Genomic DNA, 144179 nt, shown 5'->3' on the forward strand with positions numbered 1-144179 from the left:
TTTAAAAATAAAGGTCTGTGTAGGTAGCAAAACTGTTGCATATATGAATATGTGTATGAGTATGAAGACCCAATTTGGAGGTGACAGGAGAAGCACCATGCAGCCACCGACTGATTCCTCAGACCATGCTCAGTAGGCTGCAAATGGGACCTTAGACCTTATACTCTTTAACGCAAGCTGGACTCATCAAGTTAGGATGAACTCTTCAGGAGGTAAGACTAACCTCCTCCCTTGTCTTCAAATGCTTTTGTTCTCAGTCTTCTCTCTTCCAGCCCTTTGGCTTCAGCAGTATTTGCTTCAATTCACTACTTTGATCGACCCAGCAGGCCACAGGCAAAGGTGATGTTTTAAGTATAGAGGATGTGAGCGGCACACTGGGAGGCTGTTACGAGTCTAAGAACTGATCTGTACAACCTTTTTCATTTTCAAGGGCTACTGGCACCTGTGAGATCACTTGCATTGTCCAAATATTCACCAATGTTATGGCTGCACATTCTAGACCAGAAGAGAGACATCATTGTCCCTCTTATTTTTGCTGAGAATTGCTCTGACCTAAACCAGTTCCACTCTGTAAAAATGTTTTTCCTGATAAATAAAACTGTCAGATTTTATATTCCTATAGCATCAAACTGGCCCAGTCACTTCTGTGGGCTGATCCAGTACTTGAGTTTTAAGACCACTGATTACTGGGACCAGTCCTGTTTAATGTATTTATTGATGATCTGGAGGAGGAGACCAAATGTTCCCTCAGTATATTTGTGGCTGACACCAAGTGGGATGGGAGTGTTTTTCTGCTGGAGTACAGGAGAGCTCTGCAGAGGGACCTGGATTTATGAGCCGAGACCAATGGTATGAAGTTCAACAAGGCCAAGTGCCAGGTCCTGCACAGGAACCACATCACCCCATGCTAGAGTCTGGGGGAAGAGTGGCTGGAAAGCTGCCCATCAGAAAAGAACCCAGGGTGCTGCTTGACAGCAGCTGAGCATGAGCCAGCATGCGCCCAGGTGGCCAAGAAGGCCAATGGCATCCTGGTTTATATAAAAAATAGTGTGACCAGCAGGACCAGGGAAACTATTATGCCTCTCTACTTGGCACTGACGAGGCCACACCTCGAGTGCTGTATCCAGTTCTGGACTCCTCACTGCAAGAAAGACCTTGAGGTGCTGGAGTGTGTCCAGAGAAGGGCAGTGGAGCTGGTGAAAGGTCTGGAGCACAAGTCCTGTGAGGAATGGCTGAGGGAGCTGGGGTGTCTAGTCTGGAGAAGAGGAGGCTCAGGGAAGACCTTGTCACTCTCTACACCTCCCTGAAAGGAGGCTGCAGCCAGGTGGGGATTGACTTCTTCTCCCATGCAACCAGCAAGGGGATGAGAGGACACAGCTTCAAGGTGCACCAGGGGAGGTTCAGGTTGGACATCAGGAGGATGAAAGGGTTGTCAAGGATTGGGACTGACTGTCCTGTGAGGCAGTGGAGTCATCATTCCTGGAGGTGCTCAGGAAACAACTGGACATGGCACTTAGTCCTATGGTCTAGTTGACAAGGTGATGATCAAAGACTGGACTCAATATCAGAGGCCTTTTCCAACCTAAATGGTTCTGTAATACCAACCTTATTCTTGTAACTTGCTCATGGGCCTCAATCTGAACATGTGACCGACGTAATCCTACTCTCCTGTACAAAGTCGGTCTAGAACATTAACTTCTAGACACTGCAGCTCTAGCAGTGTGCATGCAATGTGGATGCAGATTAGTGATTTACAAGTGCCCAAACTCATAAAATGTATTTTGATGACAGAGTAATTTACCATATTTTTTTTTCACAAAATAATTTAAAAAATATATGAGTTACTAGCAGGTTCAAGACAAAATTCAGAAGTCGTAACTATGGGAAAGAAAATAATCTTTGGTATTCAACAAGCAAGTTCTTAGAGAATTCCCAAAATAAAGGGGAAAAAAAATGACTAAAGAGTAGACACTACATGGATGGATAAAGCACTAAACAGTGGCATGTTGATAAGAATGGTTGAAACAGGAGCAAAAAGTAAAAGAAAGGTCCCATCGTTAAACAAAGTGCAAGATAATATTGATATGGAGAGCCCCAACTGACACTCAAGTTACAGGAAGAGCTTAGCAAAATTCCTGTGCTGCAAAAATTGAAGAATTCTAAAATGTAGGCTGGGTGGAGCAAGATTGGGTATGTATTGAACAGGACAGGACAGGGCAGACTGGAGCTAGAAGGAGCATAAGGCTATATCCTGGATTCAGAGCACTCTTAGCCCAGACTTCTGTCTTCAACAGTGGTCACGAGTGGAAACCTAGGAGAAGCAAGAACAGGATGAGCAAGTATAATATTTACTACTCTAATACTTGTGAATGGATTTCTTCCATTTTGTATTTTGTTTATGTAGCAACACCAATGAAAATCTCTGCCAAGCTCCTCTCCCATCTTTCATTGAGCCCATCTAAACTCCTTGTACCTGCAATATTCATTGGTCTCACGGATTTGTTACATGGAAAAGCACTTACTCTTGATGTTGTACCAGCAGTATCCCCTGGCATGTCTTCAGGTTACATTTATCAAGAAAGAGGTGACTTCATTTTCCACAGTGATGCAGAAATTCCTGAGTGAATGCTGTAAGAGATGCAGAAATTCCTGAGTGAATGCTGTAAGAGATGCAGATTGATTGTGATGAGACTACATGGCGTAAGTCGCAAATGTGCACCTTCATCTACGTAAATAACAGCACACAGCAGTAGCAACATTAACAATCCCAATAACTTAATGCTTTTAGGACTAACACATTGTTTTTTACTCACTTTTCTTTGACATTTGAAAAACTCAGCAAGCTATAAGGCCTGAAGCAAATTACCTTGTAATTGCACTGGGGCATCTCGGTCTGGTCTGTGGTTATCACAACCAAAACCGGCTGTCAAAAAACTCAATTTCCCCTGCTCAGTGAAATGCACTTCTCCATTTCTGAGGGCAGTGATCTCAGCCAAGGGAAAGCTAATTGCTACTAGCTGCCACCTGAGATAAGACACGTTCTTCTACAAGTAACCCAGTATGCATCAAATGGGCAAAGAAAGAGCGACAACACAGTTAGCATAAAGTCATCAAAATCTTATGAATCCTCTGTATCAACAAAATACACAATTGATTCAATGCCCTACCTTAGGCAACAGTCTTAGACAAGTGAAACAGACTGCGTGGCCATAACACAGCAAAAATGACTGCTTGTCTTTTTACCCAAACTTCATAAATGTAGTTAGATGGCGAGCGAACACAAACGGTTCTGATAGTACTGGCACAGTCTGAAGAACAAGAAATCTTCAGTAAGCTCCTTTCAAATGGTCGCAGTGGGCAGTGTGACCATATGAAGGTACTAATTTATTCCAGCTATGACAATATTGCCTAAAGAAGAACTCTTTTGCAGCCATTAGTCTGTCTTCCAGTGAACTTCTTCCTAATACCAGGGGTTTGGCATCATTTAATGAAAGTGAAATCACATTTAGCAATTGTATTTCTAAAAATTCTCTATTAAATTGTATTTAATCAAGAAATTAAAATATATTTTCACATTTTATATTAACCAGTAGTAACAGAATATGATGACCATTTACGGATGAGGAAAAGGAGCAGATATATAAATAAATAAATAATGGAGAAACCCCAGCCAAACTAAGTCTAGACTGATATGAAAACACATCTCAACAGCGATTCAATCACATGTAGTCATGTAGTCAGACTCTGCTACTCAGCAGGATCTGTGAGTATCAGAGCATGATATCCACAGGCACAATGAGATTCAGATATCAGGAAAGCATGAGCTGCAAATGGCAATTTCTCAATGACTCCTTAAAAAAAGTGTAATTCTTATCTCAGTCTGTTCAAATTAGTCCTGCAATGAGAACATGTCCTTGAATAAAACAGACCAAGGGATTTTTTTTCAATTTCTTTTTTTAAGTCTGGCCTGGCAACCAGGACCATAAAATGATTATCACACTGCCCAAAGGTGGTGGATCAATGAAAACTATCAGTATTTGGATGATAGAGGATAATGTTAATTACCCATAAAAGAGATTCAAAAGTCAGTCATGGTGGTATGAGAATGAGATTACATCACGAAAAGAAATTTCTATTCACAAGCGAAGCTGGCCAATAAGTCATTTTTCAGTTGGGGGTTAGGAATGGGGAGCCAGAACAGATATTGCTGCAGTCCAGGAAACTTTTTCCATTTAGGACGACATCATAGTGACCCATACCAAACTGTTCCCAGAAGTCCCCATGCTGTGGGCTTCAGATCACGGTTGATTTTCCAGGAATTTGATTAGAGCAAATCTTGCAGCATTCTGTATTACTTCATGCATTACCATCAGGTTAATCCTATGTGTTTCCAGCTTGCTCTGTTGGCTTAATAAGCTCTCAACCTTTTCCTTCAAGGAATCTCAAACACAAATGCAAGAGCTCTCCAGGGTACCACCTTGAAGCAGTTACAAACTACTTGTTCATCTGTTTGTGTAGCAGCCTGAGCCGCTCTTAAACCCCATTGAGATGATTAAGCACATCAGGACAACCAGTCTGAGTGCAGCACAGACTCTGCACTCAAGGCCAGAGCATGCGGAATTGGGCACGTGCTGAGGCCCCCCGGTGATCCTGTGGCACAGAAGAGTAACCAAGCCTCAGCTCTATTTGGCATACAAAAAAAATTCCTCAACAAACAAACAAACAAAGACCCCCCAAAAATACCCTAAAAACTGTAATCAAAACTAGGAGAAACCTCTGAGTATGTTGGCTTCTATTTTTTTCCTCACAGCTTTCTCAGGAATTAAGAAGGGTTGTGAAACTTCTTAAGATTTGCAGAGCTGTTTGAGAACCTCAAACAAAATGTACTACACTAGCAAAGAGGACAATTTATGCTTTTTGACCTGTACCACTGGAGCAAGCTGGAATAAGACTGCTCCCAAGCATGAAACTGTTCAGACATTAATACAGGTTGAATATTCCAAAAATGTCACTCACAGGCTCTGAGTCCTGCTCCACTCATATCACTGCCAGTGCAGAATAACTCAGATGACCTGACAAGAATGGAAGTGTAAGTCAGGAAAAATTTTCTCCTTGAAGAAGTCAAAGCACCAGATGTGTCTTCAAACATCCATAACCCTGACAATTTTACTGACTATAATTGGATGAAAAGAGAGCAATATTGGCTTCGTGTTCACTAATAAAATCCTCTTTTCCCACTGCTCCTGACAAGTTGCAGACCCACCAGGATCTGTACAGGACACATCATCTGCAGCAGCTTGGGGTTTGGTGTCTTGCTTTTCTTGTCTTTATTAACCCCGTGCCACTCATTAAACCTAAGATGCAAACAAATAAATTATTCCTATCACACCAATTATATATTTCATAATGAAGCCAGAGAGTGCAAAGCTGTCAGAAAGCCCTTTCTTTATAAAGACTCTGCAGCAGTTTTATTTCAGAGTTTCTTTCTCTTCAATATAATTTCTTTATGGGAGTTCTCCATTCTGTGTTAGTAGTGACACCTGGCTAGCTGATTGCTAAAGCAGAAGTTATTTTAATTTATATTGCTGCAGAGTTTCTAGTCCCTTCCTGCTGAGAATATCTGTGTCTATCCATATTTTTGCTTTTTGGACCTAGTCTTGCAAAATTGATGCAGCTCAATAAACCTGTTTTCTGTGATGGCTTCACTAACTTCTGTATTTTTACATGAGGAATGTAATCTTTTTCATGTGCTCAAGTCTTATAAAAAGAATTACCTGAGTTACTGGTGCTACAGTGTGCTGTATTCTTACTTTGCTGCTCAGACAAGAAGGGATGAGGAGGGCTTCCAGACATCAATGCTGAACACTTTCATGCTTTGGGTTTTTTGTCTTTAGCACACTGTGGATACAGGAAGGTGATCAGAATTACTGCCTGGTATTTGGGAAAGCTGTAGGATGGTGTGACTAACACCATGTCAGGAGCTAGGTCAGTAAGTGCAGGAGTGATAAGTAGATAGAAGGAGAGTTTGGTTTACTCCACACGTAGGGCATCTTCCTATATGAAGAGAGAGAAGAAAATATTCTGCATCCTCCAAATGATGCTAAACACTGCCTGTTTCACCCCCAGAGCAAGCAGGAAGACCAATAAGAACAATTTGCTGTGCAAGACATAATCACATCTCTAAGTATCAGTGCCTTCCAGCATCTCTTTGGGAAGTGGTTCTTTGTATAACCCCTTACCGTGGAGGACAGACCACACATAAAGAGCACCTCACAGCTATTAAAGACACCTGATGTGTGCCTTTTTCAAAATGCTGTTCTCCTCCTAAAAGGGATATGAACTGAAGGCTGACTTAAGCTTGAGGTCCTTTCAAAATCGAGTTTTAAACTACAAACATTTCTAATAATTCAATTTCTACAGCTTCAACTGGATTTTCATAATACAGTCATTCTTATTTGTTGGCTTCTAAATTGATTAGAGGAGTGTTTGGTGCTCTCAGTATTTGGAAGCCAATTTCACTTCTTCAGACAACTAAGTGTTTTACTTTAGTAAGAGATACTTTGATTATCTAGCTAGACAATGACTAATTTTCTCCATATTTTCTGTCTTTTCTGACATCTCCATTAAATTTTATGGAATCGTTCACTTAATGACATATTGCTTCCATTTTGTCTTTCCTCTTTCTACATCTGCCTCTCACTTTAGGACAAACTGTCCTGTCACAGCAGAATCAAAAGACCTGCATCTAACAAAACAAAAAACCCAGAGTTTGTATCTCAATGATTCAATAAGCTTTACAGGGCTCAAGATAAAGGACAGAGGAATTTAAATCTCTGTTTTCAAGCAAAACATTCAATTACTTTGTTCCTTTGCTTTGCTACTGATCCTAAATAATACTAAATCCTCACAATTACAGTTTTCTGAAAAGCAAGGTGGAGGTTTTATTATTTCCTCCAGAAACAGTGTGACTTTGCAAGATTGTGACTGGACTGGACATAACACAACTTAGGAAAAAAAACCCTTGGATGATTGCTTAGAATCTTATAATTTTGGTTGTTTCCTCAACATCATATACTTTGGCAGTTGAGCTGGACGGACTGACATAGTATTGCTTATTTCTGAAATCTTTAATTTTTGTTTAAAACTGCATGCTAAAATGTACCATTTTTTTTTTTCTCCAGCCCAATTGTAAACAGAATCATAGAACCCTAGAATGGTTAGGTTTGGAAGGGACCTTAAAGATCATTTTGTTCCAAACACCCTGCCATGGATTTATTCAGATCCCCATGGTTACACAAATCCCCATCCAACCTGGCCTTGAAATCTTGAAGGATGAGGAGTCCACAACAAATAAATAAAATTCATTTATTTATTTATGTTTAAAATAAAATTAATGGTTGAAATGAGTAATGTTATCAAGCTATTATATATACATTAATTGATAATAATTTAATGATCTTATTTTTAATGTACATTTTATACCTCTGTTGGAGATCCTCAGCATCCATATCCTTTTTCCATTGTTATCACAGAATCATAGAATTTTTTGGGTTGGAAGGGACCCAAGGATCATCTTGTCCCTACCCCATGCCATGAGCAGGGACACTTCCCACCAGCCCAGGCTGTTCCGAGCCCCATCCACCCTGGCCTTGAACACTTCCAGGGATGGAGTATCCACAGCCCCCCTGAGAAACCTGTTCCAGTGCTTCACCACCCTCTGAGCAAAGTACCATCCCTCTCACCATCTTTGTGGGCCTCCTTTGGGCTCCCTCCAGAGTTATATGCCATGGCCAATGCTAAGCATTAGGGAAGAGTGTCTTCTATACAGAAACCCATGTTAGCAATCCTGAATTAACTTGCAGAGCTTGCAGGAGATGGCATGTTATTTATGAATTACCACACCCAAAATATAACCCAAATCTACTGTGTCCCATGACATTCCAATCTTTGTTCCTGAATGTCTTTGATGTAAAACTCAATTTGGAAGTATTTTACTTGATGGTTTTACTGACCTTTTAGGCCATCACTGCTTCAGGCATTTGCTGAAAAGGAGAACATGACTGTTGCCAACTGATCCAACCTCCTCTCTTCATCCAGCCAGATAGAAAACCACACAAAGCAGTGGATTCAAGTGAAATCCAAACCTGCAAATGAAAAACAAAGGTCAGTGAAGCTCTTCCCCACTCTGATCACCACGAGGTTGAACTAACTGAGGCACAAGAGCAAAGGTGACAGTGACACCCAGCACTGGCAGTGGGGGTGGGGATGAAGCGGAGTCTGCTTGTTTTGGAGCTGCTGAAGATTAACATGGACATGTAACCACTGATTTAGCTTCCTTCAACTGCTGCTTGTCTCAAGTTCATTTAGGGTACTAAAACTACCCCTTGTGAGGTTAGTTTTATTTCCACCTGCTGGGAAGGCTGTATAAATCTTGGAGTGAAGCCTCTCTCACGCTCTGAGATCACAAGGGTATGACATTCATTTAAAGTCCTTGTAGACATGCAACTGATAGTTTTGACTTATGTTCGTGGCATACAATGTTAATGTTAAAATGAAAAATGTTGGTTCAAACTGAAAAGTGAAGGCATACTTTTTAGTTTGTTGTAACAAAACAGGCTGGCATTCACAAAAGAAAATAGTTCACTTCTGGATAGGACAAAGGGAAATGCTCTCATTAGTTTTTGAATGGACTCTTTCTCTTTAATTATTCTTTTAATGAAGCTTGAATCTTCCAGCTATAGCCAAATGCATGCATAGTTACAACTCAACAAATCAATTTTGTCAAGTTCCTATTTATAAAAAAAAAAGTCTGAAAAAGTGTCTAGTTTTTCTAGCTACCTCTTAATCTACCAAACTAATATCTCATCCTTTCGTCTGACACAGCAGCAGGTAAGAGCTGGGATATTAAAGACCCCATGCTGCTCAACACTGCTTGGTCCCAGAAAATTGCTGTCACCTCGACAGCAGCTTTTGTCCAGCCCTCTCCAAGCTGCTCAGGGGGAGCTTAATTAAGGTTTACAGTAACTCTGTAAGGTAAGTGAATACTACTGTAATTTGCAAAGAAGTCAGCCAAGCCAAAAAAAAAAAAAAAAAAATCAAACAAAACCAAAAATGCTGCCCAACATTAAAGAAATACAACGACACATATGAAATCCAGGAGCAGAATTGCAAGAATCGGAGTCATGAGCTCCAAGTACTAGCATCAGAATAAGATGACAGTTTATATGAAAATCTTCATGCTCATTAGGTTAATCACCTACAGAAATCCTTTTCTAGCAGCTTCTTTCTCTGACTATTCCATTTTTCTCTTTGCCTGGCACATTGTGTAAGAGGCCTCTGGCCATAATTGTCAGTCTGAGCTACCACTAGAAAATTGTTGAGAGTATTTTTAATTGCAAACATTACCAACTTCACATGTACATTCAGGTGATAAAAGCATTTGATTTCTACTTACCAGAAAGCTGACAAGCAGACAGACAAATGATGCTGTTTCCGCACGGGGGCTTTGCTGCTCTCTGCATCTGTCTATTGCAGCACCAAAGTCATTCTCCCTCTTGAGCACTCAGGGATATTGGCAGCCACCAGGCTCTACTTATTGACAATTTCATCCTTTATACTAGATGTTCTTTAGGGGAACATCTTTCATATTTGAAAAATGTCTAAGAGATAGTGGAAGCTACAGCAAATACAAAAGAAATAGTCCTCTAAGAAGTACAGTCAATATACGAATAGCATTTAGTGGGATGCAGGTTCAAACCAACAATTGAGCTGATAAGAGCTGTGGGCTTGGCTATCTGGAGTATCATGTTCTCAAGACAGTATGTTGATGCTCTCTGTGACTGTGTACAAAATATACAAACACACAAAAGCACTGTCTAAGGGTTCATTAATGTTTTGATTACCTAACTTTTCCACAGCCAGCAAGGTTTGAAGTGACTGTGGGTTTGCAGGAGAAACAAGGCCCACGCATAGTAAATGGTATTTCCCTGGTATTCTCTTGATGAGAAAGACAAGCCTGAATCTATGCCTGACTATGAAAACCCTGAACTTTATTGGAGTAAGCTGGGCTCAGAATCCAGATCCCATGTCATGTTGCTAAGGCACAAAATGTTTTATATCTGCCTTCAGATATCATATCTGTCATTCATTGCACAGGATTCTTGGAGGGCTTTACTGACATTAACAAACAAAACCTACACAATCTAAGTGTGGTGCCATCACTGGCACTTCAACGGAGCTGTGAGAAAACAGTTCTGGGCTTTGGCTGGCTGTGAATATCATTAATTGGTTCCCTAGTTGCTTTATTCTCTTAACTAGAGACACATGTGAGGAGTTCGGAGAACTGAAAATCAACAGTGATGGATCCAAGAGCCAGTAGAAGAATTCATTTTATATGGCCATTAGGAAAGCAAGCTGTGAAATCAGCTTTTCAAGATGGTTGTTTGTCTTAAATTTTGGCAAATTATTGACAGTGACAAAAAGTAGGCTTACAATAAAACTCAAGGCATCCTCCAGTCCAATCTCTTGATATGATGCAGGAGTGAGAATTACAGCAGCAAGATCTGAACATACAGATGTTCACCTGGGTTTACCACCCTTACAGGTATATTCTAGTCACTCACATCATTCAGATGCCACTCACATGCCACCCATATGTTTATGTTTTCATTCCTCTCAGGAAGGTCTCCTGTAATTACTCAAGAACAAACTAAATGCACAGCTGAGGAGATTCACTTAGGAGACCAACCCAGGATATAAAAACACATAAAGAATAAACGACCCCAGTACAAATGAATGTCAAAAACCTAAAAATAGTTATTGCAAAAGTAATTAGGTGAAACAAACAAGGCTCAAAAGAAAGCAGCCCTAAATGAGCTGGAGCTGGAATTGCTGAAACGTGTCAAGACTTGTGTGAATAAAGACAGCAATAACAGGACAAAGCCTTTGTGCTTAGTTAATAAATCAAAGGGAAACACAATTCCCAGACACATGCATAAACCACTGTATCTGTGGAAGAAATATGCCATATATGAAATGTGCCACTGAATATATTAAGCAGTAGAAAGACAATTCTGTAGACAAAGGGATGTCAAATATCCAGTCATCTCCTGATCATAGATATTGACTTTGGCTAAGTATACATCACAAAGTGGAAAGGAGTAAATAAAGTAAGACATCTCTTGGAAACCAAAATTATTACACTATCATCCAGAGATTATAAAGGAATAGGACATGTTGAGTTATTGTGTTGGTTTGCGATGTCAGTATTTGACCTATAGTCATAGACACAGCTGAGTAAGGATAATGTCTCACGTAAGGGTGAGAGAGGTGATTGAGGGTGGTGAGACAGTGGAATAGGTTGCCCAGGATGCTGTGGATGCCCCACCCTGGCAGCATCATAGATCATAGAATCATCAAGGTTGGAAGAGACCTTTAAGATCATCCAGTCCAACCATCAACCCAGCTCTACCCCTGTAACCCCCAAATCTCTAAAACCACATCATCCGGTGCCAGATCCAGGGGCCTCTTAGGCACCTCTAGGGATGGTGACACCACCACCTCCCTGAGCAACCCTTTTCAATGCGTGACCACCCTAATTGTGAAATTTTTTTCTCCTGGTATCTGATCTGAGTCTCCCCTGTCTCAGTTTAAGGCCATTTCCTCTGGTTCTCTCACTGCAGGCACAATAGAAGAGACCGGCCCCCACCTCACTACACCCTCATTCCAGGGAGTTGTAGAGAGTGATGAGGTCCCCCCCCGAGCCTCCTCTCCTCATGACTAAGTAAACCCAGCTCCCCCAGCTCTTCCTCACATGACATGTTTTTGAGACCTTTCACAAGCCTTGTTGTCCTTCACTGGGCATGCTCATCCTTTTTAAAGTGAAGGACCCAGAACTGGACAGAGAACTTGAGGTGTGGCCTCAACAATGGTGAGCACAGGGGGATAATCGCTGCCCTGGTCCTGCTGGCCGTGCTTTAATAAAGACAGTTCAGATAATTCCACCACTGAACACGATCTCCTCTTCTGAGTCCAAGATCTCATACAACTTTTCAAGAAAAAATAAAGAAATAAAACAGAAGAGTTTTTATAGATACCTCCAAGTTGTATTTATCATGTTAAATAGGCTAATTAAAAAAAAAAAAAAAGGCAGGGACACAACAATGTAACAAAAACTGTATAAAAAGAAATGCCTCAAATATATATATATATATTTTAATGTCTACAGAATTATTGACTCTGCTTTTCCTCAAAGTTTAGCCTTCATAAGGAGTCTTTATCTCCACTTCCTTTCTTTCTATCCTCATTTCTGACACATTTTCTTCTATTCCCAGTTTCCAGCATAAGAACCAGAAATGTGATTATCACTTAATCAGTCTAAAGGGGCAAAAGGGTAAAATAGCAGCATTTCTAAGAAAATACATAGCCCACTGATAGTATATTCCAATTAATTTGCTTAGTTACCTTCGACCACCTCAATACACACGTCTAGTGGTATTTCCATTCTCTTTCATGCCTGGCCCCATGCTCACCTTCCCTTTGATTTTTTGAATTTCTTACCTTTCCTCACGTACCTTGCAGCCTGACTTTTTGTGTGACTTCTGCAGGAGATTCCACATCAGGCATAATCTCTCTGCAAATGACAAGAGGCACTGGGAAAGATGGCAGCCATAATGATAAACGATTTTTGATACAAAACCTTTCTGAACCTTGTTTCCCAGGCTTCCAAGTTTGGAGAGGTTGAATGTTGTAGTGCTAGGTTTAGTTTAGCAAGCTGCAGCTTTCCCCGAGAGCTCAGCAGAGCTGCTTAGGACAGCGTGACCATTGTCGCCCTCCCGCTGTCCATTTCAGACGGCTCCGCGGTTCTGCTCCAGCAGCTGTCACCCTTACCACCAGTGATGGCAAAGGAGGTGAGAAGGGTCTCACATGAGGGTTTAAGAAGACTTTTAATCACATCTCGTCCCGGCACCCCCCAGAGGCAGAGAGACCTCGTGATCCAGGTGCAGGGGCTTTTTCTCAGGGGCTCAGGGGCGGTACGTGGGTGGAGTTGGGGTACAGGAGCAATAGGGAGAGCCCGAGGGAGTGGCCAGGGATAAGGGCAAGGAACAGGGTGGGAACAATGTGGGATTAGAAAAGGAATGGGTAAACAGTTAGCCACAACTGAAAAAAAATTGGCTCAGATATTTGTTACAGAATCATCTAACCTGACAGTTGCTGTGGAATTCCATCCAAATCCATTCAAATTCCATCCACCTGTAACTGGATTCCATTCCATCAGACGCCAAAGAAATATATTTATGTGAAGAAAAAGATGTAGCTAACAGATACAGGCAATAAAATTTAACTGAAATTTTTATAAGTCAAAAAGAGTTTCTAGATAAATAAAAATATTTCTCAGTCCATATTTGATGGAAACTACTGGGTTGTTTCACCTGAACCACATAATCTAACACCTGCAATTTTACCTTGCCAATTTTTTTTTTTATAATTATAATGATATGCAAAACAAAAACATTTTCCCAACATAATGGGCAAATTAACATTTTTTGAATAGGGAAATGTATTGTTTGATTGACTATAAAGAATACATTCCAGACAAGATTTTATGTTTAAAAACAGTGTTAATAGCAAAAATCTAACTATATGCTGGTTCTCCTCAGGAGAGCAGACTTTGGCCTATTCAGGGTCCTGCGGGAGGAATACCATGGAGACTGTCCTAGAGAGAAGAAAGGTCCAGGAGTGCTGGATGGTCTTCAAGGATCAGTTCCTCCAAGCTCAAGAATGGTCCATCCCGATGAGCAGCAAATGGAGCACAGGTGTCTGGAGACCTCCACGGATGAGCAAGCAGCTCCTGACTAAACTGAAACATAAAATGGAAAGGTACAGAAGGTGGAAGCAGAGTCAGATGCCCTGACAGGAACGTCATGGCTCTGTCAGAGCATGCAGGGATGGCTGGGATCAGGAAAGCCAAAGCACAACTCGAATTTAATCTGATGAGGGACATGAAGGACAACAATAAGAGCTTCTAAAGGGATATCAGCTATGTCTGTGAGCATAAGAAAGCTAACATATCTTCCCTGTGCGGGGATGGATTAGTGTCAAGAGAAATAGAAATACACAACATTTTCAATGATAAAATGGAAAGGGACAACTTGAATGTTATCAAAATTAAGGTTTCAGTAACATCATCTAAATATTTCTAAAACAAAATATTTTATAATTTGCTTTTAATCTGAACCTTAGAGTAGAAACATTTACTATCACTGGGAGAGAAGATGGAATTTCAAAATTGAATAATTTCCCAGGAAAGAAATTTCCAGGGTTTGAATATTAATTTTTTACTTTGACTACGGTCTGAACTTCTGATTTACCAAAATCTGAATATCGATCTAATATCGATATCCAACTGAGACGGACAAAGACTCTCTAACAGTTTAGAGTTAGAAAGTGAATGTTTTATTTGGCTCCAGGCACTGTGTGGGATAGCTCCCTAAGATGCAGGGCCCTGATCCAAGCAAACACAAGGCTTTTTATTTACAAAAATTATGAATATCCAAAATACAAATGCATATTCATAACATTAACACCTCCCATTCTCTGCTTCGTATGGAAATGAGCTTAAATGTCATTAAGCATGCGTAGTGTGTGTCCTGCATGGAGTCGGTGGTCTTGAATTGGGTCAGTGGTCCTAAAAAGATGAAGTAACTCATCTTCCTCATTTTGACATTTTCACCTCTCTGAACTTTAACAATCCTAATTACTTTAGTGATTTAGTGATTACAAGTTTCCTCTTGTGTGACTTTTGAACAGGTTCCCACCAAGGGAGGAAATTGGTAATTGTCCTTGTTCCCTACACCAGCTTATCAATGTTTCTATTCCTTGTTCTAAGCACAGCTAAACAAACATAAAAATGACAGATCATCAGTTATTTGGTAATCAGTTACTAACATCTTAAAACCCATTTCAGGTCCAGCTCTCCTAACTATTTTAATTAACTCTACCTGGGCCCAAATTCCTTCCTATTCTAACTAATTTCAACACAGCTAGCCTATAACTAAAATCTTTATGTTTCTTCTAAATCTATGTTTCACTTCCTATGTGGATCACAGTTTACACTCTAATTATTTCAGCCGAGAATTATTCTAAAACACAGGTTAAAATATGTTGGTAATTTCTCATAAGATTTCAGAAGAAGTTCCATTCCTACCCCTTGATTTGGACTAAAACTTTAAAATTTACAGTTTTGAATTACTACAGAATGGGGTTTTTGTCGCCCCCAAGAAAATTCATCTGGCACTGGGTAAGTTAGACACCTTTGAAAAAGTTAAATTTTATAATCTCCTAATTGTTGAAGTGACTGATTTAGCAGCTTGTCCTTTTGTAAAGGCTTTGTCTTTTTCTTTCCTGCAATGTAGTTATTTTAAAGACTGTGTAAATGCAACCAGAAATCACAACATTTTAGAAAAATTTTCTAAATTACCTTAAAATTAAGACCTCAGTAGTGACGCTAACTCAAAGAGTATCATAAATTAAAGTTCAAGTGTTGATCTTCCTGGTTACAAGTTAAGCAAAGCTTGTACAGTTACAGAAATGGCTTCTGAGCAGTTCCATGTGCAGATGTCTTTACAAGTGCACACATGAAGAATGTCACCTTAAAATAAGGTATCACCCTTCCTCTCTCTCTCTTCCTTGAATTTGGTTTGGTTTGCAGAAGAGGTTTGAAGCTTATTGCTTCAAGTCTGGTGCAGTAAGCACTCACAGCCTTTTTTCAGATGCATGCACGCCCAAATGTGCATTTAGTCTCTGGTACACTAACACCTCCTTGAAGAGCAGGAAATAATTTACTGAGTGAAAGAGGTTCTCCAGAATCAAAAGGAAGATACAAAGATAATATCAGAAATCATGTTCACTTAATAGAGACAAAAATATTAAACAAAAAGCAACCAATTGCAAAATGACCACATAGAAAGCAACAAAATATTTTCATCTGTAGCACTGAGTGTGTTTTACGAGCAAAGCCAGTATTTTATGCCCATTTAGAAGTAGCTAAAGACAAAGGCATGTGGAGATGAAATGGGGAAGGCCATAGCTGACATGACAAATAGGAAAGAAAACTCAGGTGAAATCGCAGGCTAATGCTGTCTCTTTAAAGTGGAAATGTAAAGGTGTCAACTGGGCATCCCAGCCATCAACAGCAGATGGCTCCCAGGCACAGTGTGATGTAAGGGTTGTACCTTGGAAAGAGCAACTTCTCATCTGGGATTAGACAGGGATTAGAAAGTGCAGCCCACATAAATTACAATAATCTCCAGGAGCATATTTTCGAATTTCTCAGAAACTCAGTAACAGCCATCAGTTTGACAGCACTTTGGGGATGCAATGGAGCAGGTCAGGCTGATGTCTGCTGAGGATACAACTGGCCTGTGGAATTTCAGCATAAAATCAGTGAGGCTGATGGAATAAAGAGCTTCTCTCAGTCAAGGGTGAAATAAGAACTTCCTTATCTCTGTGAAGAAAGTTTAGTAAATGTCAGTAACATTTGTGTCTTAGCTTTTTCCATGCAATAAACTGCAAATCAGCCCAAGAATAATAATATTTATATGCACACGTACAGGCACAGTAGCATTTGCACACAAATTTTAAATAGGAGACTAAGATTGTCACTTTAGCCTGTTTCTTAATGGATCTTTATAGGATTAATCATAAAAGTGATAGTGGTTCATTTCTGTTGACAGTGTGCTTTAAAGAGTGTAAGAAACCATCCCCATCTTAAAAGGACAGAAACCCAAGACATATTAGAAGTTCCATACTCAAGGGATGTTTTGCCCTTTTACTTCTCATCTTACTCCACTATTTTTAGATGATCCTGCCCTAGTCCTCATCAAAAGAACTGGAGAACTGTTTTCATAGGGAAAACCTGAAGTTCTAGCTTCTAACCAGAGCTAGATTTATTTCACTTAAAATTGTACTGACGTTATTCAACAAGAGGTTGCTTTCTCACTCAGCATTTGGACAAGCATCTCAACCATACACTTACTTCAAAAATCCCCATTGCTGCAGCTTGGCACTCTGATAAGCCCCCAGTCTATTACTGCAGACATCTATCTCTGAGAGCCATTTTTCTCCTAACTATGACCTCATCTTCCACTGGAAAAAAGAAAAAAAATCCTTTGTAATTTGTCTTTTGTTACCTAAGAATGTGGTTTGCTTTCATTAGAGTTTCTGCGCCCCACCTGCAATTAAATCATCCTCATTTCCAAAGCCACATACCAGGGATGAAATTTCTAACAGCTTTTACAAACTGAAACCAGTCAGTGATTAGCATACCTTTATCTGAACCAACCACCATGTGTGCCAATTTTTCTTTTAAATCATGCAGTGATGAGAAGGATGACTCTTAGAAATAAGCAGGATAAAGAAGCACAGGCTCTCCATGATTCACTGTGGGACTTTAATCTTTTTTTATGAGCTATGCTAGATTACAGGCACTGAGATTTCTAGAAGTATCAGTATGCCATTGATTAATGGCAAATTAATATTAACTTCACCTATCTGCCTAATTAGATAGTCACTGCTCACAGAAATACCTCAAAGTCTCTTTTTCAGTGGTGCTTTTTATTTACAATGCTGTGGGAAGGTAGCAAACCTTTGGCAACAAAACTGTCTCTTGCAGAGGAGTAGAAGTTGACAAAGCAAGGGAGTCATCCAAGGCCACAAAACAAAATCTATTGCCAAGTCAGAGTTGAACCCAGATTTATTAAAGTCTTCTGTGGTTGATCAAGTAATTTATGTTTTCCATTTAAATCTGGTTACCTATACAGCACACACGGTGCACTAAGTACATGAGTTTTCAGTGGAACAACATGTTTTCTATGTATGTGAATTAAGCAGGATTTAAGAGTAGAAACCAGATCCAAGATAATGTTTGGGGTTTTTTTTTGAAAAAGTAATATATTCCATGTTTTCATTTTGCAGGCTTAAAAGCAAATTTGAGTAGTTCTGATGATTACCACACAGGGGATAGTTTGGGTTGCCAAATGAATTTTGACAGAGTTGCTTTTGTGAGGCAGCCAACAGAGAGGAGGCAGAATCTGATTTAATTTCCATTTAAATAAATACCTATTGACCAGAGGTAAAAAAGGAGAACTAGGAAAAAAAAAAAAAAGGTGATTTATGATAAAAAGTATTACAGGAAGCCCTCCCAAAACCTTCAAATGCTGTAGTTCAGGATAAATTCCTTTCCAGGAAACAATTGTTCTTTTGACAAAGCATCAATACCCAACTTTAATAGATTTAATTTACTGTGAAGGTGTCAACACCCAGGTCTGGCCTCATGAAGAGGGACCAGAAAGGCTAAGAACACATTACGAATAAAAATCTCAATGCATGCCTGTAAAGAATCTTGGACTAAGGCACTATAGGATCAGAATAATCCCAAACATAGAAGCTGACAAAGAGAGGGAGAAAAAAAAATATCTATTGGACTGTCAAAGAAGAGAAGAAACAAATACAAGAGGATTCAGCGGATGTGATTGGACATTAAGAAGAATAAACTGAGACTGACACACTCTTATGAAACACTCAGACTTTGCAGTGGAAAGGACATAATGTGAATATAGAGAGATTTTTGAATAAGCAACAAATTGTGGAAACAGAGATGGAAAAGCTACCAAACCTGTAAGTTAAGCCCCATCCTGAATCAGTAACTTTGTTAAATTCTTGATTCTGTTCAGAAGAATTTGCACATTGACTATATCCCAAAATGGATATGCAGCCATTTGCCTCTCAAGACTATAATGGTGCTGACATTCTTGCCACCTTAAATAATTTGTAGTTCTTTAACCATATGCTTGTGACAACTTTTCACATGCAAACTAGACTTAGCCCTCAAACTCCTAAGGCTTTAGACAACTGCGACTTGTCATTTCTCCATACATGTTGGAGTTTCCTTTTTTTTTCCTTTCTGAAGCACTGTAGAAAATAATTTTGTGATTTCTAATTCAAAGTCCACCTTGTTAAAAGTCTGAATTGATCTCTTCAGAGAAAGAGCATGAGTAAACAAGCATACATAAACCAGAAATCACTCCTTAACTCTTCTTGGAGACATGCAAACTGGTTTTGACATATCTGTGAGAACATTTTCTTTTTTCAGAAGTTGTCATCATAGCAAAATATCTTCGGCTTTCATAAAACTCCCAGGGTCTCAATATCTCAGGTGAGTGAAACATAGCTACATCCTGCAGCAAGAACAGTACCATTCCTCTCTTACAGCTCTAGAACAATTAACTACCACCACAAGTTTCATTCCAGAGCTGATGAATGCAGTTCTGAATGGGTCTGTCTCTTCTGGGATGGGAAAGGAGGATGGAGAAGAAACTACATTAAGTGCTCCTTCCTAAGGATTTCTGTTTGCCTGAAAGCCCTTGGATCCCCACTGACTGAAACTTTTGCACAGATTTTCAAAGTCTGGAGGAGAAAAAAGAAGAAAAAGCCTTAATTACTAGCTTTGCAAAATGACAGGGGTCTTTAATTTTAATTGATTTGCATAATTTAGGCTTAATTTTGTATTTCAAAATGCTTTCCAGAATTATATGTTATATATTTCAGTAGGAATTGTGAGGAAGGCTAAGAATAAGAGAGGTTTAAATCTGTGAAGCCGGTGAGGGAGAAGTCTGACTACTGTGCAAACATTCGCCAAGCAGCATGAGTTAATGTACACAGTGATCCTGATAACATTGCAATAATTTTCATATCAAGATGTAATCTGATATTTAATCTTCTACTGAAGTCAGTTTGTTCTACTTAACTATCAACAGCTCAGAGCTGAGGTAAAATTATCTGCAGTGATTTGAATGGGAAATTCTCTCCCTGTAGCAAACAGCCATCGGTTTGGTTTTTGGTTTGCATTAGCTGTTCCTTCCTCATCTTTCTCCAGCTTTGGCATTTTTTTACAAGGTGCCATCTTCCCCTCCTGGACAATTGATTTTAATAAGAACTGGGATGTTTGCGTGCTTCTTCAAGCAAGATCCCAGTGCTCAAAGTACTGGGATACTACACAAGCAAACCTCACATCAGCTTCCCACTGGTCACCCCACAGTTCAGCTGATACATACACAGAGATTTTACAACCACTGTCACAGACTTGAAATTAACAGAATCTTTCTTCCTGTCCTTTGGTTTTTTACTTTCTTTTCTCAGAAGTAAAATGTACCCCCACCACATGTGGATTACTAACTCCGATCTCCAATGTTGTTTGTTTTTTTATCCGATGGTTTTAACATTAACTAGAGAAGCTGCTACATACTGACTTCAGTCAAGTGGCAGTGATTTTAATTAACCTTTATCCCATGTTAGATGATGTTAGGAGGTGGTCAGAGAGAGGAAATTCAGCTCATTCTCACCTTGTTCTTGTGTGTCACACATTTATGACAGTAGCAAACAGGGTGTGGTGAAGAGCAAGTCCTCTAACAAGCAGATACATTCCCTGCTCAAGACAAATTGAACTGGATCTCTTTGCAAAACACTATCAGTGGATGTAATTGTAGAAATACATGTTTATTCTATTTACTAGAGTTTGTAATGTCTGGCATGAAAAAAGCAGGTGGAGCTCCTGTCCCTGTAATTAACTTGTTTAAGCTGGCAGCTTTATGGCTGCTAAACAGAACTCTGCCTGTTAATCAATTCACTAAGAAACAATTGTTTAAAGGTAAACAAGATAGTCTGGGATATGGATGCTGGGTTTAACTGTTCACTCTATCATAAATTTCCTTGGGCATCACTGGTCAAATCACTGAGACCTTTTTGTCTTAGGTCAGTGAAACAAAGATAAATAAGAGTTCCTTACTTCTGGGATGGGTAGTGACAAAAAAATATGAGGTTTCTTGAGGTGCACAGGCATACCTGGTGTGCCTGTCTCTCCAAGAAGTTAAACCAGGTTTCTTTTTAGAAAGAATCACTTCTGAGTATTTCCAGCTTTTCCTCTTCCTCTGACAGCAAAGATACAAGTGACTAAATGCTCTAGCATCCTCCCCTTCATCCTTTGGGCTCTTTCCTGTCAGTTCATGACTGATGTGTGTATGAAGATTCAGAGCTTTTTAAGCATGGCAGGAGGAATAGTCGCTTGTGTTGCTTGTGCAACCCAAAAAACTTTCATGGAAAAAAAAATGAATTGAGCTGTCTACTCAGCTTCTCACTAGACCTACCACCTCTGCAGGAGCAACAGTGCCTCTAGGGCCAAAAAGTTAGAGAATCCCTAAGGGTCACCTGTGTAGCCTTTCACTATTGCAGAAATCCAGCTCTCTGTCAGAGCTGCTATGCCTCTTCAACATCAAGCTTTCCAAAGTCCCACATAGCCAAAATCACATTTTGTCCAAAGAAAAGAAAGAGGATTTGGCTGGGAACATTCAGCTATGCAGCTGTCACATAGCTAGCACATTTGGCTCTTTAGTTAATCTTTTTTATTTCCTGGGTTGAGGACCAATTATGTCCGTTTGGAAAAGACAACAATTTCTTGAGTCTTTTCCGTCTCCAGAGGTCAAAAATTATCTGCTAAATTCAATTTCATTGACTTTCTTGATTTACTTTCAGGAAAGAATACTATGTGGAATTCCCTGATCAGCTACCTGCATTCCCAGGAAATTTCAATGACATATCATACCTCATATCTATGTTTTTATTTTGCCCTTAGAAATCAGTTAATCTTGCTTTCTCTAGGTGCTTCCCAAAGACAAAGATTTGGCTGATAAACCATAAATGTAATGACAAGTATTTAGCACTCCTTTTCCTCAACAAACAAAACAGAACAGAGGAAAACACCTGTCCATGGTGGACAGATTATAAGTTAAAGTTTTTATTCTTCAGTTGAATTTCCTCTTTTGTACTTGAAATATTACCCAAAGTAAACCTCATTTCATTTTCACTGCCACCTGCTATCTCCCCACCATGAACAAATAGTTTCATGTTAAAAATTCTGACTGTGTCTAAAGAAGATAAATGTCATCAGATTATAAGACTGAGGACCTGATTTGATAATGAACTTTCCATGTTCCACATCAAAATACTAAATAAGTAAAAATATTTTTGAACTTATTTCTACTCTAAAAAACAAAAAACTTCTTTGTGCTAGTCCAACTGCCAAAACTAAAATACGACATACACTTTTCATTGAGTTGTAAGAAGTGATGAACAACCAAAGTGTTTGGAGATGGTTGACCTCCTTCCTTTGCCTATTAAAAGCCTTCAGCTGTTGTTGAATCAGTAAAATTCCAGCAGGCCAACCCAGATCTATGTGTACAGCAATATCAAGTATTTCTGGGACACTGCGATTCCCAAAGTTCTCCCAACTGAAACAGCAGCTTAAAACTTTGAGACAGACGACACACCTGATTTAGCAATATGTTTAGTCCTGTTTATCTCTCTTTTAGGCAGATGAATAATCATAATGAATCAGTGTGATTATAACTGCATTTAAAGTTCAATGTGTATTTAACTGAATTAGTTAACTACCCACTGGATCAGGACATGTGCAAAAATGGATCTGGATATTTTTTTATTTTCTTGGTTTAAAAAAGATGGAGAAATCAGCATGAAAGGGCTGGCTGGCTTAGCTCTTGAAACCTTCAAGTAGAACTCACTCTGGAATAAAACAGAGTTCATGCATGAAGTGTCTGGGAAAGATAAGAAACAACAATCCAAGAAATAAAATCCTCAAAATATATTTCTGAAGTACTGCATTTTCTTCTCTCACTGTCATTTTTCAGCATTTTTAAAATTCATATATTTAAGTGAAGAAAGAAAATGTCTTCTTTATCTATGATTTTATCTTCATAAAAAAGGGACTTCTGAAGCTGGATTGCTGCTGCCATTTAATATCTCAAATCATAGTGTAAGTCCACTTACGACATATTTGTTGATTACCTCATCAAAAAGTAACTAAAAAGAAAAGCAATAAACATCTCTCTGGATGCAAGAAATGTAACAAATCCAATAGGAATATCATATATTTCAAGAATAAAATCAACATAAATTCTTCTTTAACTCACTTTCATACTAGTAATCAAGTGATTATTCTAATAAAACAAAGCCCTTATTTGTCCTTAAATTTCTCTGACACAGCAGACAGAAAGCAAAGGACAAATGTTACTAACCACTTGTGAGAAAGACAGTGTGTCACATTTAATACTTTCATGTGTATTTCATGCACATTTCCACATGCATTTCTAAATCACATCAACTGCCTTGTAGAATACCTCCTAGTCTATGTATCTCCAGTTTGGCTATCAGGATGCTATGGAGCAGTGTGTAGAAGGCTGTGATAAATGACACATTCTGCAAACGACAAAATCCTCTCCCTTCATCCACATCAGTCATTCCACCCTAGAAGGCACAAATTTGAGCCTGGTAAATCCATGCTGTCTTCTTCAAATTACTTTCTGGTACTTTATGTGCTCAGAAAGAGCTCCCATCAGGATATGGTCAACAGCTTTTTGGAGGCCAAAGGCCAGCTGATTAGCCTATAACCCAGACTGTACTTGCTACCTTTCTTAAAAGATGGGCAAGATCTCAGCTACACACTTTAGAACATTTCCAAACTCACGCTGGTGTACTACAAAGTTACCTAGGTTTTTCTCTCACTAAAACAAAATACTTTATGTTTTTATATTGAAGTTAGCTTTTTCAATACCTATTTCATTGTATCATTAAGCCTCTTACAGAAACAACCATAACTCGGCTAGGTCTCCCAAGAAACAAGAGCAGTTTCTGGCATACGCTTATGTTTATACTTAGCTTAAGAGCTAAGTATAAACAAGAAGCAATTTAATATGAGCCAGTACTGTGCAGAAAGCCTGACACCTCTCTGAAACACAGAGCTCTGAAAGTGTGATTTGGGAAACAGTGCAGCTCACATGCTTTTACACATGGGACATACTATAGGTGTGGCATTCGTTAGCACATGCCACACCGTTCATACACATTGCAGATATGAAATTACAGTAGGAAACATGATAGGAAAATCTTGTTTGAACATCTAAAATATTGTCATCCAGGTCTGTGGAAACTCCATCATCTATGGGATTTTAATAGAAAGCTGTCAGACAAATGCCTCTTGGGAATGGTAAGTACATACACGTAAGGTACAACAAATACTGAATGAAAGTTCATAATTAAAAGACCTCTTGAGTTCCCCTTCAGTGAAATCTTTCTTATCATCAGAATTCAGTCATGAGATTCAGCAGAAAAGGGAATGAAATTAAAGTCATGACATCAGATTTCCAAGAAATTATCCACTTCCAGTTCACTTAGCTCAGTAATCCCCAATTTAGTGTTGATAGATGATGTGTTTCAGGTAAGTTGTAAAACCGAGATCTTAAACTCAGGAAGTTAGGAGTTTCCCCAGAGAAGTGTTTTTATTTCCCAAAAGCTTGAATCAACTACTTCCCCTACTGAGTCTCAGTTTCTGTCACTCACAGTTTACTTGTCATATGCAGCTACAGTTGGAAACTCAGTTCTCCCTCCTTTTCAGTCACAAACTGTTGGCTCTCTTAAAGAGCTCCTGCCTTTCTAAGAATCACAAAGTAATTGCTCAATTCACTTGATTTTAGATGGGCTGAAGAGATTCTTATGTACTGCTGGAAGAGGTCTTTGGGTTGAAAGGAGCTTTGAGAAGATCAGGTGATGTTATTCCACAAGCTGAGGGGACAAAGGGTGACAGTGTTGGCAGACAAAGGAAGAAGTGGCTCCAAAATCTGATCTACTTTATCTTCATCCTGCACCAAGAATGTCCTCAAGGCATACATCCAGGCATACCAACATTACAGCAGAAGGTGTTAACTTATAGTTTTCTGCATGTTACAAAACTTCAGTTAGGTCTTAGAACAAGCTGTTTTATTTATATACTGAACTTCAGCATAGACCACTCATTGTGCATCAGAGACATCAGAGGTGAGGTTTTGCAACAGTGAAGTGCATTTCTGAATCTCTTTGGGTTTTAATGCTCATTGACTTGGACAGGTAATCAATTGCTGCATCTCCAAAGGCCCATAGATATTGACTTCAGTCTCCAAAAGACTTTATAAAGAGTCATTGGGGGGGGGATACTTTCACTTCAAATTGAATTGTGGACCATTAAATCTCTCTAGTAAAATACTGCAACAAACACTAGATGTCAATGCTCCTTCTGCATTTTTAAATAGAACACAAATGCTCCTGGCTGAATATGAGGTTCCTAGAAGGATCCCAGCTTGTTCTTTTTCTCTGTTGGATTCTTTAAATCGTTATGGATTTTATTTCCCTTACAGACAAAATGCATTACTTCTACAGTTCTCACTCTGCTTCTCCCAAAAGACAACAACAATACCTCCTTAGCATCAGGCATGAATCAGCTGTGCGAAGTCTGGAGAGAAGAGAGGAGGAAAAATGATACAGCAATAAATTAACTTGATGCTTATCTCTTGGTTTCTTGCCTACACATCTGATAAAAGATCAAGGGATGCAAAAGATGGGAAAGATTTTTTTTAAACAGTGTCTTTTTGTCACATATTACCTACTTTGTACAGCAGATTATTTTTTCCATACTCTGCTGAAAAATGAGTGATAATGACAGAATTAGGAGAGTTAATAAACATGAATGACTCAGCTTGCTTGGCAGTAACCAATACATTGGAATTCCTGCCCTTTACACTGAATCACAGTCACGGAATTAATTAGGTCGGAAAAGACCTTTAAGATCGAGTCCAGCTTTTGATTGATTACCACCTTGTCTACTAGAACAGGGCACTACTTGCCACGTCCAGTCTTTTCTTAAACATCTGCAGGGACAGTGACTCCAGCAGGTCCCAAGGCAGCCAGTTCCAATGTTTAACTATCCTTTCTGTGAAGAAATTCTTCCTGATGTCCAACCTGAAACTCTTCTGGTGCAGCCTGAGGCTGTGTCCTCTTGTCCTATCAACTGGTTGTCTGGGGGAAGAGGCTGATCCCCACCTGGCTACAGCCTCATTCTAGGTAGTTGTAGATAATGCAGAGCTTCCTCTTCTCTCTCTTCTCCAGGTTAAAGAACCCCCACTCCCTCACCTGCTCCTCAAAGGACTTGCTTTTGCCAGATCATTTCTATGAACTGGCAGTCTTTGATATGTCTAACAAACCAATAAAAAGGATACCAAGTAGCAGGCATAAACAGATGATTTTTTTAAAAAAAATGTAGAGTTTACAAAGAAGAACATTGTAATGTAGAAATGTAGGCTCTAGTAAACTTTTTTGACTCATTAATAATTCTTAGGATGTTGTACATGAACAAGGTTAGGTATGAAAATATATACAACATTTATTATTTTATTAAATATTTTAGCTAAGCACATCAGCTACGCTCCTCTTGTATACAATCTATTTACTGTGACATACTTGTCATGTCCAAGAATGATCCATCTGATAGACCATCCAACCTGATATTTTTTATTTCAGTAAAACACTAATGTGCCTCAAAATCCTGTGTAGCTCCAGTTTAGGCCTTCAATCGGCGTCTTGCATGTCCTCATCCCTCCATCACCTGACTCTGCCCTTCAGCTTCCACGCTGAGCCAGCCCTGCAGCAAGCCAGTATTTGTGAGAGGTAGGGTATGAGCATCTGCACCATGGGCAGGCAGGGGTGAAGAAGACAGGTGTGTGTATACCACGTATAAATATCTCGCACCAAATCCAGGATCTTCCTCTGCCCTGTGAAAGCCTCAAAATTTGCCTCAGAATATGCAGAGGTACTCCCTGCTCCAAAATTAGCAAAGAATTACTGGTACCACAGGCAGGTGCTAATGAAATGAAAGGGTCAAGGAAAGGTGCATTGGAGATAATGGGTTTCAAAAAGGGCGCTGAGGTATTCAAGCACTGTGAAGTACAAAAAAAGTTATTATCAGGAATAATACTACTTTGTCATAGTGAAGTTATAGTGGCTTCAAACAGAGGAGCTGCTAAGGAGTCCCACTTCAGCAGAGAAACTAAAAATACTGTAGATAGATCAAAAGGCAGATAGAGAGGCAGGCAGACACAGAGAAGAATAGTCAGACCATTAATCCAAATACTTAGAGCTCAATTAGATTATACTTCCACAGAAGTTAATCCGCATATATTTCCAAAGAAATCATTGTACAAAGAATACTCTTACATGATCAGCATGCATCTCTAGAAGTACAGGATGAGGAGCCATCTATCTTCCTGCAATCCCCATCCGAGACTGGACCCCTTAAATTTCTTCACAATTCTGACACCAAAGATTTGCCAAAAATTTTCCCACATGGGTCTCTGCCACCTCAGGTTTGCAAACTCTCCCCAGGAGTGGGAGAACTGAAGCAACCCAAAGCACGGCTGTGAGAAGGAAAGTTCATGTTTCAGTTTCCCTCACTGCACCAGCAAGAAACAAAATGATTTGCTGCCACACAGTGATAGGAAAATCCAGTCTGGATACAAGAAATAGCAGCAAGCAGAGGAATTTTGAAATGTACCTTTACCCAGGCAACATCAAAGTGTTTACTGCCCCATATTTCTGCTTCCTTCCACACCCTCAGAGCTGCTCACTTCTACACATCTGTCTATTCATTAACATCTAATTAAGCTGTACATCTGCTGCAGCTTTACATCAGCATTGCATTCCCCCACATTTAAACTGCCTGAAGCTTTCTGGTTTTTTTTCGTGTTTGTTTCCGGTGCACTAAGAGCTAAAAAAGCTTTTTCATGCTGATTGACAAACAGAAAGAAAATAAACTCTGGGTTTTGAAAAGGATGAAAGAGCAAAATATGCTCCTCATCCAAAACCAATCTCTCCTCACGGATGTGGCCCAGAGAGTCAGGGAGGTTTTTTTTTTATTAAAGGAAGCAATGAAAAAAAGAGTATTGTAGCTGTAGACACCACAGTCAAGGCAGATATTGGATAAAAGTAGTTCTGATTTTTTCTGCCATGAGAAGTAGTTGCACTATATGACTTTACCTCACTTATTGTGCTGCTTGTTTCCAGCCCATTTCTACAATCACAAAAGCAAATAGAATAGATATCTCATATAAAAATAGATACCTCATATACAATGATACTCCAGAAACCCATGTTAGCTGGTAACACCCCTTGCCTCCTTTTTTGGCTGGTTCTGACAGGTCTGAGAAATGGAGGTGATGCAAGCATTTCTGATGCCTGCTGGCACAGATAGTCTTGCCCATTCTCTTTTTTCTGAACATGGACAGATTTCTACTCTGAATTACAAAAGAGACACCTCAGGGAATGTTCCTGGGTATTTTCCAGTCACCCCTAAATACTCTTGTGCTGGGATGCTGGAGTTCTTGTTTTCTATCAACATTTTCAATGCACCTAATTTCAGAAACATGTTAAAATGTTAAACCCGAGACCAGGAGAAAAATACATCAGCCAAAGAGGTTTATGACAGAGCAGCATGCAGTGCTAAGCCATTACTTTTATCAGAAATAACTGCATTTTCTCATCCATACAAACAATATCCCACTGTGGCATTTCAGCACAGAAATATCCACCAAGAAGACAGAATTCCTTCAGCAAGCTGCCTGGCTCACTGCTGACAAGAAAAGCCTTCCATGAGGTCCACAGTTCTCAGACAATATTGCATACACTGATAAAACTGTTTAGATTGTGGCTGTCATCACTCAGGTTCTTTGGCTTGTTGATGCTCCAGAAAGACTTGATGTAAGTGCCTTGCCAACAGATCTCCAACTTAAGTGCTTAGAGACATGATCACATTTATAATTTTCTGAGATCCAATTCAAATTCCCTGTAGTAACATGGACAGTAGTGCATTTTGTACACATATGTCAAAGGGATTTGAAGACTTCAATACCAATAGCATTTGTAAACTACAAATGAAAGTCCCATGGACCTGTTTTAAGAATGGAGATCTTTCTCCTCTCCTCCCTTTATACAGTGGGCCAAAAATCTCATGTAAATGACTTCTTGGGAGTTTTATCTTATTTTGAACATTTAGATATCTTTTATAAAGACACTGAGGCTTGATTTAGAAGTTGTCAGTGACAGAGAACCCATCATAACTGGAGGAAAGTTGTTCCACTGATTAATTTCTCTCTTCTAATTTACCTAAGTCTAGCTTCAAGATCCTGAATCTCATGGATTCATCTTTCTGACAGAAATACCACCTACAATAAGCCATCTCTTCCCACGATCACCTCTTAATTTTCTCTTTGATGCACTAAACAGATACAATTTTCTCAGTTTTTCCCTAGAATAATTTATTTTTCTATTATTCTTTTCTCAATCCTTTTCAATCCTTCATAACTTTTTTTGAAGGATGACTATTAGAACTCAAAACAAGAGCGTATCATTAGTGCCAGAGGTTCGTGACTCATAACAGCAGTTATAACTCTCACTTAAGCAATTGAAACAGCTAGAAAGAAACATGCTAGGCCTTCTTCATGCTATGACAACTGAAAAAGTAGTACTTCCTTGTTCATATGTGATATTCCCCAGTCAGTTCTTCAGAAGTTGTATTGAGCTTTAGCTACATCAAAATGCCCACTCATGTTCAATGCTCTGATGTTGTTTCACTGGTCTGGGGCTCCTCAGTTATTAATTCCAAGGATGAAGCTCCATTTCCTAAGACTGACAGACTTTCTGGATACCTGGCAATACAGCTGTGTAGGATAAGGACACAAACACATTTGTGTTAAAGTATGTGCTTGTTTACTTCTGTAAATGATCCAGAGCAGCTTTTATTTCCCATGTGCAATTTACCATTGTTATTCATTTACTAATTCTGTGTCATCAGAAATATAAATGTGGTATTTACAAGTGCAGTCCTCCTAGATTAGACTTAGTCAAGAATAAACAATGGCAGCATCTTCCCAGAAACAAATTTTAGAGCTGTGACTCGAACTTTAAATTTACTCTCAGTCCCTACCCTGCTTCTGTGGGCTCTCTTCATTTTGTTTAGTGGTAATTTTTTCATCAGAACACTGTGTCAGTATATTACCCGTCTCAAAAATACCTTGGATGTATTATATCACAGAGAAACATTCACTGAACACATCAGAGATCTCAAAAACTGAACTCTCTGCTTGAAAGGATCTATCTTCTATAAAAACGTGCTGATGGCATTAATTATACTGCCATTTCCTTCTGCTTTCGCCTTTGTATCCCATCATTGCCTTTCCTTGATTTTGCCATGAATAAACACTCCATGGTTTCTTGGTCAAATTTGCTGAACCCTTTAAGTGATTAGGATGAGAATACATATAATTATATGCTGGAACATTCCCATTTTTTCCGAGATTTGTTTAAAAAAATAATCTACGTTTAAGGAAGTCCTTTACCCAATCTTTTCCTTTTTTCAAAGAACTGTACTCAACTTCTGTTTTCTAACACCCTTTATGAACATTAAAATGTGGGGGATTTCATTATTACTCTAATCCCCAATATATTACTACATCATTCTGCTTCTTTTGGGGTACTATGTATTTGTGAGTATAGATGAACACCACAGCTTTCTGTGCATTCTGAGATGATGTTTTTCAGACTGCATCTGTACAGAGATGTAAAACCTATTTTAGCAGAAACAAGGTCATTCTACTCCAAAGTTTACTTGAAGTTTGGAACAAGAGATCAGAGCTCCCCAAAGAGCAGAAAGAAAGCATTCATGGTCGTTCTTGGAGATGCTGAAAGTTTATTTTACTTTCTTGTGCACATATTCCCAGTTTTCCTAATGGTATATATATATTTTTATTTTTCTCAGACAAAGGAGGAAGTGGAAGGACATTTGAAAGCAATTAAAATTTTACTTAATATGGCAAAGTGTGTTTTTTAATTGGTGAATCATACCTCATGGAAAAGCAAAAGATGTTTACAAAATGTATAACTTGGACCAGTCAAAAAATATATTGTTTGCAAAGAGCATGTTTTCAGGAAAAATTGTCTTCAACTGAAAAAATGTTTTCTTATCAAAGAGAATAAACAACCAATTTATTTTACTCAATCTCCTTGAACATGGAATTAAAAAATAAAAGAAATAAAAAGAGACTTTTAGACTTTAAATCCCTTTTTTTCAGTTTTGAAACCGGGAAAAAAAGAAAAATACAAAAGTAAAAATGTAGAGAGTTTATTCAGGAATAACAGTAATTGTGGAAAATAGTAAGAGTATAGAGCTAAACTTTTCTTTGAAAACTTTTCATGAACCAAATTTCTGTTTTTGATTGACTCCAGTTGTGTCATCCAGAACAGGAGCAGGAACAATCACCATATGATATAATAGGACACAGTTTGAATGGTAAATCACTGGGATGAAACACTCAAATTAATATTAGCTACATGAGTGAAATGGGTTGAAACAAACTATTCATCAAACAATTTCAAATAATAAACTAATTAATGCAAATTGTGGTGTGTTCATGGAGAAATAACAAATGCAAAAAGGGCAAATTTCACTGTCAAATGAATTGTTCTCAGGGAATAATTCATCTATCTGCAGAAGACAGAAGAGGGTTGAATGCTAATGGGTAGGAACAAGGAGAACACAGCACAGAAATAGAGCTAATTCACACACGGCAGTAACTCTACAGATTGCTTGGGAAAAATGGAACTATGTACTGCTGAGCCTCTTGAAAAATAGGATGTATCTTAGGTTTAAACCCATGTGTTCAATTTCACAAGATTAATATTTCAGACTGCAGGCTCTCCAATAAAGTATCTTATGAATCTGCAACGTGTAATAGAATAGCTCTGCTCTCAACTTTAAGGGAAATAAGTTACTGATAATACACGGTTATGGAACTATTTGTTTCATTCTGTGAAATTTTGTAGAACCTCAATAAAATAAAATGTTTTATTAGAATAATTGCATAAAACAAATCCTGCAGAGCCATGACACATTCATTTCAAATACTATCTGTGCGCTTCAGACTTACTCATTTGACAGTGTTCTCACACCTGCTTGATGGACACTACAGGCCTGAACAACCAGCTCCTGTTTCAGTAATGCCAAGCTGTCAGGAGCATTCTGAGTAAATTGGGCATTAAGCCTCTCCTCAGGTTTTCCTGTTTCATTCTGGCAGAGAAGTAACACAATTAAAAATGTATACACACAAAGACCTGAATGCACAGTTCATTTCTTTCTGGATCATATTGATTAATTTTGGAGAGGGGTTAGAGAGAGGGACCTGTGATGTCAGTTGTCATTGATTTCCAAGATAAATTAAGAACTGAGCAGCAAAATCCTTCTCAGCCAAAAGATAACAACACTGACATACAGTGCAAGCAGTAAGAAAATGATTAGCTTTTCTGAAGTATCAGAACTGGTTTGAGACAACATTAATTTCAAGTAGATGAATGTAGATACTTTGTCCTTTCAAGACAATTTTTTCCTTTCAGCTTCCAGTCTTTGCTAGTTACAGCCTCAAAGAATCCTTATAGGAAGCTTCACTGTTTACTAGAAGCTTAAGTCGCTGTACTAAAAATATCTGATTTTGTTCTGCATTCTTGATCAAATCTATTCTAACAAGGTAATAGTTATGTGCACACTCTTCAGCTGTCAAATATATGCTAAATGGTGAAACATTTATTAAATGCGAGTGCTAATGCCAGGAGAACCAGTTACTGCTACATTTCTGAAAAAAAGAACAGAAAAAAGCTGTTCAACACCTGCATACACTGTTTTGTACGAAACTGCTCTAATTAGCACATTTTGAGATATGATTAGAGCACTAGAGGAAGCTTTCCAAATGCCATTAATTATGGATGTGATCTTAAATTATTCACTTTGAATATTTTTTCTTGCTATGTCCTTTTATCTTCCACTAACTTTTTGTTGCATACTAGAACAGTCCCAATTAAACCTCAAATGGAAGTTTGCTCCGTTAAAGAAAAGGTAAACTGAAAATTAATCAACTGCTTTTTTTTTCTAAGGTGCTTTTTCTAAAAAGGGAGGACGTGGGTAACAGTCATTTTTTTTTCCTATTAAATGTTCATCATTCTCTATCTCAGCCCCTACCAATACTGGAAGAGTGATACTTATACAATCATTAAGCAGGAAAATTTCCATCTTGCACTAAAGTAATATTATGGAATGCAACAAAATATTTGTGTAATCATTCATCCTTACTCCTTTTAAAGACTACTGTATCAAGTGAGCCAGCCCAGACTCTGGTGTATCACAGGTAGTATCACATGTAGAGTCTAATGGCTGGTGACCAACTGCTATATGTGATTTTGCTTCCAATAAATGGTTCCAAACCACCTGCATTAGGAAGAGTTTGAAGAACCTTTTCCAGGCTCTCATACAACCAGACCTGTCAGGAATAAGTCTTTGCAAAGAAAGGAGAATAGAATTAGGAAGGAGAGAAAGAGAGGTAGGGAAGGACAGAGTCATAACATAAGAAAAACAGTGAGCAAAGCTGGGCAGAATATAACATTTTTTTAGAGATAAAGAAAGATAATTCGTATATATCTGTTTAAAAATAATATCACATTTACATATAATACATAGAGACATAGTAAAAGGCTCCCACGTATGTCCTCTTGACTAGGCAGAATAGTCAAACAATCCTAGTGCATGCAATGACTAAACATTGCCCTGGATTTTACCTTTTTTTCTAGGTTAAAGTTCCTCCCATAAATCTTCCTCTGGGACCCTTTAGAAGCTACTAGCACATACTTGTTTTGTTAAAGACACTGATAAAAATCCAGTGAAAAGGAATGACAATTCTCTTAAAAGCTCTTTAACACATGTGGCCATGAAAGAGAGAGAAGATATACTCCAAACTGGAGTGCTATCACTTCACACAACAGCCACATCCTTCTTATAGTTTAACAGATCTGAAGTCGGTTTCTGGATAAGAAACCCCAAGGGAAAACACATCTAGGAGCAATCATTCAGAAGTCTGCTCTCCTGGTGATTCAGTGATGTTTGGCTGGTGTCATGTGCAAGCTGTCAATCTTCAGGATAAGTGGGAATTACCCTTGCATCTGGCATCATTAAAGCTCTTCAGAGAGGCTGTTTCTGACATCCTCAATCAATACCTCATGTGGCTACCATGCCGCTGTACAGCAATGTCTCTGTGCAGCAAACAAGATGCTTTCTGCCACCTGGAACCTGCTCAAAGTCACCACTAATCAGTCTATCAGCAAAAGGAAAATCTCATGGAAAAACGCAGGTGTTAAATGAATACTGTCCATATCACGTAACGGCTCCTCTCTAGCTGCCCCAAAATGAAACATGAGCAGATGGAGTAAGGTACCAATAGATGGGAGAGACTGAATGCCCTCACATTTGACAGATGCTCCTGACGGTCTAGAGTGGGCCATCTCAGAAAGCAATCATTCATGTCCATTTAATTTCATATAGAGGGAGGATTTTTTTCAATTAACCACCAAAGAGATTTGCTGTAACCACAGATCATGCATGCTCCAGGGGTATTAGCAGTCATGTAAGAGTTTCCTGACCACTTTAGGACAGCTTATCTGTCCCATGCTCATCTCTCTTTTTCCCCACCTCTGACCTTCCAGGAAAAGTCAGTGTGTCCAAAATTAAAGATAAATAATGAAGAGCAGGGGCAAAAATACAATAAAATACCTCTCCTTTCTTTACTGGCATGAGAAATCCTAGCAATCCATCATAAATAGAATAAACACCAAAGAAAGCAAAAATAGACGGCTTAGGAAATCTTCAGCCAGGATGTTTCAAGCCAGACTGCTGGTGATCAAAGACAATAGTATTTTGAATTGGTCTAGAAATCAGATTTATAAAGCTTGGTATGGCTTCAGATTGTTTTCCCAGCAGAACATTTCCTGGTCACCTCTCCAAGTACAGCTTTGGGGCATCCAGAGAGATTATGGGATTGTGCTTTGCTTCACTGGTGCAAGGTCAACAAGAGCAAAGAAAAAACATGCTGTAAGCAACACTATAGTTTTCCTCCCCATTACTCATTTTTCATCTTTTAATGCTCCATACACATTCCCAGGACACCCTCAGTGCCACGCAAAAACTCCCAGTTCATCATCAGACTGTTGCTAATTAAGGGTAACTCAAGGGAATGTTGTAACAGATGTGGGCATTCATAGCCAGGTTACTACTGAAAGCCCAGACTGGCAAGCCCTAGGCTGAAGAATAAAAACTTGTAAATTTGAGAGGACAGTTGTTTGTTGCATTTGCAGCCCTTTCACACCCAGCCAGCCTTGAAGTTATCACCTCCAGTACACTAAATTGCTGCTGCAGTTCCAGGAAAAAGGAAAAACTGCATTTTATCTTGATTTGATTTATTGTGTCTCACTGAAATTTACTTCCTACAAGTCCTTTAAGGCAGTAAAGAATTCCCTAGGGAAATGCCATCATCATCATTGTTTCACAACTGTTTTTCCAATTATGTAATAGGTGACATTTTCTTCCTCCCCATCCCATGTGGAAGCAGCTCTCAGGCACAGCAGACAGGAATGCTGTTTTACTAGAAACATTTTTTTCACGTGCTCACTTTCATCTCAGTTAAAAATTACCCTTCATATTTTCTACAAACATTAAAGAACTCCTGGTGAGTTTTTGTCTACTCAGATTTATTCTTGTTTGTGTACTTCAGAACATGTTACGGTCATCATTTGCTACTGCGTGCAATTACAGGAAAGAAAATTGTGTACCTGATATGGAAGAAAGCTACAGCAGCTATAAAATACATTGGCCTTTCTGTCCCTTATTATAAGGACAAGGGAGTTTTCAACCTTTTATAAGAATGCTTTGCCAGCCACACTAATTGCCAGTAAATAAATTGAGCCTTATCTCGTCAATTATAAATGTGGTAACTATCTCTACCTTTGCTACTATAGCAATCCACATGGTACATACCATACTTAAGAATTTCTTCCCTCCCAACAGTTAAAGTCATCCCAAACACTTGTTTTCATGCTCAGGAAGTGACAAAGGCTGCCAGACACATGCAGAAGACTTTTGCTAGACCAAATGTAATAGTCTATGTTTGAGCTGGACTAAGATGGAGAGGTTACTACCCTTGCAAGAAAAATCAAACTGTGATTTGATAATCATCCAAACTGTGAAGATTCAGTTTATATTTCATCTTTGACTGACCCAGCCTTCAAAATGATCCAGTGTCCCCTTGTCCTAGCTTGCATAGTAGAATTGGTGTTGGCTGCCAGGAGTAGGAAGTTAAGAAAAAAGTTAAGACACATTGATGACATGAAAATGGTGATAATTTTAAAATGGCAAAATCCAACCTTTACTCCAAAGGAAGCTAAATCTCAGCACAAAGCATCTAGCATGTTTATACTTCAAAAAGCTAAAAATAAGTGTTTGTTTTCCCTTCTCTCCTGATATGGCTATTGCTGAGGAGGATGATCCTCTGTCCAGTGATTCCATGGGCATCAGTTGGATTCCTACTGCAGGTAAAGGTTAAAAAGTTGTGTCTCTTTAATGCTAGGACTCATTTGGTCCTGATCGCATAAAGGGATATCAAAAGTTTCAACAGCAACTCTTGCTTAATTTTAGCTCTCAACAACCAGAATGGTGTAAAAGCATCTATATAGAGTCGTGAATCAAATCTAACATCTTCAGAGATCGGTGATTCATTTAATGGCTGACCAGGACTACAAAAGCCTAGATATTTTAAGAAAAAGACCATTTGTTTCCCATGTAGTTTTGATGACAGTGGTAAGTCTGCAGCTTTAATGAGAGGTGACAAAAGCCATCAGTTTTATTTCAGTATTGACTGAGACGTGGATTCCTGCCAGTATTCCCAGAGGATTCTGAAGGACAAGGAGGTGTGCAATTAAAACTAGCTACATCCTGAAATGCAGTGAAAAAGCAGGACCTTGATGTTAAGAACAGTTCCTCTCTTGAGTTTTCCCTCCTGTAAATTTTTTTTACATAGTTTACATTGTCTTATAGACACCATGCTGCTCTAATTCAGTGACAATTCCAACTACATTTCATTGGAATGTGAAATTTGAGGCATATTATGAAAACTCAGATAATATCACAGTTCATTTTAGCAGAGCTACCAAATTCATCATTTAACAGAACCTCTGAGCTATGCTTTGTTCTGCATGCAATATGGTCTGTATTTCACTGATGGGAAATTGAAGAAAAGGATGAAATACATGGCTTTAGAAAAATTCTAGCATATTTTCTTGGCCATGTCTGGGTCATATAACAGAGTTAAGAGTGATTAACTGACTTTTACCACATGACACAAAATACCAGTGGCAGGGCTAGAAGCTAGAGCTCCACTGCCTTTCCTCTACCTGCCTGTACATCCCATTGTTCAGAAGACAAGACTTCTGCGGTTTACACACACTGGAGGTTTTTTTGTTCAGTTTGTGTGCAAAGCATATGCCCCTGGCAACAATGTGATAAGAACTCCATTTTCACTTCCCGTGCCTTTGAAGCAATACAAAGCATGCCAGAGTTTCTTAAATACGTGGGTTTGGTAATGGGGAGTCAGGGACAACCGTATTTTTCTACCCTGCTTTAGACAATTTATAGCTGTCAGAATGTTACAACATGGACACTGTATTAACTCAGCATACACTTTCAAATCCTCATCAAGTATTTGCATGCAATCTTCAGCAGAAAAATTCTCTTTTCCTGTTAAGATTTTGGTGTCCAGCAGTGATAGCCAATTTGACACATCGCAAAGCCATCTTGAGTGACAGGATTCCAGAAGAACCTCCTGAGAGCCAAGGGGTTTGGAGGTTAAGTGTGTCATTCAAAGAAATCTATATCAGTGAGTGTCATGAACACCCTCGCTGTCATTCATTTTCAATTTCACTGAAGTTTCTTCATGACATCGGGTGAAAAGACTTTAGGAATTGTTTCTTTCTGACCCAATCAAAATGAGGGAAGTGAAGTACCTTTATTCTGATGACAGCCTTCTGTAAAACTCTGTATCTACATTGTCTACATTTCTTTAAAAATACTAAACTATCTCCTTACATGACATGTTCCTTTATTTGCCCATATATTCAAAAGCGAGCTGTACTAAATGTCAGTCTTAAGATCTTCACACCTTTGAAAATACATCTGTTAAAATAAGCAGTCTTCAAAGATTGCTGGCAGGTATCAGAAGAGATAGATAGCCCCGGACTAGTTTAAATCTGGATAAGTACATTGATTTCAAGAAGGTATGTTCATACACACCTGCTAAAGCTCCAATTTATAGAAAGCATTCATCTGTGTGCATCACAGATAAATCTTCATTAACATTAGAACTAAATGCTAACTTCATACAGAAACTGTTATCTTAAATTCATGTTGGACAAAATAGATACATGTAGGGATTTTTACAGGTGTGGTACTTGATCTGAGGTATGGCATGATATAAAAATATTGCCAGGAAAAAATGATCAGCTGACCAATGCAAACTTTTGCAATAAGTCTAAAGACATCAGTACTCCCCTATATGTCAAAGGTCTTTGTATAGGCACAGAAGTCCATGGTACAGACTCCAATGTCCTCTCACCACAAATTTTTCTATCCCTATTCTAGAGCAGTTCAGCATTGCTGATGACAATAAGAGAATGACCTAAAAGGAATATATGAAAAAATGTAGAACACGGAATGTTCTTGCAATGCACACTCAGAAAAAAAGAGTCAGAATGGAGAATATGACCCAAATGTCAAAGACAATGAATTTAGAGGAAATCTCTTGGAATAATCATCCAAGAAGAAAAAATAAGAACAATTTTTATGCTGGTGAGTTATATGCCCGAAAAGTTATAAAACTATTGGGTTTTTTTGTATGATGCAAAGCCCTCAACTGCTACTGGTACATTTAGAAATGTATGTGCCTGGCACAGGGGCAGACACATTACACCAGTATCACAGTGTCTGGCTTCACAGACCACCTTTCCTTAATATTGCATATGCCTGCAAATATTTTATTTTCAGTTATTCTGTGATGTATTATACAGCAAGACAGGTCTGGTAATATAACAATGGCATGCTTTCTGTTAAAAAAAGGCACACATAAGATTAAAAGAATTGGTGGCTCTCCACTAGTGGTCTGATGACAACTGGAAGGTCCTAGAAACTAGTACTATATAGCCTGGAAATCCTGCCCACACATTAGTGATTGACTGCCACTGCTGCCTTCAAGGAGTAGCTCCAAGAAAAGAACACAATTTTACCGTTTGGGGTTTTTTGTTTACTTTTACTGTTCAGTTTCCACAAGGGATTATTTCTAATCTTAATCTTCATTCTTCTATATTCAACCCTCAGAATAGGGCTCTTGATGTAGACAAGTAATTTCTCATGTAGTGCTAAAGGAAAGCATTGAAATATCTGTGTAGACAATCCAAAAGCTGGTACAGGCTCCTCTCTAACCTTCTCTAGTTACCACATATGCCACAGGGGCTGCATTTTACAAAAAGGGGGAAAAAAACCACATAGAAATAAATCATTAGGATAATATTTCTTTTTTTTTTTTTTTTTTTCTTTTCCTACCCAAGGGTGTTTTTAGCTAGTTATTATACCAGTGCTAAGCTGAAATTTCCCATCTAAAAGGAAAGTGTATTCCCGTATTCCTAATCAGGGACCTGTCTTCATTTCAAGCAAGAAATATTTGTAATCATTGCCTGCTAGTAAGTATATTAACCTGCATTTCTGTTTGCATTATCATTTCTTTCATCATTTCAGCCCTGTCAGATACTGTATTACTAACAAAATCATTACTGATTCACTACCATTTATGAATTCAGGGTTATTGAACAGATACAAGCAAGAATATCTGTTTATTTTAATTAGTTTGTAGTCAGATAAAGGAATCAAAATGTGATGAATCAAAGGATAACCCATCACAAAAATGACTCAGTGAATCATCTATAACAATAGGCGGTGACAATAAAGGAATAAATCAAAAACCATAAAAAATGCACACCAGAAGGCAGCCAAGTGACCTGCTTAACAGCTCCCAGAAAATCCAGAGCTGGAATGGGAACACATATTTCTGGTATCCCTCACCCAGTGCTGTACTCCCTGCCTGAACATCCAGCCCTACACATTTAGCCACTGACATCAGCGACGGTCATATTTCAGGCAGTCTGTCTGTGGTGACACTAATTCAGCTTCTAAGGCTTGGGGTTTTTTTCCAGCTTTTCAGAACTCTGAAAGATGTGCTTTTCAAAACTAACTCCAAGGCAAGAAGCTAACAGGAAGAAGTGATTTCACTTCTAGGACCAAAAAGAGCTTTTTTTCCTGCAACTGACTTCAGTGCTTTAGATGCACTGTTTTATCTTGCAACCTGACCTAAAAGCCAGAGGCTCACCATGACAGAGACCCACAAGCATTTCTGAAATTTGTTCTCTTTGTACTAATGCTAGGATAAAAAGTTTAGTCATCATCCCCACCTATTTTGCCTTAAGATCCTCTCCTTAGACTTCATGTTAATTTACCCTTTAGATTGCTTTAGAGGTTGCCAATCCATCTTTTCTACAAAGCCATAGCAAAATTAAAAAAAAAAAAAAAAACAGAAACTATTCCCTGGAATAGGCCACTTGGAAAACTATTTAGCATGACTAGAGTATGTATCCCAGCACAAAAGCTGGGTGCTGGTCAGTAGCCAGCTGAACATGAAGCAGCAGTGTGCCCAGGTGGCCAAGAAGACCAATGGCATCCTGGCTTGTATCCACAGTAGTGTAGCCAGCAGGACCAGGGAAATGATTTTCCCCTGTACTCATGAGGAAGCATCTTGAGTGTTGCGTCCAGTTTGAGCCTCCTCACTGCAAGAAAGACCTCGAGGTGCTGGAGTGTGTCCAGAGAAGGGCAACGGAGCTGGGGAAGGGTCCGGAGCACAAGTGCTGTGAGGAATGGCTGAGGGAGAGGGGGTGTTTATTCTGGAGAAAAGGAGGCTCAGGGGTGACCTTATTGCTCTCTACAACTGCCTGAAAGGAGGGTGGGTGTAGCCAGGTGGGTCTCAGCCTCTTCCATTCCCAGCCCTGCCTCAGCCTGATTCCAGGGAGGTCTTCGATGTGTGGAGCTTGGGCTACCCCCAGGCTGCTGTGGTGAGATATCCTGGCTCCCAGTCCTAGGAAGCAGTGCTCTCACTGGATGCTCCTCTGAGACAACATGATCCAAACTGGGTTTCTTTCGGTGAATCCAAGCTTTTCCATCTCCATATGAGCATAGTCTATGAACACATATGTTCTTAGGCAATGCCGTGTTATTTTTTTATTTCATCTGTATAAAGCACTGAATAATAAACTTTGGAAAGTGCCAAGAAAAACTTTTCTTTGTGTAATTATTCAGCTATTTTCCCCACTTCATTTTTAGCACATGTGCAGTTTTCTTCCTCAAAGCTGAAAAAATAACAGTTTTAAAACCTGTGTCTGATCTGAAAGGATGTGGTTGGGAGGAAGAGAAGTGGGTTTATTACAAAGATGTTTGTGTTCAGATAGCCTAACAGGAACTCAATATATTGCCATTGATTTTCAAGTGGTATAAATACGGTCTGCCCTCAGACTCTGCATCTCGAGGAATAATTGTTTACTAGTTAGCCACAAGGCAAAAGAAGTTTAAATAGTCACATTTTAGTGGCAGCTCTAAGATTACAATTGACTTCTTTTAGTCTTTTTTTTAAACCCTCTTTCAAAATACACCATTAGAAATCTTTTGACTCCTTGAAAATTAATATCTAGCTTGCTGCTTAAATTTACTGTATCCCAAGCCAAAAATTGTTCACAATTGCATTTGCCTTGAGCAGAGCACTGAGTAGGTTATGAAGCCCCATTAATAGCACTACCAAAGAAAGACAAGAAAAAAGGAATTTCCCTGATTTACCCACAGCAAAATTATGCCACAGATGCCAGTGAAGTAGTAAGAGTTTTTTTAGTTCACACAATATACCTTTTTGAGGTCTAATAATTAATCATTTATTGCAAAATCTTATGTTGCAAGTCCACTGGCCCAGTGGACTCTTGGACTTGATCCAAGGCCCTTTAAAGTAATGCTTTTTTTTTCTTTTGATGTGACTGCGTCCTTTGATACAACTGTGTTTTGTGTCCAGCCCTAGTCTGCCTCATTGCTGACACTTACTCTCAAACACTAAATTAATGTTCTTTATACAAGCCCAACATCCTAGATAATGGGGAAAATAAGCAGTTGCCTTCAGCTCTTGCATATCCTTGTGCTTCCAAGTACTACTGATCAGTGCCAAAGCTTTGTTCTCTGCTCTAACACTCTTTCCTACGGGCCCAGACTCTTTTGCAGAATAACCCTTCAACCCCATATATATGTGTGCATTAAAGCTTTCCACACATTCAAGCAGGAGACAACTCCATGCTGCTTGTTTAACAGAAGAAACCAGCACTGAAGATGCCGAACCTAATTTATGCATTGCTGAAAGCCTTCCTTTTATGCTTTCAGCCAAGAATATTTGTGTTTTGTCCTGGGTAACAAATACGAGCATTTATTTTGGAACCACTATTAAATTTAGCATCATCTATCCTCCATCTTCCTACTGTCTTAATTTAAACACTACTCTCATTATCTATTTTTGAACTATCTACCCAGGTCCTCTTCCCATAAAACTTGTGTGTAACTTTGGAAGGAGTGAGTTTGAAAAGCTGTCAATATATTTTGTCATTCAAAATTCCAGCAGGAAGGTTCAGAGCACGATCAAGGCACAAAAGCCAGGTGAGCTGCAATCAGTCTTTATTTCTGTCCTTCTCTTCCTACCTAAAATAAAGTCATATTCTACTGGAAACAGAGCTGACTTTCCAGGCATATGTCAGGCTCAAGGGAAGCAATTAGATGTAAAGCAGGCCACCTGGTATGACAGTAATTAGACTCTAGATCTGTTGTTATTAGGACCCAAAGTTGCACTGTGAATTATCTCAGAACTTTAATTAAACCTGTAGTAACAACTTACTTTTATTTCTTAATTATTCTTCTTTTGGAGCCCAGCTGAACAGAGGGCTGAGTGGCTCACTGAACTAGTGAAGAGTAACGCAGCTATTTTCCTCTGTATTACCAGTAGAGATCAGAACCACCTTAGCTCTTATGAATGGTTATTAGCACAAGTCGCCCTCTGGCTTTTTGGCATCTACAGAGAATTAATTAAAAGGCTCAAACTGGTGTGAAGTTACCGTTTCCTCCTGTCAGTTTAGACCCCATATAGGTGAGAAAATGAATCATAAGCTGTACCTACGTTAGTATTAGCGTTAGGGTTCAGGGCATTTGGTGACTCTTTGGTGACTCATCTCGGTGTACCCATTCACCATGCTTACTGGATGCAAACAAGTGAGATTCTTCCAGAAGAAATTGAACCAGAATGTCAGATTCTGACCTATACCAGGTGTGTTCCACATCTAATATGGACAGAAACAGTGAATCAAAACAGCTCCAAACACTTGGCACAGCAAGAATGTACAAGATTAATTGTAGTTGGACCTGCATGCCCTAAACTTCACATTATATAAATGATAGATCTTCAGCAGCAGATCTTTCAATCCACTAAACTGGCCCTGTTGCATCAAATTTCTCAACATAGTAATGAGAGGCAATGGGTCACTGGGATTTTACAGCACATGAAGTACAGGCAGGGAATGTTAACAAGATATCTTCATTTTCGTTTATCTGTGCATGGAACTTTGAAGAGAATTGTATAAACAAGTACCTAAACAAAGTCCCAGTACACATACTCCTTTGTAATGCAAAGTTAGAACCAACATATAAAACACGAAGTTAGGGCACAGGTGGGATATTACTATTATAATAGCATTTGTTGTGCCTAGGTGCTTCATTCAGACCTCTGAGCTTGGATACTACCTATCAGGAGTCTCCTGTATGATCTAAAAAGTCTTTGTACACACTGGCTAGTAGTATTATTACTAGCACTAAGTATTAATGCCCAGGCTTTTATCCCAGAGTATCAAAATAGACAACCAAAACAGGATTCAGTGATCCCTACTGACGGATGAATGCCGCTGAAGCCAAAAGCAGCTCTGTCAGTGTATTCACTGGGACATTTCACTCATACTACCCAACAACATCTGGCATAACATCCCAAGAAAGGCAGATGTTCTTGCAGAATACACTGACCTCATATTCGTCTACAGAGCTATATGAGAAAATGCAAGGGAATGGGCACTTGTGGAGGCAGAAGTTTTTTCTTCATTTGCAGGCAACCTCAGCTGTTACACAACATAATTCCAGATTTTCTGTGGCTTTATATCAAAGGCTATAATTTAGTAGTTATGAGCTTGGAACCAGAAGATTAAAAAATAATGGAAAACTTCTGTGGTGGGAAAGGGTTTTTTTTTTTTTTAATTTTTACTCCATACAGGAGACATTAGTTGGGATGCTCTTTATTTCAATCATTACTGTGTGAAACCTATTAATAAAACTCATCTGGTCCATTGCTGTTGCCAAATCACAATTGTTTCCTGAAGTACATAACCACATACTCTACTTCAGTATCATAGGATTTTATCCCCATAATACTTCTATTTAAAATAGCGATAACATCCTTAGTTCAGGTTTTCAAACAATGTTAATTAATCTAATTTTTTCTCTTCATCAGTTATGTTCTTAATTACTCCTACTTTAGCTCCCTTTGGATAAGAGAAGTTGCATGATCAGATTCTCAACAAATAGGATGACAATACTAGTGTGTGCATTTTATCTTTAGTCTTGAAAGTTATACAATATTATTACAAAAAAGGTTTTTTTGCATTTCAAACAGCACAAATAAATTTTTAGTACATACAATCCCTCTATTTACAGGAAATGATTAAATACACTGATGTCAACTGAGGATTCTGTAAAACCTACAGCAAAACAAAATTCTAACTCTTCAACTGGCAAAAGAACAGCTAATAAAATTCTTTAAGATTTTGGAGAGATAAATCAGTTTTCAGAAAAGCCACGTATAGTAGACTGATAATTTGTACAGTAGCCTAAAAGTTCCTTTTAACCCCACAGATAAAGGTCCTCATTACATTTTTAATGACCATTGACATCACATTAGAATAATATATTTATTAGCAGTTATTAAAAAAACCAAAAACACATTGGCAACTTCTGTGAAGTTCAAAAAACATTGAATGCACTCAAGCTTTCCTGATAAACTTGTTCATACATACCTTTTACCCAGCTGTATCTTCATTTGCCTACTTGGTCATTTATTTTGATGCATTCTTCCAGACAACTAGAATCTGCCTTTTACATTTATACTTCAAAAGATAAAAATAGTATTTTCTGACCTTGTCATAAATCTCAATAAAATCCTTGCAATTTTTGCAAGATGCCTGGACAAACACGACTGTTTCTGAGAGACCAGTCCTGGAAGCAAGAGACAAGATTCTGCTCAAGTGAAAATCTGAAGTAGCATGGTGCATTGACAAAAAAAATTTGTTCCAAGGTACTTCAAATTTCAGCTCTTGAACTAGCCAAAAAGAACATCCTGCATGACTATCCTGATGGAAATGGGGATAAAAAAAGCCACTTCCAAGGCAGCCAAGTCTCAGCTTCTCATAGATATTACTCAGGTCCCAGAAGCACTTTCAGAAACTGGTTGGCAGGTAATGCAGCACATAGAATTGACTTATACTACATTCTCCATGGGACATGAAAGTGAGCAGGAGGTTACAGCTATTCCCTGCACCAGCTAATATTTTTGCATGGTAGCTTCGTGAGCATCCTGCAGCATGAGTGCTATGGAATAGCAGTATATTATTAAAGCAAAAAATCCCTAATTGAATAAGTAAAGCACCTCACACATCTTGCCAAAACGTCCATTATCAGAGTCCACCTACACTGTTCTGTACCCCCCACAGAACAGCTCACAAGCTCACAAGGCCTGTGAAACAGTGGCTTCTAGCCAGCTTCTTTCTGCGAAGAAATGCTATGAGGAGCACAGTTCTCCACGATAGAAATATATCACTTTAAGAGTTTGGCAGTCTTCTCTGAAGCAGGTCTAATGAAATAAATGAAGAGGTGAAAAAATTCAGACTTTCACAGCAAAATGTTTTATATATATCTATATGTATGTACACATTCCCCAGCATCAGATGCCAGCTTACTGTGAGGAAGAAACAAGACACTGAGGGACTAACATTAGCCAACTACATCTCTTTGTTCTTGGGGGGTCTAGCCCAAGTGGAAATTAGAGTATCTGAGGTTATAAAATTCCTACAGTAGATCTGAAATAATTGGTTTTTAGCTTAAGAGGGCTAAAAAGAGGGGATGACAATGCCTAAATACTGTATATTTCAACAATTGACTAGTTCATAAATTTGTGTTATTTCTTACTTGATGCATCAACTCAAGAGTAACTAGAAGCAAAATTGTAAAAAATTATCTGTTTTTTAATTTTCATTTTCCTATTGCATTTTTAAATTCAGATTAATATTGCATCTACAATTTTGACTGCATTTTAGAATTATAAAAATTTAAAAGTAGTGGAGGTGAAGTGACTCCTTAGTCTCAAAAAACTGCAGTCTTCAAGTTGTCGTCTAAACTTCAGATAATTAAAGTAGAACTTCAGCTTTTTTATTTCTTTGATGGGAATACGTGCAAATTTTGAAATGAAACAATGTCACAACTACAGGGGTGGTGGAATGTTGAGGCTGCTAAGCTATGGCATAGAATAGCTCTTTCTTGGTAACTGCAAACTCAGTCATCTGGTACACTGATTAGAAGTCATGAATTTCCACCTCCCTGCCATTCCCCCTGTCACGACAAGGCAATTCCTCACTAGCCACAGAAGAGGATGGCTAAATTATTGTCAAATTTCTGCAAGCTCATTTATGCATCTGGGTCGTATCCCAGTCACACTATGCAAAGCACACTATCTTTCTTCATTTTCACAATGATACTGTAGATTTACACAGAGACAAGAAAGAGCTGGATTGGGCTGAGCATTTTCTGCAGAGGAATACCTGCCAGGGTCTCAGCACTGCCCTTACTGTGCATAGCAACAGTGCTCAGCATTGATACAGCAGGGAGGCCAATATCTCAGCTCTTCACCAGTGCATTCCAGCTGGAAGTCCAGACCAATGAATGATGTATTAGACATGTGAAATGGATCCCAGTGCATCACAGAAAGGAGAGGGGTTTTTGATGGGGTTTTTTTGGTAAATTGTATTACTTAGATGTTTTACGTGGGATTGTTTGCTCAATGGCTTAATACATCTGCTCTGCTACTGTCTGAAAATACCCCAAGCTGTCAGGAAGGCAGCTTCCTAATAGCCCTCAGAGCATCAATTTCAGAGCATATTATAAACACTACTAATCCCCTCAAAATCCCTCCAAGGCACACAAGTCAATATTATTATTATTATTATTATTATCACTTTCTCTTTTTTACAGTCATTGAAATTGCAGTAGAGAAATATGATCAGCCTTCATCAGCATTACAATGTGGAGGGTAGGTCCTCATGTGGCATAAAACTTGTTAATGCTGCTGAAATCAAAACAGGAATAAAACCATTATCTTATGTGAGAGCCTGTACTTACGAAATGAGAGATCCTTAATTGTCATAGTGGGTAATTTTAATAGGAGATGGGGAACTTAACAGAGTAAATGAATTGCAAAGACAGATCTTACCTACCTACCAGCTATTAAATAATGTTTCAAAATAAATAATGTTTAAATACTTTTCAAAACATATTGCTGTGATTGCCCCAGAGATGTTACACAGAGTTGTGACAGGCTGGGGACCTATGCTGTGCTGTACACTCTTCCTTGCAATGGAAAGGTGCATGAATGAGGTTCTAAACACACCAAAGGGTTTCAGGAAAACAATTTCATGACTATGAATATAAAGGAAATTAAACATCATGGAAAGTCAATGGAAATCACCTATTGGGTCCTATTTTCTGGTCACTGGCAAACTATATGTAAATCTTGTTTACTTCTTCCTCATAGATATTTGTGCCCATCTAGTTGACAAAAGCGGGTACTGGTTCTCTCCTTGCAGTAAGAAGCAGCACTGCAAGGGCCAGGGCAGAACCAAGTCTATCAGGTTTGCATTTTCCTTCCCTTGCTACAAGGAACAATGTGGGTGAAGTAGAAGTAAACTGAGTGAGAATCAATGGGCACAGAGCACGAAAACAGTGTTGGCTCCATTTTTCTAGGCTTTTACATGAGAATACAGGGGCGGTGAATTGGGAGCCACTCCTGTCTCTGAAAGTATTTGAACAATGGAACTTGACTTCTCTTTTCCCTATATATCCAGATAATAAGGAATTCAGATTTTTCCCAAAATCCAAGCCACGATTTAGGAGCATTAGTTCATTTTAGGGAGATGTTCAGTCTTTGTGAATGCCCACAATAATCCTGCTTGAACATGTAGTAATCTCTTAATGTATTAGCATCTGTAAATAACAGATGTTATTGTGTAAACAACAAGTGACACGAGAGAGACCCTACATAAATAAATTTCTAAGCCTGTCACTGTATATAACTCAGCTGCTTTACCTTATGCAACATTAAGTGGCAGAGTTTTAAAGCCGTCAGAGTTAGTTAGTGGTGATGATATAAGGGTGTAAAAGGAGAAAAATTACTCCCTGCTCTTTGCTGGCCTGCTGTACTAACTGGCTGCTTTCGGATGAGAAGCAAGACCTGCGCCTGTAAAATCTTGTAGTCCTTGCAGGTTTGCAAAGACAGCCCATGGAACCTGGGAGCACAAATGTCCCAGGACTGAAGCCAAGCCACACTCGTTTTTCAGTAAGCCACTGGCCAGTGTTCCCATAAGAACAATTTTTAAGTGCTAATCTCCAAGGCAGGGTTTAAAATCATATGATCTAGAAGCCAAAGCTTCTCTAACCCAACACTGACTCCTTGGTCTGTCCAGTGCCTTGGCTGAGAATTTTATAAAAATAGGAAAGCTTTATTTACTCAAGTATTGCTTTCAAAACAAGAAGAGCTCAACTGTCTTGGAACAGACTTCATTAGCGAATTGGCAGAGTCAGCACAACCATGGGAATAAATTTATAGGCAGGATGAAGCTGTCTCTTTGAAACATAAATTGACTGCAAACAGAAAATCACAGTTCTCACACACTACATTGTCCAATGATTCTCTAAAGAACACCCATTCCCAAACACACCCTGCCAAGTGTCAAATACATTATTAACTAGAAGTAAAAACTAAAATAATTTCTCCCTAGATTCTCCTTGGGGAACTGAACCTTTATACTGTCCTTAATACAAAGTGCTTTACAGGCACAGTGCAATCCAGTACTAATGCACTACCTATCAGAATCGATATTTAAACAGCTTTCCTAGTGTAGAATTTTGAAGCAATAAAAACACTTTCAGCTTCTATGGCAACTTTACCCAAGGTTTTCTGAGCAATTTAAAAGCAATAATTAATTAAAGCTCCATGAGTTAAAGACATAATGGCAGCACTTTCCACAGGGTAAATCAGACAGACTCCCAGAGGTGTCATACAGGGCTGTGCACAGGGCAACAGAGCTGGAGACTGGATCCCTGGGGCATCCCCATGTCTATGCCCTGCATTAAGCATTGGATACTTCACTCCCTCACCCTACACATGCTCTTAATGCTCAGCAAATTCTCATTACAACAAAGACACCGTGAAGTGGCTTTAGTGCTTACTGACAGTAAATGCACATTATTATCTCTGGGTGGGTTTTTTTTGTTTTAATATGTTGGGGGGTTTTGCCTTTTACTGAGATGATCTTCCTTATTACTAAACAACCAAAGAAGTAGAGAGTTACCAGGGGCTGCCTACATTAGTCTCAAATGTCTTTTCAGTGTATTAAAGTGTTTTCAATTACCTCCTAATATACCTCCAGGGAGCCTAAGAGAATGGAAGGATTAGTAGAGTAATGAGTTTAAATTATTTAAGGGTTTGGGGTATTTTTCCCCCGTCTTATTATGTGACTTTGTTGGATTTAATCCTAGACCAGAGATATTTGACAGTACGAGCCAGGTTATGTCTAATGACTAATGTTGATCCCAAATCAAAGGGTTGTGAGAAAAGAATATTAAAATGCAAATTGCCTTTCCATCTCCAAGATGATACAGTAAAAAGCATAGGGAGATCTGCTTTATTTTGCACTGATTGAAACAATATTTCTGGTTTAGAAATTTCTGAAACTGGTAAGACTCATGAATGGTAGATTAATTTATTAGGCAGGAATATCCATGAATAAAAGAGGGCAAGTGATCAATTATTACTTTAATGCATCATGGCATAATAAAATTCCAAAACTCAGCCAGCTGAATCAAATATCGGGGCAGGGGGGTGGGGGGGGAGGGGGGCTGAACTGAGGTAGCTGATATTTGTGTAGTTCTCTGTGGTAGCCACTGCTATAGGTATTACCACCCGACTATCTGAGCATCCCAACGATATTAGATGTATTTTAGCCTCAATGTCATGATGAAGTAGAGAAATTTCATTTTTATTACATTCAAGAATTGGAGATACAAAAATCACACTCTAAAATGCACACTGAAAGTTCAAGACCAGGAATTCAACCAATGTCCCCTGAGCCCTACTTATGTCCCTGATGGGCCAACAATCCACACGAAGCAATAATGCCAAGAAAACAAAAATGAAAGCAGAAAAATGAAAACCAGACCATGGTTCTAGAGGGAAGAAAACACATGCTTTACAGAAGATATTTATCATGTCACAGTCTTCCAATTTCAGTCTTAATTTTTTCTAATCTGGTATGTTGCACTGCTGGTCCTGCCTGTGCTGTAGGTCGCTTTCAAGTCTTTCCTTCTTCCTGCAGTATTCTATTCCACCTGGCTATTGTTGAAGGCAAATCTAATTTAGCTGCCAAGTTAATTTTTCTGAACTTGAAAAATTAGGCTACATAACACTTCCATCATGGTGACTGTCAATATCTTCACCATAATTAATGCAATTTCCTTCACACTGGAGCTTGAACTTGGCTTCTATCCTATATGGTCCTGTGAATTAAACATGGGTTTTTTGGTGGCAGTCCCAATACCACAGCTTTAGTTGCTGATTTAAAATGAGGATCTAGACATTTGGCTTAGCTCCTACGTTTTGCAATGGTTACTTAATTAATGTGGATTATAAAGCATAGCATATTCTCAGCAACAGAAAATATGACCAGACCTCACTGTTCTTCAACTCTGTGTATTGTCAGCATCACAGCTGTATCAGAATTTAGAGATGTCCTCAATTCTAATGTGTCACCTATGAAAAACACTGGGGATCATGAGAAATCAGTGAAAAACAAAAATATGTGTGAAAGATATTTCAAATAAAAATCCCAATTGCCTTATATTGTGGAAGAGTACCAAACGTGTATTGAATAGAGCTGTTGGAACAACAGTAAGTTTGAATATTTTTTCCAGTATTTTTTTCTTCTCTCACAGAAGTATATAGTCAAAACAGAAACTTTAGGAAAAAAAAGATTTGGTTCTGTTTTCTCTTCCCTACACCTCCAGATCCAATACTGAATTTCTTGAAAAATAAACTCATGTCAGCTTCTTGAAGAGATCCATGGACTAGCATCAAGCTGAGAAACAAACCTGAGTTTGTAATTCCTTATGCTTAGGCAAACCTTTAACCAAAAGGGAATGTCTTTGACTGGTGTTGACTACATACAGATGCCTGCGTGCATATATATATAATATATATATATGTATATATGCACACAGACATTTATAAGTATGTTTATTTCAATAGTTTTTTTCCTGACATTTTTAAATTTTGTTTCCATTTTTCCTTCTCCCTCCTCCAAAAAACACTGCTGAAAAAGTCCTGGTGTATTTCTGCTAAAAGAGGGGAAGAAATTCTGTGGGTAGGCAAGCACTTTTTTTTGTCTCTGCTCTTGTTGTGAACACCTGATTGAATTTTGGTTTTCTTCATCCATTATAAGATTTTATCTATCTTTGCTAACATATATAATGACTGCTGTTGATCCAGAGACAGGATTTTTTTCTCACTCATACTTTCATAAGACTGAGTAATCATACATGCGTATGTGTAGAGATTCAATTTGAAACTAAAATCTAAAATATGTCAGATACATGAGATGATCAGAACAGTATACACAAAATTATCACAGGAATGAAAACAGAAAAAATGTATCAAAGCCACAGCTTCCATAAAAGTGATCTAAACATGAATAATCTTAAAATGGAGACATTTCCCAGTAGTTTGCCACCAGAAGCAGTTCAGAAATCAGAGCTGGACAAGAGCTATTAATCTCATACTGTACCCCAAAACCACATTTTTCATTGCTTTCACTGCTACTGTGATCTCTCATGACAAACTCAGCCTACAGAAGGTATTAATACCTTCTGATGAATGCTATGAAGAGTGACCAGTGTGTTTTCAAGGACACTTCTTCGATACTTGTACTCCTCTTCATCTTCCTCTTCAGCACCCTTAGTTAGCACACTTAGGGGAGTCTCTATGTGTTGCCCAGCCTAGACAGGACTGTAGATGGATACATCCTGCTAATTCTTGTGCTAAAATCCTGTCTGCGTTCACACACAACCCAAAAGTTCAAACATTGCCTGCAGTAGCAGGATTCTACGTGCAACCTCCAAAGCAGCAGCAGCAGCAGATGTTTTGGCTGGATGTTAAATACTTCCCCACACCCCCAGGACATTTTGCATGCTCAGAGTTGCTACCCAGAGGCACAGGAACCCAGAGGTGTGGAAGAGATGTGCACACATATTGCCCAAGTGCCCTCCTCCTGCTTCTTGTAAAATGTGTTAATGTGAATAGACTGAAAGTTTTAGCCTGAAGTAGATTAAATACATTATGTATAATGGGAAATTATGCAGATTTATACCAGATAATCAGTTGGTGAGCTTTCCATTAAAGACAGCTAATGTCCAAATAGAATAGTTTGAACTCGAACAAATAAGTTCAGATTGTTCCCACTGGGCACATCACTTCAGACTCCTATAACACTACCTTGTGATTGCCTCTGAAAAGTGCTGTTTCCTATTTTATTCGTATTTCAACCTGTTCTTTTTTGCTCTTTCGTGGACCCACCCACCTCCACCCTTCAACTCTTTTACTTTGGACAGAAATACTAAAAATGGATTCTAAACTGTGCTGTGACAAGCAAAATACAGTGCAGAGAGAGCTTGGAACCTATTTCTGATGGGAGGAATTCTCTGGGCCTTACCACTTTGATAATCTAAGTTATTAATGGCAGGTTTTGGCAATGCGGAGCAGGAAGAAGAAGGTAGAAGGATGATGCTACTATTCTTTACGAGAGAAGAAAAGGAAAAGACAGCCATGGCCCCAAACAGTGCCTTCCCCAAAAAACACTTGGAATTTGAGCTCAGGCTGCTATCAGAAAATTTCCTGTTTGTTCCAACACACGCTTTAGGGAGCAGTGGCTCTCTAAAGAATGATGCACAAATTCAGTGGGAACCACTGGTTTATTCAGCTTGGAGAAGAGGAGATGGAGGGGAGACCTCTTTGGGGTCTTTAACATCATCATGAGGAGAAACAGAGAGGTGGTACTGATCTCTTCACTCTTGTGACCAGTGACAGGACTCAACGAAATGGCATGAAGCTGAGTGAGGGTAGGTTTAAGTTGGATATCAGGAAAAACTTTTTCCCACAGAGGGTGGCTGGGCACTGGAACAGGCTGCCCAGGGAAGTGGTCACAGGACTAAAGCTGTCTGACTTCCAGAAGCATTTGCACAATGCTCTCAGGCATATGGTGTGACTCTTGGAGCTGTCCTGTGCAGGGCCAGGAGTTGGACTCAGTGATCCTGATGGGTCCCTTCCAGCTCAGCATATTCTGTGATTCTATGAATTGTACTCTTGAAACCAACCCACTGGACTCTGACCTTGAAAATTTCTACTGCCAGAGAGAGACCTTCTGTGTAAAGTCAAGTAAATTTTTGGATCTGTCCCTCCTTTTCCATCATTTGTTCTCTTGCTATGCAGGTTGTAACCACCGCAGGAACAAGAAGTTTCTTACCATGTTTACACTACACATAGTACTGTAGAGACCTCGTTAGGCTGGTGCTTTGTGTTAGTGTAATCCTGTTTCCAGGTATGCAACACATGAATGCTCACATCATTCCCTGGGAAGAGTAGAGCCAAATGGCCAACTTAAAACCAGCTGATGGCTCTGTGTGCTTGCACAAGGCAGATCCCTCAGACAATAAGGTATAGCTTTCCCAACACTTAACAGAATCAAACTTGCAGACTTGTGAGAAATCTAGGCTCAACCTGGATGATCCAAGACTCAGGTCTGGGAGAAACCCGTCATCTGAAGAGCCCAGAGAGAAATGACGTGGAGTCCTAGCTTTTTTCCTGAGAAGAAATTTAAACACCTTCATGGCAGCAAGCTTTTGACACTCTGGCCCCTAAATCGAGAAGAAACAGCCTGGCAGAAATATCTGTGCTGGGCCCCCAGTGGCATTCCCACAAGCTGAGTTCAGAGGAGGAATGATTGTGGACACAGCAGCTGAGCTAAGACTGTGAGATCTGACAACTTTATTGCCCTAAATTATCAGACACAGCTGAGCAGCAAACATGGCACAGACTGAAATGACATTGCAGCCTCTCTGCTTGTGGAGACAGTTTCCTGATGAAGTGTCTTATTCAGTAATAGCAAAATAAGAAATTGGGGACTCTTTTTCCTACTTCCTTTAGTAGTACCACTAAGCTCATGCCTGTTTAAAGTGCATATTGATTTTTGTTTCATGCAGAGAAACTGTAGCTTGTTAGGAATAGTACTCATTTTTGGTTTGGTTTGAGGGGTTTTTGTTTGTTTTCTTTGGGTTTGTTTTTTTTTATGTATTTTCTTTTTTTTTTAAATCCATCCTAGCACTGCAGATGCCAGTATCAGTACATTTTCTTTAATGCTTACACAGGAGGGCATATATAAAGATCCAGACTTATCAGGCAGGATTTCTGGCACACTTATCATGTAATGGTCTGTCAGTTGTACTCTGCCATTTCAGAGAGAGTTTCTAGATCGTTCAGATGAACAGTCTGACTACATTTATCTTCAGGAAATGAACATGACCTCAGCCTAATAACTCCCACCAAGCCTTCTTTCACACAGACCCAAATTTCTTGTGTGTCCCTCACTGAGGAAATGCACTTTGGTCTGACCTTGCAATCTATAATAAAGAGAAGTATTTTATTTATGAACAACTACCATGGTATTGTTCATAAATTTGTTATTTTAGGGTTTACATTTGACCCTTGGTTATGAGACATAACCTCTATAAGACTAACAGTGCTAACATCCTCTGCTGTCCACTGTTAACTCTGCAGAGCACTTCCAGCAGGGTTCTCCATGGCAGCTGCCAAATATCTGCATTTTGACCCAGTATCCCAGTAAGGCACCCTTCTTGCCCCACATTGGTCCCACCACAGCTGGGAGATCAGGGAGGCATGAAAGGTCTCCAGGTGCTCAGATAGGCAGCTGCTTCTCCAGACAGATCTTTGGGATCTGATGAGTATGAGGTATGGGCTAGGCACGATCACTGCAAAGACAAGTATGAATAACAAGGTAGTGGGTTTAGGGGCTGTTATTTCACTTTGTGAAGATCTGGGAACAAGAGCACATGCATGAGTGCATTCAGCTGTAGCAACCCTGCAGAGCCAGAAAAGACTGCACAGCTCACCAGCAGAAAGGTTTTCTTAAAGCAGACACTTCTAATGGTGGGGAAAGTAGTCTTTGATGGTTACCTGCCTAATACTCCTCAGTTTAAAGTGAACACAGGACTGCATTACTTTCCTGAGTGAACCTGCCCATAACAATGTGTTCTCACTCACATTTTGTATGAATTTTAGCCTCTTTTCACAATTAGAATGTGCGAAAAAAGTTTACCTTAAAACAAAGTTTAGAATTACCAAATTAAATAGTTCGAAATGTCTTTGCTATGTCAAATACCAGTAATAAGGAGGCCTGAATACCACCCTTGATCTTCGCTGCTTTAGTAACACCAGCAAATAAAAAAGGCTGGGCATTATTATCTAGACAAGCTTTGCTAGACTGCTACAGCTTGCATCATACATCTAAACTCTTATCACAAGCTACAAAACAGATGAGAGCCTATATTTGGGCAAATGTCATATTTCTGTTTACTTTGCTATTTTTTCGTCCCTCAGTTTATATACAGTAGTGGTAATGACTACATTTTACCAAAACATTTTTAAAATTTAGAATGGTTTTTCAATTCCACTGGATTTTTTCTGAGAGACAAAAAATTAAAAAAAAAAAAAAGCTTGATTAAAATACAGAGAAAATGGAACTCTTCAGAAGAAAACCTCATTTTTCTCTCCACAATTTCCTGGGTTTCTTTCTGAAATTAAATATTATAATAATAGTCAATTTGAACAATAAAAACCTTGTCAAATGAAAAGTGGGCATTTTTACCTATTCTGTTAGTGTTATTTGCCTACATTGCCTCTAGTACATGTCCTAGTGTTAACAATGCAAATAGAAAGCACCATATTGACAAGTAAATTACATCAATTACAGATTTTTCACATGGTCCTTCATTCCCAAGAGATTTACTTTGCTATTTCATCTCACTTTTACATGTTAAATCAATACGTGTATTGGCATGTATCAGTGACACACCGTACCAATTACTGGCAAATTAGATCCTGACACAAGGCACTGATTTCTAATAAAGGTGTTGACCATGGCTATATTCACCATACCTTATAATTAATAATTATGTGTTCTGGCACATCCTAGCAGTTTTAACCTGAGCTTTTCATCGGTATTTGTAACAGCACAGGAATATTCTATGGGCTATATTATTTCCCATGACTCCTATGGAAGGGCTTCTCCATCGTGCAGTAGCCCTTCTTTGCCTGAGTAACAATGGCACTACTGATTACCCTTAATGAAATTATTATGCTGTGTGCACAAATCAAGCACAAAGAGCAATCAGGTGGAGAATTAGATTGTTTTAAAAAAACTGATCTTTATTCTTGCTAAATGTCTGCTGAACCTTGAAAACAGTAATGAGATGGCCTTTAAATTCCTACTGCTTTGATAAGAGATGAGAGGTGCAGCCAAATAACATTTCTTCCAGTTTCATAGCTATAGCTTGCAGGCACTGCTCTGCCTAGGGGTTACTTACAGTGGAAGTTATGAAAGAAGAACTTGAACTGCATATGTAGTTGGTACAGATATATAAATATTTTATGGCACATTTTATGTAGAAATATGGAGATTTTAAACCTCAATCAGTCAAAAAAAACTCTGAAAGGAAATTAAAAGCAAAAAAATCCATTAGTAGCTAAACTGGTTCTGGAGAATCAAGATAATACTAGATAAAAACATTAAAAAACAAAAGGTGAATTTGATTTTGTTTGTGTGCAGCCCTCTCCTAATATAATCAGTTGCTTATAAAGTGATTTTTCATGCAGCCATGCAGAACAGCTGCCAAGGCCTTTTTGGTTCTTCTTACACCCCAAAATGTCTGGATAATGGCACCTAAACTCAAATTTTGGACCATGACCAGATTCTTCTCTTTCCAAGGGATCAAGACTTTATTAGAAGATATCTCAAACATTCAAACACAGACACCTCTCAAAAGCCTGAAGCATTCAACATTTATGGTTTACAGCAGCCACATTGTTTTATTTTGTTCTATACTGCCAAAGGACTGACTGGACATGGATTGAAAGCAAATTTACTCAGGCCAAGGACAGCCCTTGAGGAGATTCCAAGTGGTTCCTTCAGTTTTTCAAGGGAAATTCAGTAGTCATGGGCATTTGAGCCATTTAATCCAATTTGAATAAGCAAGCCATTTGGCAGCTCCCTGCAAACAACTCATCCTTGTAAAAAACAGTCCTTATTGGCCTTGACAATATTGTCTTCTGATCCATTCCTTGTTTGGTGTTACTTGTGAAGTGCCTGGTTAATGGACACGCTGCCAAATATATCCTTGTGTGCCCTTGAAGTGCACTTTCATTTTACTCCCCCTGCCTTATTCAACACTTCTAGGCTTTTTTTAGCATTCTTTCTTATGTCCCATTTCTTACAAATCCTTTCCAGGCAAGGTAACATAGCCCTAGGCAATACATTTGAGCAAATGACACAAAAAATGTAGGTAATTGGTCTAGAAAGCTAATTAAAGAAAACGTTTGATGACTGCTGTTGGATCCAAAAAAGGCATATCTTAGTGCAAATTACAGGAAAATTCTGTATTCTAACGGAGAAATTGGATGAAAATGAACCAGGAGTTTCCACAACAATATATTCAGGAAGCTATTTTACTTCCTAGTCTATTAATGTGCTACAGTTGTCACACCTAGAAAATACAAATCCACTGTCATCAACACGTTGTGAATGGCTGAGGGATGGAGTTTCTCTGCTGTGTGCATTTTCTAATGTTTCAGGCGTCCAAGGATTTACCAGTCCAGTTGCTGCAACGGGGCATGTAGCTGCCAAGTTTTTGTATGCACAAGGTACCCCACCTGTCTTTGCAATCACAGAGATTGGGAGCACAGGTAGAAATGGGAAGAATGCCTAAATCTTACTGGTTTCAAACTTTGCCTGCTCCTCAGCCTGTGCAGTTCAGCAAATTATCCCAGACTGTCCTTGTGGCTGCAGTAACTTGCAAAACAGAGACACCAGGTGCTGAGTATGTGAGAGCAGAGATGACTCAGAAGAAACTTCACTAATTGCATAAGTCTTCTGGGTCTGCTGCCAGTTGGCAGAGTGTAGCAGCTTCCCTAAGTTTCACTCACTGTGCTGCTCACTTCTAGATTGGAAAGAGGGGGCTGGGGGCAGCATCTTTCTCCACTTAACTTGAATTTTAAAAAAATAGAGGTGTTTCCACCCACCTCACTGCTGATGCCTGTCATGAAGCAGAGATGCCTCTGCAAGACTAGTGTTATTCAAAGAGTTTTTAAGTTCTTCACTTCAATTTACATCTAAGGATCTGGGGAGGAAACCACTTTTTCTGTCTAGAAAAGCACCAGACTGCAGCATAAGAGGTCGTCTCAAGTGGCTGAGAGACAAAAAAACATAAGATGAAGCATTATTATGAATTCAAACATTAATGCCAGAGATTCTTTCTTCCTTGAGCAAGCAAAGATTTCGCATTTCACAGTTAAATTAAAAGGCTATTTTGCCACAACTCTTAAATAAACACTGAAAGCTAAGCAGCACCTGATCTTTCCTCAATGAAAAACAGCAGAGAATTAAAAACTCCTCTTTTTTTTTTTTTTTTTTTAGTCAGATCATTGTCCCACAATAACAACAAAGACAAGATTCTTTCAGGTAGGATGTTTTTAGATTGGTGGGGTATAAATCCCCTGAAGACCTTCGTGATCAGTGTGAATTAGGACAGAAATGGGACGTGACAAAAACTATCCCACATTCTGGGCAATTTTCTCTCTATTCTTAAAGCCTGAATCCTGACTACTTTCCAAACCTCCAGTTTCCCTGAAGAACCACTGTGACAGTTTTATTCAGAAAGTCAGCCTTCAACATGTCATTTCAGAATAGGTTGCAGATGTTTTGCATGAGGAGATTGATTCCTGCTATTAATTTCTTGCTTTGTTTGAACATAGCTCTGACGAGTCTCAGTTCCCTCTTCTCCTATTTCTTCTCATAAATGTAAATTCACAAACTATCAGGATACAAACTATGCTGCATTGTACCATCTTCATCCCTCTGCATCTTGACCTAGCCCATGAAGTCCTGATGTCTGAGGAGGGAATAACCAGCAATTTTAATTTCTTTGAAATAAAGAGAAGCTTGTCTAGTCCCTGACATGATATGTTCTTTCTTTCCTTTTAAGACAAAAAATAAGCCTATATAGTGGCCATGAAATACCAAGGACAGGATACTGCACACATAGGTGCTCTACACCTAACTATAGAATTTTCTCCTTTTGCTTAGCAATGTAGTATCTGTGGTTTTCTGCTTGCCTATCACTGGACTGCTGTAAAAACTCTGTACATTTATAAATATGCATCAACTGGACTCAGAAAATAAGGTAGAAAGAAGAGGGAAATGATCTGTCCCGAGTTACTCATTGAACGGCAAAAAGTCGCGGAAGAAATGAAGAACTTAACTCCCATTCTCCTGCTTTTCTTCATCATTCAGGCAAAAACTATAAGCTGTATCTGTCTGCAAACTCCTGCCAAAGACATGGCTTTGTCTCAGCCATTTCATACTGCGGTAGGCAGAAGCCTCGACTGTCGCCAGTGCCCCCAAACATTTGGCACTCTTCTCATAGCTTGCCCCAGTGCCAAGTGACAGAAACCTGCCTGTGACTGAAAGCTCAGGAATCTCAGTGTCAGCTCACTTCTGCTTAGCTTAGCAGTCACATCAGTATCTGAAGGCTCTGCCTTCCAAACCAGTGCTTGCATCTATTTGATTATGGAAATGCATGCAGAGGTCCAGTTAAGAAAAAATCCTAGCCTGTCTGAAATACTAGTGGAATAACCCATCTGCCCAGGGAGAAAAGAGTTCAAGTAAAGGCTGCTTAGTAGATATTAAATAGTTTTAACCCTCAGTGGTGAAGCAAAAGTCAAGGCTTCATATTTGATGCATGTGCTTCAAGCCATCTCACCTCATCTCACAGGATGCACTTGCAGAGGGGCAGAGGAACACAGAGAGCGTGCAGCAAAGAGTGCATGAGAGAAACTAAACAGGATCTGAGATCTTCTTGCATCTGTCAAGACCTCTCTTTAAAGGACTGTCAGTCTGAAAAACAAAATGGCCTGAGAGGGGTTTAATACATAAATCAGGAGTGATATACAAAGAAGACATTAAGACTGAGTGCTCCTTGTCTCTTCCACCACAAGAACTAACAGGAACCAAACTGGGGTCCTAGAAGCCATGTCCAAAGCAAAGAAAAGTGTGGTTTACTACAGGTAGCAGACCTGTGAAACTCCTGGACGAAAGACAAACTGGACATGTGCCAAATAAAGAACTGTTCCAAAAAAAATCATTAGGGATTAGGAGATGCACTGAAAAATGGGAGTCATGTTCTAAAAGAAATCAGAGGTCTGGAAAGTAATGAGGTAAGAAGTACTAAATGTTCGCCCTGTTCTTGCTGATTTGTAACCACCTTGTACTGCTACACCTAAAAAGAGAGTACTGATTAGACAAATCTTATTTGACCAGTGTAGCAATATTCTGTTCCATTCTTACACCAAATTCTTTCTACTCAGGCCTGCCACAAACTGCTCACAAATATTTCGTTTTGCCGTAATAGGATGAGCCCTGTTGGTCTGGTCTGAAACCAAATTAGAAAAGCATTTCTTCTGTTGCAGGGCAGAACACTGAGACCTCACACTGTTAACCTGAATATTTGCCTCTGAGTGGTTTCCTCACCCACACTGACCACAAGATTCCAGGACCTGCGCCACTGTTCAGTCATGTGGACAAACACATCATTTATGCTTGATCTCATATTTGTATCTTTATATTTATTTGATATTTATTTGATTTATTTGATCTTTATTTAACATAGTACACCTACAGGCAAACTAGTCTAACAAATCAAGAGAGCAATATTGACTGTTGGTGTAAGGGCAACAATGGTGAAGGATTTGCCTTCCCTGCACACACCTAAATCCTGGATAACATGCTTTAATGAGATTGTTACAATCAGGGGAGTGTAATTCATTTTTCATGGCCTCCCTCACCTCTCAACCTCTCTACTGAGTTTGACAACCAGGAGGGAGACAATTAGTAGCTGTGGTGAGGTGGATGCATATTTTATGAGTTAACTGGCAGAGCAGAGACACTCCATTTTCTTTAATGTGTTTAGACAATGAGCTGGGCTGGGTGAACTTGAACTGCTGACCCTGTGCAATAAACCACCATGTGGTATTACCACCCTCTTGAGCCCTACTGCCTCAGAAGACTAATTTTTAAATTTTGACTTAAAGCAGTTCCTTAAGGGAGAAAAACCTAACAGTCATAACACTTGTAGAAAGAAATCACACATCCAAGGGCTTTGCTTGTTTTTCCGTAAAGATAGCTACAATGGTATCGTTAAACTACCATGGGCAAATCTGAACAACAAGGCAAGCTGCAAAATTTTAAGAGCATATTAACATCAGTAGTTCAAATATCAGCCTGCATTTTAGTCTTATGAGGTGCAGATACATACAATATCTACACATACAGCAGTAGCATGATGGATGTTCTCCTTACAGAACTGTGATGGTAACACCAACAGGTGACAAGACAGTTGCATTTCTAGTTGTACCTGGATGAAGGGATGCAAAATGCAGCTGAAAGAGCTTATAAACTTGTACACTGGTTGATAGAGTATGAAATCTTGAAACAATAGACTATTTTCTTTCCTGAATAAGACTACACATTATGCTGCCCATTTCTTCTTTCATTCTAAAGAAATATTTTTTCCTGTTGGAGCAAGAGTACATGCACATAGACTGTACTTAGACTGTACTCAATCTAAGTTCAAGTGCATGTTAATGAGATAATAAAAGTTACTTGTTAAATACTGTTTGATCTGTTAGAATAGAATATATTCTAATGATACAATTCAAGGCAGTATTAGCATTTTGAAAACTACTGTCCCCTGGATAGTTCAAATGAGGAAGTCTCGATCCTTGGCCCATATGTATTTGGCTGTGTCTACAAATACCTCTTCAGTAAACTCTAGGACATAAAATTAGAAGCATTGTGTTTCTATTTTGAGGTTATTTCAGCTAACTAGAACCTTAATATTTCCTTGAAAACAACTTCAAAAATAATTGTAGGTATGGGACTGAATCCAACTGACAGGCACAAATAGGTCTAATCTTTGAGAAAGTACAGAATTTGAAAGAAGCTCTACACAGCTGTGCTGTTTCTTCTTTTAGTTCCACTGCTTCCCCATATCCAGTTCCCTTTGATTTTTTCGTCTTTCATGTCTCCCTAGTGACAGTTCCAGTAAAGCATTCATTCAGGAGACTTCACTGAAATTAATCCACTAGTATCATGGCAGTTTCCAGCAGCAGACAACCTTTCTGCAGAAAAGTACTGAGTTGGTCATCAGCTGACTCATGCATTCCTGCTCAACAGGGAAGCTCATACCACAAACAGGACAGCTGTATTTATTTTAAAACCATGACAAGCTCTCTGTCCAAAGGCACCAGCAACATAAATAGATAAACGTGAATGAAACTGTGCGTAGCAATTCCTACAATTATTATTGAAGTATTTGGTTGTGCTTCAACTCCTTTTGGGAGCCTGGATCTCTCAAAAAATAGTGGGTGGGATTTAAGAATATTACAGGAATAATCTTAATCTTCCCCCTAGGGACAGCTTGGATAACTTAAAGTAAATTCAATCTTTAAAATCTAGTAGAGTTCAAAAATGTAGAGTTCAGCAGAGCAACGTACAAAATCTTCCTGGGGGGCCAGAATAACTGACCTAACAATATTCATCTTTCATGCTGTTTTATTTACAGCAGGTACTGTTTTCCCCTTTATGTAGTGACACCTGAGTAATGTTGCATCCTTGCAATGGCAGTGCCTATTTCTGGCTAGTGAGCCTGTTCCAAGTGCACGTGAAAGAGCTCTGAATGGCAGGTAAATTTCTTGCCTGCATGTTTCTAATTAGCCCTGGCAGCCTGTTCCAATGCCTAAGGACTAAACAAAAAAAAAAAAAAAAGGAAAAGTAAAGATGGGTAAGGAAGGATGAGAAAAGAGGATGCTAATGATAAATAACCTGTTTTAAAAGCAATTCCAAGTGGCCAAAAGCCTGAGAGCAAGTGTCTCAAGAGGTCCTGCTTCAATCATTTCCACTGTGATGTGCATATGCTGTAGAGAGAATATTTACAAACTCAACTTTGTGTTACAGTCATGGGATTATAAGTAATTGAATCTCATTCAAAATTCATTAATTTAGTGGGAGTTTAGCATGTGAACATGGGTAAACTTTGTATAAATGCTGCAATAAATGAAAATTGTTCCATGAATGATAGCCTCAGGTTTATAGCACGTAAGGGATATATCTATAGCAAAAACCCCTCCACGACCCAGCTGACTTTTCCAAGACAAATACAGTTATAGAATTCATTATTCATCAATGGGAACAGTCCCTTCCACACTGCTGCCCCCTTGCTAATTAGCTCTTTCATATATGGGGCCCAAGTTTTGACCAGCCTCTTCAGCATCTGAGGCATCACTCCCCACATACACCCCTGCACAGGCAACGTGCAGAGGCTGCAAGAGCACACAATTGTGAGGATAAAAGTCATTCCCTGACAGATGAATTCCATGCCTACAAACTTGTCCAAGCACACTGAATTTATTAGCGTGCATGCAGCTAGGTAGGGTTTGCTCCTGAGGCAAATGAGGAGTAACTTAACCTTCCTGACCTTGCATGGGAGAAGTTCTGGAGAGCTCCCATTAACTGAACTAGGGAAGCAGTAACAGAAAGCCTGGGAGATTCAGGAAAGGATGGCCTTCTAAACTGATATTTCTGTTGAAATTACTAGCCTGCTTAAAAGCAGATGGGTCAGCATAGTGAAGCTGACTGTGAGCAAGACCTCTGCTCCTCCAACATGAAAATTCCAACTAATGCCGACAAAGCACCATTATGCCTACCCAGCACTCTGCTTAAGATCCCACAGGGTACTTGCATATCAGCTTTTCACTATGAAGTAGAATGATATGCTAACAAAAACACAGAGCTTTGATGTCAAAGAACCTGTGTTTCCCTCCCACTGGTGTGTGGTCCCCAAAGGAATGATTTCTGGCCCTGGTCTTGTCTAATTAAATCCCTGAAAATTACCTTTAATTTCACTTCTGACTGGACACTTTTTAGGAATGAAAATCTGCTCACATATACTGGCCTAAAAAGTTATAGAGACTTCCAATTCCAACCTCCTTAGTATGAGGACACTTGACTAAATATTCAGACCCACTGACAAAATTTAAACAGCAACCACATTATTTAAACAGACACATTACACAGCAGTTACACACAAATATTCGGATGTTTTATTACTCACAGTGGTAGAAGTAGATTTGACTAATTTTAGGGATACTTGAACTATCTCTGAAGGACTAAACATGTCAGATACAATTCCCTTAAGTACTTCAGAAATATTATGAATGAAACAGATCGATCTATCCATGCTTTAGACAAATCTGACTATTGTCCAGCCAAGTTTCTCCAAGAAAACTACCAGCCACTGCTAAGGCCTTTAGCAGAACACCACATCACTAAGCCTGTATTTCCTTCTCTGATTTAAAAATGCCTTTCTGAGCTCTCCTTGAAATCTCTGCTTTATTTCTTCTTCTTTAAAATCTTCAGAATAATAGTAAAGGCAACCCCAGAGGCTTCAAGGGGTTTATTTTTCATTCACTGCTCATCTTTGTTTTCCTGACACAGCTGACAGTAGATTTGGGCTATCAGCTGTATACTCCTGGATTATTCTCAAATGCACAAAGAAAAGCAGACTACCCAGCAAAGCAGGGAGAGGAAAATGCCAATCCCTACAGTCGCAATGCAACTGAGGCTTCAGAACAGAACACTTCTACATTCCCTTCTAAATTTAGAAAAATGTGAGCAATGGAAAGGTATAAAGACCAAAGGCAACCATAAAGCTATATAGGAATCAGAGAACAAGCCACATGTCAAGAGTTAAATAGAAGACAATGGGGAATAAGGTTAGAATCCAATACCATAAAAGGTATAATAGATTAGGGATGGAAATGAAGTCACGGCTGAAGAAGACAGTAGGACTGAAATAGCCAAAAATGAAGAAAGATAGAGATATGGGCCCCCCAACATAAGGTCATGGGCCTGTTGGACTGAGTCCAGGGGAGGGCCATGAAGATTCTCAGGGGACTGGAGCATATCTACTATGAAGAGAGGCTGGGAGTGCTGGGGCTGTTCACCCTGGAGAAGAGAAGGCTCAGTGGAGATTTTATAGAACCTTCTGGTAACTAATGGAGGCTACAACAAAGCTGGGGAGGGACTTTTTACAAGGGCATGGGGTGATAGAACAAGGGATTAAGTTTAGATTAGACATTAGGAAGAAATTCTTCATTACAAGGGTGATGAGGCACTGGAACAGCTTGCCCAGTGGAGTAGTTGATGCCCCATCCTTGGAAATGCTCAAGACCAGGCTGGACAGGATTTGGAGCAACCTGATCTAATGGAAGGTGTCCCTGTCATGGCAGGGGGTTGGAACTAGAAGACCTCTAATGTGCCTTCCAACCCAAAATATTCTGATTCTGTGAACAGCCCAGGCATCAGTTAAAGGCTCTTAGGGGTCAGTATCAAGACAGAAGCTGATTCTATTCTCCAGTTAAATGACCAAGAGATACTCATTATAGACACGCAAGAGGTTAAATACAACATCAATAAGAACATATGACAGAAAACGCTCTGTGACACCCAAATGACTGACAGCAGCTGACCTATAAGGGCTGCTTTTATTTGTTGCACCAGCTTCAGCTTTTCTTTGGAACTGATACAGCCAGAGTAAGAGTACCCAGCATCCAATAAAGGCACAGACACTCATTCTAGTTGAAAGGCAATGAAAAATAAATTTCAGTTTTATTCAGCTCCTGTTCTTCCATACTTTTCCAGTTGCCAGGCAGGAGCGATTACCATTGCAGCCAGTAACTCTACAGACTAGTGCCATTTGAGCAAGGCGAGCTTTTTTCATTTGTTTTGGGTGGTTTGTTTTGGCTTGTTTACCATGTGGGACAAAATATACTGGCTTTGGAAAACAGTTTGGGTCTTGTATTTACAAGGATTCTTCCCCTCTGCTTCCCAAAATGCCCGAAGTGTGCTGTTTATCTGATTGACATAATGATGTCAGCTTAGAATATGAATACTGAGTCCTGTTGTCAGCATTAGCTGAAAAGTTAAATGTGAGGGGGGAAAAACAGCATAATCCAGCCTCTATCAAAAAGCAAAACTTAAATATTTTTAAACTTTCAATTTGCTTATTTAACTTTGGGAGTCTAACACTTGATTACATTTTGCTTTGATTACCATCAGTCCCCTAGACCCAAGACTTATGTCTGCTCCCTACCTGCTTTGAAACCATAATGCTAACTTAAAATCTGTGAGATCTGAAAAATAAATCAAAATGTATTTACTTTAGATTTCTGCTTTCTGCTCCTTGAGCCAACACACAAATATTTAACATGGCAGCAATATGTCTGGCTGTAGTAACCACCACCACATTTCATCTCATATTTGGAAAGCTTTGCCTCTCCTGGATTCTATGTGGAACACTATTTTCCTTGCTGTAGGATTATTACACTGTTTTCAGCACTGATAAACTGCCCATGAACTGCATAGCTGCAAGGTCATGGCCCAAAAATTAAAATGCACTTCTTCCCTCTGAAACTGTGAAACATTCTTTTTCCCTTCCTTAATTGGTTAAGTGCAGGCTGGACAGAGTCCTTAAAGGTGAGAAAATCAGTGCTAACCAGGAGGATGGGACAAGATCATTTCATGGGTCTTCACCATCTGTGTTTCTGACAGCTGACCCAGCAGATGAAATCTGTGGCACTGCATGTACACCTCAGTGGTTGGGTGCTAATGCTACATGGCAGACACTGTCTCCACATAATTAGAATACAGGCTTATGTGAGCTAGGGAGTCACCAGTAGACTAATTAATTGTGGCAGGTAGCACATGCTTCTCCATTTCCTGGTAATTAACTGGCAGCAAATCTTTTTTTTTTTTTTTTTAATAACTCACTTTTTTTAATTAAAAAAAAGAATTTGTAGAAATTCCACAATCCATACCAACTAAGACAGAAGAAATCCTCCAGAAGTAGAGGATGCTTTCAAGTATTGTGGTAAGTTTGCTTATGTTAATTCAGACTCAGGCAAACTGCTACTAGTTCCCTTACACATAAAACAAAGACTCTACAAATATTTTGCAGATCTCAGGCCAGAGGAAAATGGCAGAAAATTTGGATTTGAAAAAGTTTGTGCCTTAAAGGTATTTTAGATTGTTAGAAATAGAATTTCCTTAGATGAGGAACAGTTATAAACTACTTATCATACTGAAGATTTCCTATACATAGATTGTAGGTACACTATGATCTACATTAAAAAAGGCCATTCGATTCAAAAATTCAGCATAAAGAAACTTTCAAATAAATATACTGCAATAAAGGAAAACATAATCATATATGATGGGTGATTTGAAAGTGTTAGAGCTGCCCACCAGGAAATCACCTTCTAAACCACTTTGACTCTCAAATATTTTCTCTCTCATAAAGACTCTTCCAGTAGGAGGAAATAAGACATTCACTGATGACAATAAGTCTGCTCCTGTGTGAATAAAGGTGAGATTTTTTCATGCAGTTGAAATCCACCCCTGTTCACTAGCTGCCTTTTTAAAAATTACAAGTCATACTCCTGCTTGTCAACGTCTGACATAACAAAACAGCCTCCTGGCTTTGGTGGGTACTTGGACACTATAAAGGTAGCTTGAAGCTACTTTCCCCCTTTTACAATTCTCTGGTGCACAGACCCCAGAGGGACACTGATCTGAGAGGTGTTCATGCTCTCCTATTGCAGCAATTGAGAAAAATTCCCCGAGGACTTAACTCAAGACTTTGAAAGCTTTAGCTTTGTTTTCAAGATGCAGTAACAAAAGACCACAGCTGAGATCCAGATGGGTTCTCTTGTGTTTTTATTGTGGCATGTTAACCAAACCTCCCAGAAGAAGACTGGCTGCTGACCTCACTTCAAGGTTCATCCACAAAGACATGTGCAATGCACAGGCAGAACGGATACCCACAGGCATTGCTGTAAAATCCTCCATCAGCAGGGTTTACTTACACTGTGGGAAACTAAGGCTGACTTCGTATTTTGCTTATTATTGTGTACGTTATTTTGAGCACTGGCTTCAGAGTAACAGTAAAGGCACCTTCTTCTTTGAGTCTTCCTTAACTCTAAAGTTTACTTTGGGCAAGAGGTTTCCTCACACAAGCAAAGATCTTGGAAACACACAAATCCCTCTAAGAGCATTAAGGACTGTCTGCTTTAGAACTTGCATTGCAACACCGGACATTGTAGAGTTCCCAGAAGTTCTTTTTCCTCTTTCCTCCATTCCTGCCCTTTCCTGAGCAGTTCACCTGTGGAGGGGATTGGATGGGCACAGGCCTGCTCCAGCCCTGCTAATCACTGACACAGATATGTTGAGCACAGCCACTTTCTGCTGTCTTGGCCCAACGTGTTAGACCCAGAAACACTTCCACACTACCAGGCATGAGTGTCTAGCTTGGTTGCCACATTCATGCTGCCAGTCTGCTTCTAGAGTTGAGAAAGACTCTATGATGTGATGAGCTCTCACTGCATCAGAGAAAATTGTCATTTCACCTCAGCTTGTCTGAGGGGGTCAAACTGAACGGTCTAAGAGAGGAACTTCTGTTTTCTACTTTATATTTGCAAGCCCATTAAAGAGCAAAATTATCTTCAGGAAAGGATTCAAAGATTTTATTGTCATAGTCTATGAAGAGCATTCTATTCATTTCTATTTTAATGTGTGTGGAGAAAGTATTGCATTTAGTTTGTAAATAACACCTAAAAGTAAAGCATTCAGTTCTGGACCTTGCCTGTCTTCTTGAAATGCATCTCCCACAGTCGGAGACACAAGGAAGGCATGGAGATAAATGCATGTCCCTGCCCTCCATTTCTCTTTGCTCCAGTGACACCACTGAGTGAGAAGGTTAAAGTCATTTCTCAGGCCGTGGAAAAAACATCCTCAGCTCTGCCAGTTTGATGTAACATGGTAAAATGGAGCTGTCCAGGTGAGCGTGTCAGTGATTTTACTATGAAGGAAGATTTGAGAAAGATGAGAAGCATCAAGGAGATGAGGAAGGCAAGTCCTGTGGTTGTGACTTGAATGGCCTTTGATTAGACTTCCTTCCCTGAATTTGAGGAGCAGAGTGGTTTTGGAACAATGGAACTGTCAGGGTTGCAGTGGTTTCCCTTTCAGCCCTCAGTGGTTTGTGGTTTGCTATTGTGGAAGTAAATTGACACATTTGCATGTGAAAGCTCTCTATTATCATCTCCGGGCTCAGGTTGGATTCAGAACTAGCAGGGCCTGAAGGAAAAAAAGAATAGATTGCCCTTCAACCACAGAAAAACCAAACCCCTCACTTGTCCTCTTTCCTCACCCTCAGAAACAGTTAAAAAAAAAAAAAAAACCTACCCCAAATCTCCTTCCCTCCTTCCCAGGTGACAATAGGGGAAAGCTTTTCCCTTACCAGCCCTCTCAATGCTTACTCCCACGGTTTTCAGTTTGTGTGAGCCTTGAGAAGAAAAATAAAATAACGAAGTTCCTGTTCTGTAAATAGACCAGACTTTTTATTTTGCTTACCACTGAAGCTGGTCTGGGCAAAATACTGTTTCCTCATCGCACACATTCACTCTATTTCAAATTGCAAGGGTCTATGTGCAGGAGATATTAAGCTCATATGCCCTCTGTAGCTACTCACCCGAACATCTAGTTTAAGGCAAGGACCACCTTCCCTTTCTTCCCACTCCACACGACAGCTCAGCCCTATGTCAGAGAAAACTTGCACAAGGACAACAGAAAAATGAGGCCCTTATTGAGCAAATACATCATCCTCTCTCCATTAAGACCTGTTGTGAGCCTAGACAACAGATTACAGCAGCACCTCTTTGCTCGCCCCTCCCCAAACTGGGGATGTTGGAGGAAGAGCAGACCATATGCTCTGGAGAAGGAAGCTATCCACAGAGAATTCCTGCATTTAAAACTTCCTCGTTCCTGAGTCAACAGTAAGAATTTCTGGCCAAAGTCATGAAAAGACAGTACATGTTGCACACTTGACAACACGTGGAACTTAGTAGCTACAAAGAACGGGGACACCCTCTCAGCAAAAGGAACAAGATAGAGTGGTCTTTACAAACAAGCTGTGGGGCTGCTGATAGGTAAAAGCTAGATACTGAGAGATGAAAGAAGCAATGGGAAGAACCATAAATTCCATAGGAAAAGAAAAAGGGGGGGTATACATTAGAAGGGGGTCTGTATTAAGCAATTCGGGAAGTCTGTACCTCTCAAGTACCTCAGCCAATGGGGAAAGAGAGAGGAAAACGCGGCCGGGAAATTAGGATAAGAAGGAGGCTGAGTCCTCTTAACAATTTGAGAGACCCCATGGGAAATGCCCATGACCTCTCCCTTTTTTCGAGAAAAGTTACAGGACTCCTCTGCCTCCTTTTTGACCATAAACCTCTGCTGTTAGTGGATAAATTTTCCTGACATCAGGAAGGCAACCAAGCTTTCTAATCTAACTGAACAAAACAGCAAACCTTTCAGTAACACGCAAAGATCCCAAATTAAATCCCACCAAGACAACATCAAATAAAAAAATTTAGAAATCCTTAAACTAGGTCAAAGAAGAAGTGAGAACTACTCACCATATTACAATGAACTTCCACTGAATTTTCTGAAATTCTTAAACTCAGAAGGAGCTTCAGACTACAGACAGATTACTGGAGCTCCTGAAGAACCCTCTCATCGATCACCCATGGAGGACTAAAGGAAATGAGTCTGACTGCCTGTTTCCATATATTACCTTCCTAATTAATCATTTTATACCTTTTAGGTGCAAAGGTGCTAGCAGGCATCCATTTTCCAAGCATATTGTAATCACGAGCCATAACAACCCCTCTAAAATCTCCTGGCATAAAGATAATGGGAACAAATACAGGCCAAGGTTACTGCCACAAACACAACAGATTGCTGATGGAAACAGATAACCCTTATAGTGACTTTGTGTTCTGTTATTTCAAAAAATTATTCATTAAAATATGGTGTTTATTGCTCCAGATCCTGTACCATCATCCTTTATTATCTAAGTCAAGCTGTGTACCCTCACTTAAGAGCACAGTCTTCCACATGTTTTGTTCCTCCTGCTAGTCAACCACGGTGAGCTATATATGCAAACAATATTTACTGGGGGCTAGGGGATTTATTCTGCTTTTGCCAGGATTGCTGTTCTTTGCACTGCATGATTCTGCCTCTAGTGCTTAGCACCTGCTCAGTTGCAGCCAGAGAGCTGTTGAGGCTATCCATTCAAATGGCTTGTGACTAATGCTGCTCGTCTGGGGTGCTTGAACCAAAAACTGGAAAGACAGCATGCTATTTTTCCCTTTTACTAGGAAGATTTTTTTCTATCTTGGCAGAATATACTTGGAATATTCAGGTGAAAAATATTAAAACAAAGTGAGAAAAGAAATAAGAGGGGGGCTGGATTTTTCTTTCATGAGAGGTCATTCAGAATCTTGTCTGAAGTACATTTCTTTCTCCTTATCATCAATAGTACACAAGGCTTTGCTAATGCTTTATAATAAATGACACTGGTCCAAATTATCAAATTTTTCCTTGTATGAAGGTAAAACTCTCAAGAAAGGCATGATCTGTGCTTTTCCTCTCAAATTACTAACGTTATGAATGTGACAACCTGGCCTAGCATTTTATAGAGCACCTAGTTTTCAAGTGATTCAAGCACCAAAAACAGTCTTCACCCCATTCAGCTTTAAAACTAAACTAAACAAAGCACATTCCCAGTTTGGAGTGTCCTTCCTGATGAGGAGAAAGAGCTGCCTCTGAAAGTAAACCCAACCCACTTTAGGTCTGAGTTCTGTGTACACCCATCATTACACTAAAACAAACGCAGGGCAACTTCACCTCTACTGACCACACTGATCATATTTGCTTTCAGTTTTCAGATAAATGGTACTGGATAAAGCAGGATTTATAATATATAAAGCATCCTGACCAGGAAAGTAATGTCTCCAAACACATCAATCGGCCTTCTATCAGAAGTTGAACAGGCTGTCTGAGTTTTCTTCACAACACAAAGTTAAATTTTGAATACACTTGAGGATCACTTTTTGTGCCAAAAGGAGGAAGTATCCAGCAACCTTGCAGAAGGACTCAACTTCAGGCTACATTGCAGATGCTTGAAGACACTGGCCTTCTGGTAGAGAGACAAATTTTTCTTCACTGAGACAGGGACCTTCAGTGTACCAAAACAGTTATTTAAGTTAAATGGACCCCTTCTGGTGATCTTCACAAGTATTAGTCCCATTCAAATACCCAGACATCTAGCTAGTCAAAATGCAAACAGATTTGTATTAAACATACCAGACACCTCCTGAAGTTATCTTAATGAAATATTTGGAACTGAGCAAAGGTTTTTAGATCTGAGCTTAAGCTAAACCTTCATACCAGCCTGAACCCAAGCCTTTTAGAAATACTTGCAATAAACATCCTTTCAGACTAAAACTTCAGCTTTCATGTTCCTTTCTCTTTCAATTAGTCTGAAATCAGTCTTTCATACACTATGGGTGCCTTTCACAGAGGAATGATATAACCCTGTGCAAAGGGGGCTTTAAAAACCTTGTGGTATTTACTTTGGCCAACACCTCTGAGATACTGGAGACAGCACTGAAGGTTTAGGTTCATCTTCTAACAAGTACAAGTCAAAGTAAAAATTTAAAACAAAACACACAAAAACCCCACAAAAAAAACCCCAAAACCATCAACTGAATCTATCCCACGCAGGTGGGAAGTAATGATAGGTGGTAATGACCCTATACTAGGCCAGCAGCAAGACGTTAATTGTCAAATACCTGTAGGGTTAGACCCACCAAGGAGGTGGCATAGTGGCAAAAGCTTTTTGCCAACTTTAATTCTTCAGTACTAAGTATCTGTCCTCAGACACATACAACAGATTAAAAACTGACACCAAATGAATTAGTAGACATGTCTATTCTTATTTAGCTGAGCAAGGAGAGGTCAAAGAATAGCATATGCTGTTATGTGCAGCAAAGATGCTGTTATTGATTAGCACTCCTGCCTCATATGAGAGTGGAGCAGACCCCCAAAGACCGAGCTCAATGAGAAGAACAAGGTTGTGAGGAGCTGTGAGGTTCAGCTGCTCCCCCCAGTCCCTCTCTGCAGCACAACAGATCAACTCCAACTCTAACTGAGCCGGAGTGAGAATCCAGAATTACACACAGGATAAATGCGTGTGTGTAACCAAACTGCCAAAACAGAACAAAGTTCATTTCTACAACAACATAATACAGACAACATATTTGATGCAATGGCACTTGCACAGGACAGGAAAGAAGGCAAAAGGTGTGTGTGCTTTGGGAAATGAGTTTATAGACTGAACGGCTCTGCAGGCCTTTGCTGTGTTGTTATTGTTAACTGCTTGTTGTATCTCTGATTTTAGAGTGTCACTTTGAAATACCAACAAAGTAAGTGAAGTACAAACTTAGCACAGAGCCTTGAATTGACACGTCTAATTCTTCCTCTTGGAAAGAGCACTCTCAGGGTTAAGAGGCTACTTTAGACTCCTTATATATTCATTTGTTTCTCTGATTAAATTATCTGTGGCAAATCAGAGTAAATGTCAACATGGTGTTCTCTTTTAGTCACTGCATCACTAGAAACTTTATACTCTACAGCTGACAGAAAGAAAGGATATTGTGCTAACATGATGTTTGGCAGCAGTGACTTACGGTGCAGGGCCCAGGCTCAAATTCTGCCATATGGTAGGTTCGTTAGAGATTGTACCTTCTAGACACTGTAGTTTCAATTCACTCCACCAAAAAGCCCTCAGATGGCGATGATGATGCTTCCTGCAAACATCGTCTAGATCGGAAACACTGCTCCAAAGGAACACTCATCACCATCTGCTGAGTTGGTTTTTGCTTCTTGCTTATGCATGTGCTCAATGTTCATTTTTAGGAGACAGTAGACATATCAAGCACTGGGAACCTAAACAGAAACAGGTTCAAGGCAGATCAGACATACCATGTTTACCTACACATCCTATTCTCTTGGGAAGTTTAAGAATGAAAGTTATTGATCCAGAAAGCTAGAAAGAGCTTCACTAGCACATACAGTACTCACTATTTCAAATATTAGGAGTAGATGAGGATTAACACAGTTGGGAAAAGGACCCGACAAGAGTGGTGGATCATGAAGGGCCATGAGAAGCAAAGGGAGGAGGGGGGAAGGAGCCTAAGAAAGCTGATAAGGACCTAGGGAGGTTTTATTACCAGAATATAAAATGACAGATTGACTGGGCAGATTTATAAAAACTTTCCTGTTATAGCAAGTTGCATGTAAATAGCACACTGGGAGAACAGAAGGCCCTCATTCCTCTCTAAACCTGAACAGAGTGTCACTTGCACCTTGGTCACATAGGCAAATAGCTTGAACCTTAGCATGTGCCTGAACAGTGAAGCAGGAAGAAAAGAGGGACAGTGAGTGGTGAAAGGACTTCTTTTAGGGTGCACGATCCATCAGTAGCACGGAAAGTATTTGGGCTCCCTGGTGTCCTCATCACTAAGTGGTGGTGCTGCTTTGTGATTTGGGACCACCTTTAGTTTAATGTTTAGGTGTTTGAAAGTGTCTTAATATTTGAAGTAATCCTGAGGTAGTCAGATCACTTTATCAATTCTGAGTATATTCTTACTTCCTCCCCAGGACCTCTCTTATCATTGAGCTCCACTCCTTTGAGGAGTCTCTAGAGCCACGTGGTTAGGGATGGGCCAGGACAGGGTTAATCCCTTATTCTCAGCAAGCATGTAGTCTAGCAATGGAAAATGTAAAGATAAAAGCAGCTGCCATCAGCATGTTTTCTTCCATATCAGCACTTTGATGTTGAATTCATTGTAGTTCAGAGAGAGCTGGGTCTGGTTGCTTTTCAAGGATGTAATGAGCAGTGTCCAATATGTTCATTATGGTAACTGTTATCACACATATTTCTGCATCTGAGCATATCATGACACCGCAGCCAGTTTTATGTCTGTGTGCACATCAGGCAGACAGATGCCAAGCAAACATCCTTAAAGTGTATGCATCTTTCCAGTGCGTAAAATGAGCCCACACTGATCCCTTCTCCACTCCAACAGCTTCTACAGTCTCAGAAGTCTGTTGCTCAATGCCTCCCTCTCCCCACGAGACCCTCATTAAGGTGTACACGTGCAGTGGCTTCAGGCCAGCCTTCTGCTCTGGAGTCATTGGCCCATTCCAGCACACTGTGATTGCACAGGTACACAGCAAATGCCATTATCTGAGCTGGCATTTACCAGCAATTAAAACACAATAACTGTAGAGCTTATAAAGACATTTTCTCTTTGTGGTATTGCTTGGTTTGTTTCCAAATTATAAGTGGAAATAGCTGCAAACCCTGTTGACAAACATGGACACCTCACCTAATGCACTGATTACTTTACATCTTGAGGGTTTTTGAACTTCCCAATCTCTGTCCATTTGCATTACATTTCACAGCATTTTGGAAATTATTTTGCTTGTCAGAAATGAGTCATATGCCACTTTTCTGCCCCACACTGATGCTATCTAGTACAAGTACAGAGTAGCTAAGTAATGCTATTGTAAGCCCAGCCTTCTAGGGTTTCCTTTTCTGGCAGTGAAGTGTATATGTCTGGGTTGGTTTGTCTTTTTGACATCCCATCACAGATGTTGTGTAATACCACATGTATCTTCCTCCCCCTGATGAACAATCATCAGAGCTGAGAGAGGTTTATTTTATTCTTAATCAGAACATACTTCAAGGCTGATATTTTTCTCTTCCATAGTCAGAGTAATTTCCCACAGCCTCAGTCCTCAGCAAGAAATTGTGTCTTTGGGAGAAGTCAGACATCTTCTGCTGCTAGGTACAGAAAACACACCTAGTGCTCCTCCAGGAAAGCTTTAGCACCTGAAACCCACCACTAGAATTCAGACTGCACTGAATTCAGCCAATTCTCATCACACATGGTCAAGACTTATGCAATGCATTCTATGTGCTTCTTTGCCTGTTTCTGCCAATAAGACTGCTGAATGCGAATTGATTAATTGCTGAATTTGTTACCTGAGTGCATCTAAGAGAGAATGAATGAAAATCAAGTCAGACTTCAGAGCAGAGAGTCCCATTCAGCAGTTCTGAGATAACTGGGAGTGAAAGCAGGAACCTTCTTCTGCTCCACTGGACTTTCTGGCTGGGCCAGGAACAGAGACAGGGCTAAGAATAATGTGCTTAAAAATATATATATATAAAAATAAGAGGACTCCTCACTTCTTTTAATTAAAGCCCTAAAGAGGCCCCTAGGTCCAGCAGGCTCCACTGAATTGTCATCTTCAGTTTCTCAGCATAACATCAGCGTTGCATCGTTTCTGGAGGTGTATTTGCTTAAGAGTTGGCCTCGTTAAAATTCAATTACATTGAAACTATACAATCCTTCATTGTAATAACCTGATACAAAGCCCTTAACTGCCACACCATGTGCCCATTTAGCAAGAAAATTAGCTCAGCAAAGCACATAGTCCTAATTTAGCAATTAGGGTGCAGTTTGTATCAGGCTATTTCAATAAGACTGGGAGGCAATTTACAAGGTAGTTTTCCTCATTGCCAACTATTAAAGGCATGTCAATAGTGAACAGAATCCCCGGTGCACATCTGCATGGAAAATGATGTTTTTGTGCATTTTTAGGAGTAAAAAAAGCTATCATGGACAGGATCTTTTTTTTTTTTTTTGTAGTGCATTTGCCTAATCAGTATATTATATTTTCTTCCTGTGCTAAAAAGTAAAGCGGATGTATGTTAGAACAATGTATTACAAGACAAACCATGTTCCTACAGCACCAGGGAATTGTGTTTGATTTTGAACTACTTGATTTTTTGAAAGCTTAGATGTGATTTTTAGGGTCAAATTCTCCCTAGTGTATCTTAGAAACATTGAGTGGAATATAAGCTTATTGACTGTTCCCTAAAGAATGAGCTATGGATTGAATAGGTTGTGTTAGGATATGCTTGTGGCTCTGGATGACTTTGACAGATTTCTTAATCATGAGGATATTATAGCCTGTAGAGCTTTCCACACCTTGATTTGATGGGACAACTAACTTTTGTCTGTGCAACAAGAATATTTGTTGAGGAGTGATACCAATGCCATGAACTGTATTTCCATAAGGTCCGAGAGAGTCAAAGTGACATTGTCGACCTCTTTTCTGCAGCTTTTTTCACGGACTGGGTAAGAGAAAAGCACGTCTATGCAGCTTGCTCTCCATATCCACCACTACTGGCAGCAGTAGCTTTTAATTACAGTTATATATGTGAAGCAGTTGACCATCGCTAATCAAAGCTAAAAGGTCTCCTAGAAACAAAATTAGTGATGTACTCCCTAAGTTTTCAACACACAGAAGCCTACTAATGCCCTTTGCCAGTGTAATGGAGTAGTAAGTTACAGAGACCATAGTTCAACATAGCTCCAGGACTCCAGCTTAAATTGGGGACTTTTCAACTTAAGACTGATGTGGAAAACTCCAGGGGAAAACAATGCTGTCCTGATGTTTAGGCTCTGGCTCCCAGTACAGCCAACATTTGCTTGGACTGGGATCTGATGTGACCAAGACAAGCTGGTTATACAGTGTCTTTTCACTTTGTCCTTTATTGGGCTGTCCGGTAGCTGGCTTCTTTCATTGGCTTTTTGGTGGGGTTTTTGTTTATTTGATTTTTTAAACAATATTTGTGACAATTTCCAAAAGCCTTTTCATGGGAGCCAGTCAATAGAAGAGATCTCTTTCTCACTGGAGCTGTTTCTAACCCCACAGTATTGCAGGGAAGGTGGGATTTGAGTGCTTCAGGAATGAGGATACATTTCTGAGGTTATTCAGAGCATTTTTAATTCATATTCCTTCTAGCTATCTTTCAGTTTATATTTAAACCTTCATTTTGGTCCCTTGGTTCATTTTGTTATGAAGTGTTAATGGTTCTCTAGAAGTATACATCTTCTGTTTGTATGAGTGATTTTTATCTCATACTAAGTCTCTTTGCCATGCTAATGAAGTGAATTACTAGCTTTAATTAATATAATTACTAGCTTATTTTCCTTGGTATTTTTTAATAGCAGAATTGAAATTCTATTTGTTATTTATAAGTGTTTATGTGGAAACAGAGATAGACTAATAGTGGTTCTGTTCTCATGTGTAATATCAGAATAACATAGAGGGTTACCAGTAATAAACTAATGCTGACCTACCCAAATAGCTAATTAAATGAAACTTTTGTGCATATTTAGTTACACATACATTTTTATGTGCAAAAGTATTATTACATCTGCAAGTACCCTTTTTTCACAGACAAAGTTTTACATGCAGAATTATCATACATGTAATTTCTGTTGGGAGGCAATGCTTATATTTTTCCCTTGGAAAAGTTGAGTTGCTTAGCAAACACAAATTTGACTGAGCAGAGTTGGTAGTAGACCACACAGCTGTTGACTTTGGGGGTCCTTTATTATTCACAAAATTTAAGCTTTTATTTAAAAACAACTAGCAAAACAAAACAAAATTTTCATTAGCCCTTGTAATATTAGAAATATTTATGTTAGACTCTTGCTGTGATTTTGCTCATTTTCACATTTGAAAGTTTCACAAATAGGAAAATGCAAAATGCATCTGCATGATTATCTGAGTCTTGCCAGTTTTCAACCAAGCCATTGTGGTTACACTATGAACCACTCAAAGTACAGAAAATCTGGGGTCGTCAGGTAGACAGACTTGTTTTGACACAGAAGAAATCATTTATCAATGTCTCAATGAATTCGTGTAGCCACAGCTCTAGGGATCACAGCTGCTTAGAATCTCTGCTAAGCTCCTGTGATAATGATGTGTGGCTTTTGAGCCTTTAATAAGGGTCTTGCAAGGTTTAAGTGATGTTCTGTAAAGTTTTCAAGTGAAGACTAGAAAGATATAAAACAATCCGGAAATAGCTTGTCAGAAGTCATATAATCCACGACTTGTCTTGACTCCACAGGCTCTTTGAGTATTAGAAATTCTCTATTCTTTTGTCTTCATTGTTCTAAAGGAGGCTGCTCCTATTGCATCCATTCCATGACAGGTTTGAACTGATTGATAACACGACCTACGAAGGAGCAGCAAGAGCAGATTTCTTTGTGAGGATGACAGCAGAGCTAGCAAGGCAGTGCCTTCACTGGCCAGGACACAGCCCCATAGTATCTGAAGAAGAACAGAGCAGGTCTGGTCATGGTGCCCTCACACAGGCAGCCAGGCCACTAGGGCAGTCAGAGAAGAGATTGCACTGCCTGTGAGTACATTAGGTCTCTGCTTCCAGCCTGGATAAAGAGCCCAGGAGGAGCACCTCCCAGCTCAGAGAAGGCTCTCAAACTGCATCAAGTGAATTGCATCTGCCTTTATGTGCTAGTGTGAAACAGCTTTTCCTCTCCAGCCTCTGGGCACTACATAAACAAATACAATGAGCAGGCAAATAACTACAGGCTGGCCTATTAAGGACTGCGAGATTTACTGTCCTACAAATGTGTGATAATCAGCATCCAAAGCATCTGTACAGTTTAGTTTAGTCTGTACAAATTACCAGCACATCATTGGCTGTGGTGCAAAATGTTGCCACTGTCCTGAGCCTGGGCAAATTTTTTCCTTAGTCACCTATATCCTATCTTCTCCACCTACAAAATGAGGCAGGTAGAAGGGTTTAGATCCTGAACTCCTGTGTATTTGTAAATGGCTTTGAACACCATGGGTGAAAGACACAGCTGAAGGGAACACTCACTGGAAGCTAACACTTGAGAAGATGTGAAGTGGAAATTTCTGGAAGCTGGGCAAGAGACAAGAAAGAGCAAGGAATGAGAGAAGACCAACAACTGTGGTTGTTCCCTTTGGTGATGTTTATCTAAAAAAGGGGACCAAAAAAAAAGAATAGAAAGGAAGGGGTAGGCTGGCAAAAAGGGCAGGACTAACATCAAAAAAATGACCTCCGCACAGTGATTTATGGGCTAATGTCTCAACAAGGGTGTAACTCATTAGTGAGTAGCCAGTACAATTAGTGCGGCCCCATGAATCACTGGGAGTGCTGGCTCCTCGGCAGGACTTTCTCACACGGTTTGTTATTACCACAAATGAAAGGTTTGCCTGGCCCTGCTTTCACACAGCCCAGGAATTGCTGCTCAGGGCTACAGACCACAGGAGGTTTCTGCAGCCTAAGCAGGGATCTGCTTAATTGATAGGTTTGAGCCAACAGGGCTGTACAGAGGGACATAAGCTGAGAACAGGACTCAAAATTCTATGAGCAGGACAAGTGATACACCCAAAAATGGAAAACTAGGTTTGGCTAGGGAACAGTTGTACTAAGAAGGAACATGATCTACTGAAAACGAACCTAAGCTCACTTTCTGTGTTGTCCTCTCTTAACAAAATGGTGCTTCAAAAATGGACAGTTTAATGTTTTTGAACTGGAAGAAATGGGTATGTGTATTTACAGTTCAACAAATTAATGAAGAATTAATCCTCTAAGATGCATAAACAATGAGTCTTAAAATGCTTGAGACACTATCAAAACAGTAGCACAAGTAGCAGGGGATCTATATAGAATTCAGTCTGATGTTTTAAAGCATAAGGGAACCAGTGCAGCTGCAGTGAAACAGTTAGCTCTCCTCCATTCTTGCTATTATATGTGCCCAAATAATTGGCTGTAATTTAAAAGACCATAACACCTGGTTTACATTCCCTGAGTTAGAGAGATGAGCTGCTTTCACAGCTTACAGGCTAGCGGTTACAAACTTTACCATTTGTTATGGTTCCTCAAGAGATATTCTCAATCACACGTCTTTTGTGGAAGAGGTTTGTTGTCTTTCTAGGATGCTATGAGACCAAAATAATGCCGTTAGAAAATCCAGACCTAAGTCTGTATACAGGGAGTGTTTGGATAACAGCTTTACTTTGTGGAGATAAACACCAGCCTTAACAAAGAGCAGAGCTCCTTCTTTACACTTTCTTTCAGCTTTCATTAGTGTCTAAATCTGCCAGTCTGGAATAGGGTCCTTTGTCAGAGAAATACAGCTGAAGAGAAGATTCAGCTTTGTGCTGCATTTGAAGTAGCTCAGAGCTGCAGTACTGATGAAGAAATCAATACAAGGGCATGGATAACAGGATGAGTGGGAAGTCTTTCACACTTTGCAGGTTTCCCCTGGGAAGTGTGCTGCTGCTGTAGTGGAAATGATTGTTCATACAATGGCGTTTGCTGCAAGCATGAGAAACTATGCTGAATTTATCCTGCTTATTCTTATACTTCCATATAGCTTCATGGCTTCATATGATCTCTAGAGCAGATCAAAAAGCCACCAAGTGCATAATGGACTGTCAGCAAAATTGTGGGCTTGAGAGTGGTTCTCATTGCACATGATTGGAAGGAGCAATTTTGAAGCCAGCAGGATACGGGTTTTGTCTTCCATGGAAACAGGAAGCAGGTAACACGGACCGTATTTAGAAATAAGAGCATTGGCAGGATACACAGAGAATGCTTACCTGAAAGTCTATCCTACAGGGCTTGCTGAGGATATCTTTTCTGCTTAGTAAGGGAGGGGGAAAATGTCCATTTTTATTGCAAATGCCTCCCAGTCACTGACTTTTTCCTGGATCAAAGGAGAGAGATCTTCCTTTGGATGTATGGAAGTAATATTTTCTCCTGTTAATTTTTGTAAAGAAAAATGGAGAAATCCAGGCTCCTTTTTTAGCCTGGATATTTTAGCCAGGTTTGAAAAGATTTTGAGAAGTATCTTGTGGTTTTAAACCAGGAGTTGAGGCAAATGGGAGCAAATCTGTTCTGAGGCTATAATGGTAAGAAAGGAAGGGAAGGTGGCAAGAAGGGAATATAGACATAACTGCCTATAACTTGTAAGTGTTAAACCATTGTTGGTGTTTGATTTCCATTTCTAGGCATGTGAATTGACTTCTGCGTCCTAGCTCTAATTCTGCCCCTGGGACAGTAGAACATTGCCAGCATTTCAACCCTTCTGTAAGGTAATTTTTAATGACTGCCTCAGCAACTGCCCCCTCCAGCTCAGAACAACTTTAGGGAAGCAGAAAGACTTGTCACTTGAAAGCAAAGCTGTGCTGTTTGTTCCTGAGGATACAAGTCACTCTAATCTCTGAATTCCTAATGTGAGGTGCTTCCAAGCCTTAGTCCACTCTCCATGCTTGTGCAATGCACACATTCACTGCTGGCCAGTTGGATGCACAGGAGCCACCTTGGACAGAATTTAGCCTTGCCATTTCTAAGACCTACAAGAGCAGGTATCAGCAAATGTCTTAATGAGTAAGTCCATAACAATAAAGTGATTAATTGTAAAGTGATGAATTAAGGAATAATTCAATAATTTTTGTAGCAATAAAATACCCAAACATAAGTTTTACTACAAACAAAAGAATAAACTTACTACATACCTCAAAATAAACCTGCAGAACATTGTGTTGTAAGATGTTGTAGGGATCAAAGAAAGGTTCGTTCAAAAGCAGTGAAACACATTTATCCAGCTAGGTCATTCTGGGTCTATTAACCCTCATGGTCTAGATACAGACTTCAACTCAGCAAGTCTTAAAGTTTATTGACACTTGGGTGGGTGTTTTCCAGGAAGTGACCCATACCAACACTATTCTGATCTGCATCAGCTCCTAGAGATGGGATAGGGACTTAAAATATGTGTAGATCTGACCCAGAACAGTTGTGCTTGCGGGCTGTAGTTCCTAGATTCAGTACTAAACATCCTTACCTTCACCAGCTCTGAAAATGCCAAATGTAGTATTCTGGCTTCCTCTTTCTGCTGCTAGACCGCTGCTGCTTTCTTTCTCCATAGAGAGTTTTAGTGTGGTTTGCCCATAGTTTGAGCTGGTGTAAGGGCTTCTAGTCCTAAGAGTAACAGGAATTAGTCACTGTTTGCTCCAAAGCATTTCCAAGCTGGGCTGTGTTGTTTATCCTCCACTGCAGTAGGAAAAGGTATCTTTTGACTGCTGGCATTTCAAATACACATCACTGAAAAGAATCCAGGTCTTCAAGGGAAAAATAAAACCCAAACAGTTAAACATGCGGTCCTATAATCTTCAGTGTCCCTATCCATTCCACTAAAGAGCAAAGGAAAAACCATCATTTATACAGAGACATGTGGAGTGGCATGGTGGACAGCACTACACCAAGATTAAATGAATTTTCTCTTATTATTTAGATAATACTGATTTCTAGATTACAGATCTACTTTGTAGTCATGGCACATATGCATTACCTTCAGCTCCTATCAACACACTGTTGGGGTCTGGACTGTCACTTCCGCACACTCAGAAGATGACAGTGTGTGGAAGTGACAAATAGTCCCATCTCAGGGAAAGCTAAAAAGTGCCTTTTTCTTATTTGATTACTTCTTCCTTGCACAGAAAGACACTGTGGCACTGAACTAAATGAGCATTAAAGTGTGAAATTAATTTCTGATTTTCAAACAAAGAGGAAGATGGAACCATGTTAAGAACAAAGTATATTCACAGTGAAGAAGACACTTCAGAATACTTTGTGTTGTTCTACTCCGTCAGTGCCATTACACCTACAGTACCACCAGCTTCTCCCATTAAACAGAAATTTTTCCAACCATCAGCTCAGACTACATGACCCAACTTTGGCCACAGTCAGATCTCACTCCAGCTCCAACTTCAAAACCCTTACCTGGAGATGACAGTATTCTACCACTGACTATAACAACAATGAAATGTAGGTGTGGCAGATGGCCTAGATTAAACCATCCGCAGATGTGTGTGGCATCAACAATCTGATTTTGAAAAGAAAGGCTGTTTGGATCATTTGGGGCAGAGGAGAGCACAGTCCACAATCATGATTTAGGCAGTTTCCATAATACTTTCCACCCTATTTCTTTGTCAAACAGGTTCAACGTTCTTTACTTCAGACAATAAACCCATCCCTGCTTATAACTGAGAAGGCCAGTTTTTGTATGCTGGAAATCTTTTGTGTGACTCAGGCTGTGAGGCATGCTTCCAACACTCCTAATTTGTGTTCAGTTTGTCTTACCCAAATGAGAAATTCAGTCAGGAACTCGTAATGACCTTCCCTGGATTTTTGTAGTTTCTCTGTGAAAATGCTGTGAGTTCGACCTTCCAAAGCAACAATACTTTCTAAACGGAGCAGTTGTAGCCCACTTTCATCTGGATCCATATGAAGTGGATAGAGAGACAGAAAATAAGCTCAACTGCAGCTGTGTTGACTCAAATTGCTTGGCCTCCAGGAAATCAACTGCACTGCCTTTCAGAAAATGTTTTTTGACAGCTTCCCTGATCATCCCTATCCACTGAGGAATTATGCCCCAGAGCAGTCATTCCCATGTTTCACTTGTAAGGTCTCTGACGCAGCTACTGCTGCTGATTTGATATTGTCCAGCTTTTCCTCTTCCCTTCCTTGTGAAGCTGGTGCATCTGTGCACAGGCACTGGGATCCTGTTAGACTAGGGAACCTTTTTTTTTAGACCATTGCCTCACTGCCTGCATTGTCTCTATCAGGAAAAACAGTAATCTCCCACACTGATCCCACTCAAGAGCATCAGCAGGTCTGCCCACTGTCTGCACACACTGTACTTTTCCCTCTGAAATTCCTGAAATTCTGTGCTCAGAGATGCCTGCATAGCTGCCTGGTGACTGCATGGCAGCAGCAGACAATTCAGGCTGCCTTCTTAGTAGCAAAATATGAGCCCTTAGGAAAAAAAAATGGATGGAGCGCCGCAGTGCACCTTCCCTATGATAGAATATTATTGATCCTGTTTTCACACTGGAAACCGAAATGGAAACTGAAAAAGTCATTCATGCTTATTTACCACAAGTAATGGAAGAGTTAAGCAGAGAAGCCTGATTTTCTAATTCTGCCTTTTGCACCTCCCATCCCTTCCCTCCCTTTCCTGTTCCAGTCAGAATTTTCCTTCCCTAGTGCCTATGATAGGTCCCAAAGAATTCTGGACACTGAGGGGTGAACCTGACAATTCACACTGGGCACAGGGCCATGCCAAGGACTCAGTTAGAAACCAGAAGAAAAAAAAACCTGTACAGGTTCTTTTTATACAACAAGCCCAGGAAAAGCCAGACTATCAGAACACCACATCCTTCTTTCCTGGCATGGCAAACATCCTTCCCATGAGGAGAATCTCACACAAGTTTTAAATCCAGCCAGAAAACCTCCTGTGTGGTCAGAGACAGGTGGACATCATACATGCAGAGTGTGCAAGGAACATAGTCAATCTCTGGAGCAAGTAAAAAAGCTACTAACAAACACAGCAAGAGTTTCTGTCTGAAAAGCTATTTCTTGCCTACATAAAACAGAACAACTCCATCTCCCTTTAGGATTTTACTGGAAAAGGGTCAGTGATTTCTCATAATTAAATACAATTTCCTCAGTTGTGTGGACACTATCAATAAAGAGCCATATTCCTCCCACAAAACTCATTGATCTTTAAAATGCAGCAAACACACTGCATTTAAAAAAATATGTGGCATTACTATCACTGTTATTGGGGAACTTCCTCCTTTTATTTTGAGCTTTATTAGAAATGAATTTTTACAGGGTTCTTCTGAGATCTCCTTCTTTTAAAATGTGCTTTGTGAAAAGTAGCTACAACAGTAAGCATCTTCTTTGAAAATATTATCACCAAGGTTTTTTAAGACCTGTGATTTGCTGTTACTCACTCAGTTTCAGCACTCAACCAGTGCCTGCCACCATTTATGCTGCACCAGTGCAGTGCTCCACACAGAGCTGGCTTTGTTTTAATGCTATGTAATGCAGATTTCTTCTGAAGTGATTCCACAGTGGAAGTTAACATCTCATATAAATACAGCATTAACTGGCCATATGCATTTCTAGTATCAATAGAATCTTGTGGTTTGACAGCTGATCAGACTTACCCTTCTGCATCTAAATTTACTCATGGTTGCTATGTCAGTCCTATGCTGACCTCTGAAGAATTACTTAACTTTTTAATTTTTTTTTTAATCAGGGACTTCGTTGATTCCATCAATCCTTATAACCAGATGAGTTTTTTGGCTATACCGCATATCTGAATATGTGGATTTCTAGCACTGTAAAGGTTTCCACACTCTCTGAAGCTTGTAGAAAAAAATAAGCATAGTTACAAGCTCTTGCTCAGAAAGTACGTTATAATTGGGATGTGTCATGTTGATGGGGCAAAGTCTATAAAGAATATCAGGAATATCCAGTGATTCTCTTCAACTTTCGAAAAGCATCCTTTCAAAGTCTCTTTTTCTTTTGTGTTGCTCATTTTGCCCTTGTACTTAACTGTAGATTTCAGTGTTACATTTTTGCAGTTTGTACACAGAATGATACAGCACTGAATCAAATCCCAAATAATTCAAGTTAACGTAGCTACAAAAACTGCATCATCCGAGGGCATTGCATTTACCAAAGGGTGTATTTTCATAAGAACAAGCAAGTTCTACTGCAGAAATGTTCTCCCTCATGTTTTAGCATCAGCTGCTTGCAATATGATGGAAAGCAGATGTCTTGCTACCAAGAAAACATTTCCTTCTCAAATTAAGTGGTAAAATATTTGGAGTGCACTTCAAAGGACTTGCGGTAAAGATTTTAAAAGAGCTGCATGTAGCAAGAAAAAAGTATTCTGTGAATTTTTGAGATGTGAAAAGATAAAATAATTGTTCCAAAGCCCAAAACACTGCTTTACAATAATTAAGATTATGAGGCTTCTTTTACCACATATTTTATTTTCAAAATACATCATTAATTCAAGCAGCTGAAATTGTTTTATTCAGGATCCTTTTTAGTGAGGGCACCTCATCCTCTTCTTCCCCTTTCAAAGTAAACACAGACCAAACTCAGAAAATCATTTTGTTGATTATACAGACTGTTTGTTGATTAGAACAACTGATAGAAAGACTTTAATATTTTCAGGTTTTTATGGCTTTCAATTTTTAGTTCTGGTTTTCTGTCACCTCCCAGACTGAGAAGAACTTTACTGTGAGCAGAGTATAGAAGTTTTTCCCAAACTAGCTGAATCTAGATTGAAATTACTTCTGGGCTCTATTTAGTTAGTTTGCGTGCTGGTCTGTCAGGGACCTTAATAAAACTCTGCACTTAAAGAGCAAGAGAAGCAAAAGTGAACACAAAGTCCCGAAGCTGAACAAGGAACACAAGCAGGTCTCCTTTCTGCTCATTAAAAAGCTTGTCTTAAATCAACCTCAGTCCATGGCCCTCTTATGCCTCTCTAGATAGCCCCACTTACTTCTGTGGGCTTTACTCTGTGCTTTGTTATTTTGAGATTCTGTGTGCAGTATCTCTGCTCTGGCACATGGCATATGAGTTTTGCAAAAACAGACTTAAATTACAGCAGTATGCAACTCATGTAATGTTCAGCATCTGCAGTACAGATGGCTGCACTGAGGACAGCTTCCCTACAGTCTCCTCAGTCACTGGACACAAGTGACAGTGAAGATTAATTACAACATCCAGCTCAGCTATGGATACCTATGCTGCGAATGTTAGCATTTGTCCAGATAAATCCTATCCCCAGGGAAAAAATCTATCTTTGATTCTTTTCTTTTTAAACACAATTTCCATGTCTATTTCTTTCCCCCTTGTTGTCAATGGAAGCAACTTTCTTCTCCCACTCTCTGTTCCCCACTCTCCTACCTTTTGTGGACACACTTAGCTATCACATTCTGTAGGGCCCGGCCACGTCCTGGAACAGAGGTCAATGATACATTTTCATGAGCAGCCTTTTCACAGACAAAAGGACCTCCCATCTTCCTGGAAGGACACCAAAGTACCACACGTGAGCTCCGGCTTGAGTTCAAACCAAACCAAAGTTAAAACCAAACAACTTTTCCTTTTCCCTTGTTGAGTGCATCATATTCAGAAGCTGAGATGCAAAAGTCCATCTGAAGTATTTCACTGCAATTTGATTTAATGCATTACTTTCTCAAATGTAATTGTTTTGCAAAATAACTAATATGATAGCAAAAATCCCACTATTTACTTTTTACCAGATACAAGTCTCCTATTGTCCCAGAAAAGCATGTGTGCTACAAGGACCGTTGTCTCTCCAGCACCAGAGGTGATGGGGTGGAGATTTTCAAAGCTATCTGTAGGACACTTAGACCTTCAAAAATTCCATTTAAATTATTTCTGCAGGGCATTTGTTGCACTGTAGGATTAATTCTTTTGAATTATATCAAGTCCCCTCCAAGGCCTCCACTGAGCTTCTTCAGGACAGGTGGAATATTAAAATTGTAGGACCAACCTTTATAATTATTTCTCCAGGGATAACTGGGCAAATCTTGGGTCTGCAGAGAAATAAATGTATTAACAATGTGAAACACTGTCTCAGAGGAAAAAAATTATCTTAGTTTCTGAGATCATACACCACCTATTTGAATTCCCCTGCTGGGATGAGCAGACTCCCAAAGTCTGCTGCTTCTACTGCCCTTTCTGATTTGCTTTGCCATATGCAAACACTTCCTCCCACATGAAAAGGAGATTTTTCCTCCTTTCTCTTTCATTTATTCATTCTTTTATTTTTAAGTCATAGTTACAGATCAAAGCTATTCTCTTGCTTTTGGAAGAAATAAACCCCTTCATTCCTTTATGTTTATCCATATATGCATATATATGTATATATGTATGCATATATAAAAATATATGAATAAAAGTGTTATTCAATTTTTCTGGGAATTAACTTTACAGTAGTACTGAAAGGAAAAAAACTATTAGGGAACAAATTCTAAAATTTTTGTTTTCACTGTATAAAATTGTATTGGTATTTCATATTGGTATTGTCCAAAACTGCAATTCATGTTTGTACAGTGGGTCCCACTACATGCTGTGCATGCCTCATTCCTAAAGGTCAGCCTGAATGTCTCTACCATGAAGCTCAATTTTCAGTCTTCTCCTGAAGGACATTTCTGTAACTCTGAGTTCTTTTTTATGTGTGACAGCTAAGTTACCAACATGTACATGTGTCCAAGCAAAGACTGCCTCCGCTTCTCCATCTTATCTCTCAGGTTACAAATTTTACAGCAGGTTTTGGCAATAAATGATCTGAGACTTCAATCACTGAGCTGAAATGCAAGGATATAGTAGATATGTCTGAGAAATCCAAACAATCTGCTGACCTTGGAAGTGAAAAAGTTTTGTAACCAAAGTGCATCGTTTGGATTCTTTATGCATTAACACTGATGCATAAAAAAACATGAAAGAAAAATCTCTTGGATGCAGAATGAGAAATGCCCAGCTGAGTTCAGGCACACTGCATATAGATTAATAATTTGGATGTCCTTCAGAAAGTTCATCTGAAAATTTCACAAACCTCTGGGTTAAAGGCATTCTCCAACACTCTTAATAAAAAATGTTTTTTTCTAAACCCTAAACCACAGGAATTTTGGTACATTGCAGGCTTGCCTAGAGAACCCAGATTACACATTCAGAGGAAAAGGCACCCATTCAGACCCTTGTCAGAGTGGCCCCAGATGCTGCTCCACTCTGTGGTCCAGGGGTGACACCCATCAAGGTGAGTTAATGGGTGCTCTCCCTTCTCTCCGGGTTCTCTCCCATCTGTCCATGTGCTCTCCTATCTCTCTGGATCACCCTTCAGATTGTGGGGGTCACCGGTCAGAAGTATGGGACACATTGTGGGATGCAGGGGAAAAGCATTTCAGGACTCCACAAGACTCGTTATGGGATGCTTAGGTGAAGAACCCAGGGTGAGGAAAGGGATGGATCTAGGTGGTCTGGGAACATGCATGGGAAAACAGAGGAAAATGTGTATAAAAGGGGCTGATTGCCAGTACACAGATAGCTGTTTAGTGCACTTTTATGACTGCGCATGGCTCTCAGCAGAGTCTGGTTTATGTTATTAAATTCCCTTTCTAAGGATTTTTCTCTTGTGTGTGCATATGTGTGTGGGGGTCTGAGTGCCAACAGCTGGAGTGGGATCCAGGGTCAGAGGCCCAGGTGTCTGTGGTGCAAGCAGCTGGAGGGAATACAAATGTATGAGTGAGTATGTGAGCTTTAACAAAGACTGAGCCAGGCTTGCTGGTGAAATGGCCTGTCAATCAGATGTGCTTGTGTTTCTGAGGGGGAAGCCATACAAGGAGCTGGCTATCAGAGGGGCCAGGGAAGTCCCAGCCCCGTCAATGGTGACCTCTCTGTATGGACATGTATATTTGTGTGTGTGTGTTTCTGTGAGAAATGGGGCTATACCAGCAGCTGGAGAGGGGCTCTGGACCTCCAGGATTCCTATGTCCAGGTGCTGGGATCTGGGGAGACTGGGATCCAGGGCGCAGGTACTGCCGAAGGCCAGCTGCTGGACAGACACACATGGCACGAATATCTCCTACTCATGGACCTTCCTCCTGATCAGCCAGACAGGAGAAAAGATGAGACTGCTGAGGCTGCTTATGCTTGTGTCAGTGCTGATTAGCCTGTCTGCGCTGATCTGTGTGTCCTGTTGTCTATACATGGGTTCTATATGTGCATTTCTGTGTGTGTGCCTACTGGGAATCCATGCCCAGCTAGGGAGTGTGGAGCTGTGACAGCCTCACCTATCAGGTCACTAGATTTTACACACAAACACAAAGACAATAATTTTCATTTGTTTTTCTTTAGAAATGGGACTTGAAGTAAGAAACTTGCATTTCTCTCTGAGCTTCTCTTGAATCATTACCATTTCTGCTGAAGGTTTTGGCAGCCCAGCTTCTGGAGTGTAGCATCTGCCACACTCAATAATAATAATATCAACATAGTGCTTACATTGCAATCTCTGTCTGAAAAGCTCTTTGAAAATATCTACTAATTAATTCAATTAATTAATACAATTAGTCTGTAAAAACACTACACACTCCTCAAGTCATCCACTTGTAAAGCATTTCCCTTCTAACTTTTAAGAACTAAAAATATAACTGTGTTCAATTCCCTTAATGCCTGTCATTCTTACTCCGTGCCAATTAAGAGCTTACATATTCCTACCTAACAACTAGAAATAGAGAGACACAGTGTGAGAGGAGGGAAGATTGTTTTAGGGTATTAAAGGGAATGTAATTAAATATTTGTTCAGGAGTAATTGTGCATAAATTGCATGAGAATTAAGTTTCATATCATTAGTACATCTTAATTAGTGTCTTTTCATGATCAGTGTTTAACTCGCAATTGTTTTGCTTTATTTTAAATTAAGTACTGCTTTGTAAATCCTTTACTTAAATCCATTACCCATGACTTTTTCTCTTGGTACTAGAACTGATGTTTTTGATGTTATTAAATGTCTACAATTGCCCAGTTATAACATCTCACCTCATTCCTCATATTAAGTGAAATTTATTTTAGTATTTCTTGCCTTAGTGTTTAGACTATTTTTATATATCTATATTAAAAAATATATGGGTGAAGTAGACATGTGCACTTAGCTGGAAGCAGCAGTCTTCTCTAGCTCTTGGAGATGAAAGGTTAATTACATCAGGGGAAAGGCAATACAGTATTAAATAACAGAACAGGAAGATGTGAATTAAGCCAGAGCATCTTTGATTTGTATGATGGAGCACAGTTATAACACGTGCATCAGACCTACCTTGGCTGCTGGAGGTCATCCAGTCAAATATTGTTGAATTATGCAGGAACAGGCAATTTTATGGATAATAAAAACACTAATAGAGTTTTGCATAAGCATATTGCTTCCAAGGAGTATGACTGACTCATTATCTTCAGAAACATAAAGATTTTGGCAGCTCCTAAAACCAGATTTCCATCTGTAACTAAAGTTGCAATTCAAGACAGAAAAGTCTATGTTCTGATCACCAGAGATGGTGATAAATTGCCACTGAAAAATCCGTAGGAGGACAAGTAATTAAAAAAAAAATCCAAACAACAAACCAAACCAAATCCAAAAAAACCTCACAGGTTTGGCACAGGTTTCTCTTTCCACATGTAACTTTCCATATGTTAACCCTACATATCCATGTCCCTACATTCAATATGTCACATCTCCATTTCTATTTTTCATCATTTTAGTAAGAAAAATTTTTAATCTTGGTTCTTTACTGAAAAAAATGGGCATGACAGACAACTGTTAACAACTATCTAAGAATAGCTGTATTGACAGTTATTATTAATGTGTAGTTTTGCAAGTCATTCTGAGAGTATAAGAACAGCTCTTCTGGATCAGACCACCGGTGCATCTAGCTAAATACTCTTTAAGAGATCAAGGGAGCCTGAGCTTTTCATTTAATCCATTCTCTTTGTATTTCCCAGTACCCACACTTGATTTATTAAGAGAAATAGAAGTCATAACCCTGTTAATCCCCTCCAGTGTCTTGTTTGTGAATACGGGGTCCATGAATCTCTCTAGTTTCTTATATAGCATTTTGATATTATCTGCCTCTTGAGCTTGCTGTGACAAAACTCTTGCAGTAGTTTCAGTCATTGTTATACCTAGTTGAAGAAAATAACACCTCCATGATCAAGTTGGTGTTTCTTCAACAACACTTCATGTTTAAGAGGTTCGTGTCAATTGTCAGAAACACTTTAGAAAGAGTAGCAAATGAATGTGATTTACAGTAGACCATCACCCTTTTGCCTGAAAACATTCACTAAAATAACAGTAAAGCTGAGCCCAGATCTTGGAAGTAACAGTAAAGCTGAGCCCAAATCTTGGAAGTCTTTGTCCCTAGCCACTAGGTTGAGCCACTCTTACTGGGCTGTATTTGAAAGGCACTGCAGTCACAGAGGAGGTGAGAAATAGGAGGAGTTAGGTTAACCGGTGGTTTCAGGTAGAAGATGAAGCAGCCCTCACTGCATGCCATGCCCTCGGAGTAACAGAACTTCTGCTGTAAACAAGGTGTCAGTGTGCATAAAGGAAAAGGTCAAGAAGTGGATGTGTTAGTCATTTATAACAGGACTACAAGACATCATCACAATGTGGACATGGGAGACAGATACAGTCTTTGGAATATATCCAAGGAAGCTGAAATTAAAGGCCAGTCTGAAAAGAGCTACGAGGACAAATTGAGACTGACAAGATGGGCTTATCTCCTTTAGCTTCACTAAACATGAGGGTGAATTGAACAACCTGCCACAGCATCTTCTAGCCTTGGTTTCCTCTGTTTGAGACTCTGAGGAAAGCTGAAAATACACAAAGTAAATATTCATGAAAGAGAGAAGCTATTTCTGTTAAAGCAACAAGTTAACTTTTAAGTTAAAGCACAAAAGATGGTTGTAAACTGGCTAAGCCAAAAATCAGGTTTCCAGCAAAATTCTGAAACAGTCTTTCCATAGCAATAATAGGACAAAAGTAATAATTTTAAGCAGTTAAATCGTGTTCTTGAAAGGCTACTCAATGAAGTTACCCGTAATCATTGAAAGCCAGATTTGGTGATCTGGGAATTTTTCTATTCTGAGGACTTTCTGACAGTTAAACTACCATGCTTATCTTCAAGAGATAACATCCAAGGTTACTCACACCTGGAATGGAAGCCAATACTGTTTAGTAAGACAGCATGAGCCTTCTGTGCAATCCTGATTGAGAAGACGGTGCAGAGGCAAGAGCAGTGATAATCCCTCCCCATTCTCCCTGTGGATTCATTGCTCTGTTGCACTCTGCTTTGATTGCTTCAGTGCTACATCTGATACCTTTGGACATTCATTCTAAAACTATTGTGACAGGTGCCTGCATCTGTACAAACCTCTTTGAGAAATACTCTAGTGGCTAGCAGAAACCTTTTCCTTCAAGAGCTTTAAGGACTTTAAAAGCTACTCTTTTGATAAGAGATGTTATTTCAATGATAGCTAAAAAAAATGTTGGACATAAAAACCAGGTATTTCTTTGGCCATTTTCTTTTGATTTACTTTGGACTTGAAAACATGGAGACATGACAGAGAAAGAAAAATCAAGTTAGGAAGATACTCAGAAATTAAATGACCAACCTTGATCTTAACTAAGATATCAAAGAATAAAGTTCTGGTAATTTTCTGCATCATGTATTATATGCTGTCAGTGTTGTATGTACATGTGTCTTTTCACACTCTGACAATGTCCTCACACTGACATGGTAACACTCTAACAGTCTCCTAAAAATTTTCTCTCAGCCACATATTCAATTCACCAAAAACAAAAGGCAAGTTTACCTATTTATATGATCAGCAGCCAGACTTTTCAGATATTCTTTTGGAATAAATCAGATACCATTAATGCGGTACAGGGATGGTCATATCCTACAAAATGCACAAGGTCCAGCAATTTGTAACACTTAATATTAAAATCTAAAAATGTACAGCACTGTGCTGTACTGTGCTTTCACTTCATGAAAATATGGTTCAGCTAGGGACCTTAGACTGCTGAAAATTGGTCTTTAAATCAATCTGATTATAAGTCATTTAGAAGGCTTCTACTTTCACAGTCAGCTGGAACCTTAGCTCCAACTGCAGTGAGACCTCAATCTATCAACAAGTCAGTATTAAAAAGTAAGTAACCAAAGCACTATTTTTAACATCTAATACTTGATTTAAAGAATGGAGACCAGAATGTGAAAGAAACGAGAACAAGATATGTGTGCAAAAGTGTAAGAGAGACAGAGATATAATTATCAGTAGGAAAAAAACCATAGGTTTCTGGAGGTGATGTTAACGAGAGAAATGAGAAGAGAATCTCCATATTTTGCAAGTGGAAAAATACAGTGATTTTCTAATGGTGGATGTTGAAACCCCATCATCACCCAGTGGATTTAAGACAAAACACCTCCACACAGAGGATAATCTCACAGTTGTGTCGGGCTGGGGGATGGTATAGATTCTCTATTCAATACTTCAGCTCCACATTCTGCCATTCTGTCTATCAAACTCATTCACTTCCCTCTTTTGTGAGATACATAATCATTCCATTGTACCGTGCACTGCTAATCTCTTGCCGCAATTTCTGAAATCTGTGAAATCACTTTTTATGCAGCTTATATTTCAAATCTCCTCAGGGTAGATTTGTGGCTCTGTATAAGTCTTTTTCCCTTATATGAAATGTATCAAAAAACAAGATGTAGTCACAAAATGTTCCCTTTACTGGATGACTGTACATGTTCATTTGATTTTTACCTTTCTTAAGTCAAAGGTATCATCACATTCTCCCAGGAACTTGTAGTGAAAAACTTGAAATACTTTCGTTGCATTTTTATGAAAGTTATGATAACATTCCTATGACTGAAACACATCTCTGCTTTATAAAATAGATGAAAAACAATGTTCCACATGCATAGCAAGATGTATTAGCAAATTGTATTAGTAGGCATGAATAAATAATCTCAACAACTTTTTCTGTAGGATTCATGCAGCAGCTTGTCCCATTTTTGTATCCATATCCTAAGCTGCAGCCTGCCAAAGGGAGGATCTAATATAAGCCTATTACTTCTGAAGTCTGTTGATTTTACACAAGAGCCCTCCTCCAAACAAAAAAAAAAACCAAAACAACCAACACTTTTACACTATTTTCACTTCCTCTTAGATGCATGCCCAGAGAAAAAACAGACAAAACACCTTCTGGACATGAATTGTTAACTTTTGTGAAGATGCCCATGGGTGATGGTATCAACTATCACAGACTTCTTTAATGTATTGTGTGCACATTTCTCAAGTACTTTAGACTCTTCCCCAAAATGCCTTGAAGAAAATCCAGTCCTACTGAGAAGGAGAGAGGCTAAGACCCTTTTGCATCGTGTTCTCACTGATTCTCCTGAGAAGCAATTAAGTTTTGAGTGTTTGGGCTTGCACAACTTTCCTAAGAGAATTACTACACATCTGAAGTAGATCTCAGACAGCCTAACTAAAGCTCTGTCTGAGCCAAAACTTCCTACTCCTCAGGCTTCACAAAGCCCTTGAGCTTAGCTGTGTCATAGATTCCGTTATAGATATGGACAAAAAGTGGATTTATCCCCATTTATGATTTCTGTAGACTTAAAGGAATGGATGATGAAGATAAGGCAAATGTGGACTTTGAACAGTTTTATCTTTCCAACAATATGCTTATCATATATGATATGATGTGGTATTTCAGGGCATTTCTATTACATATCAGTTTCCAAATGTCTCATTCTAGGTTGCTATTTCTTTGATGATTTCTCTATGGTGGTCTTCAAGCCCTTTTGGGGGATTCAGACACTACCAGTATTAACAATTAATGTTTGTCTCAGATGCTTAGGTTACAGCATAAAAAGAATAAACTATCAGTAAAACAAAAGCCATCACTGTTTTATTTCTTCTGCTTTTGGACCTCAGCTGATTAAAAAGCCTAGTGTACTATGCCTACATAGTGGACACCTACTAGATGAGTATAAGGTGAAAATTCTTACAGCTGACCACGTATTTTGAATTGTCTGCAGTGTCCTGCTTTCAAATTGAACCAGTTCTGACTATTTGCTCCATGTGGAAAATGCACTTACTTATCCCAGTCACTAGGAAGGAAATTCTGAGCTTTTAATCCCTTTTAACTCAACAGACCAAACTATCATGACATAGAAGTGATCATCATTGTGAACATTTTATTCAATACCAGTTCCTCTTTGATAGTGAAAACAAAACCATTTCTTTTGTTAAATATACTTTATAGTGGACCATATCTTCTTAAGACACTTTGTTAATGAGGGTAGGGACAGGATTATATGTACAAAGCTTTGTTAGTGTAGTTGATGCCATACCTTACTATCAAAATTACTTTAGTGGTAAAAAAAATTGAGAGGAGATAAAGAAACAAAAGACTCTTCCATAGCTAAGATCAACAAACCACCTCTCCTTATTTCCATTTGGGAAAAGCAATGACAGGGTCACAGGTGAATGAGTGTCACCTTCTGGGCAGTCTCTCCAGCACCAGCAGGTTAATACAGTGTCAAACCCTCATCATCCTTGTACCCCCTAGCACTTCATATTTTCCACCAGGACATCTCCAGATCCTGTGGACTGTTCTCATTCTTGATGCTCTCTGTGCTGCCTGAAACATGCTTTGTTAGACACAGGCATTGCACACAGATTGGCTGCTAAATTCTTCTGCTTGTGTTTCACTGGATAATCACAACCAAGTATATGGATGACCACAGCCTACCTCGCTATGCTCTGAGTCTTCTTAACACACACGTATTTTAACCGTAACACAAAGTTTAGAAAAGGAGTGGGACAAGTGATTTAATGTGCGTGTGGCTGCTGCACCCCATGGGAACATGTCAAAATATCTGTATCTGGGCTTCTGTTTGCAAAACCTTGAGGAAAACCATGTAATATCGCATTTTCAGGTCTTTGAAACCCTCCCACAAAAGCCTAGATGAACAGGGACAGCCAGCTGACACTGTGAAACATGCTCCTGAGCAATGTCTGGCTTCACAGACTGGGATTGATGAGGGGAGGCTATGACTCTAAGATACCCTTCTTTGCACTGAGTTTCGACAGTCCTCAATATATTTAATTTGCTATGTAACAGAGTATTAATTATTCATGGATTTGTGCTATTCAGTCATATAATTTTTGCCCTTACAAATTTTTATTTAAAAACTTTAAAAAAAGCAACCTAGAAAAGTTTCAAAATGGTCATTTCAAACAAAGCTTCTATAACTAATATGAGAAACAGCAGGAAATGATAGCAATATTTTAAATCCCTCAACAATTTTTCTCAGGAAACCTAGAAGATCAGCTTTAATGTAACTGACATATTTGATATGCTAGCAATGAATTTTTGCAAAAGGTACTAACTGATTTATGCTTTTAATCTATGTACAGTGAGTGCTTCATGAAAATTGCACAAGTTGTGGGCTACTCCTAAACGCATCCTTAGAAATGGTAAATTAAAAAAAAATCAAACACATAAAACCCCACTCTGTTTCATCTTTTTATATGAAAATTAGCATGAGAATGAAACCAAAAACACTGAATGTTGCTGATATGATGAAAAGCAATCTTATATCATCTAAAATTGCATTGAAAGAAGCTATTTTTTCTTTGTTGCTTTTTGTTGCTTTCTTATTATTCTTGGTATTCTTTTACAGAAAGTTCAAGGTGTCCAATCAGAGTGACAAGTGCAAAACAGTTGACTAATCCAGAAATACCTTAACAAATCAAAATGAAAGGGTTGAATTACCTGTAAGTGAAAAAAAAAAAAGAAATCCTGCTATGAAGAAGTTCAAGTTTTGCTAAAGGACCATTCTGGAGAGGCACATATCCATGTATGAGATTCATGACCAGAAAGCAGATGTTTGGTGATAGGTTTTGAACAGAACAATTTTTTTCAGCAGGTTTTAGTGGCTGTTTCAATATTTAGTCAATGGTTACTCTCTAGGTAAGAATATTATTGTGCAATTTTTGAGTGCATTTTGGGATAACTGTGAATCAACAATAACAAATATCCACTGAAGTTCCCAGAGCAAGTAGCTGCTACCTGGACCAGTAAGCACAAAGTCACCAAAATATGTCCTAAATCCACAAATATAGAAAGTTTCATCCCAGGAGAATTACAGTTGCTTTAAATACAGGAAAGAAAGTGGTGTGCCCCTCTTCCCACCTCTCCTTCAGATATAATGGCCAAGGGAGATTCCACACCATAGAATGCCATGCCCCATAACTGAGGCAGTTACTCAGAAGGGGGCTGGTCATGGTTTGGGTATGGGCTGGGTATTGGGTTTGGTGGTGAGCAATTGCATTGTCCATTACTTGGTTCTCTTGGGTTCTGTTACTCTCTTTATCATTATTATTAGTACATTACTATTACATTGTTATTATTATTATTAATAATAATATTTTCAATTATTAACTCATTCTCATCTCAGCCCACGAGAGGGGGGCTCTTTTCTTTTTAGAAAAGTCTATCTTTTTAGAAAAGTCTATCTTTTCTTTCTGATTCTCCTTCCTGATATGGGGGTAAGGGGAGTGAATGAGTGATTGATGACAAACAGTAAAAACCCCAGATACAAACCAGACCTAAAGGTTTTCAGTCCCAGTACACATGTAGAGGAGCATAAGACACCTAAGTACCCATAATAATGTTAAATTAAGGTGAAACTAGATTTAAATAATCGTGATTGTGCTTCTATATAGTGGAAATACTTTTTTTCTGAATCTACATTCATCAGCATGTCTAAATAGGAACAGGAAAGTAAAAACTTCTGTAGGAAATAACTAACAGAAGATAAGAGCAGAGTATCTTATACCAGGTTCCGTGACCAGCAGTGTGGACTTCGTTTGCATTTGTTTGTGATAAACATGACCAATCACTTCTTTGATGGTTGCAGATGGGTAGTGCAGCTGATTTCAGAGTACATCACCTTTGATGACCCCTGTCACTGGATTATGGTCTGCTTTCTTCTATTTACAATGGGTGTTTGAGACCAAGGAGTCCAGAAATCAGGGTTAGCTCACTGTGACCCTAAGCAAAAACTGTTGACTGTATGATGACCCCACTACTCTTCACCCTTGAATGAAAAAGAATTAGAGGAATTCAGAGGCAGAAAATAGTTGAAGTAAAAAGCCTGATGGCTTTATCTTACACCACAACATCTGTTTTTCCTCTTCCCTTGAAAAGCCTGCTGCAGGCAAAGCAGCACATGTTGGGTTTAATTGTTCCTGCTGTCTGCCATAAAATACATTATGCCATTTTTCCAACTGAATAATGGAAGTAGAAGCATGATTGATAAAGAGATAAGCCAGGTTAATTGGCTTTATTTCAACAAACATCAATTAATTAAGTTAAACACCAGAGGGAAGGCATCTGCTCACTCTAGTTCAGCCTGGAGATCTCCCTCTCCTCTCTCGGCTGATCATGAAAAGCCACAGGGCTCCTTGGAATAACTCCAGCAAGGGCAACCTCATAACGAAATTATTTCAAAATTGTCACATGGTCTGTATTCCTAACCTTTTTACAACTCAAGTCAGCTAAAAGAAGCATTCAGTACAGCTAGCCCTTCATGATTCCTCATCTCTCTCAGCGGGAATCAGAAAATTAAAATCCCCTGGAAAGGAACCTCTAATCAATTTGCCTCCTGTAATTTGGCTTGCAGGGTTTTTGTTAATTTTCTTTTTAATTATGGTCTACAGTCATGGAATACATTTATCGTTAAGGTTCATTCCATCCTCTACCTGCCAATGCAAAACAAGATTGGGTGGTCAGTTCTGATGAAAGATTATTTTTCATCATGACATGTTAGTGAAAACAAAATTTCCCTGATTTTTGTTGCATGAACTTGAGTTTCTCAGAAGAAAAGGAAGAGATTTTCTGCCTTCCTTCTCTTATTTTCTTTTTGCTTATTATTTTTTTCTATAGGTGTTTGTGTTGCTATAAGAAACTTAATAGAAGTGAGATAGTAAAATGGATGGAATTGTCACTGACGAATTTTTTGTAGTAGTATGATTCTCCCATGTCACAAAAGACACAAAGACATGCATGTATGGTTGTATCCAACTCTGTAAATCCTACATACAGTCAATCTGTCACAGATTTAAGGTCATAGAAAATACAGATGCCAGTCATGAAGTCTTCTACTTGAAAACATTCCCCAAAGTAGGATGAAAATACAAAACAATCCCAGACAGATGCTGACCCATTCTGTTCCTAATTCAATGTTTACGACCTCTCCTCCAAGATCATGACTCTCAGATGACTCTTACTCCCTTCTAGATCTTCTTCAAACAGTCCCCATTTCCCCTAAAACATTATGGATAAAAGTGAACACAGTGTAGTCCAGCCTCGAATGGAGCACATTGGGAGGGTTACTTTGAACATTTTGTAGATGACATGTATGATTATACATACTTATATTGAATATGTTACTTGCACCTCAGTAAACTATGCCAGATTACTTTCAGTTTACCATTCCCCTTGCCTCAATGGCAGTTATTCCCCAGTTCACTTCTGTGTAGCTAGGAATACTTACTGAAGGATATTGCCTCATTCTTGTCCTTATGAAGCAGTACTCTATTATTTTAATTCATTAATGCAAATTGCCACAATTTTTTCTGAATTCTAAATCCATCTTTCAGTGTACTTCCACCATGTCCTCTCTCTAGACAGAAGTTAAATACAAGTGCAGTAGCATGATTGTCTTTTTCATTGTCCTATTAGTTCATGGAAACACTGTATCCAGTGTTTCAGACATAAAAAACCTCAGAGTATACCACTGATCTTTCAGTTTACTTGTGACCCACTGATTATTACTCCCACTTGTGCAGCTATTTTCTCTAACCTTGTTTATGTGACTGTTGTTGAAGAAAATGTCAGTAACCTGAAGATATACAGTATCTACTTCTCTGAAAAAGCCCTGTTACCCATCATACAATGTAGTTTTATATGACTTCCTCATGGCAAAGACTTGCTGCATATTCTTCAGTCCTTAAAGGTTTGCCAGTAGATTGATCTTCCAATATTTGATCTCCAGGCATTAATACTTAAACACCCCAGTCATTTCTTCCTACCCTTTTTAAAGAAGGATCTATCTTTGCCCGTTTCCAATCTTCGGGAACTTCAATCACTCTCCACAAACTTTCCCAAGGGTTTGCTTGGAGACTGCTGTATGTACAGTTCCACTGTATGTACGCTGCTCTTACTCTCCAAAGCTTCTTCCATCACTAACTTGTTCTAAGAGGAGCTTCCTACAGGGAAAGTGGCTTCATGCAATACAATTTGATCCACAGTTCTGTGTAAATCATCAAGGTATTTCCATCAGCTTCTGTGACTTCTGCTCAGGTCTTGTACGTGTCTCAATTCTTTACTACATGTACTATACAGAATCCTTACACTTTAACACACAAAACCAGAGAAAATCACAACCTGTGATCTCTACTCATATGAATTAACTCCTCTAGATACAAATTACTAGCATAAATATTCAATTAAAATCTTGTTAACTGTTCTTTGGCCAGCTGTGGTGTAATGTTTGCTATTATCTGTCCAAAACAATTTTCCAGTCATTGAACTTCCAACACTGCTCACAGTTTAAGCAATATGACCCTCTTGTGTAATCCTGATTCCACACTCAAAAAAACCCCACATTGAACATACACATACATACCAGCATGGCTATTTTTTTGTTGCCCAGCTCAAACTTTAGTATGTTTTTAGTACTTGCACTGCAGAGTACCTGTGTCTGGATGTGAAAGTTTGGCTCATGTAGGTTAGAGCCTGCCATTCTTTCCACATACATGTTGTTGATATTATGAGGTCTGTGTTTCACTATCATCTGCAAAATTCTCATAATACCTCCAGGTCAGGCATCAGAGTTACACGTGGCATCTCTCCTCTCTTGTCAGGAGACTGAACCTGGCTTGTTTTTTCGGCACAGATCCCATGACATTGCTTTAGGCATTAGGTCGCAAGGTGGTGATACAAACAGTTATTTAGGTCTGCCATCTGTGACCTGGCTGCATTACTAGTAGGAATACTTGAATCTGGGCTAATGACTAACATTTTCCGTCTTTAATCTAGACCTCAGCTATGCCTAAGAGTGATTGGCAGCCAATCAACTAGGTTTTTTTGTTTAGGCCTCACCAAGCACAGAGTGCAGTCTGCAGCCATAGAGAACAGAGAAGGAAGAGTGCATTTACTTGTGACATTTTACTTCTTGTCAGTTCAGTAACAGTTGATCTTGTCAAGGCAGAAAAAGCACAGCAGCCCCTTGCTTTACAATTGATTCCATAGGTTTTCATAAGATTCAAATATTTTGAAATCCTGACTGAAATTCACTCTATAGTTAGTATAGTTGGGGAAAAATACATGAAAGGAACTTTCCCAAACCCTAAGAAAGGTTGTCAGTACACGTAAACAGTATTTTTGACCCATAAATATATCACAGGCTTTTTGTCTTGTTCATGTGTCTTTGGAGCTTCACTTCTAGGCTGACCCAGCATGAGACAAGCAGAAAGCAGATGAGCATGCAAAACGGAAAAACCACTGTGTATTTAATATCTCTCTCTCTCTCTCTCTAATTGTTGTAGCAGTGGCTGGCCCCACAGAGGGACAAATAAGCACAGTTACACATACATTATTAAATGTAACTGTATTGTTACTTATCAGTACAATTAACTACCTAGGAAAAAACTGTAACAATTCAAGGCACGGTATAAGCAGCAATGACATTAACCTTTAATAATCATCTTTTCCCTTCATACTGTGGTAATGACCATATTAATTAGTCATGAAATGATTAAATATGAAAAGCATGAGCTGTGCCATGATGCTACACATGGGCACCTTTCAAGGACTAGCTGGCTGCACACCTTGAAAGATGCATTCAGGGAGCTTTATTACTACTGCTGGTTGCAGCCTCTGGGCACTGCAGGGTTTTCTGCAGCCAGGAGGACTAAACTAAGCGACTGCTGTTTTGGTAAATTGAATGATCTAAAACAAACACAGCCAGATTGTGCTGCAATCTTGGGAAATGCTATGACCTTGACAGCTCTTATCCCAGCTAAACTGTGTTCCTCTGTTCTGTGGAGATCAAAATCTCTCTTAATCCTGAAAATCTCATATCTCAAAGCACAGCTGATCCTCTTGGCAGTCCCTTTAAAAGTACAAGCAGATGAGGGCAGATTCAGTGTTCCAAAGGGTATCTCCAATTTAGGATATGCCAGGTGGATGCTCTTCATGTACACCAGAGTGCACATTATGCTGTACTGGACAGGTAAGCTCTAGGATGCTTTTCTCACTCCTCCCACCCAAACTTGTAGTCTTTATCATCTGTCCCTTTCCTAAGGCTATGAGTCAAGATCCTTTTCATCATAATAGTTCTTTTCTGAAGGACTAAAGTCACTTTGCAAATCTTAATTGTTCCCAAGGCTATAAACAACATCCTCTTACAGAGGTTGTTCTCAGAGGTTTGGTGCCAAAATAAAACAGTATTGATGGTAATACCTGTGTGTGTACTAGCACAAGACTCCTGCCTGATTTCCTGATATTTAGGAGATATTACAGTCCCATTTTAGACTATAAAATTATGTGTTGGCACAACAGACAAAGATTTGACCCAGGATCAAAGGAAAAAATTCTGCTTTTAAGAAATGAATAGCTGATCCCAGACTTCAAACTGCATACAGTTTGAAATGTCACTAAATGCGTGCTGCCAGGAACATGAATTGCTCCAGACAACTCTGATATGTTTCACAGAACACCTGAGGTTGGAAGGGATTTCTGGAGCTTATCTTGTCTGGCCCCCCTGCTCAAGCAGGATCACCTACATTAGGCTACCCAGCATCACGTCCAGGTGAGCAGTTACATCTGGCTGATCTAAAGTCACTCCCCTGTCATAAGGAGGACAATCTCAGTTTTCTACTAACATAACTAGAAATAAACTTTGACATTAGAAACAGGTTATGTAAAATCCCCCCCTTTCTGAGACCAGTTTTCTCCCTCCTAAAAATTCTGAGCTATTGTCATCCACTGGAACAGAAATCCTCTGTGTACAGAGCATAGAGGATTTAGAGGTCCTGGTAGTGTCTCTGTGTATTGAACTATCTCATAGAACTGCAACAAATACCACTGCCTAATGCCCACTGAAAATCAACAGTAAAAACTCTTTCCCCTCATTACAGACACAAATGACAAGCTTTCAGAATGATTAGCTGGAAATTGCCTTTTCCGTCAGATACAAGCCCAGAGGAAGGAGGGTGCCAGAGAAAGAAGATGCTTATATGGGCTTCTTTGTAATGCAAATGTAGGAACATGCTTTTTATCTTCAGACAAGTGCAAGTGCTTCACAAAGATTTTATTTAAAGCTTGTGTTCTCATGCATTACAAAAGTGAAGCAAAGAGACATGCCAGCATTAATGAACTTCCAGGGGCAGTATTATTAGTTCCGAGGAATAAAGAGAGAGAGAAAGAAAGAGCACACAATTTAATGTCAGACTTATTAACAAAGAGACAAATGTTATTCATGCAAGGAATATGGTAGAATTGAGTCACATTTCTATTTACTCTGGGGACTTCATATAAACACAAAACCAGTTCTGTCTCTATCAACATTTAAATCACTCTAGTGCATCCCTAAGATCCTTTTTTTTTGGTTGTTTTTCTCACATTTCCATATCACAAAGCTCTGATAACTGTAGTGACAGGAAGATGCAGTTCAAGTGAATGCATCTGCCTACAAGGCACTCTCTCTGTCGTGTGCTTGCCTGGCATTTAACAGTGAAGTTGTAAACACATAATGTCATGACTCCTTTCATTCACTTCCATTTCTGCTCAGAAACACATGCATAGTGGGATCTGCAGAATGGGCAGAGCTTCACAGGCAAGTCAGGAGAGATGAGAAGAAGAAAAAACACAAAACAAAACAAAAGCCCCAAAGCCAAAACAATCCATAGAAAAATAGAGAATTCCATTAATATAATCTTTATTTCCTTACACTGTCAGCTACATCTCCAGGAAGACAACAAATACCACATCCCAGTATGGGGTGTTTTCTGCACTTCTCCATCTCTGCTGTCAGAGGCACCCTATTTCCTTCTAGATAGTAGTTTCCAAATAGCTGAGAAAGGGGAAGGCTGACACGCATCTAAGGGTATCCAGAAGAGGAGGTGGAGCAACAGCATTTTTCATTCTATCTATGAAACCCAAGCTAGCCAAGTCACTGATTCAGATTGCCTTGGCAAATACAGAGCCTCCAGCAGTTTAGCTGGTCCAGCACTGGACTCAGAGGAAGGATCAATTGCCTTTGTGAGGTCCTTTTCCATCTTATTTTCTGCACAGCAGAAGCTCGCTGAAATTCATGTTGGAATTGATCAACAACTGAGGGAGAGAGTAGGAAAACTTATGATGCTATACCTAAATGTTTTGAAGATTGTGTAATCCACAGCACCTTGGTAATTAGCTGGTTTACATATTATTCCAGGTCTCACTTTCCAAAAGCACCCAGCAAGGTAGAAGTTCTTTCTCCAATGCCCAACATCAAAGGCTGTGGCATAGCAGGCAGCTCACTTGACCTCATGGCTATTTGGCCATCCTTGGGAAGAAAAGGATAGGAACAGCTCATTTAAGAAGTTGACATGGGAACCTACACTATAGTATATAAAACTGATTTTCAAATAATGCTACTCAATGTCTTATGGAGGGAACCACTTTAACCAAAATTAAGGCACCTCTTTGAAAAACTTTGATTCATACATACTGCTATTAAGTCATTATAAAAAAAAGCAGGGAAGGAAGGAGAGAGGAAGGCCACTTTATTGTAGGAAGAACTGTTGAAAAGATTTCTACAGCCAGAGAACATACTGATTAGAGGTTTTCAAGGGTACTCATAATGCTGCATACTTCTTAGGCAAAAAAACCTTCCCATTTTACTTAAAGAAGGGGGTGAACTCCTAGAAGCTAAGAATTCAAGGGTTTTCTTGAGAAAGCTGTTCCTTTAACAGAGCTTATATTCACATTTAGATCCACCCTCTCAAACATACACACGTTGAGAGAATGTTTCCAATTCAACTGACCGATAGACATAGCCATTTTCCACATCTCCCCTTGTATGCCCAACACCAGAGCATAATTCTGGTTATGACATTGTGACTGGCCATAACTCTAGATGTTACTCTCAGATGAGAAGAAAAAGACAATGGTGTTTCCCTTCCACCAAAGACACTGCACATGAAACTCTGCTTGTCTCATGCACGAGCCCATGACTCGTGCAGCTCTTATGATGTGTGCCCTTGTTCCATCCAGGACAGAGTCAGTTTTTTGCAGTGAACCATGACAAGGCAGAGCCTGGAGTCGTGTGAGCACAACTAGGAAGTTATTTTAGACCATGTATATCACTGTCAGTGTAAGGGACTCTCTGACTTCCAAGAAAAACGTTGTGGCTTCCAGTCCAAAAAAGCATGGTGGGAGGGGGAGAGGGGGAAAGCCATCTGTGTTTGTTCATTGTCGTCCAGGGTCTGTGGTGAACATTTTTACAGGTGAGTCATCCCCTCTTTTGTATATTCTTATCATTAATATTGTTGCTGTTGCTGTTGGTTTTGTTATCTCATTGCGCTCTCCAGTAAATTGTTCATATCTCAACCTGTGATCTCTGTCTTTTGTGCCTTGCATCGTGGCCTTTTAATGGAAGTGCTAAAATGGGAAATTCCATTCCTAAACCATGAAAATGTGCAATTCACAACAGATGGAACACTCAGACAATCCTGCTCTAGGTCTTAAGTGGCTGATAAAGTTTACAAAGAGATGGGAGTTTCAGTGCTTATGCTCCTGACTCCTTTGATCCAGTATGCCTTTCCTCTACACTTCCCCTCAGCTTTCAGCAGTGGTAGGACAGAGAACCTTCCTGGGTGTGCCTGCACATTTCACAACTTGTTAATGGTGGGACTTCATTTTGCTTTCAGAATTTGCTGACTCCTGGCTGGGCTAAGTGAAGCAACTTCTCCCTTGACAGTCTACTCCAAATAGTAAGCTTTTGATTTTGCTCTTCAACGTATTGTCCTGCCTTGGAAGCTGACTGTTTTAGAAGCAAGGGTAGGCATATTGCACCTATTGAATGGCTGTGAAATGACAGATAAGAGGCAGAAATAAAAAACAGAGATTGCACAGCAAAGAAGAAAACAGTTTCTTAAAAGTCTGGGGAATGCAAAGGAAGCATTCCTCACCCTCCAACCTGTAGAAAAAACCACTAACTACAAAAGAAAAAAGTAGGATTTAGAACTCTTCCTGAACTTATCTGCTGAAAAATTCATGAAAGCCAGAGTTGGGTCTGTTTGAACGTCTCCACAAATCAGCAGTTATTGTTCGTTGAAAGACAAATGAAAAAAGACACCCAAACTTAAAAATGTAAAGATCTTCGGAAGAAATAAAATATCTGCAGGCAACACATGGCTTCCAAGTAATTGGAGTAACCTTTGCCTTCCCTCAGACTCCATCCAATGGTCAGAAAAATCCCACCTGTCTTGCAGAGAACAAGGGTATTAACTATCCAGGCTCATTGCCATTCACTGAAGCTCACATCCCGCAGCAGGAAGTGCCCTCCAGGAGAATGGAGTTAAATGGCCCTGGAGAAATAGAGGGAACAGAGATAAAGAACTTACTGAGACATCTGGCTGGAAGTGAAGCCTGTTCTATCCTACCCACGCATCAGTTTGGACAATTCATCCTATCCATTCACCAATTCCTGCTGATCTCAACACAGGCTTTTCAACAACAAAAGACAAAAGTTTTTTCCCCAAATAGAGGTCTTATTTCCTTCTTTGCTTTGTCTAATATTTATGAACACCTATTTTCAATTTGCCTAATACCCATTACTCTTTCCTGGCTCCTGTAAAGCCATGCCTGTGGCATATCAGCTCATCAGTGCATCTACACTTTGGTACAGAGGCTTCCTCTACCAAGCCTGCCTGGCAAAGTGCCACGATATCAGAAACGACCTCTTGGTATGAGAGTCCCAGCAACTCCTTATGGGGTAGTTGAGAGGTAGAATTTCACCTGGTGAAATTCTTTATTTACCAGCAATTGCTGTACCCGGTTCCCCATCGTGGGAGATGCTGGCATCACTGTTGCAACAGAAGGTTGTTCTGAGCCCTTCCTTCCTTGCCTCCTCTCCTCCTGTTCTGCATTCGGACTTCAATATATTATGTGTGGGCAGTCAGTATATAAAAGTGGGGAGGCTTCACAGTGAACTCTGCAGTTGCATTTTCTCAGGTGATTGACCCCTGGTGACACAGTGAAGCTAGAAGTGTTCAAATGGCTGCACTGGGGTTTTGGGCATGGATACTATATTTCATGCCTAGATCTCAAATGACCAGTTATGACAATGCACTGGAATATGAAGACAATCACCTCAAATCTTAATCTGGCAAACCTTTTGCACCCAGAACAGCTCCAAGAAACTTTATAGAAACTGAGAAAAAAAAGTCGAGAAATGACTACGTAAAAATGCACTTGGGATTTAAGGCAAGAATAGGCACTTGTTGATGATGTGCTGGCTAAGTACTCAGAGCAGGAGTTCAGAACCCAGCAATCAGCTGGAACCCTGGAGCCCTTCCAGTCATGTGCTAAGATAATAGACTTTGAGAATAACACCGCAGTGCAGGGTGTACCTCCTGCCCCACAGATGAAAAGATCTGTAAAGCTTTAATATCATATTTGAGTTCACTTATGCGTCAGAGTATCCTTAAAAATCTGTAACTTAAATCAGAGGCCTAAATACCATTTTTAAACCCCACTTCTGAAATTCTCCTTGTGTTACCATGGAAGAGAACACTGTTAATGTTGCAAACTAAAACTCTTGGGAAAAAAAATGCAAATTGTATGTATATATTTATTGCCTGAATCAAGTCCCTAATCAGGATGGGGTGTGAGGGAGGAAGGAAGAGATACGTGGAAAAGAAATCTGTGAGTGATACTCACTTGTTCATCATTTGCTCAGGGGGCCAGTACATTTCCTTCTCTTTAACCACACACTTCTACATGCCTTAAAGCCTCCCTGAAGAGAATCAGATTTTCTTGTCTATGAAGATGTAATGTGTAATTAAGCAAGCAGTGAGAGTTTTGGTTTTACTCTGGTATTTCTTCTTCATCCACTAAAACTGTGAACCATAATTAATTCAGTTAAGTTGAGAGGAAAATAGGAAGATTCTGCAATCTGTGGAATTGAATCTTGGGTATTTGTTCAGAGAACTGGGAATTGCTTTATTGTCTCTGTCAAGAACAGTTCCTCAACTACATATCTCTCCAAAATGCTTACAGCTGAGAATCAAATGTATTCTCCAAGGAATATTTGCTCTTATGGCACTCTTCCCTCCTCTGTTTTTGTACACACTCAACACTAGTAACTTGGATTTCACAGCTAAAATCCACTGAAATGTTGCCATGCCTAAGAATCATCGCCTGACAACTGCTTCCTTAAGCTTATAGTGCATTATTTGTTGGGCTTTGATTGAACAGCATAGTGAAAATAGCTGGATCCACAGCATGCAAATCTAAAGCTTCTATATCTGTATCTATATCTAGATGATTGACAGATAGATCAATCTAAGGCATGGCATTGGGGTGTTTTTAGGAATGTGGCGAGATGATAGCATCTAACAACCTGGAAAGTGAAGAGAGCACACTCAAGTATGCTTCTCTGCCCTTCCTAGAGCTGGAAATCAATACCTTCTCCCCATCAAAAGCACAGTTCCTGTCCATTCCTGTCTCTATTGCTACACCTCACACACAACACAGCTTATTTGCAGGTGTGTAGGAGCAGGGACAGTAGTACTGCTCCTGTCCTGTACCTTCAGTGTGCTTTGTTTCTGGTGATGGAAGGACAACGTTTTGGTTGTCCTCTTGTGGGAATAATATGGAAGACCTTCATGGTTCAGTAAGCTTTTGGCCATTCCTCTCAGCCAGGACTGTCCACTAAAATGCCACAAAGGCATCAATGGAGAACATACACACAACAAGGCAAACAAACTGCATCATCAGCTAAGAGAATTTTAATACTTTTTTGACCTAAAATGAGTTTAAAACTTGACCTGGAGGCGAGAAGCATGCATATTCTGTTCTGAAGAGCTGCGGTGTTTCTGCAAGCCCCCAGCTACACAACTCTGACCTTCTGTTTTATGAGCTTCTTTGTGTACCACTGTACCAATACATGTAGGTTTATGTAGGAACATAAAAACTTCCAGTCCAGAACTAAATTGGTCCCTCCCACCTGACCTATCATGGCGTCCCACAGTGGTAGGGAGGAGAAGAGAGATCCAACAGGCAGGAATTGTGCAGCAAGATTGATTTATTTAATTATTTTACAACTCTTTTATAGACTATTTTCTTCATAGTCTAAATGCTCAAAGGATCAGCCACCCCTTGGGGTGATTGGCTAAAATCCTAAAACATCCATTGTCAAAATGTTTTTCTACTGTATTATAAACAAGGGTTTTGCAAGGTCGCAGCTGTTCATAGTTAAAGAACTCTAATATCTTCCCTGAGAGAGAAAAATATCTCACAGGACTGGAAAGAAGCAAGGAAAACTCTTGCTAGCAGCAATATTTGTACCCACACTGACCTCCTCTTCCAGCAGATGCTTCAGAGCAATGGCAGAAGCTCCGCAGGGTGTCTGTCGTAGAACTAATGTTGGCTGGTCAAAGAAAATTAATATCTTTACTTTTTCTATTGCATTCAGTAGTAGTCAAACTCATTTTGTTGACAAAATGGCTAGCAGACAAAAAAGAAATCTCAAGTGTCACCGATGCCAAGCTCATAATGTTACTAGAGCTCAGACCTATTACAAGTTTCAGACCCCATAAAACTGCAGAAATCTGTGTTGTTCAAAGGGAGCAGTGCAGGCCCTTGAGGGCTGCTTTATTAAGGCAGAAAATTGGTCTTTGAGATAGGTATTATGCCATCAGTGACGATGAAGGGCAGGATCCCATCAGCTGACTGCAGTTTTGTGGCCCATTATTTATTTACACAGATAATTAATTCCTCTGAAGTGCAAACATTTATCAACAATTCCATTACCTAACTTTTCCTTCTAAGTTCTTTGTAGGACTAGGCACACTGACAGCTTCAGTAACTACCATCTAATTAAAGTAATTGTTGGACTGCATTTCTTATTCTGTTTCATGTATAATTATACTCTGTGGGAAATCTTGTGGGATTTGAAACAGACTTCTAATCTATTCCACATGAATCAAAAACAACTCCCAAGAAAATAATTTAATAGTTATGTTTAACAGTGTGCCACTTCATTTGCACCAGAGATTTCACAGTCTCAGTGCCACTCATAGACCTTTCAGTCACACAGAGACAACAAAAAGGCTCTTTCAAAAGGGAAAAACTTCCTAAAATTTTTGTACATTAATTAAGTTGGTTTTAAAGGGAAATCTTTACTGATTTATTTGGACAAACTCTCCTAAGAAGATTGACAGCTGCTTATCCGGAAATTTTATTGACAGTTGCACTTTTATTTTTACTTTGTCCCTTAAATTTACCATGACCCATTCATGCTCATAAATTATTCTTCCTTCGTACCTGGCATGAAAGTACTACCAATTTTGATTCATTGATAGCACGTACTTTCACTGCTACCCTGTTTATAACATCAGTTATGTTCAAACTGTCTTATTCTGGCACTGATATTGTTCCATTTCTTTACTGTAAATGGTTCTACTAAGGAGGATACAGGGAAAAAGAAAAAAAGCCCTGCCACTTCTGTATACGTTCATGTTCAGAGTGGTGTAACTGGGGTCCAGACAGGAGAGGTGCATTGGAAATGGACATTTATGAGGTTACTTGTGGCTACATTTAAATTCAGCTGCTGATGTGGCCATATCAGGACGCCAGAGCATCAGGCAATGATCTACTTGAGCACAACACAGTCCCCTTAAAACAAGTCAACAATTTTCTTTTTGTGGAAAAGAACACATGAGAGGAAATGATGAGAACTTGAGCATGGAGTCAGGTGTTTCAAGGACCAACACCTTAGAATGGGAAAGCAATCCTGTGTTCCTTAATTTAAATGTGCCACACAGAGAGGACACAACTTCTTACTAATCTTTGTGAAACATGAACTCTTCTTTCAGCATTTGAACTGAAAATTGCTCAAGTTGTCAGGTTCCTATCTCCAGAGCATTTAAAGGAAAAAACTCAAATATGCTTTTCTTTGGCCAGTTTTTAAAATCTTGTTATGGATGCCCAGCTTTGCTTCATAGATATAAGCAAGCAGAAACTGTCTAATCCTACAGGTGTTTCATATACAATACGCAAACACTTCAGAGTAGGAAGCATTCGGGGATCTTTGTTTCATCCTCCAAGGAACAGAAACAGTGCCTGTAGTTATGCTTCTGAATAACAAACCCTGCCATCTAGATTGAAACACTGTAGCTTGATTACTTGCAGATTTTCGTACTGGCTAAAATTACCAGATAAGTGCATCTACAATGTTCTCCTCTGATGCTTTATCACACTGTCTTTCTGTGATTACAGTTTATTAAATTAGGAGTGGTCATTAGAAATAGAGGTTGCAAAGCTATTTACTAGGTAAATTAACTCACCATTTTCCTGCTGCCTTATTGATTTGGCAGTCTGAAGCCATTGGACAGACAATTTTATGCAGATATTTATTGCTGTTATAGGATATTATATAAGTATTGAATTTTACTGTCATGTCAGCTAGCCAGTACTTGTATAAACAGTAATTATCTTATGCAGGTAGATCTTGACCTGCACTCAGACTTCATGCTGACTCAGTACACAGGGAGGAATTTCACCCACCAAAACCACTCAGTGGTTTGTCAGATATTAGCTGATAGGGCTTACAACTGGCCGAGGAACTATTCCTTATCTCTGAAGAGACAGCCTGAGCAGGATCATGTAGCATGGAGATGGAACTGGGACTCTGCAGTCAGAGCACACAGCAGACAGATTCATCCTACAGACCCAGGGTTACTCTTTGGCATTATCTACGACCTCACCAGAAGTAGCATCTAACAATATGCAAAACTAAATTGTGCAACATAGGTTGAATACAGGTTTTGTGAATATTTCCTTATGTACTTACTGTAGAGCCCTCCATGATCACTTTGTGAGGCTTTTCTAACCTTTTGCAACCAAAGTGACACTTTTTCAAAACTAGTGGTGAAAAAAGATCACATTTTCTCAGCATGATTACAGTGCCTTGACAAAGAACTAAATGCCTTTTTCCTAATATTCATACATTGCATACAAATATTTGCAGATGATTCCCCTGCATTTTTGTAAAAAATTAATGCACAGCCCAACTGGTAAACTAGTGAAATGTCTGTAAATGAGCTCTTATTCTAATTGACCACTTACAGTTAAATTATTTGCTAAAAGAATGGACATTTGGAAAGAAAATTAATGTTATACAGGGAACAAAACATTTCAAAATGACAGCAAGACAAAGGCACTATTTTGTGAATTTCTTGAAAGGGTCAGACACAAAAAAAACTTTCAAAGACATTCTGTTTTGGAAACAATCTTCACAGAACAGTACATTTTAATGGGGTTATCTTACCTTTCTTTCATCAATATTTTTTTCTGTCACCATAGAGCATAACTTCCTCCGATGGGTGAGGGCACTGTGTGGGCCAGTGGTATCCTGGAACTGGGGGAGTTGTAGGAGATCCCCAGGATGGTAGGGAGGGAGCAGAGCAGCTCAGGGGCACCCATGGGGCAGCCCCAGCACCAGGGAGCAGGCACTTCTCTGGCCAAATCAAGACTATATCCCTCATTGTAGGCAAGTTAGTGCTAAACTAAACACCTAAATATAATTACCATGATGAGATATAATGAATGTGCTATTATTATACCTGATTAATTCTGAACAAATTGACTACTGAAGTAGCAGGATTTCATTAGAGTGAATTTGATCTTACTGCTTTTTGATCATCATCTGTAGCAAAGAAGATACACTGCTCTGCAAATACTTCCTGTTTAAGGGGAAATCCAAGAGAATTCCTAATTTCCTTCACACTTGACTTCCTACATGTATCTTTGTTAAATATATGTCTTTTTATCTTAATTTGACAGAAAAGGCAAGGTTCATACAGCTAGTCAGTGAAAAACTAATATGAGACCAAATCAGAATTAATAAATAAATATGAAAAAACAAACAGCAGGTGTTCATAGACTTGTGGTGGAGGTGGTGGCTCATAGGTCCTTCTTGTACTGCACAATCAGAGCTTTTTCTCTTTCAAGAAAGCTGGTCTCCTTTCCAGTGCTTGATTTCTTGGTTTCCCATCACACTTTTAGACTTGTTACAGATGTTAACATCAACCTTAGAACATCTTCCAATATAAAAGTCAGAAGGGAATGAGTTTTTACCATAAAGAGGATCACTTAAAATATTTTTTCATAATAGAATAGACCAACAGAAAATCATAGAGGCCAGGAAAACGCTCTTCTGTTGAAAAAGGTGGGAACATTTAGTCCATTAGACATGTAAAGGCTGTTATTTCCTTTACCAAAATTGTGGTCAAATGTTATATTGAAAATTGAAATTGTGAGTTTTGTTTTTTTTTTTTTCTGGGGGAAAATTCTAGTCCTTAGGGTTTATTATATTGCCTTTCAGAAAGCTGGTCTCAGATGACAAAAACAAGCTGGTAATATGGGATTTCTAAAGGATATTTAGTACTAGCCCTGTTGAACACCCCTCTGGTGATAAGTGTGACAAAAACAGAGAAGAAAAACATTTGAGTAGATGAAAATCGTTTTCAGAATAGCATTTTACCTTGCTAAAAAGGTTTATTTCCTTCAACGTCAAACAGCAGTTTCACTTAAGAAAACTTTACTTCTGTTAAAATAAATGTCAAGTTCCCCAGTGAAAAATCAGATTGTAGAGAGGATGTATATGAAATAGTGCATGGGCTGACTTGTTGACCTTCTGTCCTCCTGGTAGTCAGAACTCCTATTGGATAACTGTCCTAATAACAGCATAGTAGAGGAAGGGGTGATCTATGCCACTTACCTGGAAATTGATATGACACAAAGTCACAAGCTCTGTGGCATTAGATGACTCTCATTGAGTCAGAAATTATGTCAGTCTTCATCAGATGCTATCTCAAAATACCACAGAAGCGGAAAGATCCCCAAAAGGCAGAAGAAGTCGATGTTAGACAAGGGAAAACTGAACCCTAAAACAATGCAGGGGTTTTTTTTTCTCTTTCTAGACTGATAAAAACAATTTGTGATGCATTCAACTCCAGACAGAATAGTTAATCACACTCAACTTTCACAACTCATAGGTATTGTCAAATATTGTCAAGCCTGTTAAATAATTTTAATGAATTTATCTAATGCAGTTATATAAGTACAGGTGGATATATAAGTACAGGTGCATATATAAAATACAGAGAATTTCAAGAGATTTTTACTCTAAGGAAATAAAAATATTTAAAATAGGTAAAGAAAAAAAGAAAAGAAAGAATAAAGGCCCTAGGTGGTTCCATATCACAAAAGGGCTGTAGTAAAAAAAAAAAAAAATCACAAGTTCATGAACATGTCATTCTGTGCTCTCTTTCTGATTACGCAGTGTAGTCAAATAACTTTAATGCAATGATACCAAGAGCCTAAACACTGAAAGAGCAATTACAACATCCAACATCAATGGAAAAGCTACCATGAAATGTGTTGCGAAATTTCTATGGAAGCAATTTAATTTTTAAAGACCAACATTCTTCTTCCCTGGAAAATAACATTGCTGCATTTGGAGAATTTGTAACAACCAAAAAAGAAAATTTGCTATAAACAAAATTGAAAGTGATCTTTCATTGTTCATACTAATTGAATGAAAATAATAATAATAATAATAATAATAATAATAATAATCAGGCTTTCTAACACCATTCCAGTATGAACCCAGCATACTTTTTCATTGTGCAGACAAAATCATGTTTAAAAATTACACTGGGTGACTCCATTTTGAAGGATTTTTAATCCACTTTTTAATGGTAAAGCCTACTGTTAAATTGGCCAAGATGTTTAAAAATTATTACTGGTTGGATTCCTAAACTTTACTTGTACAGATGTGATATAACCAGAAGCACCCCCAGTACTGCTGCTTCTGGGATTTTCAGTATTTCACAGTGATATATGACAGAGTAACTCACAAGCCTACGGAGTATGACCAGATGACATGTCCAAACTGAAAGAGCCTAGGCTTACATCAGATGTTTGTAAGGAATTCTTTGCTGTGAGGGTGGTGAAACACTGGAACAGGTTGCCCAGAGAAGCCATGGATGTCCCATTAGTGTTCAAGGCCAGGCTGGGTGTGGCTCTCAGCAACCAGGTCTGGTGGAACTGACCCTGCCCATGGGAGGGGGGTTGGAAATAAATTATCTTTAAGGTCCCTTCCTATCCAGGCTATTCTATGATTCCATGAATATCTAGATGTTAAAGGGAAAGGAGAAAAACAAGTGGTTAAATATGCAGATATACTGCCTACAAGTCTACCAAAATCCATGGGGAGCTTCTCAATGAGACACCACCATCCTCTTCTCAGCAGAAATACCAGAGCTGCTCACATTAAAAAATGGTATGTGTCTTTCATGGGAAGCAAGACTGCCACTTTTGAGAGGCAAACAATCAAAGAGTGATTTCACAAGAACCTTCCTGAGATCAAGCCAGAGGGAATAAAGGATATTTCTGCCAAGATAAGCCAAAAGAACTAGTCTTAGTAGCTACTAAATAAAAACCCAATAAATGTAGTAAGTCCTGCAAAGTCATGAAACCTGAATGTCCTTTTAACCATGTTGCTTATAAGCTTTATTTTGCATAGTAAGTATATTTAATTTGAGTACTCAGGTAGTGGTGTTTGGATTTGTGGTTTTGCTTTGAAATTTTCTTAATTATGACATTTCTTATCTACCTTTACAATTGTTTTTTTTTTCTGTGGAATGTGTAAAATGACTCTCAAAGAGCTGCTGGCCATTTCCATGCTAGTTCTGCTATTCATATCTTTTCTCTTGCAACTTTATTGCTTCAAACATGACAGAGACCTATAGCTATTCCCAAGGAGTGATGAAGAGGCTGCCTCATGCTTTGTCAAGGTCTGTATAGACGCCTCAGGGAAAAGAGATATGTGTTTCCTTTGCCTCCCCATCCTGGGAAGACTGTCTGCCTTTGCTTGGCAGGAGGGCATCTCCTTTAATCATGTTCCCTGAACCATCCCCTAGCGCCTAGACTCAAACTCTCCTCCTTTGGCTAGGCAGCCTGTGATAGACTACCTGAAATTGTTTTTAACTGCACTTTCATCTGCAGCTGAGATTCTGCATGAGAGCTGTGAGATATCAAGAAAGAAATGTTTCTTAAAAAAACCCTGTGTGTCACACTGTAGGGGTAGGAGATATTTTTGAGATCCTTTGACCTTAGGACTGCAGAATTCAAAATTTTGGTCATTCTCCCTGTTGAGGAGCAGAAAGGCAGTGATCACAGAGTGACTACTGTACTGTATTAGTGGAAGGTGCTGATATGATATGGCATCCATTAAGAATACCTTTGGAGTTGTCTAGACGAAACTCAGGGTAATATCTGCAGGATCTAAAAGGGAATGTGCAGGTATCTGAGGCAGTATCAACAAAGTAAGTTTTACCCATGAAACTCCATGGAGTAAACCTTGATAATGTTCCCCGAGTTCTTCCCTTTAATTTTCCTTTTGTCTCTAAATTCTGTGGCTGTAGCTGTAAAATTCCTACAAAGAAAGAGGGTCTTAAAGTACTTCCAGCTGTGCTAACACCTGAAGAAAAAAGATGTCTCAGGAGATAACTGCAATTGAATATCCACATCAAAGGGATTTGAGAAATTTCTGAACATTAGTTGCTTATTCACATCATATCCTGAGCCTTTCACAAGATGTAACTGTGAAATGGGAAGAAGACCAAAAGAAAACATTACCTTTCTATTATCTTTGCAATGCCTTTAAACAGGGAGACAAATCTTGTTCTTCAGTTGGGTGGGAGCTGCCATTTTGAGTCAGCTGAGACAGTCTTTCAAAGTTAATCACTGTGCTCATACTGTCGCTCAAAAAGCTTTTAGTGTTTTTTACTTCCCATTGAATAAAAGTTAATCAGTACAAGACACATAACACAATAAATTGCTTTGCCACAGAGACAACCAGACAACAGATTTTTAATTCCCAGATTTTTAAATTGTTTTTGAGCATTTACAATACTGTAAAATCTTTATAACTGGACTCACCTAGTTTTGCTGGTTTTCATAGTGGAGCACTCAGCCAGAATCAATCTATATAACATTTAGCAATCCCCACCGAAAGACCGGTTGTGATAATGTCTTATAAAAAAGTTTGTTTGCTTCTGAGTTCTAATCCCTCCTGACACTCTTGGGATATTTTCAATTTCCATGACAGCTAGGAGTTCTCCTCCTGCCTCCATATTAACACGAATTGTCCTCATTTTTTTAATGTCTATACTTTTAAGGTATACTCCAAATATTAGAACTGTCATCATAGAATTTCAGGAATTGGAAGCACTGTGGTGTTGAACACATAGTAAACAATTGTACTGCAAATTAGCCAGTTGCAGAGCTGTAATCCGCAGTCCCCAATGGAGCATTAGCAGCTGCAAACTCATATCTAAGAACACCTTTTACTCAGCAGCCAAGGTCATGTTTTTGGAGCTGTGATGGATGGCTTAGCTGTGCCTCTGCCAGCGTTTTTTTTGTGAGTCATAAGGGATGGTTGGAGAGGGCATCACTCACACTGTCAGCAGGCACCAGGGGCCCTGGAAGAAAGGTCGCTCTGCCGCCCTGCCACTGCACACTGGCTCCATTCCACGGAAGTGCTCCCTGAGGGTGCATCACCTGGGCTCCACTCCAGCTGCTTGTAAATCAGGTGTCATTTGCTGCAAAGTACACACAGCATATCAGTGGCAGCAAAACACCAAATGTTCTCCAGGAACAAATATTTACTGGCTGTGGGAATGATTTCCTGGATGGATAGCAAGAATTTGCCAATTCGCAAAGATCTCCTTTTGAAGGGTTAAAAGACCAGTGAAGGAGTAGAAGATGCTGTAAGATATGAGGAAGAGTAATCTGAATTAACAGTTTGCCATGAGAACAGATACTAAATTAAAACTGCAGCATGAGGACACAAAGCTGTTTGCATGACATTTTGGAGTGAGATTTACAAGTAAGTACTGTTGTTGAATTTCAATCATGTCTTGTCTCATTAGAAAAGGACTCTGAGTTGATTTTTTCAGGAATCCAAAGTTTAAGGTCTTTACCTTCGTGAGTCGTTGTTCATAACAACATTTGGATCCAGACGGAAGAGTTGTTTTTCCTGGATCATTCCTATGTCATTTGCTTCTGAAAAAATCTGTTTAGCACCATCCCACTGTGAATAAGCTATACATACCCCAAACAAGCACCAGTGATGTTTACTAAACACTATCAAAACTTAGTCTATGGAAGAGTGGAGTAAGACAAGGATTCCCAACAGAGGAAAATATTACTATGAGTGCTTATCAGACCTTGAGAGTCAAATTCTCTGGACAAGGCAACATATCTTCATTGACAACCACAGAGCTACATAATGTAATTCTGTCTAAAACCAGTGCAAACAAACAAATGAAAAAGAAATTAATTCTCAAACAATTTCAATGAACAGGAAAATGTTCATCTTTCTGATAGAAAGTTATCCCATTTCCTCCTGTGTCTGAGCTCTTTTATCTGGGGCCACTAAATGGTCTGACACAACTTCCTCTGAGTTAGTGTTAGCCTAAAGGTTTCCAGAGAGATTACCTTCTGATCACAGACACTAGTACTTTCATATATATATTTTATTTGCTTTTACTTTACAAGTTAGATCTGTTGCCAAGTCAAAGTCCTTTCACTGAACAGCTCAAAGAATGTCATACCACAAAAATGAAAAAAAAAGTATTTTCACAGGACACAGAATTACTTATTTTAGAGCGGGTTATAAAAACCAGACTACAGGAAAATTCAGCCCTCTGATGAAGAAACGGAAACATTAAAATTAAGAGAAAACAGGCAAAATTCCTAATTTAGCACTTCTAATTTTCAAAAGAAGATTTTGACATACAGAAGAAAACATTTAGTAGAAGTCACTCATGTCTCTCTCTCTCCCCTTTAAAAAGAACACTTCTGGAAGCTTAATACCAGCTGTAACTGAGTGTGATTAATTTAATGTTTTTATGTTAGCAAGAAAAGGGAAGGGATATTCTGAATGACTCTAGTTTGTGTTAAAATGTCAAAATGTATCAGAAGTACAGTTTTTAGAGAAGTATGTTTCAAAATTTTCAGACCCACTAGAGGTTATTAGAATGGCCATTTTTTTGAGGAAAAACAGTGCAAGAATGAATTTCAGCATAAATTTGGATTTTGTTAATACAGAAATGAGTTTAACACAGAGGTGAAAATAAATATATGTGTAACATGGTGATTGGGCACAGAGATGCAATATGCATTCACTCCATTTAGAGGGTATTGTAGACATGTTATGAACATGAAGACAGACAAACAACAGGCAGAAGAGAGAGTATCCTGGGCCTACACTGTCCCCTCTGAGAAGACTTGGAATTAAAAAGATGTTAATTTAGTGCTATCAGGCTTCCATTCAGGGGAAGAATTTGGAATATTTCAAGGGAAAGCAGCAATATCTCAAGTGGTTTAGAAATAAAAATTATGCTGTGTTTTTTAAACGTATTTTTTAAAATCATTTTAAAAAATGCTTTGCCTTTTTACTAGTATTATTTTAAGTACATATATACATATATCCAGAGAAATTATTCATGTCATTGTATAGGCATATAGGGAAGAAATTAACAATTTCTATCATTTAAAATAGATGATGTGTGAAATTGGTCCATGAAGATTTCCTGTGCTAGCCATCTATCTTAAACTAATGGCAAAGATATAACAGATAAGAAACAGGCAGAGTCTGAAAGTAATGGAGTGTCCTCTATCATTTTGATACTTCTAAGCTTAGAAAAGCACAAGATCCGATCAATGGGCTTATTTCCCAAGTCAATCCTGAAATACAGAATGAGATTTCTTAAAGGGACTAATTTTTATCTTCTAATTCTCTCACTCATTTACGTAAATCAACACCGCATGCACAGGGGCTGTCAGGGAATACCTGCTCCCCGGCATGGGATGCACCAGGAAATGAACCAAATGCACAAGTCAAGGCATCTGTTTTCTGGTGCAGGCTGGGGCATCCTACCAAAATACATCATTCCTGATGCTCCATTCTGGCAACCAGTTACAGTGTGCTTGTTGTTTTTCTTTACTTGACCACCAGACACAGAGGCCAGAGATCAAGAGCTTGGTACATTCTGCAATCTAAGTAGAAAAGCCATAAAACATCTTGGAGAAAGGAAATATTTTCAGTTAGTGCTGGATAAAAATGATAAATGTTGAAAGCAACATTTTCAAAGGGTAGGAAAATTAGAGCTGAAACAGAGAAAAGGCTTGTTTTTTTTCTCTTCAGGCTCAATACTCTTTTATATGTCAGACTCGCCAGCCATGCAACACATCTAATGAATTCTACATCGAAAGATCTCTGTCTTGTTAAGACAGAAGATTGCAGCACCATGACATCTGCACTTCAAACACTAGATTACTTCAAAAAATAATGGAAAATGTACAGTATTTGATAAATATTATTGATATAAACAGTCTTTCAATTTTAATCCCAAAGTTTATAATTAAAAATTGCAGGGTTTAGCCAAATGCCTTTGGGTTTTTCCTGAAATGGATATTTCTAATTGTATACCAAAGGGTCAAGATTTTCAACAGAACGTATTTGATTAATCTTTTTTCCTCCCACTCTTATTGCTTTTTCCCCTGAGGAAAAAATGAAAAAAGCAAGCACACAAGAAAACATTTGCTCAGCTTCACTCTCAGCAAAGAAATTAAAACCAAGAGATTTTACAAAATTGCCTAAGATATCACTAGAATCTTAGATTAAACCACAAGCCTAAATTCAAAGGATGAAAAACACAGAATGAAAGACATAATTTTAACTAACAATTGTCAGTCCAAGGAAAGGCACAACAAGCAGAGCAGAGAACGCATTGTCTGTTTAAAGTTAAAAGACATTTGGGGTTTTAGACAGACAAATCTTAGTTGTATATGTTTGAAATTCAGGAGACATAATATAAAACTTCTGGGTTTCAGCAATAGTACCTACAAGACTAATTGCCCTTCTCAATTACTAGAAAGAGCAAAGGCCCAGAGAGGAAATGTTTTATCAGAATGGACAACCTATCTGGGAAGAAATCTGCATGATTGTTTTGTCTTCTGCATTTGAAACAGGGGCAGTGCTGACTTACTCATTACTTCATTGATATGATTTCACTGCACTGATGGGTATTTAAGAGATCTCTTGGGTCAGCAGGAACCCCAAGGTACTTTATAAGTGAGAGGGATCATGGGAACCTTGGACTAGTTGACCTGTTACCAATAAAATAGTAAATAATTATATGCTAAAGCAAGCTGTTAATTCCTTCTCAGCAACTGTTAATCTCAATACTGGAATCTAGGGACAATTCATCAGAATGTCCTGTGACTAATGTTCAGCGCTTTTTCTCAATGCTTAATATTCCTTCTATCTCTTCCTTGGCTAAATCTGATTATCAGTGCAAAACAAATTTCCAGTTCCAGCACTCTGCTTTAATTCCAATGATCATATCTTTATATCATAAAGTGAGATTCCCATTTGTGGCATTGATATTCTTTATGAAAAGCAATTTCTTAAGACTCTCAGCACCTCTCTAAAGTCTTATTCTTGACATTAGTATCAGGGGGAATTACTTCCCTATTTTTAAATTGCATATTTTTTACTAGCATGTAAAAAGAAACCAAATCTCCTGAATACTAATTCTGTGATACAATCACAGATTGTTCCTTTTACTTTATTTTCCTCCTCACCACCAATGCAAATTTTGAACTTGTTTTGAAGAACTCACAGAGACCCAAGGCATCAAGTTTGGACTCAAATGTTCCTCTTACCCATTTAACTTCACAACAATTTCCCTTTTCTCCTGGCCAGGTATGTTCTGCATCTGTATCATTTGCCTTTATAATTACTTTACAGAGTGTTAGCGCAACAACTTTAAAAGCATTTTTGTTATGGGGAAAACTCACCATTCAGAAGGCATTACAATTCACACAGAATTATTATCAATCCTAAACTGAATATGCAACCAAGGCTCTGACCTTGCTGGTTTTCCAGGATTAGGTTTGAGAACTACTAGACATAGGAGCCACAGCTGCTGTCATAGCAATAAAAGCCATCTATACATCAAAGGAAGTGTTCAGGGTCAAGCTGAACGAGTCTTTGAGCGACATGGTCTAACGAAAGATGGACCTGCACATGACCAAAGGGTTGGACTAGATGGTCTGTAAAGGTCCCTTCCAACCCAAGCAATATGATGGCCACAGCATAATAAAGCCTATTCCCCTTGGATCCTTGCAAACTTCAGCTCTCTTAAACAGAAGAACTATTTACCCTCAGGAAAATTTACAGGGGAGAGCACACTCCCGTTTCTATTCAGCTTAGCCTGTAGCATGCCGGCACATGACAAACTGCCAGATGAATCAATCCTGGGGATGAGAAGGATGCACACCCACAGGTCTCTTAATATTTACTGCTATGAGCAAGTTTTGCACATTGTCTTAGAGCTCCCAGTTTCCCCTCCCACTTTCATCTCTGTTCCGGTTAATCGAGTGGAAAATGAATCTACTTTTTCCACAGGTTTTAAAACTTCTTTTATAAAAGCAAATGAAAGAACTCTTTTTTTTTTTGGCTTCCCTATCAATTATAATTTCTAGTGTTCTTATTTATGCTTTCTCAGACTCCAGTCTGATACAAAGAGCACCTACAGAAAGCTTTGAACACAGCTGGCACTTATTTACACATTTAATAGCATCAGACTTCTTAAGCACAAGTCATCCAAAGCAACAGCTTTCACTTCTCACATCCCATCCCTATCAATCATTAGACAAAGGTAATCTCATTATCAATCATCAGACCTAAGTAATCTATAATTCAAAGTGAATCTTCAGGAATTGGAATGGAAAGAAAAAACAAACAAACAAACAAACAAAAATAATCAAAAAAGCCAACCAACCAAAAAAAAACCCAAGAAACCAAAACAAACAAGTACACATTTTTCACAGACCAACATTTTACAAAATAAGACAGAAAATGTGAAGTTTTTTCCCTCACTTGGGGAATAAAAGCAGAATGTCTTTTTAGTCTTCCCTTCCAGCGCCTTAATTCCCCATTTCTTTCACTGTCCAGTTCTTTTTCTGTCTCTGTCTATTCCCTCACCGTCCACTTATAGAAAAGCAGATTGACCTACCCCAGCCCTAAAGAATGAAGGCAAACCAAGAAACTTCACACCTGGCAGACAAGCAGGCAGGGAGCTGTCTCACTGCTTTCCCTATCAAGAAAGAAGTCTTGTGGACAAACTGAAGCTCTCCTGTGGAATTTTGAACAACATTGTGAGGAATTCTCATCCAAGATTTATGTCAGCAAACTGGAAGTTTCGCAGTTAGTTCTATTTAAAACTCTTGCTTCACTGCCCTATGTTGAATTGTTCTTACCTTTGTAATAAAATTAGCACCACAGACTACTTGAAAAGTAGTTATTTTTTTTTTTATTAAAGAAAGGACCCCCAGGACACTTACAGGAAATAGTAAGAATTCAGTTTGGAATGCTCTGCTAATCTCAGTTGTTGCTAATTTTGATCAATTTCAATTCAGTTTATTTTTTAAAAAAATAAGAAACAACTGATGATACTCACACACCACATGATCATAGCTGGTAAATGCAGGGAAGCACTCAAAAGTAGCTAGAAATGGAATCTTATGTGTATATTGTGTAGTTTGCTAAAAAAAGATCCCTCAAGAATTTTATCTAAATCCCACACAGAACTTTATGCAAATTTCAAGTAAAAAGACAAGGAAGAATAAAACTCTTATATATGCAGACGTACAAAAACCAGTCTGTCAGTCTTCCTCTCAATAAAATTTGTATATTACTAAATTCCTCAAAAAAATCTGTCACATTTTTTCAAAAATCAATAATTTTAAATTTTCATTCAGTCTTTTAACCCTATATCTTCTTTCAACCCCTTTATTAGTAGCTGAAGGGAGAAAGCAATCAAAGATTTTTCCCAGCTACTGATTTGCAGTAAAACTTGGAGTAAAAATTTGCAGTCCTTTGCAACACAAGTCAGGTATTTACTCATTACAATTATGTCTCTACTGTTTGTTTATCTGGAATCAGTGCAGGTGAATGATCTCAATGATCTGCCACCCAAGGGAAAAAAGCAAGAACAGAATGACCTTTATCTCTTGTTTCTTTCAAACTCCTGCAAACTTTGGGCAGAAATCCATCTGGGAACAGCACTTGCTTAGATCAGCCAACATGTAATCCCAATATCATTTCAAAAAAAAGGGGCAGGTAGTGAGATGTAACTCCCCAGTGACTAAAGCTCTGCACCAAATGTCATTCTAACATTCTTTAGGGGTTTTAGAGCTGCAGATGACATATAAGTGCAATGTTGGCAAGATCAGCCAAGAAAGGTAATCACTGGGAAACCACTTGTGTACAGTAATGCAATAGTCGTATTGCTCATTTTAGTGACAAAACAAGCTCCAGGATCTCTCCATGTTTTAGTCAGTTCTTCCTATGCTCATCAAAAACACTTTGGAAGCCCGGATCTCCAGCACAGCAATTCTTCATTATTTTTCTATCACAATAATTTTTCTTCTGTGTTATAAATGTTTCTCGGCCTAATTATTTCTCCCTAAAATCCTGACAGCTGTAGGACTACATCTCTGTTTTCCTCCACAGTGTTTTTCCTCAGCTGTTTAAAGACCATCCTCCTGTCCTTTAGCTCTTATCAATTCTGGATATCTATTCAATATCCAAACTTTGTCTTCTTCCACATTAAGTTTGGCCAGATGAAAAAATTTCACTACAATTTCTTTTGGAAATCAGCATTTCCTTAAAACACTAAAAATTCATACTTTTCCCTACAGACCAGCATAGAAATTTTCTGATAATCACAACATTTAAGCATGTGAAAAAAAAAATCTAGTCATTATTGTTGATCAACACTGTTATGTGCCTCCTTCCCCAAACCATGAAAACATGAAGCGTAAGATTAAAAATATAGACAATAACTAAAACTAACCACATTGCTCTATTATAATAAAATGTTATTGCTCTGATACAAACCCCAAACTTCCTGATACCAAATTTTCAATTTTTTTTTTTTTTTTTTTTAATTTCTGATGTCAACTTTTAAAAACACTCAGGCAAGCACACACATTTTCCATTCCCTGGACATATCCTGTCAACCCCACTTCTCTTTCAGCTTAGAGAGGCCCCTGTTCAGTGCTCCAGCTGCTTCTGGTAGCAGCACTGGAGCAGGCTCACTTGTGGCACCTCTGGTTTATGGTTTATATGATCCCACAGAGATCCCATGGCAGCTGAGCATCCTGGAGCCCAGTTGAACATCTACAAGTGTGTGCTTTCCCACTGAGGGAGGCTAAACTTTTTTCCAGCCTCTAGGTCCAGCCCAGACTGGGAGAGAGAGACTGGCTGACAGCTTTGCTTGCTGCAACTGCTGCCTGTGCCTGCCTCAACAAGCCCCAGGGCTGGAGGAGACGCTGTCAGGATGTGCTTTGGTGTCAGTAGTGGTGTTGTCGTGACTCCTCTCAAGATCAAACCACTGCCCAGGAACTCGCAATTTTTCTATCTCTTCTCTGACTTTTCATGCCACAAGTGCTTGTCTTGTACAAGAATCACATGGCAAATTTCATTAATAGCTCTAGGTTTCTAAGTGAAATTTCTGCTCCTTCAATCTGCAACCCCAGGCTGACTTGGTGACAAGAAGTAATGAGGGAGCATGCATGTTTTTGTCCCTTTCATCTACAATAAATTCTCAGTAATTCTGATTTCTAGGCAATGTACACAGAGGCATGACAACTCCCCTTCACAAAGGCATGTCTTCTCAGGCTGGAAGCTTTGTGCTTTATAAGACATGTTGAGGTGGATATTATTTCTGTCATAAGGAGAAATATTCTTTGTCCAGATAAAGACAACTGCATCACCTTTGAGGAAGGCTGTGTCTGGAATCAAATTGAAATCTAGAGCTCTTAACGACATCTGGGAGTTCCTGTTTTCTGCACCAGTGTGGCTGTCATCATCATCTTCAGATTTTTAAGCCCTTGGATCCTTGTGTTAAGCTGCTTTCCCTGTGTCCAGGGCTGGAAGGCAATTAGACCAGCAGTCAGTGGCAAATGGAGCCCAAAGCTCTCTGCTGAAAGATTCAATCACTTGAGATCCTTGACACAAGCTGACAGTGGAGAAACTAACAAGCAGAAACTCACTGATGCTTCTTCCCCATGCTACTAATAAGTAGTAAATAACACATAGAGATATCAGCTGTCTTGTCTTTTTTTTCAGCTTCACAAATTTTAGCAGGCTTGAGCTGATTTACAAAGCAAGGGTTGGATTCCAAGCCAGCAAAGACGCACCAGGCTCCAGGTGCAATGTCAGAAGGTCAGCAAGGTGCCTCTCTCTTGTCTGTGCTGAGACTGACCAGAATCCCAGACTCTTGTCTCTTCTCACCCATGTACCTGCTACACAAAAGACAAAGGATGAGCTGAGGCAGTTTATTCTGGTCACAGAGGTCCCTTGCTTTCTCCCATTTACATGCACCTTACACTAAGCCCTGAAAGTCCTTAATTGCAGAATCTAGTTATGTGTGAAACCACATGGATTTCTCCTTGAAAATGCAGTCAGCTCTGGGACACTACATGCCCATTTAGGGTAAATACAAACATGGAATTCACAGCTGAAACTGCTGGTCAAAATTAGGAGGGTATAACGGATATGTTGTGCCAAATCCATTATTTTGCCAAGAGACCAGAATTTAGTCCTCAGCCATGTGTCTTTTTAGACACATAACTGTATGAAAGCATCTTTTCTGAGAAAAAATCCTAAAATCCAGTGTGGAAATATTTTTTTTATAAGCTTGACTTCTTTGGTGTTTGGTTTATATTGTGTCGAGGTTCCTTCAAAGAAAGGTGTCTCGCTTCTCTCACACTCTTCTTGCTGATTACTCAGAGGTTATTAGGCCATGTTTAAGGAGACCAACTTACTTCAAAGCACTTTCCAACTTCATCGTTGAGGTAAGTCTTGTCTATCGTAAAAAAAATCTCTACATCCATTTCAATCCACCAGATAGGTACTTGGAACCAGTGTCACAGGAGGGAGGATTAGGGATGTTAGTATTCAGCATGATATCATAAAATCACATAATTATGTAATGGATTGGGTTGGATGGGACTTGAAATATCATCTAGTTCCAAGCCCCATTCCATGGGCTCAGAAGCCACCCACTAGATTGGATTGCTCAGGGCCCCGTCCAACATGGCCTTGAACACTTCTAGAGATGATGGGGCATCCACAATTTCTCTGGGCAACCTGTTCCAGTATCTTACCATCCCCCCAGTAAAGATTTTCTTCCTAATACCTAATCTAAATCTCTCCTCTTTTGGTTTAAAATAGTTCCCTCTTGTCCTATTATTATCTGCCCTTGTAAAAACTCCCTGTCTGTCCTCTTTATAAATTCCCTTTAGGGTCTGGAAGGCCTCAACGGGATGTCCCTGCAGCGTTCTCTTCTCCAGGCTGAACAACACCAATTCAGTTTGTCCTCGTAGGAGAGGTGCTCCAGTCCTCTGCTTATCTTCATGGCCCTCCTCTGGATCCACTCCAAGAGGCTCAGTCTTTCTTGCACTGAGGACCCCAGCCCTGGATGCAACACTCCAGCTTGGGTGTCTCATGAGGACAGAGTAGAGGAGACAAATCACCTCTTTCCACCTGCTGGCTACTCCCCTTTTAATGTAGTCCAGGATACAGTCAGCCTTTTGGGCTCCAAGTGCCTACTGCTTTTTGTCCGCCAGAGCCCCCAAAACCTTCTCCACAGGACTGCTCACAGTGAGTTCTTCTCCCAGCCTGAACTCATGTCTGGGATTGCCCCGACCCAGGTGCAGCACCTTGCACATGAGATTCTGGGGGCCCACTCCTCAAGTTTCTAAATGGTACTATAGGAGGTCCATCAGAAACAAAATTCCCAAACTCAGACCCTGCTTTGCACAAAGAGGAAGAACTGTGTGGAAGAATCAGGACTCAGGATACACCACGCAACAGGCTTCTACAACACCTCTGGAGGGCTATGTGTTAAAATCCTTATCACAAAATATACTGAAGTGGTATATGAACCCATATCTCACAAATTACAAGTGCTGTAACAGTTGGACTCTGGTATAGGAGACAGGAAGACATTTCTTCCTGCTGATAGTTCCTTCAGCAGGCTCAAAGAACATCCACAAAGTCAGTGTGAGAAGATAAGGTCAAGAGGATACTCAAGTACTTGTTGAAATCACAAATGTTAAGAGTAAAGGTGTGAATAGCTGGATGCATAGAGGAAATGACAGAAATGTGGGCATCTGGAGACTACAGTGTTACAGCTAACTGCCAAAAGTGGTTAGATTTTAGCATATGGTTCAATTAGGAACATAACTTCCCCCATCCTCTTTCTTCTTCTCATGTGAGGAAAGGGTTTTAAAACTTTGCTAGTCACAGAGGGTTTAGGATAATATTATAATAAGAATGTCTACTGCTGTGTGATCATTACAAAATCATGATACACAGCCAGTAAAGCTACTAGCGTGAGATATGCATATGTAATTTATTGCTCTTTTATTTCTTGGTTTTGCATAACACAGGGCTTTTTTTGTTTTTCGCACTCAAAAAGCAATATAATATCACAGTAGAATCAGAGATCCATCATAAGAATTTACCTGCAGGCTTACGAGATGGCTGCAACAGGAGGAAAAATAAATTGCAGCTAATAGTAAGATAAGTTTATATGCCAACCAAACCATTGTCTACGACAATAGATATTGTTCTGGTTTGTTAAAAATTTTGTTATTTCAGTTTCTTTGCTTTTTCTTTTCTTTCTCACAGTAGAAGCATAAAAACAGTTCAGAACATGAAATACAGAGAGTTGGTGTTTTGGCATTTTTGTTCATCCTTACTTTCAAAAAGCATGGCAGTCGATCTTCCGCTTACATAAGTCAGAACTGGATGATCTCTTTTGATCTCCTTCAGAGATCAATGGCCTCTCAACAGATGGCCAGATGAGAAGAGTAAATGTGCCTGAAAACATCAATAAAAGCCCTGATTCTAAGTAACCACAATTCACTTGAATGCTGTTTGACTGCCAGTTCCTGGGTCATTTTAACCTTGTACACTTTCAAAGTATTTTTTTTTTTAAATAGCCACCCAGCTCAGCTTGTTCCATTCTACTTCCATTTCAGGTTCTATTCCAAATCAGCTGTAAGACTTTCACAGAAGCTCAGTAGCTGAAGTCCAAAATTCACTGCAACCTGTTGTTTGCATGTCAGTACAGTTCTCCTGTACTTCTTTAATTTCTGATCTTTAATCTCTCAGTTGACAGTTTCCCATTGCTTAACAAGTACAGCTTCTATCTTACATTGGTGAGTTTTACCAAGATATCATTTAAGAGAAAATTTTCACTTTAGAGCAAGAAGTCAAGGTCACTCCTAGTGTAGTTCTCAGCAAGTTTGGAAATGTAGAACACATGGTCTAAATACTCAGGCTTCAAGGTCTTCATGGGCTAGTTTCGCATTACCTGTTTGGTACTGGGTCATGCTGAGCTGAGATTAAGTGGTGTTCATGACAAAAAAAAAAGGTTTATCTGCAGAATGTTTTTCTAAATAGTAACCTTAACTTCTCATTATTTTCTTAAGAAAAATTAATAGTGATTAGATGCAACATGGATAGAATGCAAAATAATGAAATTCAGAAGAGTGTGCCGTGACTTCCTGATTTGAATGCATGACATTCACCCATACTGTGCAAACTGACAACAAAGTCCATTAGTGCTACTATATGATCCTTCCAAAGAACCAAAGAACCATTTGTTAAATGGCAAAGAACACAAATTACTATTCTGCTTTGGTTCCCTCTTCCTCCCAAAAGATATTTGAGGGAATGACATTCACAGTATCATTTCATTATACATGGTAATAATAATTGCATACGTCCTTTATTGCTCAAACCCAAAGAAAACAAAACACATAGAAGAAAGGAAAATCTGACTCTTATTTCTTGTACCAGACATAATCAGGATTTGCTCTTCTGAGGATAGGAAGGTTGAAACAGTATAAATCAATGAAATAAGTACAGACATCTTTCAGTGCATCTGAGAGGAAATAACTTTAAAGCTGTGCATATATTTTGAGAAGAGAATTTGCTGAAAGTACTTTCACCTTGGCATGACTTTTCTCCACTGCATCCTCTGTATTTCCCTTTACATGAAGATTGATATTAGATCGGTGGATTCAGAGGATGAGCATGATATACCCAAGGACTCAGCAGGTGTTTTCCTCTGCAGTTGCTCTGCTATATACAAGAGTTCAGCAATACTGTTTACAGAACGTCTGTGCACAGCCAGTAGTAGATGCAATCTACTGGTATAACTAAGTATTCAGGAGTGTAGTTAAGGTTTTTGCACTTAGATAGACCTTGCTCTTATCAGCGTTGTTCTATAACACCCAGAGTTATACAGAGATATATCCTCACGTGGTAGAAATAAGATTAGCTTTGACAGATTACACCAGAGTATAACCCAGGTCAAAGTGTATTATATAATCTATGCAGCAAACCTCCAGATCTCTGCAGATTTTGCTTTTTACAGGAACTCAACATGAGCCAGTAGAAGTAACCCAGCACAGAAGAAAATATGCAAGTTACAACACTTTTTTTACCTTGGTAAAGCAGACTTGGTTCATGCCACACTTGTCTGGTAATTAATCCACATAGTATGTGTGTTTTCCCGCAGTGACTGCCTGGATTCATCCATCCTGCAGCTGTATGCTGTCTGATTGGAGCTGCTTCATGTCCCAGTAAACCAGGTGTCTCACAAGTAACTGTACCTAGTCCATCTGGCAGTAATTTAACAATAATGCTTTTATTATTAACACCCTATAATCAGCTCATTGTGTGATTGCCAGTCTGTCCCTCTGCCATTTTCTTGTATGGTTTTTTGAATGATTTCATATTTTCAATATCAAGCCAGTTTTTTGGGCCTGATGCCTCATATGTGCAACTGAGACTTAGCAAATGGAGGCCCACACAATGGGCCAAACAGCTGGCTTTGTGTTGCCTTAGTAGAAAATGTCTAATTACAGCAGAGTACACACATCACCATTGATGGCAACACATTTGTATTAAAGTGCCTTTGTTCTGGGGAGACTCCTATCATTTATCTAAATTACTATTATTTTCTCTTTCTCCTCAGAGCTTTTACTGAATCTCTGAGCAATTTCAAGCCATTAGCCTACAGATACAGGCTTTATTCAAAAGGACTACATTACTAGGAGAATGGTTGTCTGCCTAGCTGTGTCTGGCACCAGTCAGTCCTGTCAGGAATTCCAGATCCAAGGGGTATGGCTGATCCTGTTTTGATTGATGCTCCACTCCCCAGTGTTGCTGCCAAGAGAGGCTGTAATTCATGCCCAGATAATTCTGCTGTTACTTATTTCTGCATAGACTGCCTGTCTTTTTCTGGGTGCATTTTAATATCTGGGGTTTTTTCCATTACTGCCAAAATCTGCTTGGTGCTGGAGAGGCTGATTCCCAATACAAACGTACAACTGGGAGAAATGTCTATGTGGAGAAGGATGAGTGTGAGGAAGGAACAAGTGCAGCTGCCCCTTATACATGCCTTTGCTCTTCATCCTGTGATAGGTGGTGAACAGGGAACATCTGCAGTCATTTCTTCTCCAGGCTGTTCTCTTGTCAGAGTGTTGACAGATAAGATCAATCACATCATCCGTGCTCTTCTCGTCTACTCAAATTAAGCTGTTTGGGCCAGAGACTGCTTTTACCTGCCTGTAGATACTCTACCAGAGGTAGCAGGGCAAGCATTTTGACACTGTTAAAATATAAATATTCCCTAACATTTTAACTCACTAAATATCTTCCAGACAGTTTTGAAAAGCTACTGCAGGGGCTGAATTTCTACCTTACAGGGTCAAATATTGCTGCCTCCAAGAGAGGTTAGAATTAAGAGCATTGAGATAGCTGGGAAAGACTTTCATGCTGCATGCAAAATCTCTTCTAGAATAAACTAAAGAATGCAGTTAGAATTCCTCTTCCAACAATGTAGAGTATGGATACAGAGGCAGAACCTTGGGGTAGGGTTTGTTTTAGGGGAAAGGGTTAGTTGAAGGGAAAACAAGGCAGAGGAACAGAGGGATTAAAAGGTTTTTTGAAACTAAATGCGGGGAGGTCACTAGAATTATCCCACTAATTATCTGAGAATGCCTATAGCCTCAGTAGCAGCTGGGCATTATGTCTCCAGTAAGGGTTGGAATTTGGAGAATGAGAAAGCCAGCAACAGGGTTTGAATAGCCAAAAAGAATAAAACTTAAGCAAGAACCTTTCAGAGCCTCTGGGCTATTTTGTTTTCCCCTGGCTAAGAAACCTAGCAGTAGCCGCTAGCTTGCTGTGACAGATTGAACTCTCACTATAGCTCCAGGCTTTTCCTTGTCAGAACCCCCACTGTTACTTTCAATGTTCCTATGAACTGAGACATAGCTCAGGACTCCTGCCAAACACCTCCACCATTTAATGGCTTCCCAGGTGTAAGGCGAGGTCTAGACTAGATTTAACATTCAGCAGAAGTGAAAGCTAGAGGAGACAGCTTCTCCATTAGTAGAGTTCTGATGCCACAATTCTCTGCAGCACAGTACTTTGAAGGATTTTGGGGATATTGCCGTTTCTTACATATTAGTTTAGTTTAGGACTATGCTTCTGTGAAGACAAGCAGGACCTGCAGTAACAGAAAACTTGACTGTGGTTTTCAGTTCTCCTCCTAGCATCATTCTCTCCAGGTAATACATTAAACATTTGTACACCTCACTCTCAGACAAGGAATTGGGGTGCTGAGAAACACCTAAACAAGAGAGAGAGTAAAAGTAGAGTTCAAGAGGTCAATGAAGATGATATTTGGGTCTTAGACATTCGTCCCATCTATACATTGTCCAGGCACTTGAAGACGGTTAGACCTGAATCCCGGACTCTTTTCCAGATTCAGGTAAAAATGAGGGGTTTAAGAAAGGGAAATCCCTTGGCAACACGAAGAACACAGTTGAAAAGGGACTGGTACAACCTAGGAAGAATTCCCAGTTCTGTTCCATCTGAGGCCTAACGTTAACATGAGGATCAGTCCTCTGTAGGAGAGACAGCAAGAGCAACACCCAAAACCTGCCCGCTCCTGAGCCAAGAGCTTGTTAATGTCTCTTTCAGTGTGAATACTCAGGTATTGTGCCAAGGAGTAGCCTTGCACGGACCGGTCTCCATCCATTTGGGAATTTTTGTCTACAGACTGATACCCAAGATATTGCTGTCTGACCCTTCTAGCCACAGACTATTTCTTTCCTCAAGTCCCTCTTCCCACAGTGCAGTTACCAAATTACATTTTATTTTAACTACTGCAACTGGCAAGCCACCCTGTTTTTCAATGGTCTTCATGTCTTTCCTCCAGTTTATGTAGTTACCCTTCTTACTCTCAGGCTTTGCAGACCTCTCACACATGTGGTACTTCTCTTACACAGTCAAATTCTCTGCCCTTTCCTCAGCTTATTTTCCTAGGCTGCGGATGCTCTCATGATGCACCCTCTGCTCAATTTCATTCACAACTTTTTAGTCCAGAAGACAGATTTTCTATTTAAGAAAATGCTGGCATGATTTTTCTAGTCCTGAAATCGGTTTTATGCTGTGTCAGAACTCTGATTCAAAGCACCATGTTTGCTTACCATTGCTACTAAAAACAACATGCATCTGGTTTACTAACAAAAAATGACATTAATTTTCATTAGTCATACATTCATCTCTGCAAACGCAACGGATAACTTAATTAGGCATGTTTTATTTACTTCCCGGCACCCCAAAATAATAAAATATAATAAAGGCATGAACAGAAACACATTGAAAAATGTTTGTACTTAGTTTTTTTGTAGGGGATTTGGAATTATAAACAAAATAAATTTCCTTTCTTAGTCCAACGCTTGTGTGCAGTTCTTCCAGGACCTGCAAATAGTGTGATGGGCAAGTGGTCAAGGAGCTCAAGAGCCCAAGGCTGAGATTTGTGCAGTCATAGAAGTCCTGTGTGACCTTTCATTGTCACAGATGAAATGAAGAAAGCGAGAACATTCTGGTCTCACAGAGATGATATGGGACTCTCGAGTACAATTGCAACAAGGGCCACAAAAGCATCTAATAGATTGGTAAATTGTAGACAAACGTACTGGCCCATCCTTTCACTTGATCTATTTCACAAGATCAAAGCAGAGAGCATTCACAGTTCTAAAGGAAGGTTAGACACACATAAGAGTAAGTTTTACTTCTGTAGTGGCACTAGCTAGAATGAGATCTTAATGAGAAAATCATAGGTACTGCAAAATTAGAGATACAGAAGATTGTTTAGATCATCCGGTCCATCCAATGCAGGATTTCCCATGGAATCTATTCTCCAATATCTTTGTCCAGCCTGCTTCTAGAGTCTTTCCAGGTTGAGGCAGAAGGTGATCTCCAGATGAGATCATAAATATTTTTTTTCCCTGTAGCAAAATAAACTTTCCTGAGTATGCCTCAGTAAATTTATTAATTTCCAGCAAGAGACTCTGCCCTATTTTCCCCAACAATTTGAAGCAGATGGCCTCATCTGAAAGCTAGTGACCTGAAGATATGCATTTTTTTCCACTTACGGGTCAACCACTCATCAGTGACCTTTAAAAGACAAAAATCTAAATGCTGATAAAATTTTCCTTGCTTAAGGAAAAATGAAAATATTTCAAGTGACTGGTTCAAACTATCATTCTAAAATTACCCTGCAAATCAATTAAGCACTTAACAATGGAACAGCACTCTGTGTTTCAGCCCACAAGCCATCTGCAGCCTTATGTGACACTTAACTCAGGCTGCAGCCAGCTTCTGGATTCCCTTTCAGAGGTCTGTCTGAGCCAGCAGCAGTTTGCAAAGGAGGGTGGATTTTTCCAAAGGCAAGAGGCCAGCTTCCCCCAAGTACCTTTACTACAGGACATTAATTCCTGCATGGCCATACAACGCAAGAAAGACTGAGTGGACTAAGAGGTAAAAGACCTCCCAGAAATAGACTGTTCTTGTGTTTCAGTCCCTATCCTAGTCCCAAAAGCATTCAAGAAAAGTTGCAGTTGTGAGTGGGTTGTATTAATTACTTTATTCATGGCATCCAACACATTGAAACCATCTTTTCAAGTCTCTTCTCAAGTCCTGCTACCTGTAGACATGGCACAATACAGAATTTACTTTCTCTAAAATGCAAATAAAGTATTTAAAAAATCAAGTGCATTTTTTCTCATTTTATTAATGATGACAATATTTTTTCCCTTGAAATCCTTGCCTGAAACTCCTTTGTGTTGTTTTGCCATCTTGTTCTGAATCCTTCTGCAGTGTTGATGGACTTTCACATCTCTATTTTCCCTCTGCTGTGTGTGATGTTATTGCTGAAGCGCTTTTTTGCTTCTGATTTATTATAGGTTACTGGTGCAGATTCTCAGCTTTCTGAAAAACCAAAAAGCATGTGGCAGTCTCTCACTTGCACCATTCAGTTCCAGCTGGTCTGCTTTCCAGAACAGTTTATCCAACTGTTTGTTGGCAGATACATTACCACAGGGCACAAGAAAAGTCCTTCCTTCTCAGGAGAATGAGTAAAAATGGGTAAGAAGAAGTATCTATAAGTGGTTAATTTCCACAATGGAAACCTATCAAAAGTGGTCCTAATGTTCTTCAAGGAATTCATATATGATGTGGCACAAAGGGCTATTCTTAGCCCTAAACACCATAAATCTCATCCAGTCCATTATGATTTCATGCTTAGCAGAGAGGATTTATCAGCCAAGGGCTCTCATGCTAAGGCAGAATGGCTTTTTGTGGCCCTCCAGGCAGTGTAGGCCACGAGTCCAGCCTACAGAAGTGCACAGGTGGGACTGTATACACTGTGTTCCCAAATAAAGGTTTGTAACAGATTAAGTGGCATCTTCCCATAGCAAACAATTTGTTTTGGAATAAATCTTTTATTATTTAACTTATCTTTTATTATTTAACTCTGATATTTTGGGTTTTATCATTCAACCAACCTGTTTTGTTTATCAGTTTCAGAAGGTAATTGAAGTGCTTGGTTTCTATGGTAACATTCAATGCTATTCTGAAATCAGTTACATGCTCTTGAAAGAAAATCGTCTTCTCCCAGTTTTCTGAAGAGTAATTTTATGTGCAGCTTCATATAAAGTAATACTGTTTAAACATGAAGAGTATGTCTTGCATGCTTTTGTAAAATTGCAAATATTCTTCATATTCTATCAATATAGCTCACTCTCACTAAATGATATTTTCCACATCAGTATTATTATTGTATGTTCAAGCAAGGAAGTGCTATCATCATCAAAACCAGCAAAATCGGACTAATATTTATCAGAGTAAATATTAATGGCCATTTACAAAATCACAAGAAGTAAGAATATAGATCACTATATACAAATCCGGAGCAGTTTTTCAATCTGAAGGTAAATACAAACTGTTTTGCAAACAGTGAGCACAGTAAACAGACCTCTTTCAACCCTTAACGTATTTAGTTTTTCATATTGGTTGATTTCAGTATGTGATTTTGATAGATTAAAGCTTTAGGTAACTCTTGCAGAATGTTTTTAGAGGGTTGACTTAAATCTCATTGAGAGATAAAAATCTACAGTTGTTGGCCTATGGAAAGTTATATCATTACATGTTTTTCTAAGGCTTACAGATACCAAAAATACTACAGATGTTATTTGTTCACTTCTAAAGTATATATAAATGATGTGCAACTGAAAGAGAATGTCTCTCTGAAGTAAAGAACTAATTCTAAATACAGTTCTCACAAGACATAAATTCTTACTAGAGTCAGTACCACAGAGCAGAACTCCAACGTAAGTCACATTTCCATTGATATCAGTAGGCTAAATTTGCAGCTGATGTAACACAAAATACCTCTTAAGGAAGAATATATTTGCAAGGCTTCTCTCCACCTATGGTCTGCACAAGTGAAAAATAAAAATAATAATAATAATTAAAAAAAAAATTAAAAAAAAAAAAACAGATGCAAAAAGAAATATTTCATTTTTAATTTCACACCAGCCAGAGAACTTCCCAGAAGCACTTTCTCTGTTTGCTATTATTGAACACTGGGGAGGGAAACCTGCTGCTGCTGACCTGAGAGGCTCCAATTTACCCACTCACTTTTGTTGCAGCTTTCTCCATTACAGATGGGTCACTGATTTACTAATGCAGTGGTTCCTCTCTCACTAGCAGGCACTGACTTCCAACACGTAGGTTATTCATGAGTGCAGCATGCCCCTCAGTGCTGGGACTTGACCTCTTATTTGTTCTTTTTGTCCTGTATTTGGACCAATTTATGCTCACAAAATTGCTTTGGGCTTTTCTATCCTCCAGGCTTGTACATTTCCATCGCATGATTGCTTCCTTACATAATGGGATAGCAATCAGTAACTGATGAGTTAATATTTCCCTTTCCTAGCTAATTAGCTTCCTGATCACAGTGCTGCCATCAGGAATGTTCAGGTGCCATAGATTATTATACCACTCAGGGCTCTAAGTCAGGAAATATCCAGAGCTTTCAGTGCTGGTAGGTGTTGTATTTGTTGGAGGTGTTCTTTCCCAGATGTGATAGGAAGCCAAGGTTTGTGCTACACTGAGTTGCTAGAACATGACAGTGTCTCCATACGTTCTATCTTCTAACTCAAATTTACTCCTAAAATTTCATTTGCAGGTTTGGTTAAATAGACATGACATCTGAATTGAATACATTGTATTCTCCTCAAACTAAGCTAGTATGAAGGACTAGCATGTGATACAAATTTATATTGTTTTATGAAAGGGATTAAATGAAAGCTAAACTGACTTTTGTCTGGGGATTTTGCAATTTGAGTCAAATGTTCTGTGATCTTCAGCTGACAAGTATTCAGTTTTAGGCACTGTTAGTACATTACAAAATTTAGACAATGATTGAAACAAGAAGGAATTCAGAAAAAGCCTTGTCAGTGTCTCTTATAGAAGCTCTTACAGAGAGAAGATCCATGGTAATGTTACTGTTACAAACTTTATAATTCCATCTACCAACTCCAAACTCTGTGTTCCTGAACCTGCCCCACCCTTCATACTTATTTATGTCCACATATGCACATTCAGATTAAGTGCAAGAAAGAAAAAAGGCAAGAAGTGACATATTCCAGAAGTGGACTACTCAACGTGGATTTTTCTGAGCCAAGAAGCTTTTCTACTATTAATGTTTATGTGCAGGTTTTATGTATCACAAACTCATGTTCTAGTGCAATTATTTGAAAGTTTGTCAGGAGTACAAAAAGTAAGAACTTTATCAACCACTAATGTATTCCTATAGGACTGGCATAGATCATATTTTCCAAACAAGTTATCAGATTTATCTATTTATCTCCAAGAATTTTGCATTTTCCCAGTCTATGATACACATTTCCTTTGATGGAACACTGAGAGTAGAAAAGATGTCTTCAAAATTCAGGATAGAAACTGATCCTTGTAAAGCTGTCTGTGTTGGAATTGGGATTGCGTCAGACTGGTCATTAATACTAGGCAAAATTAATTTCATTGGTTATTTCTGCATCTATTTATGCATGTGTGGGCTTTCATTTACAAAGGGAACCTGCCATTAATAAAATGTATACAATCAAAGCCAATATAATTATTCTGGTTTTAATCAATGGTACTTTTTTTTCTCTAAATGTAAAGATCCTACTTCTAAAAAAATTCTCATGACAGCCTTGATAACACTAACACTGATGGATTATCCTGAAAATCATAATCTTTTAGCTCCAAAAGACACTATTATTATATACTAGCACAAACTATTTTGGCATTAGAAGTTTTTTTTTTCATATGAGAGCTGGTCAATATCCTTGATAACTTGATATCCTTTGTAACTGTAGTTCAAAAAACTTGAAGTACAATAGCTTGGAAAAGTAGAAGACTACACAGAGGAGGCAGTGCTCTGTCTTTTACTTGGACGAATAAAATAGACATGGTAAGCAGCAATCTGTATTCTAGTGGTAGTATGTCTTACAATAAATGGTCAATTACTTAACTAATCATAAAGGATTTTATTACATACTCAGGGAAAAAAAAACAAGGGGAAAAAATAAAAACAAGCTGAAAAAAACCCAGGAAAAAATCAATCCTGGCCTGCAAACCATGCATCTACACTTCCTAATACCATGTGTTTACATGTTTTGTTTTGTCTCTCTTTCATGCTTAAACAAGGTACAAGTTAAAAAAGGGGGCCAAGATAAGGGCACAAAGTATATCTCTGTTTAGGAAGAGGTTGCATTTTATTCAATACTTGCACACAGAATTAAATACCAAACAGGAATGCACTGACTTTTTGAAGGCTCAGTTTCATACAGTGAAAACCTGTAACTCACCAAGCTAAATCTAATGAAAGAAAGAAATTGCACAGAGAATGACAGGGAACTGTTTCACATCCTGGAAGATCCCAAAGGCACAATCAGGCAATACAGATGAAGATCAGTAAAAAGAAAAAGGAAAAAAAAAACCAAAAATAAAAAGCTGGTGATAGATAGACAGTCACAAATAAAATATTTATGTTTTTGTAAATTAATGTATCAGACTGTAATATGAAAAGAAAAATGGTAACTAGAAATTTAAAAGTATGCATTTGAAGATATAATTTGCGTAATTAAGCATATATTAAAGTCTGTGAATTGTACGAAATATCCAAAATTTGATTACAAGATGGTCAAATAACAAGCAGAGATTAAAGTGCTTCTTGCCAAATGGCAGAAGTTTTTTTCTGAAAACAGTTTCAAAGTTCCAGAAACTCAGAACACAGTTTTTTCAACTGGCAAGTGATGACAGACAAGAGAAACCTCACATTCACTTAACAAGTGCTAAGTGCTCCTTTGTATTTATCCTTCTATTCCATTTCAGCCCAAGGTAATGCTTTAAAACAAGCTCATCTATGATGCCTTCATTGCTTTCTAGTGTAAATCTACAATGCATAATACGTTTCAGCTGAAAAAATTATCCTGATTTTTTAAATACCATTAACTATTCACTGTGTAACTAAAAACTTGAAACCTCACAGAGTCACAACTCGTGTTACTATGTATTCCTCTCACATCATTAGACAATATTCTCTTCAAATCCAACTCTTTGTAGCTGTCACAGCTACCAGAACAAGTGCCAATTGTTGTTGTTCTCCCTCTTCAACAGCTCTGTGAAGTGAAGCAAGGAGAGAGTCCAAGACAATCACACCTAGATTCAGACACTGTCTACTGAGTTGTACCTAGAAGGTCTCACTTCACACGTTATATTTTTACAGCACAAAGCTGTGAGCTCTTTCTCTTGCACACTTTGGGATCGCACTCAATAAAGTTTTAAGCTGTAGGCTGAGGGCACCTGTGTTCCTGTCTCCTTATGGCTGCACAGCCAGAGCTGAGATTGCAATGGGATTGGGCTGCAAGCATGGCTTTTGTGTGCAGAACCTCATGATTCTTCAGGCTATGCCTGAAATCTAAATGTGAAAACTCCAGCTCCTGGAGCAACTACCCACTGTCCAGCTCCATGTGACACATGGAATGCTGAAGCAGAAGAGCATGTATAAAACCCGTAAAACTGCACAGCAACTGAGATTAGATTACTTCTATTTCTCAGAGTTGATCTTTCACTCAAAAGAGCACCAGTATAAGGCCTCTAGAACCGAGAGATGTCATATAGCTGGTCTGTCACTGGAGGCAGTTGCAAGTAGAGCTCACACCTCTGTAGCCTAAAAGTGCACATTTTTTCAGAATATTTTTTGCACATTTTAGCATATTAGCTCAATGCATAGACTTCGTACCTTTTCTGATGTAAACTTCACATCTTGCTTTGTCTCTCTTACTTTAAAAGGAAGGTGTTCATAGCACCTGGACATCATAATTTTCAGTTGTAGGTATAAACAGAAAATAATGGGAATTGTATTGGTAGAAATAATATTCCAGTCAGTGAATATAACTTGTGCTAATAGGGACTGAATTTACTTAATAAGAGTCTCTCCATCAGTAACTACTGATCTGAATATGTCTTCAGTTAATCACCTTGCAGTATTCCTGTTCCTTCTGTCCTGCTTGTAAGGCCTCAGTCATAGCAGAATTACTTTTGGAGCTCTAAAGCAGCAGTCAAGAGAGAAGAGCTGCCACAACAAATATTCAACACACGGGTAGAGAATTGGAATGTTTCCAGCTGAAACTGGTAGTGCTGACCAACAACATGGAAAGGGAATATCAGTAGATTTTGTGAATGGAATAATACTTTTCCCACTTTGGAGCTTTATTGATTGGGGGCAGAAAACTGTGAGCCTTGCTGACCACTCCGTGGCTTTCCAGTTGCTGAATCATCTCCTGGATGGGAGTCTCAGAGTCCCTGTTGGTGCAATATTGTCAACAGTGCATTGTTGTGATAGTGTACCTGCTGTTCTTCAACCCTCAGCAGTCCCTCAGCAGAAGGGCTCAGTCTGTTTTATGACAGAGGCTGACTGGAAGCAGAAGTTCTTCAGAATTCTTTATTCTTGGGGAAGAGCAAAAAGCCCACTGTAAAAATTTCTACCCCGCATTCATCCTATCTGTGAAGAAAAAGGGATAAAACCCTTTCTCACTTCCCACTGAAAACCCAAGACAGCAAAGCAGCCTCTTTCAAGTGGCTGAGCCTTGTCATGCCATCACATTTTTTGGATGCCTCTGAGTTTCCTT

This window comes from Coloeus monedula (assembly GCF_965178545.1).
Source record: "Coloeus monedula genome assembly, chromosome: 2".
NCBI classification, from domain to species: domain Eukaryota; kingdom Metazoa; phylum Chordata; class Aves; order Passeriformes; family Corvidae; genus Coloeus; species Coloeus monedula.